The sequence below is a fragment of the Sitodiplosis mosellana genome, unplaced genomic scaffold, assembly GCF_009176505.1.
Source record: "Sitodiplosis mosellana isolate CC-2019 unplaced genomic scaffold, AAFC_SMos_1.0 Smas_scaffold_22, whole genome shotgun sequence".
Classification (NCBI taxonomy): Eukaryota; Metazoa; Arthropoda; class Insecta; order Diptera; family Cecidomyiidae; genus Sitodiplosis; species Sitodiplosis mosellana.
The window spans coordinates 1,126-138,127 of NW_022595264.1; the positions used below are offsets into that span (position 1 = coordinate 1,126).

At 37.5% G+C, this 137,002-nt stretch overlaps 22 protein-coding genes and 2 non-coding genes across 48 annotated transcripts in view; 17 read left to right on the forward strand and 7 right to left on the reverse strand.

Annotated features, from left to right (window-relative positions):
- The window catches only part of LOC129568796 (mediator of RNA polymerase II transcription subunit 17), a gene marked incomplete at its 5' end in the record, with an annotated part of 2,175 nt that extends 1,122 nt beyond the window's left edge, over nucleotides 1-1,053 (forward strand). Inside the window, 2 exons of the mRNA XM_055447083.1 lie at nucleotides 1-761; nucleotides 861-1,053. The exon at nucleotides 1-761 is cut by the window's left edge and continues 998 nt beyond it. Coding sequence (XP_055303058.1) covers nucleotides 1-761; nucleotides 861-953 — 854 coding nt within the window. The remainder of the gene's footprint in view (nucleotides 762-860) is intronic.
- Nucleotides 1,054-2,436: 1,383 nt separating this feature from the next.
- Nucleotides 2,437-6,899, forward strand: LOC129568752 (RNA-binding protein Rsf1). The gene is made up of 3 exons (XM_055447002.1): nucleotides 2,437-2,645; nucleotides 4,935-5,233; nucleotides 5,356-6,899. Exons 2-3 carry the CDS (start codon nucleotides 5,124-5,126, stop codon nucleotides 5,861-5,863), a joined length of 618 nt encoding a protein of 205 aa, XP_055302977.1. The 5' UTR covers nucleotides 2,437-2,645; nucleotides 4,935-5,123; the 3' UTR covers nucleotides 5,864-6,899.
- A 3,930-nt stretch (nucleotides 6,900-10,829) lies between these two features.
- LOC129568753 (protein bark beetle) lies at nucleotides 10,830-27,270 on the forward strand. 2 transcript variants are annotated; one of them, XM_055447003.1, is made up of 13 exons: nucleotides 10,830-11,053; nucleotides 14,510-15,163; nucleotides 16,150-16,328; nucleotides 16,408-21,314; nucleotides 21,991-23,304; nucleotides 23,371-23,582; nucleotides 23,706-24,061; nucleotides 24,214-24,339; nucleotides 24,678-24,701; nucleotides 24,796-24,893; nucleotides 24,994-25,364; nucleotides 25,480-25,701; nucleotides 25,843-27,270. In XM_055447003.1, exons 2-13 carry the CDS (start codon nucleotides 14,735-14,737, stop codon nucleotides 26,815-26,817), a joined length of 9,213 nt encoding a protein of 3,070 aa, XP_055302978.1. In that variant the 5' UTR covers nucleotides 10,830-11,053; nucleotides 14,510-14,734; the 3' UTR covers nucleotides 26,818-27,270. The 2 variants fall into 2 exon arrangements, with proteins under 2 accessions (XP_055302978.1, XP_055302979.1); XM_055447004.1 differs by lacking the exon at nucleotides 10,830-11,053 and adding an exon at nucleotides 14,083-14,118.
- A 297-nt stretch (nucleotides 27,271-27,567) lies between these two features.
- Trnat-ugu (transfer RNA threonine (anticodon UGU)) lies at nucleotides 27,568-27,639 on the forward strand. The gene has a single exon. It is a non-coding gene; the product is annotated as a tRNA-Thr (tRNA).
- Nucleotides 27,640-27,822: 183 nt separating this feature from the next.
- Nucleotides 27,823-27,894, reverse strand: Trnat-cgu (transfer RNA threonine (anticodon CGU)). Its single transcript has one exon. It is a non-coding gene; the product is annotated as a tRNA-Thr (tRNA).
- Nucleotides 27,895-29,110: 1,216 nt separating this feature from the next.
- LOC129568754 (A-kinase anchor protein 12-like) lies at nucleotides 29,111-40,892 on the reverse strand. 2 transcript variants are annotated; one of them, XM_055447005.1, is made up of 12 exons: nucleotides 40,253-40,892; nucleotides 39,131-39,315; nucleotides 38,462-39,058; nucleotides 34,923-38,376; nucleotides 34,075-34,857; nucleotides 33,048-33,998; nucleotides 32,465-32,968; nucleotides 31,226-32,377; nucleotides 31,000-31,119; nucleotides 30,730-30,919; nucleotides 30,545-30,657; nucleotides 29,111-30,458 (listed from the first exon to the last, which is right to left on the reverse strand). In XM_055447005.1, the coding sequence occupies exons 1-12, from the start codon at nucleotides 40,443-40,445 to the stop codon at nucleotides 30,115-30,117; spliced, it is 8,586 nt and encodes a 2,861-aa protein (XP_055302980.1). In that variant the 5' UTR covers nucleotides 40,446-40,892; the 3' UTR covers nucleotides 29,111-30,114. The 2 variants fall into 2 exon arrangements, with proteins under 2 accessions (XP_055302980.1, XP_055302981.1); XM_055447006.1 differs by lacking the exon at nucleotides 40,253-40,892 and adding an exon at nucleotides 39,607-40,026.
- An 807-nt stretch (nucleotides 40,893-41,699) lies between these two features.
- Nucleotides 41,700-42,879, forward strand: LOC129568757 (transmembrane protein 138). Its single transcript, XM_055447013.1, has 5 exons — nucleotides 41,700-41,940; nucleotides 42,032-42,093; nucleotides 42,156-42,228; nucleotides 42,296-42,470; nucleotides 42,539-42,879. The coding sequence occupies exons 1-5, from the start codon at nucleotides 41,869-41,871 to the stop codon at nucleotides 42,643-42,645; spliced, it is 489 nt and encodes a 162-aa protein (XP_055302988.1). The 5' UTR covers nucleotides 41,700-41,868; the 3' UTR covers nucleotides 42,646-42,879.
- Nucleotides 42,880-43,239: 360 nt separating this feature from the next.
- On the forward strand, nucleotides 43,240-52,607 carry LOC129568755 (serine/threonine-protein kinase 11-interacting protein). Of its 6 annotated transcripts, none has more exons than XM_055447008.1 (10): nucleotides 43,240-43,841; nucleotides 44,790-45,758; nucleotides 45,826-46,042; nucleotides 46,113-46,570; nucleotides 46,672-47,236; nucleotides 47,309-47,440; nucleotides 48,784-48,870; nucleotides 49,327-50,109; nucleotides 50,187-50,660; nucleotides 50,750-52,607. In XM_055447008.1, the coding sequence occupies exons 2-10, from the start codon at nucleotides 44,832-44,834 to the stop codon at nucleotides 51,202-51,204; spliced, it is 4,098 nt and encodes a 1,365-aa protein (XP_055302983.1). In that variant the 5' UTR covers nucleotides 43,240-43,841; nucleotides 44,790-44,831; the 3' UTR covers nucleotides 51,205-52,607. The 6 variants fall into 6 exon arrangements, with proteins under 6 accessions (XP_055302983.1, XP_055302987.1, XP_055302985.1 ...); XM_055447007.1 differs by lacking the exon at nucleotides 43,240-43,841 and adding an exon at nucleotides 43,853-43,950; XM_055447009.1 differs by lacking the exon at nucleotides 43,240-43,841 and adding an exon at nucleotides 44,144-44,533.
- An 855-nt stretch (nucleotides 52,608-53,462) lies between these two features.
- On the forward strand, nucleotides 53,463-54,494 carry LOC129568718 (lysosomal acid glucosylceramidase-like). Its single transcript, XM_055446962.1, has one exon. It carries the CDS (start codon nucleotides 53,463-53,465, stop codon nucleotides 54,270-54,272), a length of 810 nt encoding a protein of 269 aa, XP_055302937.1. The 3' UTR covers nucleotides 54,273-54,494.
- A 35-nt stretch (nucleotides 54,495-54,529) lies between these two features.
- On the forward strand, nucleotides 54,530-55,147 carry LOC129568720 (putative glucosylceramidase 3). Its single transcript, XM_055446963.1, has one exon. The coding sequence runs from the start codon at nucleotides 54,530-54,532 to the stop codon at nucleotides 55,145-55,147; it is 618 nt and encodes a 205-aa protein (XP_055302938.1).
- Nucleotides 55,148-55,923: 776 nt separating this feature from the next.
- LOC129568758 (excitatory amino acid transporter 1) lies at nucleotides 55,924-90,978 on the reverse strand. 8 transcript variants are annotated; one of them, XM_055447016.1, is made up of 13 exons: nucleotides 90,098-90,978; nucleotides 71,263-71,763; nucleotides 71,080-71,175; nucleotides 69,432-69,605; nucleotides 63,585-63,627; nucleotides 61,787-61,826; nucleotides 60,975-61,158; nucleotides 60,588-60,821; nucleotides 60,264-60,455; nucleotides 60,051-60,185; nucleotides 59,873-59,978; nucleotides 59,623-59,672; nucleotides 55,924-59,442 (listed from the first exon to the last, which is right to left on the reverse strand). In XM_055447016.1, exons 2-13 carry the CDS (start codon nucleotides 71,430-71,432, stop codon nucleotides 59,403-59,405), a joined length of 1,464 nt encoding a protein of 487 aa, XP_055302991.1. In that variant the 5' UTR covers nucleotides 71,433-71,763; nucleotides 90,098-90,978; the 3' UTR covers nucleotides 55,924-59,402. The 8 variants fall into 8 exon arrangements, with proteins under 8 accessions (XP_055302991.1, XP_055302989.1, XP_055302990.1 ...); XM_055447014.1 differs by having other exon boundaries at nucleotides 71,263-71,596; nucleotides 90,775-90,920; XM_055447015.1 differs by having other exon boundaries at nucleotides 90,775-90,878.
- A 4,628-nt stretch (nucleotides 90,979-95,606) lies between these two features.
- Nucleotides 95,607-96,867, reverse strand: LOC129568772 (cyclin-dependent kinases regulatory subunit). The gene is made up of 2 exons (XM_055447042.1): nucleotides 96,585-96,867; nucleotides 95,607-95,996 (listed from the first exon to the last, which is right to left on the reverse strand). Exons 1-2 carry the CDS (start codon nucleotides 96,638-96,640, stop codon nucleotides 95,822-95,824), a joined length of 231 nt encoding a protein of 76 aa, XP_055303017.1. The 5' UTR covers nucleotides 96,641-96,867; the 3' UTR covers nucleotides 95,607-95,821.
- A 102-nt stretch (nucleotides 96,868-96,969) lies between these two features.
- On the forward strand, nucleotides 96,970-101,853 carry LOC129568764 (splicing factor Cactin). Its single transcript, XM_055447030.1, has 4 exons — nucleotides 96,970-97,401; nucleotides 97,466-98,309; nucleotides 100,213-101,385; nucleotides 101,515-101,853. Exons 1-4 carry the CDS (start codon nucleotides 97,382-97,384, stop codon nucleotides 101,701-101,703), a joined length of 2,226 nt encoding a protein of 741 aa, XP_055303005.1. The 5' UTR covers nucleotides 96,970-97,381; the 3' UTR covers nucleotides 101,704-101,853.
- Nucleotides 101,854-102,388: 535 nt separating this feature from the next.
- On the forward strand, nucleotides 102,389-106,210 carry LOC129568762 (glycogen phosphorylase-like). Of its 3 annotated transcripts, none has more exons than XM_055447028.1 (6): nucleotides 102,389-102,802; nucleotides 103,009-103,288; nucleotides 103,402-103,930; nucleotides 104,099-104,547; nucleotides 104,643-105,797; nucleotides 105,895-106,210. In XM_055447028.1, exons 2-6 carry the CDS (start codon nucleotides 103,013-103,015, stop codon nucleotides 106,036-106,038), a joined length of 2,553 nt encoding a protein of 850 aa, XP_055303003.1. In that variant the 5' UTR covers nucleotides 102,389-102,802; nucleotides 103,009-103,012; the 3' UTR covers nucleotides 106,039-106,210. The 3 variants fall into 3 exon arrangements, with proteins under 3 accessions (XP_055303003.1, XP_055303002.1, XP_055303001.1); XM_055447027.1 differs by having other exon boundaries at nucleotides 102,432-102,802; nucleotides 102,888-103,288; XM_055447026.1 differs by having other exon boundaries at nucleotides 102,616-102,737.
- A 2,134-nt stretch (nucleotides 106,211-108,344) lies between these two features.
- LOC129568766 (COP9 signalosome complex subunit 4) lies at nucleotides 108,345-110,207 on the reverse strand. Its single transcript, XM_055447034.1, has 5 exons — nucleotides 109,936-110,207; nucleotides 109,760-109,839; nucleotides 109,428-109,683; nucleotides 108,666-109,342; nucleotides 108,345-108,578 (listed from the first exon to the last, which is right to left on the reverse strand). The coding sequence occupies exons 1-5, from the start codon at nucleotides 110,016-110,018 to the stop codon at nucleotides 108,445-108,447; spliced, it is 1,230 nt and encodes a 409-aa protein (XP_055303009.1). The 5' UTR covers nucleotides 110,019-110,207; the 3' UTR covers nucleotides 108,345-108,444.
- A 344-nt stretch (nucleotides 110,208-110,551) lies between these two features.
- On the forward strand, nucleotides 110,552-113,184 carry LOC129568771 (bolA-like protein 2). The gene is made up of 2 exons (XM_055447041.1): nucleotides 110,552-110,686; nucleotides 112,984-113,184. The coding sequence occupies exons 1-2, from the start codon at nucleotides 110,621-110,623 to the stop codon at nucleotides 113,182-113,184; spliced, it is 267 nt and encodes an 88-aa protein (XP_055303016.1). The 5' UTR covers nucleotides 110,552-110,620.
- LOC129568765 (probable dolichyl pyrophosphate Man9GlcNAc2 alpha-1,3-glucosyltransferase) lies at nucleotides 110,777-113,109 on the forward strand. 2 transcript variants are annotated; one of them, XM_055447033.1, is made up of 4 exons: nucleotides 110,777-111,907; nucleotides 111,982-112,141; nucleotides 112,235-112,801; nucleotides 112,984-113,109. In XM_055447033.1, the coding sequence occupies exons 1-3, from the start codon at nucleotides 111,006-111,008 to the stop codon at nucleotides 112,766-112,768; spliced, it is 1,596 nt and encodes a 531-aa protein (XP_055303008.1). In that variant the 5' UTR covers nucleotides 110,777-111,005; the 3' UTR covers nucleotides 112,769-112,801; nucleotides 112,984-113,109. The 2 variants fall into 2 exon arrangements, with proteins under 2 accessions (XP_055303008.1, XP_055303007.1); XM_055447032.1 differs by lacking the exon at nucleotides 112,984-113,109 and having other exon boundaries at nucleotides 112,235-112,847.
- A 213-nt stretch (nucleotides 113,185-113,397) lies between the features above and the next one.
- LOC129568767 (uncharacterized) lies at nucleotides 113,398-115,225 on the forward strand. The gene is made up of 4 exons (XM_055447035.1): nucleotides 113,398-113,530; nucleotides 113,619-114,410; nucleotides 114,538-114,719; nucleotides 114,816-115,225. The coding sequence occupies exons 1-4, from the start codon at nucleotides 113,408-113,410 to the stop codon at nucleotides 114,943-114,945; spliced, it is 1,227 nt and encodes a 408-aa protein (XP_055303010.1). The 5' UTR covers nucleotides 113,398-113,407; the 3' UTR covers nucleotides 114,946-115,225.
- Nucleotides 115,226-115,329: 104 nt separating this feature from the next.
- LOC129568768 (heparan-sulfate 6-O-sulfotransferase 2) lies at nucleotides 115,330-118,806 on the forward strand. The gene is made up of 2 exons (XM_055447036.1): nucleotides 115,330-116,897; nucleotides 117,100-118,806. Exons 1-2 carry the CDS (start codon nucleotides 115,800-115,802, stop codon nucleotides 117,406-117,408), a joined length of 1,407 nt encoding a protein of 468 aa, XP_055303011.1. The 5' UTR covers nucleotides 115,330-115,799; the 3' UTR covers nucleotides 117,409-118,806.
- LOC129568763 (pre-mRNA-splicing factor ATP-dependent RNA helicase DHX16) lies at nucleotides 118,623-122,196 on the forward strand. Its single transcript, XM_055447029.1, has 5 exons — nucleotides 118,623-119,236; nucleotides 119,307-119,494; nucleotides 119,570-120,035; nucleotides 120,134-120,619; nucleotides 120,709-122,196. The coding sequence occupies exons 1-5, from the start codon at nucleotides 119,075-119,077 to the stop codon at nucleotides 122,098-122,100; spliced, it is 2,694 nt and encodes an 897-aa protein (XP_055303004.1). The 5' UTR covers nucleotides 118,623-119,074; the 3' UTR covers nucleotides 122,101-122,196.
- A 101-nt stretch (nucleotides 122,197-122,297) lies between these two features.
- LOC129568761 (SWI/SNF complex subunit SMARCC2) lies at nucleotides 122,298-127,620 on the forward strand. 2 transcript variants are annotated; one of them, XM_055447024.1, is made up of 7 exons: nucleotides 122,298-122,581; nucleotides 122,846-123,412; nucleotides 123,485-125,134; nucleotides 125,227-125,413; nucleotides 125,715-126,100; nucleotides 126,187-126,520; nucleotides 126,603-127,620. In XM_055447024.1, exons 1-7 carry the CDS (start codon nucleotides 122,465-122,467, stop codon nucleotides 126,851-126,853), a joined length of 3,492 nt encoding a protein of 1,163 aa, XP_055302999.1. In that variant the 5' UTR covers nucleotides 122,298-122,464; the 3' UTR covers nucleotides 126,854-127,620. The 2 variants fall into 2 exon arrangements, with proteins under 2 accessions (XP_055302999.1, XP_055303000.1); XM_055447025.1 differs by having other exon boundaries at nucleotides 122,324-122,581; nucleotides 125,856-126,100.
- Nucleotides 127,621-128,267: 647 nt separating this feature from the next.
- LOC129568770 (uncharacterized) lies at nucleotides 128,268-129,756 on the reverse strand. Its single transcript, XM_055447039.1, has 3 exons — nucleotides 129,401-129,756; nucleotides 128,696-128,967; nucleotides 128,268-128,624 (listed from the first exon to the last, which is right to left on the reverse strand). Exons 1-3 carry the CDS (start codon nucleotides 129,576-129,578, stop codon nucleotides 128,427-128,429), a joined length of 648 nt encoding a protein of 215 aa, XP_055303014.1. The 5' UTR covers nucleotides 129,579-129,756; the 3' UTR covers nucleotides 128,268-128,426.
- Nucleotides 129,757-130,225: 469 nt separating this feature from the next.
- LOC129568769 (uncharacterized) lies at nucleotides 130,226-133,266 on the forward strand. 2 transcript variants are annotated; one of them, XM_055447038.1, is made up of 5 exons: nucleotides 130,226-130,414; nucleotides 131,230-131,414; nucleotides 131,727-132,206; nucleotides 132,264-132,585; nucleotides 132,886-133,266. In XM_055447038.1, exons 2-5 carry the CDS (start codon nucleotides 131,327-131,329, stop codon nucleotides 133,112-133,114), a joined length of 1,119 nt encoding a protein of 372 aa, XP_055303013.1. In that variant the 5' UTR covers nucleotides 130,226-130,414; nucleotides 131,230-131,326; the 3' UTR covers nucleotides 133,115-133,266. The 2 variants fall into 2 exon arrangements, with proteins under 2 accessions (XP_055303013.1, XP_055303012.1); XM_055447037.1 differs by having other exon boundaries at nucleotides 130,236-130,414; nucleotides 131,727-132,585.
- Nucleotides 133,267-135,188: 1,922 nt separating this feature from the next.
- LOC129568785 (RNA-binding protein 39) overlaps nucleotides 135,189-137,002 on the reverse strand; it is a 7,453-nt gene continuing 5,639 nt past the window's right edge. For 3 of the 6 annotated variants that reach the window (XM_055447061.1, XM_055447058.1, XM_055447056.1), the window contains 4 exons: nucleotides 136,992-137,002; nucleotides 136,695-136,911; nucleotides 136,323-136,601; nucleotides 135,189-136,251 (listed from right to left, as the gene is read on the reverse strand). The exon at nucleotides 136,992-137,002 is cut by the window's right edge and continues 88 nt beyond it. In XM_055447061.1, coding sequence (XP_055303036.1) covers nucleotides 135,628-136,251; nucleotides 136,323-136,601; nucleotides 136,695-136,911; nucleotides 136,992-137,002 — 1,131 coding nt within the window. In that variant the 3' untranslated portion in view covers nucleotides 135,189-135,627. Of the gene's footprint in view, nucleotides 136,252-136,322; nucleotides 136,602-136,694; nucleotides 136,927-136,991 lie in introns of all 6 variants that reach the window. The other 3 variants (XM_055447057.1, XM_055447055.1, XM_055447059.1) reach the window with 1 other exon arrangement.

Sequence of the window (137,002 nt, forward strand, 5' to 3'; positions counted from 1 at the left end):
AGCATTCGCTGCATCAATTGTTGCGTGAGGTGCATTACAAAAATACACATCTTCCACTTCCGCATCACATCCACGGCGGACCGATGGGACCGTCGAAAAAGCGAATGCTCGCTGGCCCAATGGCAGCCGATCGCTATGAACTACTGGAAATGACCAAATCACAAACACTTCTTGAACAAATTATCGCTCAAGCTCAGCACATTTTCATGCGTAAGAGAACACAATACGTGCTGGACACATTGGCCCGTGATGTCAAAGATCCGCAAATCATTTCACATTGGAATTCAATGAATAGCCCAACGATGTCTTGTGTGAAAATCAACATTGTTACCTATGGCTATGATACCGTTTGCCGTACAACATTGTCCATTCATGTGAAGGAACGCTCACTGAAGTGCATCACGCGAGATGGTCGCGTTATGCTCATGTCGTATGAACCACAAGAATTGCGAGACTTGATCCTATGTCAGATTAACAATCATCAAATATCCGGACTGCAATTGGTGGCAAAGTGTATGGCCTGGCAAACACTATCGAATAGCAATCATTTGGGTATTGGACCGGTTGAACCGCTTGGCAACGCTACTTCATGTCTTCTGGCTTCACCGAATGGTGATCGACTAATTGCCGTGAAAATCCACTGCGATCCACCTCAAATTGATATCAAAGTACATGTGGCCCAAATATCCGACAAAAATAGTATCGAAAGTGAAATGGTGCAGGGCAAGCATTGGGATCAATTGAACATCAATTTCAGAGAGGTACTTTTCATGAATATATTCTTTCTCTTTTTGTTTCAAATTGATATTGAGATTGAGATTTCAATGATTGTTTATCAAATCGATGCTTTTTATTTTCAGATTCGATTCGAGCGACTAGAAGGAAAGAATTTTCTCAATAAAATGGAAAATTTAATGGCCAGTCTCTCAGCGACACCAGCTCCCAAAACATAAGAATTAAGAGAAAACTATTTTTAAAATTGTAATTGTATCATTAAAACAATCAATAAATGATGTTTGCATATCATCGAATAGAATAAACTTTTTTATTTGTGTTTGGTTTCATTGCAAAAAGGACCATTTGACACTCGGTTGCAACATTTATTTGTACCACGAAATTGTGCATCAAATTGATTACATATCGCATAGATTATAGAGAATCGTTTGACTAAACTGAACAAAAATCACCACAAGGAGAGAATATTATTTATCAAAGTTATTCCTCACATTTATTTACGAAATAATTTGTTGAGTTCTGGTTACTTTTTAGGTAATTTTGATAGTTATATTAATTACAATTAAAAGGTAAATTGTTTTAGCAAAATGTTTATTTATTCAAAATTGGCGAATTATATTCCCTAAAAAACAACAATGTAATTTTGTACAGCAATAATCAGAACATTCAAAGCTAATTCAGATTGAAATTGCTGACCAGATTGTGATAAAATTGGATGACTAATAGAAACAAAACAAACTTCTCACTTCTTTTTCAATAAAAGTACATTCTACATACATTTTTTTTTATCGCAAAATGTCTCTATACGTTCAAAAAACTTCTCGATGGATTAAGATGCCCCATCAAAATTGAATTTCGATCCTATTGAAGTACAATTCACAAGTAAAAAATAGCTGAAGATCTTCTTTTGCCTCGAATTTATGTTGAAAAATTTGAACCGAATTCAAACAGAAGAAGATTTCGATCTAGTGTTCTCAGAATACGGAAAAGTATCGCAAATTTGGTGAACAAATCTGTTCATGTTTGAAAAAGGCAAATCTTCAATGTTGGTCCATCTCATTCGTTTTTAATGGGCTTTCCAAAATTCTCTATGGTGCAAAATAATATGCTTTGGCCTTTGTGGATTTTGAAACTGTTGATGAAGATGAAACAGCTTGTGAAATGTTGAACGGGGAGGAAGCATTCGATTCGAAGGTAGAAATGGTAAAACAACAAGTCCATGAAGATGATGACCAATGGTTTCGGATTCAAATTTGATGGACAAAGACAGGAGTTTTGAGTATCTAAATATAATAATTCATACACATTCAGTATGCTCAATTGATTGTGTTTGCATCGGTTGTTTACATTGAAATAAAAAAAAAGTCATAATAAACATTTTACAACGCTAATACTGATAGCCAAGATGTTTGTTTATTTATCGTTCTTTTATTGCAAAGTGGCAAACATTATCCTCATAATATATTTACTATAAAATCAACCATCCATCAATAATGTGCATTGCAATCGCTTTCGATTCTCAAATAAAATATTTCATAATTGGTTCAAATATTTCATTTTTTCGACCAAAAATAAATCCATCCAAAGCCGGTGATGATAATGAAGTAGTGTTTAATGACATACACACAACGATAGACACGGGCAAAAACTGCCACGAAACTTGGTGTGGCGCTAGTGTTATCCATATCCCGAGCATTGGCCGCATTATATACTGAACGCAACTGTAATGACCGTCATTCTGAGCTCGTCTTTCAATCGTTCAGCATCGAAACTACGCCAGTTCAAGTGAATTCATTCCAAACACAAGAAAAAAAACACACGTTCAGTCAACACACAAGCTACGCATCGAAGAACGCCATTAATAACATTCGTTCTCTACGTACGACGTTCAAGCCACGACGAAATCGACGGTAAAAAAAATTCCACATATTTCTACGACAGTTTTTAAAGCAAAAAAAATATCAGAAAAAAGCAAAAAAAAAACACACACATTAATCCTTTACCTAATTTTTAATTTAATTTGTTGTTGTGTTCAGAAGTTCAGTACGAAAAAAACTTGGCTGAATTTTGTTTGCATTTGTTCCATACATATATATATATACATATGCCGAGAGTGCCTGTGCTTTGTTTAAATATAAGAGAACGCCATTTTGAATTTGAATTTACGCGTACCTTCGTTTGTATGAATTCCCATTATTCGTCATTCATTAATGCGCTTTTAAAATAGTAAAGCAGTAAGACAAAAGAAAAATAGAAAGAAATCCGAAGATTTAAATCAATTATTTGCATAATTATTTTTTTGATAAATCTGAAACGCGAAAAAAATCGTGTCGCCCACCGGATTAGTCATATTTGCTTCGCATATACACATATTTTTTTAATCTGCATTTACGTTGCCTACGTTTGTACTACGTCGCATTAAATAGCATTTTGGAGATAGAAAAAAAAAATCGATAAGAGAGTAGTGCGATGAAGCTATACGGGTGTGTCGAGTCTACCAAACAAGAAAGTGTTAGCGTCGCAGCCATTGCTAAGTTGTATCGTCAAATTAATAAATTCCATTCACTCGTCAGAGAAAAGAAATTTGAAAAAAATGACCATAAGCTAAAAATAAAGAGAAATTTTCTATCGAATCTTCGCTCAACGCAACACGACGACGATGAAATATTTTAGATATTCTTCATCAAATTTTTTTCTCCATCGCGCGTCAGTTCACGACGAAAAATCAGATTCGCCTCTTGAAAAATCCTCAGCGCTGTGTGTAACACAGAAAGAGTCACGCCAAAAGATGATATAATCAAAAAAAAAGAAAAGAAAAATATCGATTTTTTTCCTACGTACTTCGTTCGCATCGAACGCGCATCAAATTTATTTGCGTCTCTTCGCCGTTTTTATTACTATATACATTCTGTGTGCATGTAATATCGCAGCTCGACGAAATCGACATATGCGCATAAGTAAGGTTTAAATTGAAAGGAATGAAACAAACACATACACACACACCACTGCCACCAACCAACCAAACAAGCAAACCATTTATTTTCGTTCTACAAAACTGCAACACATATAGAGTACATACACAGTAGCGGCGGCGTCCATATTTAGTTGTTGGGTTTATCGTTACCAATTTGTTGTTTTTTTCTCTTTCGTTATCGTTTCGTTTTCTCTCGCTCTCTTCTCTGAGCAGATGAAACTCATAGATTTACACATCGACCTCATAATTTATATATTGCATATGTATGTAGCATACTAGATTACTTGCAATGCATTTGCTGTACGTTTGTTTTTTTTTGTTCTCTCTTCCACCACGAACAAAAATCTATGCATTCATTATTTTTTATTATTCGACTTTTGATTTTTTGTTTCGTTTCTTTTTGTTTCATAATTCTAACGATTTTCGATCGAGATAAAAACGTTCGTTCTATTTGCAAATTATTCTTCACTCCACTTTCGTCTGCTCTCTATTCCATATCCCTTTTTTTGTTTCATTGCAAAATAAATAATGATTTTTTTTCTTTTTTTCCTTTCTTTTCGAAATTATTATTCCTTTCGTTTTCGTTTGAGAATGTTCTTTGAATAATAACTCACATTATTTGATTTTTTTTGTTTTTGTTTTTCTTCTTCTTCCCCGTGAACGAAATGAAAACTTTTTTCTCAATTTTGGTTTTTCGCTGCGCCATACATTATTCCATTCATATTTCGCATTTTGTTTCTGTTGTTGTGTAACACCACTTCATCGTTTAGTTCCAAATGCAATGAATAAGATTGATGAAATTTATGAACAAAATGAAAACAACACACAAACCTTTTTTTTGACAATATCTGAATGCATTCGAAAAGTTATAAGAAACGAAAAGAAATATATTTATTATTGAAATGAAACATACACACAACATACATATGAGAAGACGTCGGAAAAAAACGATTTTCAATGCCAACAATATTTATTCGATATTTTCCGATTTCGACATCATTTTTATGATTTTTACAAACACATCATTTCTAAACTTTTTCGAATTATACGATAAAAATAAATAAGTTTTCTATCAAATTTCACTACCAAAACCAAAAAAAAAATGCAACAAACCAATATTTAAAACCAAATACATAGAAAAGTATGCAAAAAAAAACAAAATCAATCACAAAAAAAACCCTCCTGAATTTTTCATTACTTCGTTTCTCGTCGGTTCCTCGTAAAGAATTCGTTTGCAACGCAGTCGACGCATCTCAGCGAAACAGTCCCACACACGTCAATCTTGGTCAGTGTCAGTGTTCATCGCTTCGAAGCGCGCACGCAAAAACACCCAACTAGCTCTCGTCACACGCACATCGCACACACACACGGTTCGACGTTACTTCGCATCGACGAATTGAAATCTACGTGAAAAATGGTTGAAGATCGCGGTACTCGTGTTTACGTCGGCAATCTCGGCGAAAAGGTTAAGAAAGAAGACCTGGAATCTGAATTCACCAAATATGGCAAATTAAATTCAGTTTGGTAAGTGTAAACATGATAAGTCATATGTCATATCAATCGGATTTCATTAGTAAGCATATTCTAATTAATTTGTTTTGATTTTTTCTTTTCTCCGTTTCTCCCCATTTTCTCTCGTTCAATAGGGTTGCATTCAATCCACCAGGTTTTGCTTTTGTTGAGTTCGAAAGTCGTAACGAAGCTGAAAAGGCTTGTGAGATTTTGAACGGCGTTGAGGCCTTGGGCTCGGGAAAGCTTCGTGTTGAAATTAGCAAAGGTCGACCGAATAAGGGTCGTCGCAGCGACGGAAGAGGCCCGGGCGGCGGAAGATTTGGTGGATCGAACGGCGGTGGCCGGTTCGGAGGCCGTCCAGGCGGGGGCGGTGGCTTCAGACGCGAGGGAGGAAGTCGCGATGGTGGCTTTAGAGGTAGCTCGGGTGGAGGGGGCTACGGTAGACAGGATTCGGGCGGTTTTCGTAGTCGCGACTTTGGAAGTAGTTATGGTGGTTCCGGGGGAGGGGGAAGATTCAATAGCCGTGAGGGAGGTGGACGGAGCTTCGGAGGTGGTGGTGGTCAGGGCTTCGGTGGAGGAAGAAATGGTGGTGGACCGGGAGGAGGACGATTCCGTTCCAGATCGCCAAGATCTCGTTTCTAAATTTTCATTTAAAAGCAAGTAACGAGGCCATTGCCCGTTACCGCTCCCCACAAACAAACACACACACACACACATACATAATTTCTAATTGCAAAATGATTTTATGTTCTTAGTTTTCTTTTTCTACTTCTAAACACTCTTTCTTTTTCGATATAGTACATACATTCGAGATTTCGATAAGTTTTTCTTTAGCATTTAAGACCAATCGATACTGATTTGATTTTGCCCATTTTATTTTTCTTTGGATTCGAGTGCTACACGCACGCTCACAAAATATTACTACCAAGCATTTTACCTGAGATATATAAATACCTATATTTCATTTACACACATGACCACCACCATCATACAAAAAATAAAATGCTGATAAGAAAGAAAGGAAAAAATAAAATCAAAAAACAAACAAAAAAAAGTAAAAAATATAAGAACAACCTCCCGAAGCGCTGAAAACAAAGCAAACAAAATTATATTGAAATATGATAAATACTTTTAAATGCCATGAACATAAATATATTATTGTGGAATATGAGATAAAAAGATGAATTAAAACAAAAGTATCCAAAACTACCGCACTTGAACCACATACAAACACACACACACACAAAAACTCAAACTCTCTTATGCAAATGATGTATTAGTATTGACTGACAAGTTACAATAAGAGAGAAATAAATAAAGAACAAGAACACGATTTTAAGAATTCACACGTATTGAACGCAAATAAAGAAAGAAACCAATCAAGCTGATGATCGCGCGTAGTGCAAACAATTATGTCATCGTTTAACACTATCGATTTAATTATGAATGTACCAATCAAAATTAAATGTACGTAGATTCTATATAACTATATAAAATTACCTTCGATTATCAACCAAATTCAAACCACACACACACACACACACCGCAATAAGAAAAAGAAAAAAAAATCGTCAAACAACAACAAGCAAACAAAAAAAACGCATATGATATCATCTTTCATTTAAAACATAAGGCAATCTGCAGCATTCATTCTGGAAAAATAAAAATTAAAAAACTACGATTCGTCTATACTTTTCATTTGTTTCGTTATGATTCCTTTTCTTCGTATTGTTTTTTCATCGTGTCTTTTCGTCGATTTACACAACGTCCACGACGACACAATCTCGAAATGGAGAGATTGGGCAACGACGCGACAACGCACATCGGACATTGACACGTATGTATTTTGTTTTCATTATCAACAATGGCGCGACGCGGTCACTCTTCTCACCGCCGTCAAGAAGATAGCATCGGAAAGACAATTAAAATTCCACAAACAAAGAGGAAAAATGTAAATCCTTCGTTATGAATGGTGTTAGTGAAACATTGTGGGTAATGAATTCCTTTATGCGCTGGATGATGCATCACGTTTCCATGCTCTATTTGAGAGAGACGATTTCAGAACCAAACCGACGAACAGATAGAACAAAAAGTATCTGGAGCTCTTATTTACTCTTTCGCAATAAACAACAATTAGAACACAATAAAACAAATGATATGAATCGAACCACCCGAATTGGAAGTGAAAGAAAAAGCAATTGAATGATTTCAACATAACAACAGAAGCTTCTTATTTTCTATGGAATGCCTTTTTCCTACTATTTTATTGTTTCATTCACTTGTTCATCATCGGCTCGTCGAATAGTAAACATTAACGCACACACGCACAGAGAGCAAGTATTGAATGATGCACTCGGTGTGTACTATGTACGTATGTATGTATCTGCCTTCATTAACATACAAAACGTACGCACTGCGTTCGACATCCATTTAAATTCTTCAGTGGAATATGACGAATAGCATGGAGCCAAATGCACGAAAAATAGGCTCAAAAGTAAACACCGAAACAGGCAACAGCAGCAGCAGCAACAGCAGTCACAGCACAAGAAGTAGATAAAGAAGAAGAAATAGAATTCATAGCAGCGGCTTGCCTCTTAGATACAGAGCAATGGTATACTGAACATGAATTGAAAAAGAAAAGGGTCGATGAACCAGGGCAATGACCTAAATATTTTCAATGCGCGCATTTCGTGTTGCTCTCACTATGTACATTGTACAAAGAACCTTTTTTTATCATTTGAATGTGTTTTTCCCATCTTTCTTTCTTTCTTGAATCTTTCTTCTTCTGACTTTATGCTTTTCAGCGCACATGAAATGAATTTATCTTAGTTTTTTTTTCTTTCTTACAACGTGGATCTATAGTATGAGAACCACAATGAAATGGAACAAAGCGTGAAAATATGAGCGCCGAAAGAGCGATTCATAAGGTAAGTAGCTTAGTCATTTGAAAACTCATCATAGAAGCGAAGAGATTTTTCTCTTGCCTCACACTCGACTGAAGAAGAAATGATCTCGATTTTTTTTTTCTAATGAAACGAAAATGTTTTGTAATGGGTTTTTGAGGCGAACTATGGAATGATTCATCTGAAACTGATATGTTAATGATAGGCATCAAAATGGAACGAAGCGTCAAAGCGTATATTTGTCACCGCCGTTGCGGCTTGAGTGTGTGTCACGTCGGAAATGTAAAACAGAAAACAATGAATCATCGCCATAAAATCATGGTTTTATTGTATGGGGAAGGAAAAATAAATAGTCACCTTGATACATTGACAGCAGCAGCATTCCTTGATTGAATCATTCAATGTGATTTTCAATCATTCCTGATTTTATCATGGTCGCAATACGATATGCAACTATTCTAGACTTGATGAACTTAAATATAGGACGCAGAGTCGGAAGTGTTAATTTTATTTGCATTAGAATTAACATGGAAAAAATAACCTGGGCAGATGGAATGTGTGGTACGTGCGCATGCCATTATTTGATTTAAAATACAAATTCGCTTTCGCTTAACATTCCACTCATCCATATGATTCACGGCTCGATATTTAAATTTCAATCTCTCGCGCTATGTCTCGCATTGTCTCTGTATTATGCTCCGCTGTTTGATATGGAATAAGCAATGAACATGTATTCACTATATATCGGCAATTAAAATCGAAATTTGTATTACGAAACCGATTGTATGCGGCGGCACTCAGTTCGTCGGTATCAGTTTGTTTGCTGCGCGCATACACGATAAAAAAAATGAAATTACATAGTATTGAAAACGTATCTCGTAATAATTGTCGTGTTATTTCCAGTTTTTGTTTTCATTTTTTTTATGAGCACACGGCATGAGAGAAACGATCTGTGAAACTGAATTCTCTGTCTTGGTGCGCGGTGAGCCGTTGTAGTACGAATACAGTGAAAGGAACGTGGACAACTATGCGGCGGTTGATGGCCAAACCAAGTGGAAGAATATGTAATCGACTCCAGAATGCAACCAATTATCCAAGGCAATGGAGTCCAAAAACAACTGTTTGGCATTTTTGTTTTCATGCGACTACGGCGACGACTCCACTCAACGATATACCTCAGGCATATAAATATATATATAGCGTACACATAGTTTGCGTGTGCTCATTCACTTCTTCTTCTTCTTCTTTTTTTTCTTGTTCCCATTTCATCATGTTTAGAAGTCTAAAGCAGCAATAAGCCTACATGCATACATAAACGCATCGTCGATGCATTTGTCGGTGTGTTTGTGTGAATGACTTCATCGTTGCAAAAACTGGATTTTACAAAGCGGTTGAAAATAGCGTCGCCACCGCTGTCGTTCGTCGTCGTCGCCGTCAACAACAAATGCCTAGGCGGTTTTATGCATTATGTGCCTAATGCGCACATAATGTCGACCGTTGTTCTACCAAATGAGCACAGGTATAATGATCGAAGTCAAAGTTCCTCACGATTTTTAGCGCACTTCTTTGTTAATCACCAAAAATGCATAATTTCGATACACTAATCACTTACGCACAACTGATGGACTTTTAAATGTGCGGGAATTTCTATTCAACACACACAGGTGTGTGCATAATATATCATTGACGCTCATGCTGAAGAGTTTTAGAGAGCAATGTTAGATCAAACCCACTCACTACCTGCGCGCAATGAGCTTAGAACAAGAGGTCATTTGTTATTATGAAAACTTTAAGTTTTATGCGTAGTATCGTCGATTGTTAATGCATATGCATATTCTTTTTTTTTATTGCCCTTTGTTTCGATTCGTTGCATTTTAAATGTTAAATTCCCTCGTGCATTTTCTGTATACAGTGTTAGGCCATCCGTAATGATGTGCATGTGTATGTCTTTGAATGACGTTGCAAGTGTACAGTCACGTGACCGCATCGAAAAAGAGAATCAAATTCATGTTTTGTTGTGTGTGTGTGCCAAACGAATCGGGTAAATTTGAATTTTGAATGCAACGGTTTGGCCGAGAGTGTGAGCGCAGTGGTAAAAACTCTTCGTAACGACGAAATAAAGACTCTCATATACTTGCCACCGCTTGGCATCAGAATTTATTGCATGCATACAATAGCAGCAAAACTTCACAATCCGACCGGAGCTCTAGCCAGAGAAGAGAGAGAGAGACTCTGTTTTGGTACTCAAGCACAACTACATCGCTGTGTTGGTTTTCGTCATTTATGGTAAAGCTACGGTAGTTACGGCGACCACAACAATGCCGATTTCTGTGTGTAGCTTAATACTGTTATTGCGGGCATCGCGCTGTCTCTGTATCGGTGTATTTATGTTGGTATGTGCAAGTGTGTGTGCCTGTGTGATGATCGTGTTTTAATGTATGGCTTTGTTTTTCGATTTTTTTTTCTTCTTTCTCACAGTTGTTGTCGTTATATGCGGTTGTGTGTAAAGCAAAAAAAGCTAACCGTAAGAAACGTGTGTACACCACACTGAAGAGAATGTGTTTTCGTGTGGTTTTTATTTTCTGTTGAAGCGTTTTTTTTCGTATACGTGTGTTGCTCATTCTCGAGAATATTTTCGTGTATTACCTTGCATTGCACACGCCTGTTGCTGTTGCTGCTGCTGTGCGAGAGACTTACAGAGCGATGAAATAACGTTTCAGTTTGAAATCTGCGACCGCGCCTTTTAGTCAACAAAACACCTTTTGTAACGAAACTTGTGTTTCTTGTTAAAAAAATAATTTATTTTCGTTTCTTCGACGCGTTGCTTCTTCAGACGTTTTGTGTGTGTTTTTTTCATGTCGGAGGGGAAAAACCGTTTCCCTGGTTGCACTGTTTTATCGTTGCATGTCTGGTGTCCAGCAAATCAATGGTATTGATTTTTTCTTGCATTTTTTCCACCTAAAAATATTACTTAGGTGGAAAAAATTTATTCGCACTTTGATCTAGTGATTTACATGGGAAATTGTGTCAAGAATTTTTGTTGCATGGACCACTGTTGCTTGTTCCATGCAAAGTAGGAATAAAATTGAACAAATGTTCATGTGTGAGTGTGTGCTTTGTTGCAAAAGAGTTTGGTAAACAAACGAAATCGACAATTGGTCAAATAGTACACTATTTTTGGAAATTTCGATACACCTCTGGGAATTTTGTGTACACATACCGAAATAAAACAAAACACCAAAATAAATAAAGAAAGTGATTAGCGAGAGCTGATATGTTTGTAGCGTTTTTTTTCAGTTGTTCCATTGTGTTGAAGAAAATGAAAAAAAAAACAAAAAACAAAAAAAAAGACATGAACACCGAGATATAATACAAAAACATAGTGAATGTTCCCATTTTTCGGCATGGTTTTTTTCTTCTCTCACTGTGTGGCGATTGAGTGCGCGTATTTATGTTTTCGATTATTATAATGTGCATGTGTTTTGTGGTGGACTCATGTGTGCCAAATCCATTTTACATTTGCATTTGCATTTGCTGGATAGGAGAAAAAAACTAATTTCAAATAATTGCTTCATTGTACGATTGATCGTTTTTGCACGTCGCTAATGTGGTCTTTGATTTTCAACAAAAACCATGAAGAAAGCTTCTCTTTTTTGCCCCTCTGAATTTTTCTTTCTTCTGTAATTTAAAATCAAATTCGATATACATATATACAGGTGATGTGTTGAAATTTCTTTCCGTTCCGTTTTTTTTCTTCTTCTTTCTACATTCTGTGTAGCCTTAGTAGTTCATTGTAATGCGAATCGGAACAGACTTTTGATAGACACTGGCCCCAGCATATGGTACAGAGATCATAATGCCAATTTTTTTTCTTTCTCAATACACACGATTTCGAGCAGCAAAAACACGATGAAGAAGTAGAAAATTAATCAAAAAAGATCACAAAAAAAGAAAATGAGAAAGAAGAAAAGAAGGTTATGATGAAAAATCATGCGGCTGCTACCATAGAAAGCTTTATTTGTAACGTATCGAATTTGTGTGATTTAGTTACGATTTTGGCTTTGTCTTCATCATCATCTCTCTCTCTTGCATCGATTGTTATTGTACGATTTCTCATATTTTTCGCTTTGGCCGTTTCGTTCGAAAGTTTCGTCCGTTGAAAATCAAGACCAAAGCAAAAATCAAAAAGAAATTAACGAAAAAAGCCAAATTCAAAACGAAACACACTCACACAAAGACACACTAAAAGGTCCAACGTCTTTCGAACGGAAGAAAAAGAAGAAGCAGAGATTATTATTCAACAACATGACCAAAGCCGTCATCAAGATCGACATTTTACTCTCTTTCACTGTCTCCGCGTTTATATCGTGAACGAAAAGACGCGCGCGCTCGCTCACACATACCTTTAGTGCATAGTTTTTTTGGTCGTTTCTACCGAGAAAAAAAAAACGGTTACAACAACAACAACTGGTCAAACGACTAACCAATTGGAGAATGCGAATGTGTTTAGGTATTCCGCATGTGAAACGATTATAGACATTTATCTGTGTGGTTCATTCGTTGTCTTCGTTCTTTGTTTACCACGCATAACACAGCAGTTGTGGTTGGCGAACGCGCACGTTCGTGCGATGTGCAAACAATCAGCAGATATGTCAGTTCTGATGTTGCTGCTGCTGTTGCGCTATTTTATGCAGATTATTGTTTTGGTAGCAACCCATTGCCGCCATTTATTTCTCACAGCATGTCTCATTTGCGTGTGTATGATGCGAACTAAGCTTATCTCCATCCCGGATACTGGCCAATTATGAAAAAAACGAATACGTTAATAGCTTGTCTTTGTGTGTCGCCTATGATCCCATGTTCTATAAAATGCTATTGTAGATGCATCCAAACCGCAATCAATCGACTCCATCGTTCTGCATCGTTCTATGTGCTTGGGCATCTGATGCTGTTGTGGTCTGTCGAACAATTTAACATTTTTTTACGGTTGGCATTCTTCATTCTATTCTGCAACACACGATTCAGGCGTTTTTGCACGGCCTATTCGCCGCTATTCGATTTATGTCGGCTATGTGTACATGATGATGAACAACAGACAAAAAAAACAGTCAATTTAAATCAAATTATTCGCCTTCTTTCTCTTTATGTGATTGCTTTTTTCGTGTGTATCATGTACAATGTACATATACCTTCGGCTGTCGCTTTGTTTGAGCGACGAACACTTACAACTGCACAACGGGGCGAAAGCGTGAAAAAATAATGAACGGCCGATCGGAATGAAAGCAGTCGGTGCATTGTAGCAACGTTAATTTAATGCAATTGTAATTGAATCCCAAGCGAATGACTCATTTGAACTGACTCAATTAATTTATCGTGCTGCCGTTGTTGCTGCTGCCGCCGCCGTGATTGTTTGTCGTTGCGGATGAACAAGAACGGAATACAAAGCAGCCGAATGAGCTATCAGTCAACATGAAACTATCTCAAGCGTTTTATGTCGAAATGTGCGAATCCGTGAAATAAACTGGAACACATGCGAGTATGTGTGTGTATTGAGAGATAAAGACAAGAAAAAAAACATAAAATCACTGATTTTTTGTTGTTTTCAAAAAACGGCAACATGTTTTCTGTGTTCAAAAAGCGTGTAGAATAGAAGAGTTAATGTGCTATGATTGCGAAGATCAAGAGCAAACATACCTAGCACAAAACCAAGAAAACAAGTGACTATAACCATACACACACAAAATATGTGTTTCACCGTTTTTGGCTTATCTTTCGTCATCGTTCCACTTGATATTTTTGGATAACAAACACACTGGAATCTTCATATTTTTCGTTGTTGTGTTTGCGTTCGCGTTCGCACATTAACAAAAACGCGATAATTGTAGTGAAATCGGTCGATAGACCAAATGTGCGTGCAATATAATTGCTTGAGCTAGGGCTGCCTCTATCAATTGAAGACAATTCGTCGGTCGCGTTGTTCGTTGTTTGCAAAAGGTGCTGTGGCATTTGTGAGGCATTTTCCATTTATTTTCCTTTTCATCATTTCAACGAATATTGAGAGCAAGTTTTTATTCGATTCGAGCTCAAAGCCATTAATTCAATGACAAATTGATGTGAAAAAGTATTCCAACTTTAAATTCCACACAAGACGAAGAATAAAAATGAATTAAGTGCAAATGAAAGAGCAAAACGAGATTGAGATTGAAAGGAGAGAGAAATCAGTGCGAAGAAAACAGAACGTTAATGAGCCAAATGTGAATGTGCTGATGAGTGCACTTACAGAGTGTTTTTATTTGAAATTGTTTACCCAGTTTATTATGACAATTCATACACGTACAGCCGAATTGTTAACAATAATATGCTTTGTATTTTTTCTTCGTTTCAGGTGTTTATGTTGAGAGAAAATCCCATCGATAAAGTATTTCGACGACGAGTGAAACAAGTGACGCATGCACAAAATTACTGATCGTTCGAACGGTGACCAAAAATCAACGGCAGTATGTGCGGTTAAGTGTTTGGCAATAATGTTGATCTCATATCGAATCAAAGCCTTAGTAGAGTGTAATCAAGTGTAAATTGTAACCGAAAAGAAAAAAAAAAGAAAATATTTATGCATAAAATGAAAGATAAACCAAATTACCGTCATTCGACGGCTAAACAGTTCAAAGAAAATGGTTGTTGCGACAGACAGAAATCCGTTCCAAATTCAATGAATAATATACATTTAGAGCGTAGTGTGTTCGTGATAGCGACAACAACGCTGTTGTTATTACTGCCAGCGATAGTGAATTGTGATAATAATAACAATGTATTGAATGAGATCGATAACGGTGGCGAGGTGCATGCCAAAAATACGCTTACAGAATTGACGGGCGGCCGTGTTATCGGCGAAAAATGGCTACGACAAATGGAAAGCCCATACTCACTGGAAACCGATTTGACAGTCGAACGCAGCGGAAAACTGTTCATCGAACCGGGTGTTACAATTCACGTCGCACCAATGGTCGGAATTACGGTGCGAGGTGTTCTAACTGCATTGGTGAGTTCAATGATCTGTTGCGTGTTGGTTTTTTTTTCTCCTCACTTCTGTTCCTATCGACAAGATCAAGGAAATAATGATGATATAACGTCCATCATCCCGTTGTCTTGTGCACATTCCCACCGGAATTGCATTATTCCATGTATATGATTCCATCATCATCAGGCCGATTTTTTTTTCACATGCGCCGCCTTTTTTCATATTCATCACATCTTTGATCTTTCTCGCTTCTTTGATTTTCGCATGACAAAAGGGAAGTAGCGTACAACAAGCAGCGCACTGCTTATTCAATATATAATTAAGATGAATAATCGCAAGTAATTGACTTTCGTTTCTTTTATTTCTCTCAACACAAATACACGATTCGAACAAGGTCCATTCATAATAACAGTAATAAAATCGTTTGACGATGATGATGATGATGATGATGAGTAATATGCTTCACTATTGCGTTTTTCCTACTAGCCACGAACAACGCGCTGTTGTTGATGTTTTTTTTCCTCTTACATTCTGTGTTCAATTTCTTTCGTCATAACATTCGTTCATGAAATACATGCATAAATAAATTCGTGGTTAAGAGGTCACATTTCTTTGGCCGTTTTTGCCGTTGTTGTCATAATTGAATCAAGACAAAGGCTAATCGATTTGACGCTTAAATTAGCCGTTTTCATTCACACGGAATACATTTTTCGATTACGTCTACACGAGCTTGCGCAAATTGCTACTTTTTTCTTCGCTATTTTTGTCATAGTGCACTCGTAAAATGGCAAATATTTAATGAACGCTTCAATCAAATTTAATTGTGTTTATTGCACAAAAATGTCACTTTTTACGATGATTTTATTCCATACAAATGAATCTGGTAAATGGCTGCTTTTAATTGCCATTTCACGCAAATCTAGTCTGCAAAACAGTAAACAGAATCAATCGAGAGTTTTAATGAATGCTACCTTTTGTTCTTCTATTTCGAAACAAAAAAAAAACAGGGTACGGCCAATGAAAAAATTGTATTCACAACGCAAACCGATTCGGGATACGATGAGTCAATAACAAATGAACCGAAAAAATTAGGTGCTCGTTTGGTCGATGGCCCATCACCGCTATCCGGACGCTTGCAAATATTCTATGAGAACAAATGGCGATCGGTGTGCACCAATTCGAGGAAGTGAGTATTCGATACAAAAATACCTTTTCAATTTGTCACACAAATATTGATTTCATTTTTGTTTATCTATTATTATCAGTTGGACGATACCGGATTATGAGGCGGTGTGTCGTCAAATGGGTTTCAAAGGTGGCCGATTTTGGAACTGGGTAGAACGATTATTCAACTATGAATCACGTCTGCTATACGAAGAGCCCAATTGCCAAGGCACTGAAATCACATTAGCGGAATGTTCGTGGAATTCAATCCAAATTGGTTCTGGCATTTGTGATTATCACAACGATATCGGCGTTCAATGTTTACCTTTGCATGAAACATCAACGCCGCACTGGCGTGGCATACGCTTTGAGTATGCACCGTCCGAACAGCGATTAGCACTTGACAACACCAATTATGAACAAGTGTCGATGTCGGAATTGCGATATGTTGATATCATAAAAGCGGGTTCGGGAATGAGTCGTGCAACGAATGCGGCCGTTGAAGTTTTGGGCGTACCACCAGCAATGAACTTCGTTACCGTCGATCGAAGTGCATACACTGGTATTAATGTGACACGACCCGATGCTGCATTCACATTCAATGATGTCACCGTACAGAAGAGCCGTGGTATTGGTATTTTTGTGAATTCAAGCAATGGCCTGGCACTATTCAATCGTGTTAAAGTCACGGAAAATGGAGACGATGGAATTCGATATACCGGACATGATTTGCGATCCGATGAACGAACCGATCGAAATAGCATTTATGATTTTTGTACATTGCCAACAACAGCCGGCCAAACATATCCGATATCCGTGTCCATTCAACAATCCCAGTATGCGACCGTTGCGAAAGAATGTTTTAAATACTTTTTCGCGCGCAATGGATATTTGTTAACGGTGAATTTTGTGCATTTCGTTGTTGAACGCAATGAAACGGGATACGTGGACATTTTTGATGGGTCTTCGGCCAGTGATCGATTGATTGCATCATGGGCAATACGAAATTTTACACGGCCACAGAGTGTGACGAGCACACGTGAAAAGATTTTTGTTCGTTTTCGCGCTGATTCACGATCAAAGATATTGGGCTATTTGAAATTAACAACCGGGCCATTTAAATCGTACGATGTGAATGTGACGAAATCGGTGATTTCGAACAATGCGGGCCGTGGTATTGCTATCGATTACATGCGATCTCAAGTTCATATTCATGAGAGTGCAATTATGAACAATGGCCATGTGGCTGGTTTGCACATCACAAGCGGTGTTGGTGATATAAATGTAACGCAAAGCCGAATTGGCATGAATCATGGCGATGGAATCAACATCACTTACTATGGAGGCAATCGAAATATTTCGAAAAGTGCCATCACTTCGAATCTGGGCTATGGAGTTGCGGTTTGGTTGAATCATACATCGGAGGTGGATCGACAAGAGTTTCGGTCGTTTAATCAAACATCTGTTGTGGAGTATTCAACGTTCTTCCGGAATCTCGAAACTGGAATTTTACACGGAAATTTCTGCAGCAATCATTGGGTCAACATCACCGGCAATAAATTCAATGATAGTCTATTTGACTCCATTGACATTCAATCGTGCTGGTTTACTACGAACAACAATGAGAAATTGAAACTGCAAATCGGACACAATGTTTTTGAAAACGACAACAAAATCGGAATTGTCATCAGTCCAGCGTTGAATTTGGACGGAAACATTGAATACAATCATTTTCAGTATGGAAAATATGGATCACTGCTCATACGAAACAAACAGCTCGATGAATTTTTGTCGCTTCCTGTTCGCCTCAACATTCATCACAATCAATTTTTCAAAAATCAAGGCATCTACGTTGCTTCATTGGGTTTGACACCGTACAGCGAGCAAGATATTCAATATCTACTGTTTACGAGGAATTTCGTGCGAATGAATAAAATCACCGAACCATTTTTGAATCCAGACGATGACGATGGTGCGTTGGGTGAAAATCGACTGTCACCACGTTCACGAGTTGCGGCACCGGTTGTTATTTCGTCCAGCAATGTTGATGTATTTCGAAATATTATTCACAATCGAGAATCGCGTTACGAAGTCGGTTCACAGGTGTCGGATCAAAGCAAAGTGTTAAATGTAACATACAATTGGCTGGGTCATAAGGATGAAGAGCAAATTTTCCATCGGCTTTTCCACCGCAAAGACAGATATGATTTGGCGAAAATTGAATACCTACCATATCTGTTGCACAATTCAAACCCAGGCGCGAACACAATAATGTCAATTCAAACATTTGTTCCGCGATTCTTCATCGAAGGCTCGGATGTGGTTGGCGGAGAAGTTGATGGTCAAGAAATCCTACAGCCCGGCACCTATACAGTCGATCGAGATATTAACATTCGACCGGGCGGTAAATTAACGTTGAGCCCAGGAGTTACGCTCAATTTTGCACCCAGTGTTGGAATGATGGTTTCGGGTAAGCTTGAAGCACGCGGTCGAAATCCCGATGATATTTCGTTTACATTGAAACGAACACCGGTCGTTACATTCGAAAATGAGACGACTGATGCAAATATAACGGAAATGGACACCGAAGCGGTGGTTATCGTTGAACAAAAGCCAAATGTGCCAATTCGATTGCTCGGTGGAGCTTCGGAGATGGAAGGAAGATTACAAGTCTATTTGAATGGTAAATGGGGAACCGTGTGCGATTATGGATGGAATATCATAAACGCTGCTTTAGTGTGTCATCAGCTGGGCTACGCTTTGAATCCATCCGATTGGCAATTGGAACGTTCAGAGCTACCGAATGCGGGCACATCGGAAGATGTAATTCTATCGAACGTGCGATGCACTGAACATGACATTGATATTACGAAATGCCGTGCTGAGCGTGCATCAAACAAAGACTTTGTCAATTCATGCTCACACACCCAAGATGTTGGCATTCGTTGTTATGAGGGTGCGTGGGCTGGTGTTCGATTTGGTGTGTTGGCTGAATCGACCGATTTGCAGTACATTACCATTGAAAAAGCCGGTCTTTTCGATTATGCAACGAATACATTCAAACCAGCGCTACAAATGGATTTCGCTCGTCACAATTTGGAAAATGTACGAATCGTACACAATTTGCAAGATGGCCTTGGTGTTGTGTATTCCGACATTTACAGCGGATCAACGAACAATGTGAAAAACTCGGAATTTTCAATGAATCGCGGCAGTGGAATCAGTTTAAAACAACTTGGTCTTCGTGTTCAGGGTTCGGTTATCAAAGATAATTACGGGCCGGGAATCATTCACACTCCGGTTATATCAGCGATTGAACAACGTGAATTGGCTGGTTGGTTTCAAATGGCACCTGATTTCAACATTCATGATTCCGACTATCATCCATTCACGCTGCCCGATGACGAATTCAGCGACATTAATGTGGACATTTGGACAAAGAAATACTTGCTAACATCGCGTGTGTATGACCAACCAATTGAACGAAACATCAACATTCACTGCGCTCCGGGTTATGTAATTGGTTTTCAATTGCTGAATCCCATTCAGAATGGATCGACGGAAAACATTTGGATTTACGATTCGCAAACGCCAAGCAACAATTCCAATGTGTATGAAATGAAACGTGATTTAACCGTATTTCCGGTGACAACCAGTAGCTATGGAGTTAAATTGCGCTACACCAGTGGAACGAATGCGTTTGGCGGTGTTGTTTTAGTTATATCCAGTATAACCGCACCGGTGCAAAACATTTACAATCGAATCGTACGCGGTCCAGTTCCGACATTGTATGTCACATCGACGAAAATCCAACGCAATCAGAAGGGAATTATGGCTACGTATTACAATCGGTATTTGGGCGATCGTGCCGAACATTTTATGCGCAAAGCAAATGAATCAATCAAACTGACGCATTGTGAGATCAGCCACAATAGAGAAGAAGCAATTTTCGTGTTGTCACCATTTTGGGATGTTCACGTCAGCAACATTTCCGAAGTGACAATTCATTTGAACAATTCGCTGGTGATCAGCAACGGACGCGGCATTCGACAGTATTCAAAAGATTTGCGATCATCAAACAATCTGTTTCATTATGTGATTCAGGGAACGACGTTCGAAGATAATTTAAACGGTGGTCTGGATATTAGTTTGCCATATGTTTGGCAGTACAACGAGAATTTCACGCATTCCGTGTATTTGGGCAATGATACTTGGATTCGAAACAAAAATTTTGGCGTTCATGTGACCGGTCATTTTGCAATTGTTAACATAACTGGCAATACATTCCGGGAGAATGACTGTTTAACTGGGTTAATCGGCTTTCGTGGCATGGAGAAAAAACTGAAGATTGATGGCAATGTCATTAGCAACAATAATGCCAGATATGTGATACAGTTCCGCGCTGATTCATTGAGTGAAATTCTTGGTGAAGTGTTTGCTGTGTTTGCATACAATAAAATTGCAAACAATCGGTTCGAGGGAGAGATACGCCAACTCAGTCTACCACATGCTGGATTCAGATACAATCGTTGGATCGCTGATCGAAACCCGACGTGTGTTATTTGCTTTAATGGCATTCAAAAAGTTCGCATCTATAGAAATCTATTGACCGAAAATAAATTGCAGTATGATCTGTTGGCGGGTGTTCGGTCGGCTCGGTTGAGCAATTTCCTAGATGCCACTGAAAATTGGTGGGGCTCAACCGATGTTAATTTCATTCTATCGCGAATTTTTGATTTTGACGATTGGAATAATCATGCTGAAGTGCTGTTTAGACCGTTTTTGGTGGAGAATAATGTTGATGGCAGCCTGTCGCCTTCGATCATCGAACGGAAAACTATTGATATTGATAAATTGGGTGGAAGAATCTTCGAAGATCTGACGCTATATCGACGAGGTGTTCCATATGTCGTTAATTCCGATATTACCGTCATGCCTGGCGTCACAATGACCATCCATGCTGGAGCCGAATTTGAATTTGCCGAGAACGTTGGAATCTTAGTTTTGGGTAAGTTTCACTTTTTTTATCTTGTTTACACAAAGAATAACCTTTGCATTCACTTTTGAAATCATGTCTTTCTCGTCAAAATCGTGCTATAAAATTGTGTTGTCGTGAACTTTCGCTGTATATCTGTAAGAAATTCAATTTATCTTCGTCATTCTTTCCAAACAAAGTATAGTTTAACGCAAATAACTCTCAGCTACGACAGAAAAAAAGCAGACATTCCGTGTGAATGCATATCGAGCTGAGCTATTTACAAATGGCTGTTTGGTACATTTTGATTTTGTGACTATCGAGCCATGCAAATTCATGTGAGATGATAAATTTGGGACACCTTTTTCCATCCTTTCCATGAATTTTTGTCATAAATTTATCATCTCACATGAATTTACATGGTTCGATAGTCACAAAATCAAAATGTACCAAACAGCCAGCTATTTGTAAATAGCTCAGCTCCATATGCAGCCATACGGAATGTCTGAAAAAAAGTAATAATGTATAAACAATGAACGTTTTGTTTTAAGTACCAGAGTACGCCCACGGCTCATGAAAAGAAAACAACGTGAGCACAAAAGAGAAAGGCGAAAAACGAAAAAAGCGCCGAAATGAGAATGAACATTCAAAATGTTCGACGTTGATTGTTTCTAAACTGTTTTCTTCTTATTCTCTTGGATTTCTTCAGGTACTTTGATTGCACGCGGTTATCCAGATGGTCGTATTAAAATGCGAAGCCAACAAACGACCGTATCTCAAGATCCACAATACAAAGCTGAACGCCATATGGATGACAATCGCAATGATTTGGATTCGATACGCTTGTGCAAGAATGGCAACTGTTCGAATGAACACAATGACGTGGAGCCAATAACGGAAGGCTTTTTGGAGTACTTCAATCATACAACACTACAATGGGTTCCGATTTGTGATCGTCGCTTCACCGAACGTAATGCTCAAGTGGTGTGCCGTGAAATGGGTTTCAATTATTTGGATGTTTACTTCAATCACGATCAGCGCTTAGAGTATCATACGAATTCGTTGACTCGAATTTGGTCATGGGTTCAACCGCTCGAATGCAAAGGCGATGAACCGAAATTCAGCCGCTGCGCAGAACGATTAAACGGACAATTGTACGGTCATCGGCACGAGTGTAAGTGGCATGATAAGTTTGTGTTCGTCAGTTGCAATGGAAATGCAGACATTCACAAATACTGGGGCGGCATTCGATTTGCGCATCCAGACTTTGAGCACAACACGTATGAACATCGCATTCATGACATCCACACGCATACAACGATCAAAAAAGGCGAGAGTTTCTTGGAATTCATCGATATCGATTCGGCTGGTATGTTGCATGGCGAAAAATCAGCTGCGATTCAAACCATTTTCAAAGCGCCTACCATTAATGCTATCACCATTACGAATGGTGCACATCATGGCGTTAATTTGGTGTCACCAAGCGATACAATGCATTTGAAACTGTTGAAAATTGACAATGTTTTGGGTCATGGTATAAATGCTGTTTCGTTGACTGGGGAAGGTCGTGAAAGTGAAGAATCAAGCTTTGCACCGCTTAAATCACTGGAATTACCCTATCACTTGTTCTCTCTTATCGACATTTGTGATACCAGCAAGGAGATTATCATCGAAGAACGTGTCATTTTGTACTATAAATATGACAACGACCCAGTGAATTGTGTTAAAATTTTCAATAGTGCTTATCGCGTTAAACCGATCGGATTCCGATTGCTGCAATCGAATCTATTCAATCATTCGAAATTGTACGGACGTCGTGATTCGATACATTTGTTTGATGGGGATTTGTACAATCTCACGGCAAAACACATTGATACAATCGAAGCCGATAGCAACAATGAAAAGCGATTATTCCGTACAAATGGTCCGATTCTAAGTGTTCGACTCGTTGCAAGCGGAGCGCCGGCAACGCACGGTTTCTTCGCTGAAGTAGTAACTCTACCTGCATCTGCCATTGGTTTCAGTAAGTCACGTTATTGGGTAATCATTTATAAGCATTTTGCTAATGAGTTTATTGGTTAATTTACAGATCGTGATGCACAGCATAACATTTCGATGTCGGAAATCTCGGGCGCTGTGGGCGGTGCACTTACTTATGCAACCGCTGGTGAAATATCGCCAAGATTAACACTCGAGAATAATCGAATAGTTAATAATTGCCGGCAAATGTATGGTAATTTCTCGACGTGTGAAGCAGCCATCAAATTAGACGTGCAAAATATGCAAACATTCTTCTTTCAAGTGAGTTAATGAAGATTTATTTAACACTTTCTGATAGCAAATATTCGGTTTTGGTTATTTATTCATACTGCAAATATGATTTTAAACCATTTCAACTCTGAAACCTCTCATTTTTGCTTCTAGAACAATTTGGTGAAAGGAAATCAAGGTGGAATTTTGATAAACGCTGATTCCAGGGGCTCGGCCACATCACTGCGCGCTTTCATTCATCACAGTTTATTCGTCGACAATCGAAATCGACCGAGTTTGTTCGTTGAAGGACGACAATCATCGCCGTATCAAGAAGTGACCATTTTCAAGAATTACTTCTCGCAAAATAGAGCCGCATTCGCAGATGTAATTGCATTGCGCCAAGTGGTATCGAACTTTAGCTACAATTATGTGCACAGCAATCAAGGTGGACGCATCATCGAAATTTCAGGATTTGACAAAGTTCGACTGCCAATTTATCAAACCACCGCACATAATGGCTTCTATGAGTGAGTAATTTTTGCATAAAAAATCTTTTTATTTGGAACAATGAGTTCCAACAAGAAATCAATCCTGTGAACCATTTCTTCAACTCTAATTCGATGTAAATTCCGAAATTCCGTCTTCAATACTTATATCGCTCACTCTCTTTACTCTACAGAAATGTTGCAACCGATTGGCACGGCCGTGCAACCATTGTAGCTGGCACAGCGGGTCAACAATACGTGGATAACATCTTCTACAATCCGGCAAATGACTATGAAATGATTACCGTAAATCGATCTATGTAAGACCGTATTTCATCTCGTTTTTTCTTTGATTAAACTCTTTACAGTGACCTCGAATCGTGCATGCAACAAATGATTCAAATAACAGTTATATAGATAAAATCAACTTTTATTCTTCTATAAAAAAGAGTCCGATTCCAACTTTTTCGCTCGAATTTCGATTCATTTTAGATTAGATCAACTCCAAGAACAGACAAACCTATATTTATTGGGAAACATTTCTTTAGAAAGTTTTACAATTAGTTCTCTACAAATGTAACTCTCTTCTTCTATTTCTCTCTTTGTATATTTTCCCCTGTACGGTGCTGGTCTTCGAATACTCTTTTTCAAATTATAGATTTGAATTCCAGTTTTGGAACAGGTAAATAAATCGACGAATTCCAACTGAAGTTGGATTTTTTGATTTTTTTTGTTCTGTTTGAAAACATAATTTTAATAAACAATTCTTTGCGTAGCACGGTGGATTTGTGGAAGACGAGAATCGACGCAGCGCACAATTATTGGAATTACAACGATACGCTTGCTGTTAGCGGTAGAATTCGAGATAAATCAGGTGAGTGCGATGATGCAGTGTTCTAATCGTGGCTACAAATTTAATTTCGGCAATTTTTCATTGCAAATTCCAACTCACGATTCAACTTTCATAATTCCAGACGATCCTCTCTTGCTTGAGGTGAACTATATGCCATATCAGCTGAACAACAAAACCATTTTGGACGATAAATGTCCACCTGGATGGTCATTGATTCTGGACACGTGTTACATGTACGTTGGAGCACCGATGACATTCTACGAAGCTCGAGAGTTCTGTCGATCGGACAATGCAACGATGCCATTCATTCGTGGATCAAACGACGTTTTGTGGCTGTACTTACAACGACAAATGATGCATTTGCGATATCCAGAGAAAATTTGGATTCAAGACTTGAATCATTTGGAACAGTGCTCGAGTTTCATTTATCGTAGCATCGAAATTGACGATTGCGACAACAAACGTGGTTTCGTTTGCGAAATCGATCCAAGGGTAATAATCACTTTTGTGATCCACGCTTTGTTTTACTCTATTTTATTCCAACGAATAATTCCATGTTGAAATAGTAAAAATGTGCTAAATTGAATATTTTTTGCTTCAATTCCAGGTCCGTCTGTCGCCGCTCTCCTGGCAAACCGATATCGCTGCAGTGCTGATGATCAGTGCTCTTATTTTATTCTTCCTATTGATATTTTTGTTTGTATTTTGTTGGTGCTCAAAATCGCACCATCGTCACATGCAGCGATTAGAACGGCGAAACAGTATCCGACAGTCACTGCGTAGTTTAAACGCGATCGATCCACAGGGATCGCTGCGTCGTCGCAATTATGTAGGCATTTGTTTTTATGATCTTTTCATTTGAACCTTTTTTCAGTTTGTTTAACTTTTTTTTCGTTTTTTTGTTTTTTTTTGTTGCTTCTCCGTTTTTCCCCTCTTTTATGTTTGCTTTGATCGCTTGACAAAATCGTAGAGCATGACAAGATCAACGGACACATTGACGAAATCAATCATAACAACGCCCGACTACAAGAAAATGATGTCAAAGGGGTCGATTGACTCAATGGACAAGAGTGTCATTAGCTCAACCCCAAGTTTGGGTGGTGGCTATGACAATCAAAATATGCAACAACGATATGTGACTCAGAAGAATAAATACAGTCCGACCGATTCGGATAGTAGCGCGGCAAAGAAAGGTGGTTCATCATACGAACAAAAACCCGCAAATACACCAAATTATGATCCATATGGTCAAGGCTTTGAGCTTTCCTATCGCAACGAAGGCTTCCGTGATAATTCATTGTTCAACACACGCAACAATTCGTATGGCACAAATATCAACGACGACACACCCATCGTACACCACACCGACATCGACGATTCGGTTTCCGATTATTATGGAAAATCCAGTACATTGCCAATGAATCCGAGAAACAATGATAATCTATCATTTTTGAGTGAGCTCAAACATCAATTGCCCGAATACGAGCAACTGAATTCGGGACATAGTAGTTTCCTAACGTCTCCAGCACACGATCAATCACCAAATGCATTCCAATCCTTTTCACAAGATAAAAAGAGTGCGGCATCGAGTGCATCACATTCGCCGAAAACTGGACAAGAACCGAAAACGGATGCGAAAAAACCAAACGATTACGCACAACCAAATATCCGTATGATCGATCATGATACTCGACGGCCCAGTTCGTATTTTACTGCCATGCAAAATGCACGAGATTCCAAAAATATTGCGAATATCTCGTCACCAAATCGCCGGCCAAAGGCTGTGTACCAATCGTCGCTGGTTTACGATAAACCAGTGATCAATCTCAGATCCAAATCGGAGGCACTGCTCGAGGCGAACTTTGACGAAACGGCCGCCACTCTAGATCAAAAAATGAAAAGTGATAATAAAAGCTACAGCCAACCAATGGAGACTGCAATGTAACACATTAAGATCGTATTTAAAGTAGGATAACTAGCTTTTAGCTCGAACATCAAACAATCACATCCGTCGAACATTTAACTTACTGTATTTCATTCAATCGACATGAAACGAAACGAAACCAATCGAATCGAATTTAGTTTTTAAAGTCAACAGCAAACAAAACAAACAGCGAATTAGTTTATTATTATGAATATATACGATAGATCCAGATCAAAAATAAGTCGAACGAAATTTTTTTTATTATTTTAGTTGAATGCTTTGTTCAAAAATGTACATAAATGATATAAAGAGAATTATTTTCAGAGAGAATATATACTTTTGTTGAAGTTTACTTTTATGTAAATTGACAAATATTGTTTTAAGCATATCGAAATGGAAAAAGAACGGAAATCAGAAATAAAATGGAAAAATAAAGATATTCAATCAGATAGAGTGCAATTCTATCCAAATATAGATGAATTTTTTACTTGAACGCTTGAACTTTATCATTGGCTGACTCACTATCTTGCTGTGTTTTCAGACTATAACGCTCATTTGCTTTTCAATGAAAAAAAAATTCACTCAAATTTATCTCTTCAATGTGAAATCAATCGCAATTGCCGATGAATCGATTGAACCCATATTTTCGGTATTTCTTCAATAAATTCGGTGAGTTGTTGGTGTTTTAAATGTATTTGTTTTCTTCCTCAATTCTCTCTCATCCGAGCAGTTGCTGGAAGAAAGAAAAATTGCGCTGTGAACGAAATATGAGCCTCCTTAGCTCAGGGGCAGAGCGTCGGTCTTGTAAACCGAAGGCCGAGAGTTCAATTCTCTCAGGTGGCAGCTTTAATTTTTTTCCCTTCTTTCCAATACCTAAAATCGTCTTGAAATGGCTTGGGTGATAAGAAGTTCAGGCACATTTATTATTTTCGGTAAAAAAAAGATTTTGCATCAAAATTGATAAAGTTAACACTCATGAAACAATCTTAAATCGTACAAATTGGTTTAAAATAAAAAAAAAATAATTGCCACTTACTAGAATCGAACCAGTGACCCCTGCTTTACGAGAGCAGTGCTCTACCTCTGAGCTAAAGTGGCTCATGCTCATTGGGTGGCTGATTTCCCATAAGTGTTATGCATGAGTCGTTTCTCATCACAACATACGATTTACCCTCTCTACTGTGCTCATATAAAACTGTTATAATACTCAACTCCTCCATATAGAAGCGTTCGCTGTTGCCAATCAGGTTGTTATTGTTGTTGTTGCAAAATAACGTCATCGCATTGAACTGATATTCGTTGAACTGCAAAAAATAGTTGCCGATGCAAAAACAAAAAAATGACCGATTCTACACATGAATTTCAGATTTTTATAGGGAACGAATGTAGTTGAACCTCATATTTCGTTTTGGTAAGTTGGTGGATTGATATCAAGAACGACCCTTTTATAACTGTTTATCAGTGATGTTGAAAAAATTGGTCGAAAATGGCTGAAAATGGCCTCTTACGACGTTTTGTCTTCGACAACTACCATTTTTTCGTCAAAAAATATGGGTCTCTGAACACTTGAACACCGATTTTCCTACAAATTTGGTGAAAAATTGACATTTCTTCATAAAACTATCAATCGGTTGAAAGATTGATACAAAATCATACTTGTGGCATAGAAAACACACTTACAGTGAGCTACTACGGATATCCAACTAATTTTGGACATAGAATCAATTTCTAGTATCAATTTACACAAATTTATATGGTTTTAGTGTCAAAAATTGAGATTGTTGAAAACAAATGAGCAAATAACGTCCAACGTCAATAAAAGGGTCATTCTTGATATCAATCCACCAATTTACCAAAACGAAATATGAGGTTCAACTACATTCGTCCCCTACTAAATTCTGAAATTTATGTGTAGAATCAGTAGTTCATTTCAAAAGCTGTAAATGTTACTACAGTGTTATGAAATAATAGAAATTGAATAAAAATGCGATTGTTTTTTTTTATTTAAATGATTTTTTATTGTAAATAATTTAGTTTTTTTAGTTTTTCTTCCGTCCAGATAAATGATAATTTAAAAAAAATATTTCTAGCATGTTGTTGGGAATTGAACTGAATTGAAAATGAAAATCAAATACATTAAAATGTCATTTTTTTCTCTTTCTTACTATCTCAATCTTTTGACTAAACTACCGACGATTAAATCGTTTATCATAAAAGCGATGCTTCTACAACATATGAAACTAACCTTTCTTTCGCTACCAATGATAGAGCAAAAAAAAAGAAACAGAAAAATTAAAATGGATACTAGAAAATGAACGGTCTACACATTTTTATTGTTACAATTTATTACAATAATATTTATCAATTTGTAGCTCGTCTTAAAATCGTTCAAGCTGCTCATGAAAAGGATTTATTCCTTACACATTGACTGTTAAGGAATCAAGGGATGACATTAAATTTGATTATGTATTGTTTTTTTTTCCTTCTTCTTCTTCCACATCATTTCAATTCTCTCCTCTTTCATTTTTACTTGACTAATACCAAAATAAATAAAAATACATTTTCCCCTTTTGATAGATCCATTTTTTTGTTCTATCTTCATCATCACCAATCATCGTAAATCTTGGTTAGTTTTTTACACTTTTAAAGGTAGCATCAAATAAAATTAATTCGCTTCTCTAGCGAAATGACGACGACAAACAAATAAAATAAAATATTTATAGGGAATCCTTGTTGTGTTGCATTCGTATATATAAATACCTTTTTTCTGATTCTCTAAACTTATTTGTGAGTTTTCAGTTTTCGTGTAACAGTTCGTGTGTGTGTATGTATGTGATTGAAACATGATCGACATTTTTTTGTCTGCATAAGATTTTTCCTCCTTTTTACACGGATTCTAACACTAAGGTCTACTGAAAATTGGCCAAAAACCACATAGAATTCGGCTCTCTATTCTCATGTAAATAGCTCTATTATACAGTATTTTGTAACGTAAATGGTTTTGTTGTTGTTGTTGCTTTTGTATATGGTACGGTCGATTCGTACTATGTTGAGTGCGTGATGCTTTGTGACTATTAGACTTTTTATTATTGATCGATTTTGGAGTTTTTGTTGTAAACTTTGCCTTTTTGTCCAAAGCAAAAAAATAAACATGGTTTACTCAAATAGAGATTGCTACATTTTGTCTAAACCTAATTAAGTTTGTATTTGTCCATTGGTTAAACGCAATTCAATGACTAAATGGATTCATGGCTAATGATAAATTGAAGAGTGTGTTTGTGCTATGTGCATGGGCATGAGTTATTTTTCATCCGAAATTTATGAATCCAAGTCATCTTGTTGCGAACTGAAGTAACTAACTAAACCGCTAAATTCACTGGTACTTCCACCAACGCCGCCCACACCACCCGGCCCAATGACCGACGGTGGTGCTGGTCCTGGTGGTCCAGTTCGATCATCCTCAACATTTCCGGTTGGAGCGTTTCGACTGGCCAGCGCAGCTAAACCAAGACTTGGATGTGCGTAGGCCGGCAAGCGATCATGAGATGCTGGATTTTTGTTGTCAAATGGCTCAAATGTACCAATTATTGCACCCGATCTCCGTTCTGCTGCTGCCTGTGCGGCTGCGTAATAACTGCCAAACGGTAGATTTTGATATGCTCCTTGATTGAAGAAAAACCATAGAACTCAACGTTAGTCAAACTATCATTTAAAAAAAATGCTTTTTTTTTAGCAAAATTGCTTTTACCTGTGAAATTTTGAGGTGAATTTGTGGCATGTTCGATAGATTGCAACGATCTATGCATGGGAGGTGGTTGAATATTTGGATAACCGCCATATGGAATTCCCGGTTGACCTCGCCTATTTTTCGCATTGGAATTTATATTATTTTCAAACATTTTTTTAAAGTTCAAATCGGTAAAATGAACTTACATGTACATCGGATGAGGCAAATGGCCGCTTGTGTGTGGTGGAGGAACCAATGGTGGTGGCCTTGGTCCCGATGTAACTGTTACATTTGGTGTGTGATATGGTCGTGAAAGTGATCCAGTTGCCGTTGAAGGTATTGAATGTGATGGCATTGTTGCATTTGGTGCATAATATCGTTGCGGTGGAGATTGACCTGTGAATGTTAACAAAATCGACGTGTTATTTTCTGCATTCCAATCAATTTATTGAATATGAATCAGTCTTAATGCTTACCGGAAGGGAAAGGTTGTCTTTGCGATGGCCGCGTTAATCTGGTGATCACCGATGCTTGAGATCGACTGCTTGGCGAATAGAGTTGTGGCGGTGTGGCTACCGACAATCCCGCTTTTTCGGCTAGTTGAGAAAAAAAAATTCATTAGAATATGACATGAAAACACAACGTCAATGTTAAATTAAAGGGAAATTTTGAAGAATTATCAATCCAAAGCTGCCTACTAACCTGGATTGGCTGACAATCGTTCCGATAAAATCGATGATGGTGGTTTCGAAATATTCGGAACATTTGGTATTGTCACCGCTGATGGTTGTATGATGCCCGGTGACACAGTAACATTTGGCGGAGAAGTAATGAGTGAATCTCTGGTCGGTGTAATTTTCTTTCTGCTTCGTGCTCGTTTTTTCACTGCCGGATCCAATAAAGCGTCTGGTGGTTTACCGAGTTCAGATGGATCCAAAAGTCGTGTATTCTGTACATCTAACACGGTTGACGGTATGATTGGTTCACGATTCTGTGCAAGGCCAAGAATGCTCGATGCAACGGTTTGAGGCATCGGCGGAAGTCGTTGCTGCTGTTGTATAACCGATGCATGCGCGATAACTGACGATGTGTGCTGAATGGTGGGCGATGCGAATAGTTGCGATGTGGGTGCATGTTGTAATACTGACGGCATATTTAATAGAGTATTTGGTTTGTTTGGTGGCAAAATCGATGTATGTTGTATCGTTGGCAATTGTGTTGGATGTACTTGTTCCTTGACACCAATCATTGGAACATCATCTTTTGTTTTGCGACCGCGTTTCTTCGGCGTCGTTGACTGTTTGCTGTTTGCACCTTGGAATTGGGATACCGTATACATTGATGGAGGAATATCGGGTATGGTAAGCTGTGACGTTGACAATGGCGATACCAAAGACGGTATTGTCGATTGCATTATCACACTTGATCCCGTTTCGATGGTTAGTTTCGTTGGCGAATCTTCTTTTTTCATTGGATCGGTCAATGCATCCTTTAGCTTGCGATTGCGTATCGTTTCACCGGCCAGCTTCAATTGATGCTGTGCAAATTCTTCTTCTTCCATCATTTTGGCAATGGCATCTTCGTCCATATCTTCGGGATCAAAATCTTCCGGTAGATCGTCATCAAAACCATTCGAATCATTATCGCTGGCATTTCGATTTAAACTGGCCGATTTTTTGAGATCAACATCGAGTGCCTTGGCCGTTTGAATGATTTGCGGCGGTATTGTGGACAATGAGTCCTTTTGCGGTGGTGGAACACGGAGCGATTTATCGTCATTCCCTTTTTCCGCCAACATTCGCTTTATCTCCTCTTGTTTCTTGATGAATGCAGCACGCTCTTCGGGTGGCGTGTCTGAAATAAAGAGCAAACATATTATTGGCTAAATATTGAAACGGATGAATATCCACTAAAAATATGTATGAATGGAATATTTTTTACCTGGCCGCTTGACGCCGGGTTTGATTCCATCATCGGAACTATCAAAGTCATCATCTAGGAGGTATGGTAGTTTTTTACCGCGCGTTCGTCGGCTCTCGGGCAATACTTCATCAGCATCGTCATCGTCGCTAACATCATCATCGTCGTCGTCATCATCATTCGACACTTTTGGTTCCTTTTTGGCAATTTTACCCTTGAAAGATCGTTCACCATCGGGTTTCTTCTTTCGACTTGGTTTGCTAGCCACTTTGTTTGATGGTTTCTTCTTTTTCTTGCCCCATGATCGATCACTTTCGTCGGTGCTGTCATCACACAGATCCTCACTATCCACATCCTCCCCCAGCTCTTCGGAACTGTCATCGAAATCATCAAAATCTGATTCGACCTTCTTCTTTTTCTTAACCAGCGGAATATTGTCTTCGTCATCGAACGACGAATCATCGATGAAATCAGCATCGAATCGCTTTTTACGATCACGAACCGACCGACGAGTTGATTGACGACCTATTGAACAAATGAGGTATTTAATAAAACATTGATTGATTCTTATAAGAAATAAATTTCCTAAATAAAATCTACAAACCTTTTCCTCTCTTCTTCTTAACAATGCTATCCAGTGAACTCTCACTAGGTGCGCTTGAATCCTCTTCTTCTTCGTCGTCAGAGTAAGAGCTAGTATTAAAATCGTCATCTGACGAATCGGCGTCCTCTTCCGAATCCACATCCAAACTGTTCAATTTCTTTTTCTTTCGGCCACCCACGTTCTTTGAGCGTTTAATGGCTTTTGGTCGTATTGGCTCCGAGTCACTGTCATCCGATTTTTCAGCTTTAGTCTTCAATGGATGATCATCCGAATCGTCATCATCATCTTTTTCATTGGTTTCACCCGTAATTTCGCGCTCTTTTTGCTGCTCCTCCAGTTTCTTCAGCCGTTTTTCCTCTTTATCGGCTTCGATAATGGTTGAAATATCTTTGCCACGGCCCAAGTTGCCAGCGCCAGCCACTTCATCCATTTCCGATTTGATCGCACGATTGATCAGCTCATCGTATTCGTTGAATCGATAACTGACATTGGCTTGACGCCGTTTTCGCAATTTGTATATCGGTTCATTGTCTGACGAATTATCGCTGCTGCTTGCTTCACTTTCGCTCTCGCTGCGATTGCGTTGCCGATTCATTGGTCTTGGTCTTGGTCTTGGCCGTTGCCTTGTTCTTCGTTCACTGTTTCCGACTTTTTCTCCGGCATCACTCTCCTCCTCCGACGACGATTCCGATGAGTTCTCCGATCCATCCAACGCACGTGCACGCTGCCTATCGCGCTTTGTGTCTCTTATAACATTTTCCTCACTGATTGTCGTCATCAGGAGTCGTTGGCGTTGTGCCTCTTCGATCTCTTTCTGTTGAAGCATATTGTCAAACTCAAGGAGTTTCACCTCCAAATGATCGATCAATTTTTCTTGCTGGCACGGTGGACAGAACCAGTCTCCTTCAGGTATAACGAATAGCACCGGATTCAAACACGAACAATGGTAACCTGCATGAAAAAAAAGAAATAAGACCGTTGAATTTATTGATCGCTTTGATTTTGAAATCATATCAAACAGCCTTACCTTTATCACATTTGTCGCACAGCAAAATCCATTCTGGGTGATCACTTTTCGTGCACTTTTGACAAGCATGAATATCTTCCTCCTCTTCGGACTCCTCTTCGCGTCGTTCGGTTTTGTCTTTGCGGGCGGTCCGAGCACGTTTTGTCGGTACAATTTGCGATTCATCTTCGATATCTGACTCTGGCGAGAATTCGTGATCCGAACCCAATGGTGGTAGCCGTTCAACTTCTTCGTGCTCGTACACATCCTCCTCTTCGCGTTCGCTTGAGTCATCCGAATCAGTTTGCCATGGTTTGTCCTTGTTTCCCTTCTTACGTTTCTTTTTCTTTTCCAACTTTGCCTCGCTTTCGCTGTTTTCTTCTTCCTCCTCATCTTCGGTTGCACTCTGCTCGGCAACGACACCTTTTTTCTTCTTCTCTGACGCTTGTTTCATTTTTATCAGCGCTACCTCTTCGGCTTTGCGACGTTCAGCCTCTTCGCGAATTTTGATTTGGGCAATTCGTCGCGATTGGCGCACCGGAGTGTCTGCATCCACAGCTGCTTGTGCCGTTTCAATTTCAGCAATATCTAAACCGAGTAAACTTCGTTTTTTCCTTCGGGTTTCTGGTTTAGCTGCCGGTGGTGGCGGCGTTGCTGCCGGTTTATCCTCTTTGATCGATTGATTTTGCTTAAGCGGCTCTTCCTCTTTGATGTCTTCATTTTTGATCACTGGCTTCGCTTTTGGTTTGGGACCCGGTTTTCTACCTCGTCTTGTCGGCCGACCTGGGCGACGAACTGGTGTAGCTAGAGAATAAGAAAATATGTTGAGAAAAATGCTTTTAATGACGACAAAAATATTTAAAACTCACCTTGTCCCTCATCAGATTGCTGTTCGATTGCTTCTTCTTCGAACTTCACCGTCGTTTCTTCTACTACAGATGGCTTCTCTTCCGGTTTTATAGACGGTGGACTTTTTTCCTTCACAGCTGCCTTCCTTCTATCCACCTCTGGCGCCACTTTCTCGGGCGATGGCAATATTTTCTCCGTTTCTTTGGAAACATCGCTCGTTGCTCTCTTGGCATTCGGCTTTTCATTGTCATCACTACTCCAATCAGTGTCTTTGATATTTCGTTTTTGTTCAACCGATTTGCGTACGCTTCTCTTTACCACTTTGGGTCGCATTTTTATACGTTTTCCACCCACTTCTTCGTCACTGCTTGCATCTTGTGACAGTGGGGATTCGATTAGCGCATCGATATTGTCATCACTTTCGGAAGAATGGCGCACTTTCTCACCCGATATTCGCCGCTTTCGTGTTCGTAGTTGAGCCACCCGTGAGCTTTGTGCCTGATTCAGCTGAGCTCGCGCTGGTGATCGCGACTTTTCTTTTTCAATGGCAACAGGTGCCTCAGTTGATGCCTCAGCAACATTCTCTTGAGCTTGGGTATATTCTGGTTCTTCGTTTTTCGCTTCATTGACCTGTGTTTTGGGCATGAACTCACTATCTATGACAACTGATCCTTTTTCCACTGATGCTACGGCATTCTTCACGGAATCGTCCGTTTTTAAAGTGCCCACCTCACTCAGATTTGGTTGTTCGCTCTTTGAAGTTTTGTGACGAATTTCAACATTTGTTTCCGTCGCGATTTGTGTTTCCGTCGTGATTTGTGGTGCGTCTTCTTTATCTTGAGCAATCAATTCCGATTCTTCTGAAAGCTTCGATAACTCAATTTGACTTGGCTCTATTGTCGCTTCCAATTCGAGTGAAACTTCAGAAACGTGAATTGTATCGCTCTGCTCTACGATTTCAAGTGGCTTCGAAACAGATTCCTCTTGGCTTGTTGTTGGAATTTCATTTATCTTCACTGCATCTAAATCGATCTTTGTTGGTTGTTCAGGTTCCTCAAGAATTTTTTCTTCACAAATCTTTTTGCACTCTGAAACTTCTTCAATGCAATCAATGGATTTTCGTTTTTCTGTAATTGGTGCAGATATGACCTCAGTAGCAATCACTTCTGATCTATCTACCTTTGATTCTGGCACGATTTTCTTCCGTTCTGACTCAGCTTGTGACGTCTCTTGACGCTCTGCTTCAGCAACGGGAACGGAAACCGAAGCCGCCCATCTGTCGTCAACTGAAACTATCTCTTTATTGTCATTTTCAGCATTCTCGACCGTTTCAGATGGGCAAGCATTCGGAGTTGGCTCAATCTGTTCACTTGGAATTGGCTCGCTAGCAATTGCTGCGATTGGTTCAGTTACTGAACTTGGAACCGATTCGTTGACGACTTCATTTGGAATGGGCTCTGAGGACTCATTGTAAACGGGAGCTGGTGACATTGGATCAGATTCGATTGGAGTGGGCTCTGTAGCTGCAACCGCAATTGGTAAAGCATCAATTGGTTCTGGTTCACTTGTTGTTTGTTCAATCTCTTCATATGTAGATGGAAGTTTTTCATCAAGTGTTTCTTGTTCATCTGGCAAACCTTCGGTTTCAGTTGGTTGAACCGTTTCCAATTGCTCGGATGGTGTTTGAATGGGAATTTCAACAGGGTTTTCAACAGCAGGAGGAGTGATTTGTGACACTTTACTTTCTGGCTCTTGTATTTCAGCCGTTGTTATTTCTTCACTTGTACTGGTTTCTTTTAAATTATTTTCGACTGCATTCGATTCGATAACATTTTGTTCATTTAGGCTTTCAGTCTTGACATCATTATTGCTTTCATTATTCAACTCACTTGATTCCCCACTTTCCGTTTGCTCTGCAACCTCTTCAACTCGATTTTCCTCAACCAATGGCGTAATATCGTTTTCGATTGGTGCTGCTGCCGAATCTGTGTCTTGCACTGGTTCACTTGTTGATTCGATTGTTTCGGAGAATTCATCGTGTTTGGAAGAAATGGTTTGGTTTTCAATAGGAACATCTTCACGAGTTAAAGGTGTATCACTAATTTCGACCTCAGCACTCGGTTTTGCTTCATCTTCAACTTGGCTTACGCTACTTTGATTCTCATTCTCATTGTCATTCTCCAAAGCATTCGATTCATTCACATCAATTTCACTACTCATTTCACTTAGTTTATGTTCAGGTTCATTTTCCGTTTCTATCGATTTCACATCATCGCTTGCCACATCAAGTTTCGACGATTGCTTTTCTACTTTATCACTAATCTCATTTTGTTCATTTGTATCGTTCGATAAATGGCTTTCGGTTTGCAATACGGTTTCACTTGTCGTCGGCAGAGATTCTGGTTCAATCGATTCACTGTCTTGTTGTACTGATATATTCGCTAAGGCCACTGAACTGTTTGATTCAATACTTTCTTTAGAACTGTCACTTTTGGTGGTCGCAGCCACTGCAGTCGTTTCCTCATGCTTCACATCGGCGCTTTTATCATCGCATCGATCGGTGTTGACATTCGATTGATCAGTTTCGATTTGTGCTGTGCTTTCACTGATTGGCGCCCAGTCATTAGAAGATGATGTGTGCTCGTTTTTATCGCCAACATTGTTTTCTGGGATAGTTGTGAGTGGCGGCGCTTCGATGACGGTCGAGATTCCCTTGTCTGTTTCATCAGCGCTATTTTCCGGCACGGTTTCGCTTTTGGCATCTAAGGCAACTGAATTTGTATCGTTGGTGTCGGTCTTGTTAGCAAGTGTCTTTTCACTCTCTTTTGTTTCGGTGTCATTTTTGTTTGTGGCGCATGAATTGTCAGTTGGGGTAACAGACGGTTTCATTGGACTGAGTTTCAAGCAGCCCGCTTGACCGAAGAAAAACATTGGCTTGCTTTGTGTGACCGGTGGCGGTGGTGGTGCTGTTGTACCACTGGCTGGCGCTTCTGTTGTTTTAATGTCATTGTTACCGACATCACATTCGAAGCCACTTCCTTGGCCAAATACAAAAAATACTTCCTCTTCGATTGCCTCACCAACTTCGCAATCCGACTCGTCGCAATCCGGCCACACGACATTCTCACAGTTGTTATCAGCACCTGATCCGTGTCCCTTCACGTACATTGTTGGCTCTTCTATGGCTGGTCCAACCTCATCATCATCATCATCATCATCATCATCATCGCCACTAATGTCGTCCAATTCTTCGTCTGACAATTCGTCACTTTCAAATTCGCTGTCGTTTTCTTCGCCATGACTCTTGTCTTGCATCGTTGGTCGCTTATTTTTACCCGCCGCCACTTCAGTATCTTCGTCCAAGTTTCTTTTCAGTGTCTTTTTATCTGTGGCAAATATTCGCAGTTTCAATTTGTTTGCATTTGATGGAGGCTTCGACGCCATCAACGATATTCGCTTTGATCCTTGTGTTTCCTATGCGAAAAACACGAGCATATTTTATTATGACCTAAATATTATTATCCTATTGAATGAGCTCGAGAAAGAGCTATTCACTTACCGTTGATTTAGTTCCAGCAGTGGTGTTACTGCTTTCGCTAGCTGCCTGTGATAGTTCATCAATTTCCGACATAACGCTTGCATCTTCCTCCTCCTCTTCTTCGCCGATACTATCATTTTGCGATTGGTTTTTAGCACCGTTTGTATGGTCACCGTTTGAAATTTCCTCCACCGTCGATTCGGCACCATTCGAATTCAATTTGATTTTCAGACATGGTACATTTTTCTCGTCACTATCGTTGCTGTTGGTTGTGCCGTTGCCGTTCTCATTTTGTAGTGCATCCACTTTTGGCGGCATACTATTGCTACTACTGTCTTCATCAATGAGTCCAACGAGTGACGGCATGACTAATTCATTGCCCCGAAGACATGCGATTAATTTTGCCATTTCCTCGCGATTCGTTGCAACCACCTTCCAAATCTCCTCGTCCAAGTGCTCTTGATAGATGCGCAAATTGCACTGGTCGTCTACTGTGCTCCAATAGGCATTTCCCAGTTTGTCTTTGCCCAACGGTTGACTTCGAAGTTCGGCGGCTGTCTGTGCACTGACCAACGTTCGAAAATTCGGATTCTTGTCGAATTGACTTTCGAGAACCTCCTACAAATTGGTTTTAAAAGCAGAAGTTATGAATAAAAACGTACTCAATCGTTTTGACGTGCAACAGCTTACCTTCAATACGCGTAGTTTAACAGGGAGACTCGCCTTTTTATACCCGAATCGTTCGAGTTCCCATGCATCCTGTGCCGAATATGTGTAACAAAATTTTGCTAATGCCGAATCCAATTTGTCTGGCTGAACGCTTTTCCGTGTTTTTCGCAGCAATTTCACAAAGAATTGTCGGAGTTCATCATGCACTGCAAATGTAGAACGAAATATGCATTTTTATAAAAATCGATAATTTTGACAGAACAAACAAATATAAATCACATTATGACGCTTTTATTTAGAAATGAATCACTTTATATCGTTGCTAAGTGAGTAGAGAAAGAGTTCTGAAAGAGCACTAAAAATATGCAGTAAAATTATTGCGGTTTTTCGCTAGACGAAATGTTCTATCAATTAAAATCGATTGGTTCTTTTTTTACGGCAATTATAATTAATATTTGCGCGGCAATCGAATACATTTGTTTGCTATTCATTCTCACTGTATTTTTAATGCAATTACACGCCAGAATTGATTATCGGTTGATGCACATTTTTATTTCACAAAACGCCAACATTTGCGTTGTATGTGTGTCAATTCAAATAAGATTCTTTTTTTCTTCGTTTGAATATTTGAAGGCGTTCAAAATGTTTCATTCATTTGACGAGTCGTAATTATGGCATTATTAAAAACATCAACAAATACACTGACACACAACAAACGCACTCGTTCGATTGAGTGAAAATGCCGAAGGGCGATAAATGTTTTAGTTTGCATCGTTTGTAAACTATGTCGAAAGTCACAAGATGCACGATGCATACACCAGTAACGATGAATATCACAGAACCACACACGGGCAAACACACGGACACACACATTTGACTCATCGGCTTCACAAATAAAGCACTCAATTTTGAAAAGCATCGACACACAAAACGCATTCAAACACACACGCACACATATGCACAACCAATACTAAATTCCACTCAAAGCAAACGCTTGCCATTGAGGCATCATCACACACTGTGTGTATAACATGTACTACAGCAAACGCGTATAGCCAACGCGACTCCCGACGACACACTCGTTAATGTATAGCATGTATTTTTGTTGTTGTTGTTGTTATTATTGTAATTGTGTGGCCTTACCCTCGTCCGTATTTTCGATCATTTTTTGCAATCGCAAAAAGTCCGGATGCTCGATTTTCAGATGCACACCAAATTTTTGAAGAAACACACAAATTATTGCATAGTTTGGATCGTTTAGGCATGATGACGTAGCATCAGCGGCCGCATTATCATCTATATTTGCTGCGTCCGATGATTTATTTACGGACGCCATTTTTCCAATTGAATCTAGCTGTTGAAATGCTCACAGATTTTATGAACTTTTTTTTAATGATTTTTTTTGATTTTCTATTTTTCCCACAACACTGTTGCTCCGAATTCTACTTTTTCAATCTCATGTATTCACTTGTTTTTTAATATTTGGTCGAATAACAAATGGATTTCTTTATGCATTTTCACTGAATTTTTTTTTTGCGCTTTTATTCGACACACTGTGCGATCGGAAACAAACAAATGAGTTTTCGTCTTGAATGAAACACAACTAACACAAAACTTTCACTCAACAACACACATCAGCTCGTGTATACGGCATACACACATCAATACATGTGTGGTTGTATGTGCATGGGTTTGAGATATGTTCGAAACTCCGTGCCGTTTGTTGTTTCTTACGGTTGCCGCTCTACCGACTCAACGCTTTCGAATATATCAAATGTCATATACACAATTTGTTTGACGTTTCACAAGCCAACCGATATACCGTTGAGCATTTGCATTCATTTGCTTGACTTCGAATGTTTTCGCTGGAGCAACTGTTTTTTTAATTGAAGAATTTGCCATTTGAACTGATGTTTGTGCATTGTCATAACAATAAGGCTTCACCTGTGTCAACAAATTATTACAAAAATGTTGAGTGTTTAAATGCACTTTTCGACTTGTTCATGCAATTTTTCGCAAAATTCACCTTTTTCATGACCTTTTGACCGTCTTGAATAGTAATTTTGCTTCTTTCTTATCTGAGATTCTTGATTCAAGGAATGTACTTGGGTTGACCGCCATACTTCTTGACGATCATATTCAACGATGAATCTTTGAATTTTATCAGTTTTAATTTGATCAAATAGAATCAGTGTCCTTGTCTATCTCATAATATCATGCCATATCAGTCCAAATGGAAAAAGCCGTTTAACATAGAGTAGGATATACGTCATTATATCATTGGCAACGTTGATGGCAACGGCCTCTTTTGCACATATCATGAAATCAACATTTAAACGGCCGAAAAATTCAATAGTTTCCTCTTTTATTTGTGGCAAACGTTCGAAATTTGTGTGAAAATCGTTGCATAATTTTTGTGAATTTTAGCAATTCTTCATGATTTTCCTCATGTAAATTGATTTACATTATGATTCTGTATTTCAGAACAGCAATAAATGATTTCCCATTTTTCAAAAAATAAAACCCAAACAGCGCCGGCGCACGAATTATATCCTTTTTCCCCATCCTGAATGTATTTTATGTGGGAGTTATTGCATTGAAATTGACGTAGAACATCGTACACTCAGCATATCATAAGAATTGTATATAAATTCAGAGCATGGGTTCTGTCTCCAAGAATATTTGATTTGATTCCATTAGTTTTCGGTTTTTAAATTATTTGTCGTTGATTTTGTGCCGAATTCACTGTCAAAGCAATCATGATTAAATTGTCGACCAGGCGATTTGCAGTGGTTTTGTTTTTTCAATGCTTAATACTCCTTATCGATTTGGTACGTCACTGTGTCTAAGTAGCGCGTAATTGTTTTTGTACGACCGAATGGAATAAAAAAAACTTTGTTTTTTTTCTTCTTAAATTTGCAGGCCATTAACAGTTTTTCTCATCTGGCAAGGGACCGTCGTTCGACAATAATATTCCTCTTTCTGTAAGTGTGCGCCAATTTTTCAAGTGATGGGTAATAATCAGCAATTTGTTGTTGTTCCACAGTTTCCAAGACATTTGCTTGGTGCTCGCTTTCACTGTTTTGCTATTCAGCTTGTATTCAACCTATGTGTTTCAAGTAAGTATTCACTCTTTATTCGAAGATCCTAAGCTGAGTTAATCACAAAATTTATGATCATTTTCAGGCGGGTTTGGCCGAATTGCTGTACAGCAAATTCCGAGCATCTCTGATAGTGCTCGCTATTTACTTTATCTTGACCTTGTCACATCATATCTGGATCATTATCGATCACCACAAAACACCAAACAAACATGAATGGTCCACTTCTCTAACAACACTGTTTATCATTCAACGAATTTGTACGACAAACTTTGAATTTTCAAGGAAAATATATGATCCTAATTACTTTTTCTTCTGCAAATTTCAGTTTCTCCATTCTATTATTACACCTACAAAAGAGCTGCCCTGAAAATGAGTGATCCACGCTTCTACGAGAATCTTGATTGGGTTTCCGAATTCCTGGCCATTCGATAAATTACCATGCAGAAAGACAGTTCTCAAAAATAATGACAAGTTGGATGTGAAACGTGAAGTAAATTGATTAATCAATGATATAAACCGCAGCTGTTGTGAATTCAATTGTATAAAACGTAGATGGAATGCAATTATATGAGATAAATGTTTTTGACTATGATATTTAACTGGAAAATTGTTCGGTTTGAAATGAATACAAAAAAATGATATTTTTGGCTAAATATACTCTGTAGCCAAATTTAAATGGAGTTGTTTCATTTTTTTTGTTCTTATTTCGTACGTAAAAGAATTGAGCATCAATTTTTGCTACAAATGAGAATGAATCGTGCTGAAATTCCAAATTATTAATTCAAAACCATTTTCACATCAATGGAATATTAAAGTTTCGAAATTGACTTCATATCCATTGTCGTAATCAATCTCATTTTGATTATTTCCTCCTTTGCAAACCAAAAAAATCCGCTCCACTAAATGTTTGCTGTAATGATGGCAATCGAATGTATAGGTGCTGCCACCTGCACAAACCATGCACCTTTCAAACAATAATATCAGATGTTTGACGTTTCAAACAAATATTTTATATCGTACGTACGTATTTAGTGGCCGTAGCTCATACACAATAGACAGAGATCAAAACATAGTCGATATACAACGAACACTACATGAATGAGAAGTGTAGTGAACGAAAGAAAATAATATACGCACACTCGTACACGAATTGACACTGAAAGAATAACAAAAAGACGAAAATCATCAAATCAGTCATAGTTTATAGTGCAGTTTTCTTTATTTTCGTTTCTTGTGAAATTTCTTAGTTTGTATATAAATTCTGTTCTAATGTCTTAATATAATTAATAATAATTACAACAACAACAACAACAACAACAACCAACAAAAAAAAACATTTACTAAAACGACGAACGTAAAAAAAATCGTGAATTATTCAACACAAGCAATAAGCGATGGTTGTTTGACGAGAGCTGAAAGAATCAATTTGTAATTTGTGTGCTGGAACTAATCTCATCTATTTTACACTTTCACACAAAATTGAATGCGAAAAACTCGATCGGAAAACGGAGCGTGTGCAATTTTGTTGGTCGTTTTTAGTTTGATTTGATGTTAATGTATTACGACTGACGTGCAAATCAAAAATTTGTATCAGCTGTAATTGAGTGTGACTAAAGAGAAATTGCAATGTAAGTGATACAGTCGTAGTTGAGGAGGGACGTTGTACGGAGCAAAACTCCGATTCGAAGCTCTACTGACACAAATAAATCGCGTTTTTGGGCATTCAAAATGTTTCGCGTAATTTTTTCTTCTTCTTTTTTTCGTTTCTCCTGCTCGAAATGAATCACACTGAACATGGAGTCATTGAATTTTCGATGAAATCAGTCGACGAAATTCATCAATTCGTGCATAGATTTTTTTTTTAAAGGAAATATAAAAAAAAAATGTTGCTACTTCCAGTCAATTGTTTCAACGTGCTTTATTTGTTTTTCTCCTTTGTTTGATTTCAACGATTTCATTGAAACATATTGTGTAAATATTATTCCGAGTGTGTCTAAGGAACTCTTTATTCGGTTCGATGCGAAAATGCGTATCGCTTCATTACGTGATCACTATTGCGCTGACTGGAAGTAATCTAGTCATCGTATCGGGTGTATTGTGCTAATAATTACAAAAATAGCTGGCATACATCTCGAAAGGAGTTGTAGTGTTGATAAATGTCGTCAAACGGAGAGAATGGAAAAATTATGAATAAATTATTCACACACATAAATTCCGAGTAGAGAAGGAATTTTTGCGAATGGCACACGACGCATTTTGATGTGTGTTGATCGCGTTATTAGTGTGTCTGCGCATCTGAAAAAGTGTTTGTAAACAAAAGGCAATAATAACGACTTACCATAAAAATAGAATACAAATTACAACAAATCCGAATATGAATAGAAAGAGCGTGATGACGACGGCGACTAGACGCTTTGTGAATGCAGCGCAATTTGTACACTCGATTCTCTCGTGTTCAATGTTACTAATTATGCATGAGATGAACGTCCTAATTTGTTTTTTTTTTCTTTATACTCATAAGAATGTGACGACATAAAATGTAATAATCGATTTCTTTTTCTTGTTCGTTTTCGTAGAAACGTGGCGAACGTGAAACAGACGACGAGATAAAGGACAAAATGGATCCACGGCAAATAACACGTCTGGCAAAATTGCTGCGTGAAAACGGCGATAAAGTGCTCAGTTCCGAATATAAAATTACATTGACCGGTTCATTGATGCGCGCACTCAATGATTCATTTTCACTGATTACCGATCCGAATGAAACGTGTACGCCAAACACATTTCAGGTGCTCAAGCCAAACAATGCCAAATCCGAAGTGTTCCGAGATCTGCAAATTATCTATGATTTTGTGCAGAAAGCGCAAATTTTGTGCTTAGTAGCAATACCTACAGAAGAACCATTCGATGGTGATATTGACATAAAGAAATTTCGTAATCTGAGACGATTAGAAATTCAGAAAATTCCCATCGAACAAATTGTCGGCATTCAACGGTTGCGTGCTCATCTTCAGGAGCTCATCTGTTCGAAGAGCATCACCAGTATCCAGTCAATTATTGCCCATTGCGGTGGCGATAATGCAAACGGATTCCTTTGGAATGAATTAAAAATGGCTGATTTTTCCTACAATTACCTCAGGACGATCGACTGTTCGCTGGAATTTGTGTCGAATTTACAACAGTTGAACCTGAGCCACAATCAAATTGTCAGTGTGGACGCTATCAAATGGTTGCCAAATCTCAAAAAATTAAATTTAAGCTACAACAATCTGTCACACATACCGCAAAGCATCGCATCGCGACGTCTTCAATCACTCATTTTAACCAATAATTTTATCGAAGATTTACGCGGTTTGCCCAAACTTGAAGCACTCAGCGAATTGAATTTAGCTGACAATTGCATTCTGGATCATGCAGCGCTTGAACCACTTGGATCGTTGATTGCACTTCAACAGCTCCAACTGCACGGCAATCCAATTGCATGCCATCCGCATCATAGGGAAGAAACATGCAAATATTTACACAAAAATGTTGCTAGTGTTAAGGTAAACTGGTGGATATTGCGTGAAAATCAGATTTTTATACTAATTCATTTTGATTTCATTTCCATAGTTTGTTCTGGACTCAGAACCGTTGAGTAAATATGAAAAAAATTTGGTTGGATACTATCAGAGCATTAACAAATGGCCTGTAAAACCTCGACCACCAAAGTGGATATCATCAAGTGGATTATCCACGCCAGGCAGTGGACGAACAAATGAACAAACTCCTGCAAGCAGTATAGGATCATTGGGGAGTTTTCAACTCGAATCGAGCACGAGTAGTACAGGTTTGAAGGACATTTTAATCGTCATATTTGATTCGAATGTGAACTAAACTTTTGATTCTGAATTTTTCAGTTGATTTCCCGGCAATGAATGACTTGAGTACGTCACAACTCAGCACATCTACTCAGAAAAAGATTAAAGTAAGACCGGCCGATATTCGTGATGACGATGACAATAATGACGACGATGATGATGGCATCGAAATTGTCAAAGCGAAACCACCGAAAAAAGAGAAGCGCAAATCATCAACAGCATCGGGGATTGATGGGATTGACGAAATGGGAAGCCAAGAGCATCTCAAAACAAAGAAGCAAATTGAAGATTTGCGCAAAGAATACGGCGATGATTGGTTGCACAGCAAGGAGGTGCAAGATATGATGGGAATTCAGGCTCCGATCAGAATTTCTTCGCCAACAACTGAAGAGAAATTGGAAACGCTGTACGGGTTAGAATCAAAGATCAACAGAGATCGAACATCGACTCCAATTCAACAGTCGAAACACGCCGATTTTGCTCATTCATCCATTGAGGTATGGAATTTGAACACTTAACCAAAGTTCATACTCGTTCAGTTTGAATTCAATGAGTGTTTTTTTTCTTCATGTGATTGAACATGTTCCCTTTTCAATAGCAATTCCAGTCGCCAACTTCATCGACGAGTGAATTCAAAAGTGTTGACCACAGCGACCAGAGTTCACAAAAACTTCAAAGTGCTGCGGAATCATCGATGGAGAGAACAATGTTCAGATCGACAATAAGCGAAGATGAAAATCTGAGAAACTTGTATCCATCGTCAACGTCAATGGAAGCCGAATCGCTGTCGGATACAGAAGAAAATGAAACCATTTATCTCGTGACCAACGATATCAATCAAACGGATCTTCTTTTGGTTGTGTCGGATCAAAGTATACGTGAAAAGAATTCGTTAACCGGTAGAACCATAAATCAATGGGCCTTGACTATGCTGGAGAGTTCCGAACTTGTTAGCACGGATGTGGTGCGCATTCGATTCGATACCATCAAAAAGGATAAACGAGAACGCACTTACAAAATGAGTGAGAGCGGCCATGGAAAGAAATTGGACGATTTTCTACGAAATATTTTATCACAACGTCCATTGTCCGACATCATGATCGTATTCCGATGTGCCAACTGCGCGCTACAATTTTCACAAGAGAAACTTCCGCGGAAGAATGGTGAAAATTCTGCACTTACACGTTTTATTTAGCTCAATTTTATTTTTAAAAAAATGTTGCTTTCTGTCGCAGGTGTGAAGTGTCCCGACTGTAACAGTACGTATGTTATCGAGATGAAAGTGCAACAGTCGGAGTTGTCGTCATCATCACCGAAACAGTCTGATCCGGTGCCGCTGGGCAATTCAAATTCACATAGTAGCATCGGTAAGAGCTCATGCCTTATAATGATCATTAATCATACTAGTTGAATTTTGGTTTGAAATAAATGTAGTTTTAATAAGACTTAATTACCAGCGAATACATTTGCATAATTGACATCAGTATGTGTACATATCCAGTAAAACTTCATTGCTGCCATGTAGCAGAATAAGTGTAGCACAAAGTTGCTCATTATTATTTAAGTTTGCAATGTGTCCAAAACGCATGAATACGACGATTGAAATATCGTATACTGCGGCAACGCAAGCAGAAAATTATCGCGCGATATTTATGCGATAACTGCCTTATGCGATGCCGTATTTATGCGTTTTGGAAACATTGTAAGTTTGATATACTGATCGTTGTAAATGTATTTAACGGGAATAGAGTGTGCATGCGTTTTTAGATACCATGTGAACATTTCTGAGTTTAACGATTCATTGCGGATTTAATAAGATAAAAACCCCTCAATTAAGTTCCATTATCCACGATCAAGCTTCGACTCTATGCATGCAAAATAGAGTTGACACCTGTATAAAGCAAACACGGTAGCCATTACGTCATTATATCAACCAGTTTCACCTCACTATTTAACGACATGCAAAACTCCAACTGAACGAAGATTCTTTCCGACGAAAGTTCTATGTTTGAAGTTCATTTTCCTTTGAAATTCATGTTCGAGGCCTGAAATCATAACAATGTAAATATGATTCATGTTATTCACAGCAACATTCAGCCGATGGATATTACGCAAGCATTTTTCTCAGCGATCGAATCATTTGCTATTGTGTATATAGCAACATTGATTAAATGTCATGCATACATCACTAATTTCTGGAACATTTCCATTTCTTCTTCTCTTTTTCCCTCTATCGAATGCCGATATTTTAGCACGTTTCTAATTTGGAACCAAGGAGAAACCAAAACATGAAAATAACAAAATAACCAAGCTGGTTGAAAAAATGTTTATGCGATTAACCACTGACGGTGGTCTTTTTGATGATTTTAAATGGTTCAAAATAACACAACGAAAACATAATTGAATTTTTTTTTCTTTAAATCATTATTAAAGAATAATAAATACTTATCAACAATGGATAACGTTCATTTGATTCATTGCATGACTTATTTAATAAATTCAAAATTAAATTCATATTTATTCAACATTTTAACATAAACTCAACGGAATACACTGTGCAATCACAATTTAAATGACTCACACTTTGATGCACGCTCACGGCATAACTACATGATCTCATACAATTCTCTATTATTGTCGCCTTATTTCCATGCAAATTTTAATAACTAATTTATCTATATCAAATTGTATCACCTGTGACAATTGAAAGCACTGCGACACGAAACGATTGGAAATCAATCTACTAAAACGTTAGGATTTAATGAAAATTACGATAACAAAACTGATCACACCAAACGTAAGACTTTTTTTCCTTGGTATTTTATCATTTTTTTCCTTCACAAATTTTTAGTTTAAAATTCACCTTGCTTAGATTGGTTTTTGTTGTTCTCTTACTCGGGTAAATTGGGCGTTAATTGTTTTTGTTTTGAATGCAATAATTTTTAATTCCAAATAATAAGTAGCACTTTCCGTTCCTAAATGGTGTCTATTTAAAATATTTGTGTTGGTTGCTTTTGTGCTGGTGTTTTTTCTCTTCCCCCGCAAACATTTCAGTATATCCATTCATAAAATCCGTTAGATCAACTGTAAACGAATTATAGAGATAAGAATTTGCAAAAAATGATACAAATTAATGAATGAATTTCCCATTTTTTCTCTCGTTTTGCCAATCGACTAATCTTCTATCTTCCGAACATCATTGCGTTCATATCGGTCCAAACATAAAAAAAAAACACACAAACACAACCACTAGATTCGGCTAGTTCATTTAATGAAAGCTTGTCACAATCAAAACTCTCCAACTGTTCACAAAGTTCATTCGACTCGAATCAAAGTCTGATCGGCAGCACAACCAATTGCGAACACACAAATGATTTAGACAGCTATTTTGCATCACGTTTTGGTGCACCGCCCGAAAGTGACGTGGAAATCTTAAGTAATCCAAGCATTAGTAGTATCGAAGTGCTGGACCGGTTCAGCCGTCAATCGAGCCGCAAACAATCGGAAGATTCACGATATTTATTACAAACACAATTATATGTGCAACAGCATCAGCATCAATTCAATAAATCGAACGATGGGTCTGCATGCCATTCGCCATCGCTTGATTTACTTATCAAATCGACAAGTAATAGTGATATTGAAGAAATTTTAGATGAACCCGATCCAATGACCATCGCTGGTGATTCGGTGGATCAAGTAACAATCACACAGGCCGATGATATAACAAACACCAACAACAACAATGACAAGGCCGAAGTGAACGAAGCACTGCTGAAACCGAAAAAACCGATTTTGACCGGCATGAATTTGACAGAGAGTAGCTCATCCGGATCGGTGACGGACAGTGTGTGCACCGCGTATGAACATCAAGCGGCCGAAGGCAAGGCTACCGAAGAAACAACGACAAGTATAACAACTATGACAACTATGACACTGGCTGAACCGGAATCGATTCCAATCGCCGAAGAGGAAAAGAAGGAAATGGAAAGCAGCAAAGTAGAGGAAGGTTCGATGATTTCAAATATGTTTGGAGGTCAGTAATGGGATTTAGTTTGGAAGAATTGAAATTGGACCATTTTTTTTGAATCAATATACCTTTTTAATTTGCAGGTCTCTTCAATTCGACCAACATTTTAATGGCTCGCAGTGTAAAAACATCGAAAGTGGAAGCGCCACCATGTGATAAGTTCAAGTTTTCGTACACCGAGTTCGATTACGTGGACCATCGATTGAAGGTATACCTCTATCAGCATATCTTCGAAGATGACAACGAGCATTTAAAATGGCTTGTGAAAGGGTGTTTATTCAGTGACACGGCAAACAGTGATCCGGATGCTAAACTTCAACCGGCTATATTCGTGATGTCTACCACAAAGTGGTATGTACTGAATATAATTGGCAAAGAAAATGACGACGTGACGAAGTGGGTGAAACGAGATGCATTCGGAACGATAAATCGAGTCGAAATGATCCGAGTGCTGCCTTGGAAAGTTGGCATCACATTTACGATTAAATACTATGGCAATATTCATTTCTTCCTACAAGATATTATGCGAACCGACAGTTTGCTGCTGTTTTTTGCAAGTAAGTCGATTTTTGAATCAAATTATTTTCGATCAACCCAGATTACGATACATGATTAAAGACAATTTTCTTATTTCTTTGCCCTTCAGACAACCCATTGCCCGTTTACTGTGATCTTGAGTACCAAATATCCGAGCGCATATCACAAAAGCTACTTCAAATCACCGACAACGTCCAATTGAAAATGTTAACCATTCTGAATAACTGCAAAATTATCGATCAAAATGACAGCAGCACCGTGCATGAGTATGCCGCTTTCATTCTCACCGATTCCAATCTGTATGTGAGCACACCGAAATACGGATGGACCGTTGAGAAACTGGATCGCAGCATTGAAGTGGCACAAATGCAGCTGATGATGGATTTGGTCGATGTTGAACATATTAACGAAACCACATTTATTATCAGTTTTCTGGATGAAATCCAGGATAAAAAACAGAAATGGGAGTGCAAATTCGAAACCGGCTCCTGTCTACAAAACACATTCGAAACGCTGGCGGCGTCATGGGAAAAATTATTCAAAGTGCCTTTGTCAAATAATTAAGCAAACATGAAATATCATAGCGAATTCGATTACGTCGTTAGAAATTACTTTATGCATCACTTCCTGATTCGGATGACAGTGATAAATTCATTTCTGAAAATTGTATGATTTAGAAACAAAAGAAGGAAAAATGATTAGCTGAGCTGGAATTCCTAGGGGGAAAGAACTATTGGTATATTTACTTCATTGACACGTATTGACAAATATTCACAGGCATTTGCACTGCGTTCCGTAGTGTTATTGTTGTTGTTTTCTTCTGTTGCTTCGTCTCGTTCGTGGCGAGCAGGAATGACAGTTGCAAATACGCACATTTTATTGACCATATTTGCATGCATTCGCAGCTAGTTATTTAGCGGATTGACACGCATTGGCGTGTATTGATCCAAACTCGGTAGAATATGCGATTATTTACAATATTTATATTTTCATTTACTCAGTTCTTTCCCCCTAGTGGAATTCTAGACATTCCACCAAAACTTTTCGGAATTATTTTTTTCGTACATAAGACTATATTGGAGTGAAAGAGAGAGATTCCACTATTTTTCATCGAGCCATCGGAATTATTCCGATAACTCAAGGAAGAGTGGAATGTATGAGAAATAATTCCGGTGGATCGATGAAAAATAGTGGAATCTCACTCTTTCACTCAATTATAGTTTTATGTATGAAAAATATAATTCCGAACAGTTTTGTTGGAATGACTTGAAATTCCAGCCCTGATTATTGTTCAAAATTCTTTCTCGGTTGCACAAGGACCCTTCATTTTGCATGCATTAGAATGCAGCGACGGCAATTTTCATTTCTTAGAGCAAAGTTGCGTTTCAAACAGATTGAATAACCGTTTCAGCAACTTTCCATCGAAAATGACTTCAGTTAATAAATGGATGCAATCCATTCAGCTAATTTTCCGTTCTAGACATAAGATTATGCGAGCAGCCAATACTAAAATTCAATTATTATTTTTAATTTGACGATACGATTTTAGACAGGAACAGAACAAGTAAATATGTGAATGTTGTAGAAATATGTGTGAAAAATTATTGTTTGAATTGTGTCTGAACGAATATGGGTAGTTGTCCAATTTCCACACAAATAGAAAATCAATCTGTATTATGTCAAACGAGAAAGATTTAAGATGAACATTTGTCGCGTGTCCATTTTAATGGTCAAATGCAAATTCTTAGCGTTTTTCTCCGTTAAACAGCTATTTTCGAATGGTTCAGATTGCCAATGCTCGTTATAAATGTAAATAGGTCTCGTATTTTAAAGAAATGATTACAATTATAAGATGATTGAAATTTAACTATGAACATTTTTGACTTCATACCCAATAAATCATTTTGTAATATAAAACACTTATGAGAAATAAATTTATTTGACTGAAAACCAGTCAACAATTCAAATGAAATATGCATATTATTAATTGAGTCCATTATACAACAGCAATTGAATTTATGGGCAACCTTACTGGAGTTAGTAGTTTTCTGGTTGGCTATTTACCAAGCCAACACATTTTCCTGCGAAAGTTTTGGGTTTGCAAACAATTTAAAATCACATTTAAATTTATTTTTTTATTATTTAGCAAAAATTAAGCTGAACGAAGGGAATCCGTGGATTAGATTGAAAAAAAATCTTTTTTATCTAATCAAAATCATATTTCTATACGTAGTATACTTAGCTCTATCCAGCCTAATGAAAATGTCCATGAAGATTGCGTAAAAGATGTATTAAATTGTATATAGAGGTCATGGTAAGGAAGTGTGTTGTGAGACAAATTTGACGTAACAAAATACGATAACGCCTAGTCTTCTGCATATCGGGCTATAATCAAGAGATTACTGAGGACATATGCCGAGTATGAAAGTCGATAGTAGCGCAACTGTGAAACACAATTGATTAAGTATGAAAAGACGTAAATGTTGATGCCAATTTGACTGAGTTTTTCATGCTCTGCATATATCCTCAGCTATTTTGCATATACTGTTATCGGGAGAAATTAAATACGCTCATGGAAATTTAACTACATAAACGGAATTTTTAGCGCACGTATGACAATCGTGATAAAAGTTGAACCAAAAATATTGTTCAGTCCAGTTGTATTTTAAAAACCTTCACTCCGTTCATAATACCGTACCTGTTCCATTCTTTATACAACGAGTGAATCCATTTGATAATCTGAAAAAAAAAGTTAAATCTTCCCAAAATAGACAATTCAGTTCTCATTTTTCGGCATACTCTCTTCAATAGGGAAATTCAAAATGAAAGCCTTGTTACCTTGGTTGATTGCAGTGATTAGCTCAGCTAGTGCGTTAACTACATCTAATCCGTGTGACCGGTTTCAAACTGAATATGGTTATAATTGTAAATGTACCGAAATCTATTGTGATACTTTGGATGTACCTGAGCCTGACTTTGGCAACGAATACGTATGGATTACATCATCGCAAAACGGAGAACGATTCTCTTATAAAAATGGAAATTTTTCCACTCGAAATTCGTCTGAATCATTCCACGAAAAAGAGATTGTTTTATGGATTAACCAAAGAATAAGATATGAGAAATCGAAAATAGTCGGCTTTGGTGGAGCACTTACTGGAGCTTCTTCATATGTTGTGGGAAAATTCTCATCGAATTTGAAGCTAAGTTTTTACGAAAGCTATTTTTCGAAGAAAAATGGAATTGGATATAATATGTTAAGAGTTCCAATCGGCGGATCAGACTTTGATTTAACCCAATGGACATATGAAATGGAACCAGAAAATGATACGGATCTTTTGAATTTCACCAAATTGGATGAACGAGACACAATGCGAAATGCACAAATTAAAGAAGCAAAACAAAGTACGGGTAATGATGATGTAATAATTTTGGGTGCTACTTGGTCACCACCGCGTTGGATGAAAGCAAAACAGGAATGGTATGGAAAGGTCGATAATCAACTGCTGCCCCAATTCTATCAAACATGGGCGAATTATCATGCTAAATGGTTGAACCTCATGAAAGATGATGGAATGCCAGTTTGGAGTATCTCAACCGGTATGAAGAGATCAAATTTGTGGAATAAATAATTAATTTTGGTCATTTCACACAATCTTTTGTCACAGCTATTAACCAAACATGTCACTTTTGCATTCCAACAGGAAACGAACCGCATTTCGCACGTAATCAAGTCTATGGATTTCCAGCGATCAGTTGGGAGCTGGGTAACCAATCCGAATGGCTCATAGACAACCTTGTACCAACGCTGAAAAAGTCGGGAAATTCACAAGTAAAAATTCAACTGTACGACGATAGTCGTGACATTGCTTTGGAATATTTGGAAAAGATGTTCGAACAACGCAACGATGTGATGGAATATGCTGATTACATAAGCCTACACGCATATTTCGACAGAATATCATCGCCAGAAATTCTTGATGAAATATATGCCAAATATGATAAGCAAATTTTGTACACTGAAATGAGTTTCGCTGTATTTAAAGGAGAAAAAGTGTTACCAGGATCATGGCCACGGGCTGAAGAGTTGATAAAGATATTGATGGAAACTTTGCAGCATAATGTTGCCGCGTACGTTGATTGGAATTTAATTCTGTTAGAGACCGGGGGACCATCGTATTTGGGCTCATTTATTGAAGCATACATTCTGGCCAATGAAGACTTTACCGTGTTTTACAAACAGCCACTCTTTTATGCGATGGCACATTTTGCCAAGTTCATTTCACCGCATTCAATTAGAATCAGTTCAGCTGTTATCAATCCAGGCAAATCACAGGTGATAACAGTGGCTTATCTGAGGCCTGACAATAAAGTTTGCGTTGTCTTATACAACAATGGCACTAATCCGGTCGCATTAACCTTAGCCGATGATTTAAAAGGGATAACAAAACTTCAACTAAAGCCAAAATCATTAAATACACTCATTTACTCCACTCGAAGTGGCTAACACTTTAACCTTCAAACCGTAAAATGTATTTTCTAACGTTGTTCGTAAAATCGGTGCCTGAGTGCCCATAATGCATTTTATATGGGAAATGTCATGTATTTATTGATCGGAAAAGTATAAAAATGACTTTGAAATGTGATAAAAGTCATAAAAAATCGAAATACGAAAGACAACAGCAAGTTTTTTGGAATTTTTTCAATAAAGTGGAGATTGCAATGTTGATCTCTTCATAAAAATGAAGGCAAAAACGTATACATACAAATTCCACTATGGCCGATTTTGACGTCAAAAATTGATGTTTTGAACGGCAGGTTGGATCAAAAGAAATATGTATATCATGAATTTTTTTGACCAAAATTGATGAAATGGCCATATTTTGATACAATTTTGATCGATTTTGATATTTTATAACTCGAATTTTATGTACTGTTCAAGATCTTTCCAATGATGTATATTTCATAGTTCGCACATTAATTTTTATACGCGATTTGTCGAAAAATGTATATGGGCACTCAGGCACCCATTTTACGTATAGCGTATCACACATGTTTACGCGCATATGTGGTAAGCTAGTGCGCATATGTGGTAAGCTAGTGCGCGTATGTGGGCATGTTAACGCAATTTTTGTAGCCAAATGTTCAACGAATCGAACCATGGTTATTTTATTAATTTGTGATAAGAAATAATTAAGATATGAGCATTCAAAGTTGGTTTTGGGCACACGGTGCCCAATTTACGGTTTGAAGGTTAAATACTATTATTCAAACAACATCGAATTTTTATGGTAAAATTATGTCTTTATTATTTCCATCCTTTTGATTTTTTTTAAAACATTCAACACTTTTTTTCTTTAAATATACGTAAATAGATTTCAATGGTTTTAAATTGTGTCCATCCTATTCGAGTTTTATTTTTCATATCGATTTTCTACTTGTTTTTAGCCAAATAATTCTCATATCAACAATAGACATAAAAGGTAAATTGTTTTTTCTCTTTATATTTAGTTTCTTCTTAGTATTGTCAATAACCCAACTACTAACATATCAGTTACGAATTTACATTTGAGAGAATCCGCAGCTATAGTATAATTTATTCCACACACCGTGCGCGCGCACACAAATCAAATATAGTTTGCCTTTATATTTAGGAAAAACCGATTCAACGGAACAAAAATGTTCTATTTCAACTCATTATTTCATCAATTTTCACCTAAATCATAACGAATATTCTTATAAAGCACTCCGTTGATGAGACGCAAAATGTTTCCGATCGACTTTTCCCGCCTTGTTTGCAGTTGTGGTAAACATAAAAAGTGTATATTGGTTTTCGGCTCTCGATAAACAGAAACTTTCTGCGCCTCAACGACCGAGTTGTACATCAGGAGGAAATCTTAAATCTTCGGGAGAATTTCGATTCCACTCGACTTAATTTATTTTATTATTTTCTATACGTCAACATTCAACACTCAATATTTAACTATGCAAACTATTTTCAAGCAAACTCCGTGAAAAGTGGTTGCATCTTATCGCGAATGCATGCAGTATGAATATGCCACAAAATTCCATCGATTGAATACAACTATTTTTCGTTGGCAGAAGAATCATTGCCAATGATGGAGTCAGCTCCATTTTGAACATCACACTGATGTAGAACAATTTCATAATGAAGGAAAACGGCAGATTCTTGTTGATTGAAACATCCACGAACGAAAGAATGCAAATGTGTTGCAAACGAAACATTATTGTTGAAAAAATGTTTGACTTTGAAAAAAACTCATAATCGCTCATTGGAAACAAATTGAATGCGCCTGTAACACGTTTCAATCGCTCAGAATGAAGGGAACTTATTGTCAAAAGAGAAACTTCATGCCTATTCGACACTGCTTAAAATTAGATCAAAATTAAGCTGCCGGTTGGCAGGCACTTTTGATTATTCATCTTCAGAAGGAACACCGAAACCCGACACATTTTCAAACGTTTTTATTTTTATTTGAATGAATTTCAACATGAAATCAGTCGATACAAGAAAGTATCTTTTTCAAAATGCGAAATAAGAGTCAGGCTTCGTCATTTCTTCCAAACAAATCACTCTTTTTGATTCCTTGCGTTTTTGATTCTGCGGCGGGCTTTGTAGTGCATAGTATGCACCCCACAATACACATTCCGTGTGTGGTTAGATTTAAAGCTTAAAGTGAAGTTAGTTGGAGCCGAATTTGGTTTAAACTACTCATTTTCGTAAGTTAACGATTGATTTTAAATTTTACATCTTGATTCTTCTATCTCAACTACCGTTTGGGACAATATCTATGCTTTTGTTTTCTTTTCAAGAAAATCACATTTAATTTATCTAGTGGAATGTTGTTTTTTTTATTTGGTTTTTCAAAACTTTGTTGATCGAAATTTCGCTAAATATATTGATATTCACTAGGGTAGGCCGATTGAATGGTTTTATCGATATCAAAAACGGTGTACGAGCAGTCCAGGAAAGCCTCCTCAAGAGGAAAAAGAACAAAAAACTTCCTCTGACTCAGAACAGAGAACGTTAGAAACGTGGCTTGGTGTTGTTAGTCAATATAAAACCGTTCAATCAGCTCACCCTAGCATTCACCAGGCGCTCAGTCAATGGGCTACAAAAATCAACTGACGATAAGAGATTGTTGATAGAATAATGAAAATGCACCTCTACTATTATTTTATTAACAAAATGTTTGAGTCATACATCGAGAGTATAGGATAAGTCTCTAAGAACAATTTAGAACAATGACTTGGAAAAGTTTTTATCGAATGCAGAACAATTCAATGTTCGGAAAATCGTTAGGTGGTAATCTTATTTAAATTCACCTAACTTTGTTGAAAGTTTGCAAAACATTCGTAAACATTGGAATAGGTTTCCGTCTTTGAGAAGAACAACAATCAACAATCCCTTGTTCATCATCATACGTGTGTTCGAATCGAAATTCGAGGTTTATATTTAATTCAAAGAAATAAATTTTATGTACATTCTTTGTTCTACCGCAAATTTTATGTGTTTTTTTTTCTTTCTAAAAGAGTTCCGTCAATTTCCAGCGCAATCGAGTATAATATTATGATTTGATTATTTGTCAATGATTACAATAAATCTACTTTCAAATGCGCGACAAATGGAAAGATTTCATTTAATGTGTATATGTTTTGTTCAAATTTCAAATATTTGTTCATTTGTCTCTGGTATTTTGTTTTTATTCGATTTGAATCATTTAAAAAAAAGCAGAAACTAGTTTGTCAAATTTACACGTTGAACACATTTGTGTATGTTTATTTGGTTGGTTACTTCAAGCAAATCTCTCAATTTTATTTTGTTACTGAATTGATTACTATTTCTTTTTATTATTATTCGTAATTAAAATAACGAAAAGACTTGTTACTATTATCATTTTTCTTTCTTTATTTCAATATTTGTACAATCAAAATGCAAATTTGTTCTTTGTTTTTTTCTTTGTGGTTGAAATAATTATTACTGAACTATAAAGTGATAGCGTTTATGGTGTTTTTGTGTTAATAAGTCGTAGAATGTACGAAACTAGATTAAAATTAAAATTTGATGATTATTGCAAACAATACTATTTTGTTATTTTTGGTTTTGGTTTAAATGTTAGTTGTTGTTTGTTTTTATGGGAGGGTTAAGAAGGAAAGATGCCAAATTTCTCGAATCGGCTATTCATTACACACTACATGGAAAAAAATTGACAGCAAAAATTGTGCGCATTATAAGTGTTTCTTTGTTATTGTTTTAAAGAGAATGTTTTTGATGCATGAATTTTGAGAGAAAAGTCGTAAATAGAAGCAAATGAGAAGAGAGGCGCATGGCACGACCTTTACATAAGCGGCAATGTAAATCAAAGTCAAATACCGTCCGTATGAACTCCCAATCTAACAGCAACACTGACTTGTCCTCACGCATACCATGCAACACTGCCATTTGAACTGATCACAAAACTGAATGAAGCTTACAATGTGGCCCTTGTTTATGCTTGATGACATCTTGTCATAATCCATTTGGATGAATGGAACATAAAATCGATTAAACTTCATTGCGCACGCTATTGAATGTATACATGTACGCTCAACAACAAAAGCTTTTGACTGGATGCCACTTGTCGATCAAACAAACAAAAAGAAGAAAAAAACCCGAACAATATCGTAAGGTACATCGAATTTTGTGAAGGGTTCAAACAAACAGTGGACGGTTTGGTGTAAGGGATTTTGAAGTTTGTTTGTTAGAGAGAGCCATAAGACTGTTTGACAAACGTCAATGCCCTGCGAAATGAAACGAAAAAGGAAAAATATAATTTAAACGTAAAAAATTAGTGACAAGAGTATCATTTTCTTAAAAAACAAGAAATAATAATCAAAACAACAACTATGGTTCTCTTTGTTCACACAATTCTCCCTTAATTTGTTGTTCCGTGGGTGCTTGTTTTTTTCATTGGTGCTTACTCCTTCTCGTTATTTGCTGGTTTCAATTCCATTAGTTCATGCGGTTCGCCCTGATGAAATGATTTTATTGAGAAAGGAACAAGTTTTAATGAAACAGAAAACAAAGAAAAATGAAATAAAATTCAAATCTGTCCATTTGCTTTAAATTCGATCAAAAGAATTTTTTCGATGCGAAATTCAGTCACTTGTTCAATCCAAAAGAAATTAAACGGCTCATTTTTTAGACAGAGGTGATTGTAGTGCAACTCACCAATTCCGGACATGGTTTGTCTTTCAGATCATGCCGTGATAAATGATCGACCAAAATAGCACCAAGAGTGTCGCACATTACGTTGATTGTTGTTCTAAATCGATCCCTGTGAACGAAAATATGTGAGCATAAACGCATTGAAGCTGTGAATGTGGTAAAAATAGGTGGAAAGGCTTACAAAATCCAATCGACAGCAACGATCAATGAAATGTCTTCTGATGGTAAGCCGACTGTATCCAGCACCATGACCATGGTAACCAAACCGGCTGATGGAATGCCAGCTGCACCAATCGAAGCAGCTGTGGCTGTTACACTGAAAATTTACCCAAAGTTACCAAGTTAGCCAATTTTCGAAGCGAGTCAACCATCGATATTCGTTTATGCTCCATACCTGACAGCCACCAATTTTCCAAACGACAGCTCAACGTTTCGCAATTGAGCAATGAAAATGGCAGCAACGGCTTCATACAATGCAGTACCATCCATGTTAACCGTTGCACCAACTGGAATAACGAATCGAGTAACACGTGGATCGATGTTCATGTTGTCAAGTGTGTCGATTGTAACGGGCATTGTGGCCGAACTGCAAAGTAAACACAATTTGTACTTTTATTTTTCTTTCTTCTTGCTTTCTCTTGAACGTTTATGTGTTCAGACATTCAATGAAAAGATCTTTGGACGCCGCATGAGAACAGTATAAAAACCCAATTCCAACCTTGATCCAGTTCCGAATGCCGTGGCCAACATCTGGCCCATCTGTGAAATGTAACCGTATGGCATTTTTCGGGTGCAAACGAAGAAAATTACCGCAATTGTGCCGAACCCATGGATGAATAATCCCAACATGACGGTTATGAAGTAAGCACCAAGCTTGCCGACAATTATCGCCAACGAGTCCATTTCAATGATTTTAGCAACAACCAAAAAGAACACACCAAGCGGAGACAACCTAATAGACGGAAGAAAGTAAACGATTTAGTTTGAACTAAAACCGTTTTGCATGTGCTCAAAAGTTTGCAATAACGTAAAAAGTCTTGATTGTTTTATTGAGCTATAAAACTATCTTAATGACGTCGTAAAAACGGGAGCTGTGATTGCATACCAAATAACCCAGTGCGTGATAATCATCATGGCTTCGCTGGTGGCGACCAAAAAATCAAGCAATGGTTTGCCAGCCGAACCCAATTTTCCGAGCGCTGTTCCTAATACCACGCTGAACATCACAATTCCAAGAACATTTGTGGTAGTCGAATTCACTTGCTTGAAATTCCACAGATACAAGGGTACTGTTGCAAACATGTGGTGATGAGACGGAAAGACGGAAAAAAAAGTTATAAACAGAGATTCCAAAAATAATGATACAGATATAAAAATGATTATCTAATGGAAAGGTCAATCTGAATGGAATTTTTTCCGCATTTTTGATTTTCTTTGATTTTTTGATCTTTTGATTGATTTTTTTGGTTTGATTTCTTGATTTCTTGATTGATTTTGTTTGTTTTGATTTTCTGATTTTGTGATTGATTTCTTTGATGATACGGATAAATACTTGATGATTTAATTTTCATAAATTATAACCGGAACGAAAAACGAAAACCAAAAAATCGCTAACTCTTTCCTAAAAAAAAATAATCATAAAATCAAGAAATCAAATCTAAAAAAATCAATCACCAAATCAAAAAATCAAATCCAAAAAAATCAATCACAAAATCAAGAAATCAAATTCAAAGAAATCAATCACCAAATCAAAAAATCAAATCCAAAAAAACAATCAAGAAATCAATGACAGATGACCACCGAAAATTGTTATATATGGACACAATGACAACGGAATCCTTTCTAACTACGGAACATTCACAAATAAAATCTCATTCGAAAAAGACCATAAAATGGAGTATCTTCTATTTTGCTTACGTGATGTATTGCCATTTGGTGGAGACAATTCCGTTGATGACTGTGCACGAAAATAATGAAAAAAGATAAAGAGAGAGAATATTTTTCCAGTTACTTCAATTCATTCAACTCCATAAATGAAGGAAAATATCAAAACTAATTCAGTTTGCAAGTTTGAATGGAAATGCTACGAATCATAATAATGATGCTTTATGAATGAAACGTCCATCAGTTGACATAAGTCGAAAGACACAAAATCATATTATAATAACTACAGAGTTTTTGTGGGCGAAACTTAATTATCTCCACATCCTCCAGCATGGGAACACATCGTATTGGCTGGATGTTGTGTACGAGATGAATAAACATATTATACAAATTTGACGCAAACGCTTCAATAATGATGTACGCGTGCAATGAGTCTCGCTCTCGCCTCAGAAATAAGGACATGTGGCAAATATTATTCAGCAACCAATTGGATTTGATTACTTGCTCGCTACATTCTTGGAATCGAACTTTGTCAGACGTGCACATTTGATGCACGTGGCCTTCGTTTGTCACACGGGTCCATCAAATGTATGAAATTCATACATTATGAAAACCTTTCATTGAAGAGACTATTTGAGCGGGAGCATATCGTTGGAGAATACAAAGAAAACTATTGACTTTCCTTAGCAAATGCATACCGTTTTTTCGCAGAATACTCAATGCTCATTCGACTGTCACAGTGTATGTCAAGTTCATTGTTTATTCGCAATTAGTTATGAGCTTGAATGTTTTCATAATTAAGATTTTATTGTGCATGTGATGTGCGTGCGCGCGCTCGTTGAATAAGTCGTTCTAATTTATCATTCATATGATAATAAATTTCATGAAATAAATCAAAGTGTATCACACATTGAATGCGGTTAGTATTTAAAATAGACAGCAAGTAATTAAAATAAACTCGAAATGAATGAATATAAAGCCAGCGTCAAATTATGCATTGAGAATAAATTGAAAAGGTTTGCATTTTATGGAAGCTGGCACATCGAATCGATAACAAATTTCCGTAGAAATTCTCAAACACGATAGAATCGAATAAATATCGCTATTTAACATAATACGATTGATTTATAATGTTGAACGATTGTTAAATAGCACAATCGCTGCGACATTTTGGCGATGAAGTGTTTAATATTGAAATTTACATCATTTAATTTGATTTTAGCCATGTACCATATCGCTGCTGCGGTACAGTGCCTACCTCTATGGCAACACGATTTAAATCTTTGGAACTCTCTCACAAAATAAAATTCTTGCGAGATGCGTTTATTGTGAACAACAATTTTTGATGCCAATAATAAAGTCGTATAAATCAGCATTCCAAATGCCGGATTTTTTACGATTATAAAGGATACGAATTATATTGACGTGCTCATAACAATGCAAGGCATCAAATCGAGCGAATTTCCTTCAATATTTTCCTGTTGTCATTTCAAATTAAACAAAAGAAATGCTATTATTTCATTCGTTGTTTGCGTTGGTGCTTCCCGTGTTTCGCACATGTTACAATCAATTACATCACAGTTTTTTTTACCGCGTTATGGTGTTGTTTCATGAGTGCTCACTGCTCACGAACAGCAATAAACAAAATAGCAATTCGATTTAGATGGTTTTGTATCGAACATTTATTACTTTCGTTCAACCTTGATGGACGAGAGCATGTCTACGTCTTCGTTGCACGTTTTTTATTGGACAACCAACAAATGTTAACCCAGATTAACAATGATGCGAATCATTTTTTGTGTTGGCCTATTTCGGCTTGTAGCATACTTACTTGTGCAATTGTGGCTTCAATAATATTCGGTGGGAATACATTTCTGTGAACGAGAAAAAAGAACACCAGTAAATAATAAAACCCATTAAAAGCTTCGTCCAATGATTAATTCCCTTATTTATCCACATTCCGCCCGCTTAACAGACCATTAACACACCTCGAGCTAAATTTTTAAAATTAAAATATTCAAACATTTCCACAACAAATAAATAACAACAATAAATTGCATCGTCTTATTATACTGAACGTGACACAAAGTAAATAATATTTTTGACTTAAGAATTGATTTATAATTTCGATTTCTTCTCCATCTCTTCGTTCGAACGTTTTCTATGTTAACATGGAGCGCTCCACATTTTACGAGCGCATCGTTGGGAAAACCAAAAATCTCGCTTATTAAAGTGAATTGGGGATTCTTCTCGCCTCATTTTCCGTACGAATGGGGAAAATGGCATCGGGATGTCGCGTACTTCATATAAAACGAAATGTGCCGAAATAAAGAAATAAAATTTACAATCGACTTTTTTTGCAAATAAGGCGAAACATTGGCGCATTACATCGGTTCACGGTACTGTGTGTATATAGAGAACGTGACGCATCCACGCAACGTTCAATTTAAAATTGATTTAAATTAATGTTGGAAAATAGATGTTTAACGCAATCGGGCACAGTACCCAGAGGAGCACTGAAGCAGTCGGATCTACGGTTTGAGGCATTCGGAGATTTTCCGCCCTCATAGCGGAAATAAAATTTGCATTCAACTTCGATAAATTCTTGTTGCTTGACTTTTTACGTTCGCGCGTTCATGAATTTATGTTTGCGACTAAACTGGAATTTATTTTCAGCGTTTGGCAGTTGATGAAGAAAAAAGTGGCAGCAGTGGCAGTAGCTCCGGCGATAGCAATTGCCAGCGCCCGTAATAAGATCAATTGATTTTTTTTCTTATCCGATCTATACGCTTATTTTCCACGACGACACTTTACACAGCGCATTTATTGTTATTTTCGATTTGATGCTATTGGTATACTATTTGACTGGCACAACGTGAACACGCGTGTGTCTCACTCGGGAATTTCAGATGGGTTGCCGATGGTTTGATTGTGCGTTTGTAAACTCGTCGGCCTGAATGATGGTTTGAAGCACGTATATGTATCGGGAACATCACAGATCAATATATTCAATTTCAATCGAATGCTTTCCGATTCAAAGGCTAAAAGCCTGTTCATTGTGTGTGGGACGAGTGGATGGAGCTCAAGCACATTTTCATGCCATGTGTACATTGTTAATACGATAAGGTCGTACACAAAGTGGTGCGACATACAATCACAGCAACAGAACCGAGTGTCTCTTGAAGAGAAAATAAGTTTCCCTTGGTACGCGACCGAGCGTTTTATTGATGCCTTTACAGAGGCAGAGATGCGGCTTTCCGTCGATTTTGTTATTCTTTTTTTTACTGTCGTTTGCGAAATACTCGTTCAGTTTGAACGGGAAACACTCAAAATCGTCACAATAATGGGCTAAATACCGTTGAGACGCTAATATCCTGCATCCATAATCTATACTTTCTTTCCGATTTGCTTCGTTCACTCGGCTCCTCCCGATAAAATATCGTTTTCACCACTTTTATTTTCTAATCCACGAAAAAAATCGAAAAATAAGAAAACACTCAATATCTTATCAAGCTATCACAGACTATTTTGACTGTTTCGCGTGAAAACTGAATGCTTCGCATTGATTCCCAGTTTAAGCTGTGTGATAGTAATCATTTCATCGAGATTTTCCGTATCAATGAATTCTTGCTTTTCAATTTATGGATGTTTTTAATACAAACAACGTTTGAAATTCATTCACGAATGCGAAGTCGAAGTTCAAAGTGAACATTCCGATTGGCAGAAAATTGGTTTTGCTTGAAATTGAAATAAAAAAAAGCGAATAAATTATGTACGAAAAAAGTGATTTCCATGGCGAAATTTCTAAAGCGGATTTTGAGTGATTCTTTTTTTTTTTTTGTTCAATTCAGTCAAGGCCAGCTCAAAATGCATTTCAACAATTACACTTCATTGTTTGATGGATTATTGGGAGCGCGTGTATTCAACGATATAGAGTGACAATAACTGCAAATGGAGTGCATTGCATGAAGTGTGTAATATAAGCGAAATGGGGAGCCATGATAAGCACGCTTTTAAATGATATACTCATCCCAAACCATATGCAATCGGGTGCGTGTATGTGTGTGTATATCTGCAGATGTGCACACATGTGTGTACGAGTTCAACAAATGCATTGACAATTATTCTCGGCACATTCAATAAATCAAAAGTGCCTGGTCAGCATAATCTGACGTGATGAAGAATTATAAGATGCGGGTGCATTAGGGTAGCCCAAATGCCAAATGTTTTAAAATTTGCAGCTCCCTACCGCTGATCCGAAAATTTGGGCCGAAAAAATAAATTTAAGCCATTTTCCGACATACTTTTACTAATCAAATCCACTCCCCCGAGAGCTATGTAGTTTGTAGGGGAATAAAATCAATACATTGAAGAATATTTTTAAAGTTCATCCAAATATTTCAGCGAGTAACATTCATGAGGGTCTATAACAGTTCCATTCTGTCATTTTAGCACTATTTAGTACTACGTAGCATGTATACAGGTGGATAGGAACCATTGAGAGGATTTGGTAGTTTTTAGTACATTTTAGTACTCTTTTAGTACTTTTAGTACTGGGTCTGCAAAGCCCATGAGAAGTACTAAAAAGTTGCTTCAGAAACTATTGCTCTATTTCGAGTAGTTCGAGGTTTTATGACGTTATTCGTAGCGAAAATGTGAGATTTTGATCGATTTTGGCCATATTTTCGAATTTTGTACATTTTAACACATGTAAAATTCCTGAGTGAAGGTCTTAATCGCAAATTCTAATCATTTTCCGTCGATTCAGTGTTTTGGTCATAGATGTTTTTGCTGATAATCCGATGTGACAGCGCTACTTAGCGAAAAATCTATCAAAAGTGTAAACCGACGATTTTATTGACAATAAAATGCATTCGGATTGGCTGGTAATGGTCATATTCGGATTCTACGGAAAAAATTGACTCGATATAGGCCCAAAAATGAGTTTTATGTAGTGATTTTGAGGTTTTATGACGTTATTGTAGCAAAAATGTGAAATTTCGGTCGATTTTGGCCATATATTCACCCCTAACAGCTCAGTTTTGCACTTTAGAGCATTGTACTATTGACCAAAATTGTAGTACTGGACGCCAGCAGTAAGATCCAGTCATCTGTTGTCCAGTATAATTGCGATATAGTACCAAAATTTTTGAATATTCTTCAATGTATTGATTTTATTCCCCTACAAACTACATAGCTCTCGGGGGAGTGGATTTGATTAGTAAAAGTATGTCGGAAAATGGCTTAAATTTATTTTCTCGGCCCAAATTTTTGGATCAGCGGTAGGGAGCTGCAAATTTTAAAACATTTGGCATTTGGGCTACCCTAGGGTGCATACAGCAACAATGCAAACGAATTCTGCTCTATTCCATCGCGCTCATAATATCCGTTCGTTCCGGTTCGATCGAATTTTCCGACCTGCTTCCTGTACATTAGCATTGCCATTTCTAGTTGTTCATGGCATTATTCGATCCGATCGAACCAAGTGTTTCTGGCAGCAACAAACAACCCAACTATAGCAACACACAAACCAACCGATGATTTCGAATTCTCTGCATTCCCCAATTGACTCCCATTTCATCGCTAGCTGAATGTGCTTTTTAATTTCCCGTTCAATTTTCATCAGATTTTATTGATGATATCTGCATTTTAATATTCATCGACGAGATGAAGCGATTTAATTTCATTTGATAAAATTCCGAAGAGCTTCATCCAACCGTATAGTACTCGTATGGGATTGTGGACTTATTTTTTCGTAAAGAACTAATATGCGCCAACTCTAGTTTTTTTAAATGAAGTTAATTAAGTTCTCTTTCTTTTCTCCACATTTACATGTTATTTCGTGGGAAATTCTTCTGAGCCTTCAATTCGGTTAGAAAATCTCTCCACACCAATAGATTTCATTGCTGTAATGTGTGTTTTGACTATTTCTTAATAGCCGTACATGCTTGGCTTCATCTCCAATTTGTAGGTTGAGTGCAATGCAAATCGATAGATATTTTGCATCTTTTTCATCATTTTACAGATTCAACAAAATGAGGCAATGCTTGAGCCACCGACAACCATTAACAATTGGTATAAAATTGTTTTTTTTTTTCAATAGATCCAATGACCTTTTAATATCATTCTAATTGGAATGTTTTCGTTTACTTACTGAGAAACATTCGTGTAAACAAAACACTTAGCTGTTAATTTATATATTTATTCGTGAAATGTTACAGAATCCGTGTATTTTTTTCAATTTATATGTTTAAAATGGAACGTTTTCGGTTGATTCTGTCTGTGTTCGTGGAACTGATAAACAACAACTGCTTGGGGCTAGCGCAATGAGCATTTTTTCGCTTGGTCCTATTGTTCTACTCTCTTTTTGATAAAATTCAGATGTATTGGGTAAACTTCGGTTGGTACCAAAAGCACCTTGAATTATCTATAAACCAATCAACATCATTTTTGTAAACTGTCTCCAAATGTGTAAAGTCTTGCAATAATTTAAGAAAAAGTTGATCATTCGCGCATTTTCCCCAAAAATAAATTATCGCAATATTCAGATAACACTTGATAAGCGAAAAAAGCTCATTATTTCATAGTAAATATTTTCCGAACACTTCAAACGTACCAGAAATTCAATCAATGGATCATTTGTTCCAGCCTTTCTGAACATGAAAATAGTAAACAATACAGTGCCACCTGGGGACTAAGTGCAATGTGCCATACTTTCAACGTTTGAACAAACACAGACGCGAATTTGTTACAGCAGACTATCTGCATGATTCTCAATTTTTCCAACCAGTCTCCAGGTGCCGCTCTACTGTTCTTGTTTGACGTTTCCTATCTGTTTGTACAGACGATCAGAGAGGCTGATTTGTTCAATTTTGTGTCAGTTCAGTTTTTAAAGTGTGAAAAATCTGTTTAATCACTGGAATCCCATCGAAAAAGAACTGAAGTTCATCTTACCCAACTTTTTTTCAAAATTGAACGGGAATTGCCAGTTTTAATTGTTTTTGAAAATTTGTGGAATTGTTGAAGGTTTCATTAAAGGAGAGTCTTGTGAGCGATAAAACACAACTTTCGTATAAGTTTGCCTTCTAAGTTGAAAATAGTGGTGTCGAAATGAAGAATTTGTGATTCTTTCCCTTCACATTTCCAAAATATGACCTCGACTAATGCCTCTTACGAACAATCTTTTTAATTGGAAATACATTTTATGCGTCTTTTTAAATTAACGACTCTGAATTAGAGCAAACAGAAAATTATCTATGTGAAAAAGCTGGGAATGCGAATATAATTCAATTTATTAATTTGTATAAGTTTCATAACTTGATGGATACATTAATGAGGGTATGTAATGCGTCTTTAATGCCAAACGTAATTTTTACAAAACATGAGAAGTGAATGCGAAAGTTATGGAGAAAAGAAAAAACGAATAGAACAATAGCGTCAAGTAGAAAAATGCTTAGCAACACACAATCTTCGTGGTAACGAGCTCCGTTTTAGAAAATATAACACGATAAAAGCTACATACACAAAAAATCATCGAAACATAAGAGCACTCATGTCATTATGTGTTGCTCTGAATTAAAAGAAAATGGTGTACATATACATATATAAAAAAAAAGTGATGGAAATAATAAACTTCTTGGCTATATAAGCCAACATTGCACGAAGAAGAATCACTTACCGAATCAAATCGAGCAGTGTGTCGACTGTGTAGACTTTTTTCGAATCGCTTTTCGAAGTTGTGTTTGTAGCAAAGTTATTATCGCCTCCAATAACACCTGGACGAATGGTTGTCACTAAAATAATACCCAATATGACAGCAGATATTGTTGTCGTCAAATAGTATGTGATGGCTCTGTAAAAAAAATGACAAATAATTTAATGAAAAGAGGTGAATTGATGCGGTTTACTCATCTATAGAAAAATTGTTTACAAAAATGAAATGAATGGAAAGCTAGGCAGGTGTTTATCCATTCATGTTTTCAATTAATATCTCATTTCATGCACAACAAACGGTCGGTAGTTGCTTTTGCACACACACACACACAATCATATCACATCCGGATATGCATGGTTTGGATTATTTGAATTAATAAAAAAAAAATGCGCTTGCAATGATTTACATTGCCCGTGAATATATTCGATGTATGGCTGTTTAATTGCGTTGTGTGTATGGTGTCGTTTTGTTATTGGTGCAAGTGGAAATGATGATGGGTGGGCGGATAAAAAAAACAACACACGAATGTATTTCATTATAAACCAGATAAAAATGCACATAAATCAAGAGATCCAGTGTTGGTAATTTATTATTATCTGCGTGAATGACGTGGTTTGCGTTGCAAGGTCAAATCATAAATTAACATTTGACAATAATAACACATTCACACGAAAACAAAAACATGTTTCGTACGATTGATACACAACTTCTGTTTTGCCTTCAGTCAATAGACAAAGTTTAGATTCAATTTAGCTTCGTGTTTGTCTTTGCCTGAAAACTGTCTGGAACACGTTTACTTTTCACAGAAGGAAGAAAAAAAAACGCAAAAAGAAAAATCAACAAATCACTTGCACAACTTTTTAAACCGTTCCATCCATCTATCTATCCATTGAGAACGAGTAAGCGAACGAACGATTTGTTTTTTCTTCGTGTAGTCTGATGCCAAACACAACATGAACATGATTTTCATTTCTAAGCAAAACATGGAAAATCAACAAGTGCGCGCACACACACAAAACCGTAGTAAAACCCATCATCAAGAATCTGTTGCACAATTGGAAGCGTGCCAAAAATGCGGCAGCAAACTCATGCTACATTATTACATGGATTCCTTCGACGAGTTTATGCGGCTGAATTGAGCAGACTACGAGAGCCATTAGGATATTTCCATTTTTTTCATTTTTTTCGTGACGAAGAGGAACAAATACAACGTATAAAAAGAATGTAATGGTGAACATAGATGACGGAAAGAGAGTTCAACGTCACATCCAGTACGGTTTTCAAAGCGCTTATGTGTCGAATGTGCAACGGGGCGAATAAAAACGACACTAAGGAAAAACGCTTTCGAAATGTCATTTCAACTAAATACCGTACGGTTTTGATTGGTTGCTGTGTGTTTTTTTGCATCGTCGTCGTTGTTGTTGATGCCCAGTTTTATTTCAATCGGAAACAGCATATTTATTTACACTCTGCCAGCTTGTCACAAAACCATTTGCTAGTTGGCAAACTGCTGTGAGGTCATACAAATCCACAGATTCTATGTAATCGTGTCATCGCTGTTGCATCCATGCAATGATGATGATGATAATGATGCAATTTTTTTTTCGGTTACCTTTTAGCGATTTTCCCGGACATGCTCAAATCCAGTGAGCCGATGGCGCATGTTATTGACGACACTAATAAAGGTACTATTAAACATTTAAGCATTCTGTTGAAAAAAGAAACAAGAAACGTTGAAATTGGCGAAGGCACAGCAAAAATACATGAAAAAAAAAACAAATTTGATGTTACATACCTTAAAAACAGATCACCTGGATACTGAATATACATGATTTGACGCTTTGTCCATGGTTCTGAACTCGAGTTTTTCGTGATCAAACCGACTAAGACACCGCTAAGTACACCGACACATGTTAAAATGGTCAGCAAATTTCGCTTGATAAAGCCTCTACTGTTCACGGGCATTTTGTTGAGCCGTTGTTTATGTATGTATTCGACGAGTGAGAGAAGAGAGAGAGAGTGTGTGTGTGTGTGTGTGTGATAGAGAGACGGGAATCGATAAAAACTACGCTAAATCCCTTTTTTGTTCCGTCGACGGTGACACTTTTCCGAATTTCGTTATGAACGTTCTAAAATAAAAGCGCAGACGAAAAGAGTAAAATATTTGAATGCCTGTAAAATATGTATCGCGAGTGTGTGTGGTTGCGGTTATGCTGTTCGATTGTTGCTGATGCTGGAAAATATGCGTCAATAGTTTTTATCTCAATCCGAAAACTTGTCTACAATCGTTATTTCTCTGAAAGCAAAAGGAAAGAAAAAACAGATCAAAATGTTAATTAATTGTTAACTGACGATTCATTGCATCTTTTGCAATTTAACAATTTATTAGCTGCTCTAATGAGTGCACATAGTAATTAATTTGCATTAAACTTGAGAAAATGCTCCCCATTAGTGTGTCGAATGCAACCAAATGCACACTACAAAACAATCTCTCGCGCAATTCATTGTCCAATATTTAATATTGGCCATTTTGAAAACGAAGTCAGTTTTGCCATCAAATGTCATTTCTAATTAATATCAATTGAGATTTATTGCGTCGGCTATCGGTTATTAGACGAACATATAAAAAAAACAGCAGCATCGACCACCACCACTAACACCGTCGTCGTCGTTGCTGCCGCCACAAACAATCGTTGTAATTGTGTTAAAATACCATGCAAATATATCATTTGAATTTATTTTTATATTACATTGATTGCAATGCACAAACTAATCGACTTATGGCCGTTTGCAAGTGTTCAATTAAAAAGTGCACAAATTCATCAAAATTGGTTCAAAATAGTCAAGTAATAGCTCCTTGTAGAGGATTTGTCTTGCCATTGGCCAGCTGATGTGCGCGCTTGTGCGCGATAAATTGACGCGGTTAACATTTCAAAAGGCACCCTAACTCTAACTACATAAATATGTAACACGAGAATGAGCATTTCTTTCCACGCGACAAAAGTGTGTGAGCTGCAACGTGCATTCAACCATGCTATTATCTAATTATTAGCGTTTATTTCTTTGCTTGCCCACATTAAATTCGCATTTGACTCCAAGTGTTTTTGTTTGTGCGCTTCTAAACTATGCACGACACATAAGTGTTTTACTTTCCATTTCGATTTTGTGAGCGACCGTGACGCAAAAGGAAAACAGAATAACAAGAGACAACGAATGCACCGAACGTGCTTCAACGTCAATTTTCGTTTCGCGCATTCCGAATGATTCATTCACATTTGAAAATGAGCGAGCAATTCTTATTTATATTCGTCAAGTTTTTTTTTGTCTTCATTGATTACACAAAACTGGTAAACACTTGAATTTTTGGATTTATTTGCACTTTTTTTTTCATCATTGCACAGAAACACAAAATTTTTTAATTGATTTCAATAAAGACGCACCAAATGCACCGATGTAACTGTAAATGGCATATGGAAATTCATTTGCGGCACAAAATCAAAACGACAAATGTGCTGTGAACACATTTCAGTTAAATATCCGGTTGATTCTAGTTTGAAACTTGAAATTTCTAGCGTTGATACGTAAGTACGTTTTTTTTTCGTCTTCGTTGAATTGACGTGACTGAAACTGATTTCGGTTATCGAATTCGTGTTTACGAATATGATGCAAATTTACATGTTTTTGCCATCAATTGTTGATTTTGTCAAGCAGAAAGTGTCACGATTGAATCAAAGCGCCACACAATTGATTTCGATGGTGATGAAAGGACGAGAAATCAATTTATAACCAACAATGAAATCGTGAATTTAATTCATGATGAAGATGCTCTTTCGTATGCCGAAATATAAAATTACATGGAAATCAAGGGATTTTCAATCTGCACGCGTATGTGTGTATTCGAGACTGTCGAGGCGAAAGTGGAGTCCGTTTCGAAGTGATGGAAAAACTATGATAATTTATGGAAATTTGATTCACTTGACTTTTTATCTCGTCTTTTACATGTTGACGCTATGATCAGCATGTTCGTCATGTGCTCTTTGAAAAGCGTACTTGCCCCACACAATGGCACAGGATAATACCCTTCCACCGAAACGGAGGTGGAAAAAGTATTGAGCTTGAACGAAAACTATACGCGATTCAATAAGGCAAAACACGCTTTACATTCAATTCCATTATTGATAGACATCGTGGAATTTTCGTCAGTTTACTAGAGTCTGCTGTCTATTTGAAGGCACCATAATCAGACTACATTCCCGTATCACCAGAAACAGCAAATATTCCACACAAAAATCCAAATCAACAACTGAACGAACGAAACAATTTGAGAAATGTTGAGATTACAAATGCAATACATTTCCAAGGAAGGGAGTTGAAATTTAATTTCGAGTGAGTGCCAACGATTCAGCGGCGGTAGTGAGTATATCAGTGGAGTGACAAAACGTGACTCTGCGTACCTTATCTGCTGTTCATTTGATTGAATAAAACTTCGCGTTGAATATCATTGTCAGCATTTGAAAATGGGAATATTATGCGCGCACGGTATAAATAACACATACACATTGCATTGCTTCGCATCATATCACAAATCGTATCGTATCAAAGCTCCCGAACGTATATATAGATAATTCAGTGATAGTTTTGTCAGTGGCGAGCACCACATTTCGCTGAAGCTGATAACGAGCACAGCTTCGAGAGACCGTACACAATTTATGTGCGACGACGAATTAGATGGATGGATGGATGATGTGTAACGATTATATTCAATTAGCTCACATTCGCTTATGAATATTTCCTTTGTTGTTTGAATTTTGAACACGTTGAATTGAGTGCCCGACCCACTAAACTCAACATTATATTGCGCTCAACGTTGGTTCAGCGTTGCTACTGTGAAAACATCTTTGTTGAAACCAATCCGATTTTACACACTTTTCGCTACTTTCTTTGATCTATCTCTCTCTCTCTCTCTCACTCTCCGCTTAATCCGCTCAGAAAGTAGTTTATCGAGGTCATGGCTTTTCCTCATATTCTCAACGTCAATCCAACAAACAGAAGCGAATAAAACATGAGACGTTAAGGAGAAAAAAACTAAGAACGAATATGATATTATTTTTTTCTTTGTTGTTGTTCCATTTCATAATAAAAATGCAAAATGGATGAATCCCAATTTCTTGTTGCTCGGTTGCAGCCAGTCGGAAAACTGTGAAATATTACGAACAAGTTTGCCTCAATTTTTCATTCGCATAAAAGAGGTTGGTGATTTCTCTTCACATTTTCCAACCATATCCAATGTAAATGACACGAAGTGTAAGGAAGTCAACAGAGTAACCGTATTCGGAATAGAGCAACAAGAGAAAAAAAGGATTAGAGATACACAATGCATTAATGATGAAAGCGAAATAACGAAATATGACTACCCGTCGAATTGATTGATTTCGCTAACACAATAAGCAAACCGCAAGGAAACTTTTCATCCAAAATTAGAAGTGATAGCAATTTGTATGTAGAGAGAGAGAGAGAGAGAGAGAGAGAGAGAGAGAGAGAGAGAGAGAGAGAGAGAGATTGATTGAGACGATGGAAGCAATATATCGATTTTAATAGACATAATGAGACGTTTGCTCCGCTACTCAATCAATCAGGGTTCACAGACTGTGTATATGTATACCTCAAGTCATTTTTTGTGTGTGTGCGTTGTAGATTTCGACAATATTCATCATGGATGTGCTGTGCTCCCTCCTTCTCATCAGAAATGTTCTGCTGAGACATCATATTAATGTGAGGAATTTAATTTGATTGCTTTGGGAATGCAGATCTATGGCAGAAAAAATGGTTTTGTTTTTCTTTGAAGGCGAAGTAAAACAGCGTATTTCTTCGAAAGCAAATCGAATGAAAAGAATCGGATTGATGTTGGGTTAAGTTTACACCCACTCGAAAACAAAAACACACAAACTGCACCGACATTGATTTTGTGTGGAAGCAAAACACACACAAAAAATACCCAAAGTTTGAGTCTTTGGTAGATTGTCGTAGACGTAACTCTTCAAAGGAAGCAAATGGAGTCAGACAAATTTAATAGCATTCCAACATCTATCTATGCGCATGAACAAAATGAAAAAGACAAAATGACAACAACAAGAATGCTCAAATCCGATTAATTAAAATTGTGCGGCATCAACTGTCGAACCGCCGATACTGACAACGAGCTCGTGCACTCATTGTGACAAACACTCGAATACGACAACTAACAATAGCGAGTGAATGACGAAAAAAAGCACTACTTGCATTCACAGACACACACTCAACGGTTAGAGCGAACAAATTTTTTTGTAAACGAAATAGGTCATATATGGTCGGTGTATGGGTGGGCGCTGCCTGGGGCAAGATACATGTGGAATAATGCGGGATTTTGTTTTATCAGCTTTGACAACAATTGAAAAAAATAAATCCACAGCAGCGAAAATGATGTAGTGCACAACAATAGAACCATTCCGAATGAAATGCAATTGATATTGTGGGGCTTCATTCATACATGAATTTGCGAGCGAACGTGTGTGCGTGTGCGCGCTCTGTGCAAATAATGATCGATTAAAATCGATAATGTTCAATATAAAGTGACTGTGTTAATGCACTGTTGAATCGGTTTGAATTGTATTCGTCGATGATTTTTTGATTTTATGTTTTCCATTTGAAAGTCTTTTTTTCATCATTTTCACTTAATTCCGTATTTACCGGATAAATGGCAACCCGTAGTGATTCAGTTCATTAGGAAGATAATCGGTTCATTTCGGTAGAATTTGTTTATTCGCTAACATGAAACACATTTTTTTTCAATGAAACTCTTTTTCCTAATGTTGACTGCTTCAAAAGGAAATCACTTCACTATATGTATTTGTTATCAAATTTGTTTGAACTGGAAAAAACGCACTTTTTTTCGCTCTCGCACAATCGCAATTCTGATAGAAGAACACACGCCACGAAATTATTGATAGAATCCACGAGTCAATGGCCGAAAATAAAGTCGTTGATAAGAATTCGACAGTACGGTGACTGAGAGACACACAAAGAGCGTTTATTATTGCTTTGCACAATCGACCACACTATTGATCACAACGTCCAGCACTGGAATGAGACCCCACATTTCACGGTTGAAACCAAAATGGACCACATAATATTCAAGCTCCAATCACTGGCTGCTATCGCCATCGCTATCACTGATTGCATTTGATTCATTCATTTGCTCTTAATATCGTTGCAGTTTTTTTGTCTTTCTGTCTCTTTTTCTCTTCGCTTGGTTTTTACACCATAGCAAATGAACCGTATATGTCATGGGTCCATGTAAGAACCAGTCGAATTACAACGAAACAATTTTTTTGTGTTTTTTCTGTGTGTATATTTATGTGCGATGCTGGCTCATCATATTCATATATATGTGTGCTCGTGCTCATTCATTCACATGCCTATCAATTTACCGGATGATAGTAATATTGGCATCAATTTCGCGCTAACTCAAACATTTTCATGCTTGAAATTCAAACCCGTGAACCCATCGTTGACGGTATAAATAGGTTTTTGTCGTTTTCAACTTTTTCTCTATTCGGGCGCATACATCACAATTGGCACAACGGATTTTAATTCAGTGGTCATCACTTTAAAAAATATGTTGGAGCAAGTCTAACAATTCAGATTTTATGAATGAAACGCTTGATTATGAAATGAAGAGAGAGAGAGAGAAAGGGAGAGAGTGTGTGTATGTGTGTGCGAGAGAGAGAGAGAGATATACGATAATTGCACATATAATGGCTACTCATAAATCTGTTGAACTGTTTGTTGCTTCGTCGAAATATGTAAATTTTCAACAAAAAAAAAATTAAGCTATAAAGCTCCTTAGCGATATTTTTCGATTGAATTCAATTTTCTATAGTCCATCTTAATGTGATACTATTAAAAAAACACTTTGTTTAAGGAGCTAAAATCGAAGGAGAAGAGCTGAACTGCCGCAGAAAATGGCAGCCTCTTGAACAAAATCGAACATCATGTAGGGAATACGTAGCAGCAAAAAATTCTAAACGACCATATTATGTGACACTTGACGGAGTTTAGCCTGTAATAATATCTGTACGCTTGAGAGTTCGGCGAGTTATTGTGCGATTATCTTGTAGATAATTTATTATGAGTCGTTACGGAAAGTCAAGTGAGCATTTGCAAGAGATTCAGAGTGGGTTTGATAGAATCAAAATCTGTGCGAGGCAGCATCACATTGAGATTATTGTCTACGTGCGTGGACAGAAGAAAAGAAAAACCAAACACAAGCCAAATGTATCTATATAGCAGTAGAAAGATACAGAAAGTCTTTTTCCTTGCCCGTTCCTCTCTCGTTGTGCATGCGACTACTTCATGAATACAAAATTTTTGGACAGATGACGAGACCAAGTAAATAATCTATGCAAAATGTGTGGGTTCGAGGCCAACCCAATTCAATTCCAAGTAAAGGAATTTTCGATGCCCGAACGTAAATCAGAGTGGAAAAAATCTTCTTTGTTACTTTCTCGTTCGTTCGCTGCTGCGTCCTATGTTCAAGGAATGAAGCTTAGCAAAATTCGAAAAGGGGAAAGCGCATTTATTTGCTTAGAAAAAGTCTTTGTTTTTCAAACTTTTCGTCATTGTACCGTAAACACAATTCAAATGAATGGAAAGATAGGAGGGGAGTGTGTATGTGGAATAAAAGTTGAGCTTCAATTTCCCAAGTAGATGAAGTGCAGAATCAACATCGTGGTCTAGCTCTTGACGTTGCTACTCTCACATATATTATGCACTCTAACATTCGAGTTTGACGTGAATCCTCTTTTTCTCTACTTTACCATAGCTCACTTTGATGCGAGATTTTAACTTTTTTGTGGTCCGTTCATGCACAATATTAACGCAACTCGTTTACTTTTCATGTGAAATCCTATACAATTTCGTTTTTCTTCTTCTTCTTTTTTGCGGTGCTGTTGTCAGCACATTTTTCTCTCCATTTTAGATTTTCCATAGAAAAAGATTTGAAACTGTCGTAACTATGTTGTTTGTCAGGATGCTTTGCATATTATAGCGCCATCACATGCGATGATTACTAAAAGTTGATGTTCGATTGGAAAAGTTGTATATGCTTTTGTTCATAGTATTCATTCATTCATTCATTCATTCATTCATTCATTCATTCGCTCGTTGCCGTACATAATATCGTTAAACTTTATTTGCGGTTATAATACGTGCACGCCAATTTCACTTTATTGCAAAGCAATGGGAAAAATGCTAAAGCGTCAACAATGATACGAAACCACCCCACAATTTGTAAGCCACAAAAGAGGAGGAGTACAAATGAATATAGAGCGAGCGAGTGAGCGAACGAGTGAAAAACCGAGTCTTTTGATACCATTAACAATTTCATGAAATGGATTTCATCTATTTTGTTACAAATATATGGTGAATGAAAGAGTTAAATCCATCGCGAGGTACATACCGTATTCAAAAGCAGCGATGCGAGAATGAAATTTTATTTTTTGTGAATATTTTACACGATTGTTCTTCACCCTTTTGATTTGAGAGAGAGCATATTTCATTTTTTTTCTACGTATGTATCCGACAAGCATGAATGGTCGAGCGCAACAGGGATTTATTTGGAATTTTCATCAAACCAACGTCATGCTTTTGAATACTGATGTGAAAAATAGAAAGAGGGCGGATGGGAGAGAGAGAGAGCCCTGACTTTCTGAGGGGGCGAGATAGAATTCGCCACGAAACTGGGCTGATGATGCCAATCGCAAGTCAAATCTATGATATAAGCGTTGGAATGCTTAATTGCGCCTGAATTCCTGTCTGTCTGAGATTGACCGCATTTTTACAATGCAGATTTTATGCTAATGATGTAGGAAAGCAATAATAATGATATTAACAGTCTAATGAATTTTCATTTACTTCAAAGTCTGGCAAAACAATTTTACCCAACGAGATTGATGCACATTCATTCGAACCAAGCGTGTTTTTTTTCCATCATCATCAAAGAAAACACCCAATGAAATTCCTACATGAATCAAATACTTTTTCAATCTCAACTATCTATCTAATTTGCAAACAGGGTTGAAAATTCCAACACTTGGAATTTAATTAGCAAATAATTATGAATGTTTCTCTGTTCTGCTCTGTTTTATAGTTATCGCATCATCTAAATATACTGATCAGGCTCAGTCAAGCTAAATTTTTACCGAGATGACATTCAAAACTTCCAAAATATGCTCGCACAAAATTAATCAAAACGGATTACGGATGTGATAGAACATATCATATATTCAGTTTGAGCACGCAACAATATGAATTATTTATCAATTAGCTACTTTTGTCGAGAGGGAAAGAGAGCGATAGGAAGAGAGAGAATTTTCTTGAAGCTGGAATCTGTATGTTACACTTGTGATAACAACCATGGATACCATTTGCTTCATTCACCCCATCAACTCGAGTCGCTATGCGCAAAATCTTACTCATTATTATGACTTCTAAATGGGACTATTTTTTTTTTCTGTTGACTAGTGCTAAATTTTTCTGCTTGTTATTACCGTTGCTGTTTTGTGAATTGATTTGCATAAACAATGACATGCATTTGAAAAGATCAAAACAGCGTTGGAATCATCAATACGTCCGACATTGGGATAGTGGTGAAGGGAAAAAAAGTCAGACGAAAGAGGGAGAAAAAGAGAGGGAGAGGGAGAAAATCAATTTGTCTTGGGGATTTCTCATGAATATGCAAAACAGCGTACACATAATTGAAACTTGAGCACCCGTTGTCAGCTTAGTTACGTCCGCAACGTTCAACACCATTGCGACAATAAAATGAACAATGTGACAACAGCATATCAATTGACCGAGTGAATGTTCATCGCATCGCATTTAATGTAAATGTCGTTATCTCCATTGCGAATGCAACATTGCTTGATCAGACCAAGGGTGAGCAAGCAAGCGAGCGAGCGAGCCAGCGCGCATAAAAACCATTATCAAATCCTTTTTTCAAATACATTTCTGCATTATCATGGTGCGTTTGTGGCCTTGGTTCATGGGGAAAATGGAAATAAGAAGGCCATTTACATGGCAGATCTTTGTTCACTTTTCAAATGGCATGGGAAGGTGGGAAGCTCATGGGCTGAACGGGAGATATGATCTGGGGAGCAATTGCTTTGGAACCATACAACCGCGTCAATCGTAGTTTGGGCCAAAAACGGTTGGCGTATTCATTTATACCAAACATTTGTATACGTACATTACACAGTTTTCATAAAGCTTATGAGGTGATTTTCCACTTCGAAAATTAAATGAATTCCATTGACGTGGAATTATCAACGAATGGCCATTTCGTTATTCATTGAGCCGATTTGACTAGTGTTTTTATGGTCGTTTTTTCTCACCAAATCTGATTGCGTTAATCAAAAAAAAAACTGTAAAGAAGATTTTTTGCTTACTTATTCGATTTGAATTGGTTTGAATTGAAACTGTCGGTGGTTGCGTCAAGCGATCGGATCATTTCTGGCTTATACCGGACTTGTCATATTCACCTCATTTTTGCCGTAAAAACATTTACAATATTTGCAAATGTTATTGATTGTGCACTTACAACAACAAACAAACACATTTTTTTCCACATCGAAAGCACGTTGTTATGTTCTTATTGAAATGCCGACGCTAGACTAATCGTCATATTTAGCTTCGTGCAACAACACACTTTATTTATTGTTTACATTCTTGTTTAAGTGTTTTATCTCGCATCGTGTCAGCTGATTGCGTTCAACACGTATGAATTGTGCATATACCGCTGGCCCGAACTGGGCTGTCAGCTCAATGATTTACAATAAAGATTGTTTATGTGCCCAAAGCACATTACTTAATTTTTTCGATAGAGTGAGTGCGAGAAATTTCGATGGCGTAAACACAATGTATTATTCAATATTATCTGGGCATTCATTCAATCATAATGTGATTAATCTGGTCGGCCGAATGAGTCGATAAGAAGTGCCATCCCGTCGATAAACAAATCCTTCCCATGGATTCATTAACACCATTGAATTGCAGTTACTATTTATAGTATGACCATGGTCACGTTGACAAAAATGAATGAAAATATTTTCAACCGAAATGCACTTGAAAAATTTCCCTAATTATAATCCCTTTACAAAAGATCTACTATTATACGCACATGAAAAGATAAATTGGCATTTGCCTCGTCATTCATACACGATAAGGCATTTTGAAATCGTGGGCGCGTCATTTATCTAGTTAGTAGAAGAAGAATATTCACGAAACCTTCGTCATTAACGAAGTTAAGGTTCAACAAAACCGTTCGTCATTGATTGCAGTAAGGGCCTACGCGACACACAGAAGTCAGAGACTAGCACAAACAAATTGAAATTGTGAACTTGTTATGCTAATAAAGAGATCGTTAAGTGAAGCAATAGCGGCCACTTGTCTTCGTTGCACAACAAACGCACCGGTTGATTTCACATATGCCTATGTTGTTTGTATGAAATGTGTCTTTTGCTCGCTTTATTTTTAAAATTTGATACACTGCAGCCGAAATTGATTCGAATTGAACAAACGTGAGTCATATGAGTGAGTCGTCACATTCAAATCGCTAGGGCATCAAATTCGTTAGATTCGTCCAAGTTCTCATATTACATTTTATTACAACTCATTCTCCTGGGAAAAAAAATATGTCGACCCAAAAAACCTCAGCCAATTTGGTAGTAATTGGGATATATATGCACAGCGTATTGTAGCTAATGGCGATGATAGAAAACAAATCACAGTGACAAATTGATTTTATTGACCCAAGAATAAAAGCGAACAAACAAAATACATGCCATTAAATATGGATTTCAATCGAAGAGATGAGCATTGACAGTAAAATGCGAATGTTGTGCAATCAAAACATTAATTGGATGTGATCGAATTATAACGATGATTGCATGCATAAGCATATATTCAATAGAAAAGCGTGTAGCAATATTTCAATTCTATCCGAAACACGGCCCGGTCATCGAACAAAAACAATAGACACAGCAGCAGCAGCGTAAAATATATTTGCTCTTGTTTTTCGATGATAATGTTATGGTTTTTCTCGTATACGCTTATTAACCACGCACATACCATATTTCAGCAAACAATCAGCACAATTTGGTTTGGATTGTGGCACATATTTATATATATATCGAACGATGTATTTGCGTTATCTTTGCCAAAGATTTAGGAAATTCGGAATCCGATGTTCGAGAGGTTCATATTTCAGGCATTCTGACATTATTGAAACAAATAAACAGCCAGTCGCCATGCTCACTCATCCCTCACATTCAATGTTTGATTTAATATCTATGGTAACAACGAATCTATGTGAAGGAGTGCTTGATCCATTCCACATCTCAATTAGCCGGAGGAAAATCATAGAAAAAAGATTGCCTCACATGACACCTCAGTAATGGTTACATAATGTCCATTTATTCAATGGGTAAAATGTAAACAAGCGACATCCATCATTGTACAAATATTCGAATACCATATTCTCAATAGTGTTTTAGTCGACGCGCCCGCTTTCCTTATTATTCTAAAATCATCTTTCTTTTCATTTGAGATGAACGGATATTTTGCCAAATGTTCCAGTATACTGACTGAGTAGAGTGTTCATACTCTATCAAAAGTTACGAGTGTATTGATTCGATTTACTTCTGCTTTCAATATCTTAATCCGCAACTTTCAGCCTTACTATATCAAATTTGTCTTTTATTCCCTCTAACCGCAATAAATTCATTTCGTTGTTGACGGCGGTGGTGGTGGGCAGAGCAAGAAAATATTGCCAGATACATAAACATAATAGGATGTCACAATATATTGTGGGGTCGAGAGACGAGAAAAAAAAATGTTTGCGAAAAATTTCGTTGCGATTAAATTAATATATCGTTGTGGAAAAACCAGGCCAACCGGTATAAATGATTATTTATGAGATTCGTTGAAGAAAAATTGAACTACAATATGGTTGGCAGTAAAGATTGGTTATCTCTGGGCAGAATAAAAGAAAGCCTCGTTACACATGATGATGATTTAACATAGGAAAGAAGATCGGTGTGTTCACTGAAGCTTGACGCTTATAAGTCTGTGTATAAGGATGCACGTGTGTATTTCACTATGCCAAACAATGGACACGCCGATCCGATGTTGGGAAACGTTGAACAATACCATCTTTGAATGGACGAATCCATTCCATTTGCCATTGAATACACAAAAAGGTAAAAGGGAAAAGAGCGATCGGAACAATGGCCAAGAATTGTGGTGAAAGGCGTTGACAGTTTGATTCGGCTGCAATGGATGCTTAGAAATAAATGGGGGGAACTCAATTCATTCACCCATTTTTGACGTTTAACTAAATGACTATTTCGCACCATGACTTGATTGTGCGGGATAAAAAGAGCTTTTCCACATCCGGCTACACAAAACCAACATAATTTCATTGAAATTCCGTCCACAAAAGCCACTCAATATCTGGCCAAATATTTATTATGAACAGGAAAGATTGTACATAGTACATACAGGAATAAAAATTGTGAATGTTTTCGAAACGGAGATGCGATGGAAAAAGAGAGAAAAAGGTGATAGAGAAAGAGAGACGTAGAAAATAAAATCAAAACTAATCGAATCATTTCAGTATTAATCATACGCTTTTCGATGAATAAATGAGTGAAAATTGGTTTTAGTTAAACATAATACGTGTCATTATTATGTATCGTACACTTTCGTTCTTAAATCGTAACGTAATCGACCTTTTATCGTCTTACCCACCACAATTTATTCATCGTACGTTGTTCGTTGTATTTTATCTAGTTAACTTCAATGCACGCAGCACCACCGAGCATTCACTGTCTGTCGAGGTGCCGAGTGAGAGAGAGAGAGAGAGAGCGGAGAATAATGTCATTTTTATGGTTTGTGAAGTTGTTTTTGCACCGTGCAAAATTTATCTGGCGCTTGACTAAAACAAATTGAGGCATTGGATGCTTCTATATCTGTATACGTATTTTTTTATGAGAAAATTTCGAGATGTGTGTTAGGAGTCGACATCTAACGATAATTGAGTCACCCTCCGAATACTACAAAGAAATTGTTCGCAAGCATTAGCAAAACTTTTCAACTTCAATTTTCTAAATTACTTCCACTTGAACTCGTGTTGAATTTATGTGCTTGGGACAACCACACTTCCATTAATAGAGCCGTTGCTTTTGCTGATTTGTAAATGTGGCATTCAGTGTGGGAGTGAGAGACAAAGACAGACACATAAAGAAAGGAACGACTGCAAACAAAAAAAAAACAAACAAACTTTTTCGTCACTTTGTTTCCACATTTCTTCGACATCACTTTGCGGTGGTTTGAAACGATTTTCTAGGGTCTTTGTTTACAGATTGTTTGCGGACACGAGCGAATGGATTCGCGCTCACGCTCACGTCAATGACGACCAGCAATAGCAAACAACAATCTCGTCGTTTGTGCCTTTTGTTTTTTGTCATTACTGCGACTTTAACTAGTTATCAAATGACATCAGACATCGTTAACCACTTCTTCGGGCCCGATTAATTTCTCTTCAGATGGCAAGAGTTTTTATATAGACATTTAGTTTTTTTTCAAACTCTCTTTCCCCTCCCTCTCTCTTGCTGTTGTTGTTTTTTTTCTTTTTCGTCATGCCTATGAAACATAAATAGAACGAATTACTTTGAATGGGAAAGGATGCGGCTTAAATTGTAAAAGGCTCCAATTCAACAATGACATCGCAATGAATACAAAATGCAAATCGTTCTTATTTAAACGACCACAAGTTTGTACACACACTTTCCTCCCAATGGCTGGTAGTTGCGCGCATGAGATGAATGTATTATATTTTAAAAGCCATCGCTAGCAGGCGAGAAGAGATGGTTTCTTTGTGAAAACAACACACACAAGCGATGAAATTGTGATTGAAGCCAGAATCGCCTCGAGCAATGGAATCACTGGAAAATTACCGCAGGGACTTTCTCATATAAAACCCATTTATAACGCCTCCCGTGTCAAGATTATTAAATCAAATGAACTGAGAGATGGTGAAGCGAGTAAGCGACCAAATGAGCGAATGGGTTCGCGCGTGCACTCGGTCTCGATGACAATGACATTGTCTAACAAGTGGTTTTCTGCTGGGAAAATTTGTTTTGACTTCAAGAACAATGCATAATTGCTTTTGGCATCAATGTATCGCAATACTGTCGCTTTCAGACTCTTCGTTTCATCATTCTCACACACTAACACAACGTTCATTTAAAACTCGAAGAGAATACGTAGCCATTCACACCCAGTTCTGTATATATCGAAAATCTTGGCACCTGGGCTTATAAATGGTTCAATACTTTTCCAACGTGTGAAACGCGGTGTAAGAGTGTACTGTTTTGTAGCTTTTGTATATAGAAAATTAATTTGAGTGCAGGTAATTAGATTTTCATTCTTGAATAATGTTTCATTTAGAATCGTCCATCGATTGAAGGCTGTGCGAACGAAAGGCCCGATTCGGGATTTTGATAGAAGTTTCAGCGCAAATAAAATCGTTTCGCCAGTTATTTTGAGTGTATGTTGTGTGTGCTTGTATGTTTGAAAAAGTGCTCTAGCTAAAATGATGGTTCGATATTGAAATAGCAATTAACGTTTTGAAATGCAATTCTGTCGAATCAACTATAGTTCTCTGTAGCACACTGTAAACGCAGAATATATACTGAATTTTTCCGTTGAATCTCGTTTGAAGCACTAAATGACTGAACATACTCCATTCAATGGTCGTATCGATCTATTTGAACGTCAATGCAAAGCATCGATTCGTTTGTTTGTGCCACAATCTCTCAAGCTCTCACAAGTTTGAATACTGAAATGCCATATATAGATATGGTTAGATAGATATAGATAACATTTGAAATGCATTGAGCGCGCTACTAACACCTCATCACACCAATATCGCACATTATATAAATGACTATTGAAATGTAACCAGCAATTATTCAATGTTTGAATTTGCATTTCAATTTCAATGAAAATTATACCTGTGCACCGTGCAAACACACACATTTCATTCATATATCCGTCGTTGTTAAATGGGAGTTTCTCTCGCCCACTCGCTCTCGTTTAATAGAATACACCTTTAAATGGTGTTTCATTAAAATTAATTGCTCATAAAAATAACAATAAAATTTAAATGAGCACCTGCCGCTTTAAGCTAATTCAAATCAGTTATTCATTCTTTTTTTTTATGGGCAAGTATCGGTATTAGTTTACATCGTTAACATGAACATGACCAGATTTATGTCGAAGTTCAAGATGAATGAGCAGTTTTCCAAAGAGCTTTTGAATTCATTATTCCAGTCTCCTTGATGAGATTTTTTCGGTTCAATATTCATTCTTAATTGATTCTCGTGAAATATGAGAAAGAATTTAATGATTTCATTGATTGAGAATTGTATCGTTTTCAATTTTATTGTATAAACTAAATGAAAGGAATGGAAATCAAAGAAAATCACAATCCACAGGAATTTTCTCTGGTTGACATCAGAAAGGCGAACCGTTAAATTCCACGGATTTCTCGGGATGGAAATCGATTTGCACGAAAAACGATGAAATTTATGTTTGAGCATGAGATGGGTTTTTGGTTGCGAACGTATGGTTTATTCCAATGACGATTGCGGAAGTGTATGAGACTCATACCATAAGCCAATTGAATACTACTGTTGGCTGTTGTCGATGTGTGTATTTGTTTTATTTACTCGAAGCGGTGCTGATATGGCGAAGGAATGAATAGACAAAGAGAGTAAAGAGGGAATCATTGAGCACGGCAACGTTGCATAGCGACGCGAATTAGGAAATAGATTTTCGGTTCGCATTGAAGAAAATGTGTGTGTATGGTAAATGGTGGAAAAATCGTAAACGTGACAAAATATTATTGCAAGTTTTATTTACATTTGGGCTTGGCACAAACCATGTTGAGAGATTCTTTGCTATTTGCCTGTTCAACCGAGATCGATTTGTTATTTATACAGTGTAAATAATGTGAATGGACCAATGTAAACACTGAAGAGAGCTGGAAAGAGAGTCATCATCATCATCATCATCGTTGGTTGAATTCAAACAGGTGTCGAAGATCCGAATGATTTCACAGGCTCTAGGAATCGAAGTGGTAAAGGAATCGGAAATCCAGGCGAATTGGTATCAATTGAACACTCTGTGTTTGCCTTTGCTTGAGCATTCGACTCGTGTCGGCCATTACGCATTTTGCGTTTGACATTTTCAATCGATGCTATTCTGATGTTGTGGTCACGCCAAACACGAAAACCAAATTAATATTCTCTCGTGCACATTTGGTGCGTGTGTTTGTGTCGGTTTGTGTGAGTCATCGACAAATAGCTCTACAGAAATCGCGAATCGTTCTTCCTTTCTCGTTCCGCTTCTTTTGGATCAATTTCACTTCTGGTTGTGACTGATGGCGAACGCACACCGGATCCAAAGACAAATCAAGAATTCAATCTAACTTTTTTAATAAGCCTTCATTGACAATCCTTTTTTTTTATATCTCATTCGATTGGAGCTGGTAGAGACAAGCACATTACTGGTTTCTATTTCTATTTGCTTTCCGATTCGTTTCACTTAATGTGTTCATCATCAAATTGAGATTCCCAAACAAGACGATTTGCGTGCGTGTTTGCAACCGAATCCAACATTTCTTGCAAAAATGATTAAAAAGTTACACGATTAAGACAGAAATTAAATGTTTATTTAATGTACACATCTAAAGTGTGTATGATGGCAATGGTAGCGGTTCTGGTACTGGCGATAAAATAGCTTTTTGGAAAATTGCTATGCAAATACAGCCAAAAATATACTCCGTGTGTTGAAAATGTACGCTTAAAGCTTTGCAACGAACAACACCATTACTGATTGGGTGTTGAATGACACGATATAGTGATCCAACTAATTTCTATATTGGTATCATTTCGTCCCGCTCTTAGAAACGGTGATTAAGCACGTAATTTGACTACGTGATTTACTTCAATTCATTCGTTCGTTCACTTTTTCTATCCCGTTGGTGTCGCACACTTCTCATCGTGTCTTCCGATGTGCTCAGGGAAAAAATTCGGCGAAAGAAAATTGTATGTATCAAACGAAATGATACACCAGAATGGAAATTTTTTTCCCAAGGCCATCGCCATCTCTGCAAGCGAAGTGAAAATTAACATTTTCACGCTGAACACAGATAATCAAATGGGCTTCGGTTTTCTTCTTTCAAATTCCCGGACTGAACAAATACAATTAGCAAATTTCATTAATTACATTCGAGCGCGCGCGCTGCTTTAATTCACTGTGAGTTTTCTGGAGGCATAAGATGGACTTGAAATATGATTAACCGTTGTCATCTTTCAGCGTAAAAGTTTTTTAAAAAATGGACTTTTCTATTTAAACCAAAGCTTTGCACATTTTTATACGGTCATGAGTTTTGACTTCTGTGGAAATAAAGTCAGTTTCACTTTCGAAGGATAAGCTATCGTGACTGTTTGTTTTTCCAGCACTTTGATTGACACAGCCAATGCAAACGAATGATTTGCACAGAATGGATCATCTATTCAATCTATTTTCTATCAAAGAACATTTTTTTCTTCTTTCTTTAATTTTCATTCGGAATGTCGGTCATTAATTGAGTCTTTTTCCCTTTTGTTCAGACGATTTTTAATGATAAGAACATCGAAAAAGAAAAACAAGAAGAGAAAATTCGTTATTGAGCCCTTTTTGTCCTCACTTGCTAACCCAATGAAATGCGAGTCGGGCTGTCAGCAAAAGAAAAACAATCAATGAAAAAAACGATGTCGAACAAAAAACAGCGCAACATTTTAATTAATATTAGCATTCATCGGTTTGAATCAGCACATTTTAATTTAAGTAACGTTTAATTGCTTTCTATAATCATTTTTCATCCATTTTTTTTTATAATTTAAAATGTATTTAAACACGACAATGTATCTACTGTTTACACTTGCTCCAACTGATTGAGTTCTTTTCATTTTTTGCCCTTTTTATTTTTGGGGTCAATATCTGCACTTGTCAATCAATGCGAAAGCTTTGTTCATAGTCAAAAACGAAGTAATAAGAAGTATCAGAAAATTGAACTTTAACATTGTCACATCAATCATTTATGAATGATTGACAGTCATCGAGGTTAACCGTTAGATTTGCACACATTATGGATCAATAACACAAATTCAACAGGGAAAAAAACAAAAATTGCATTTCTCAGATTCAAAGCCATTTAATTTCCTAATTTAATGAAACTTATAATCGGTTAAAGTGTTCTACGTCATGCAAATCATATTCCAAGATAAATTTGTTTATTTTTACGCCAATTTTGAAAAGCATCATCATTTCGTTGTCAATAAAACAGAAAAGGTCATCAAATCGGGGAAATATACCTCGTCATCGTTAATATTTTATGAGGAGTCATTTTAAGCAAGAATTTTAACAAACAATCTGCGGAACCAAAGGAAAAAATCACACACAAATTGTCAAAAATGTCAACTTACTGATTTTTATTTCGCGAATTCGCTCTACGCAAATTGTGTGTATGTTTGACGTGTTATGGTGATGAATCAATCTCAACACTTAAAAAGCACAAATGAACAATAAAAACACTCAGCAGAGACAAAAAATCGTTGAACTTTATTTGTTATTAGCGCGCGCGAAACGTTACTTTTTAATAGTTTATCTTTTTCCTTTCGTATTTTGTGACCAAATTTACTGAAATATTTTTTTTTCTAGATTGTTTCGGTCGTAAGCAGAGTGGCAGACAATTTTCAGACAAATGGAGAATTGAGCCTGGTTTAAAAGGGTGACAATAAATTTTAAAAATAAATTGAAGGAGGTTACAAAGCAATATTGAAACAGCTTGAACGGTGCACAACGAACGATTGTGTGTCGCACTTGTTGAACGGAAATGATCGCAGCCAATTTAATGCACACCAAATCCAACGAGATTTGTGAAACACATTGGATCGAAAGTTGAATGTAAATATTTCACGCAAGAACTTTTTTCGGGCAAAAATAAAATCAGCAAATGGATAACCGTAGAAAAGCAACTATAATTCGCACCACCAGCAGCAACAACCAAACCAGAACATAACAATTCACTCGAACCAGAAAATAACGCTTAACGTTTTTTTCCCGTTCGTTCGTATCTATTCTTCGCAAAAATGATATGCACCTCAGAAAGAGAGAGTTGTGTGTTGTATCAGAACAACGCTACGATTTGCACTAAATCCAATGAGTCTGAATTTTGATGTTCCAACTGATGAGAATTCAGCCAATGTGAGTGCGACACTGAGAGAAAGAGAGCAACACACAACAGAGCGTGCGACACACAGACAACACACAATCCACCGACCGACCGACCGAAACGTACCAAACGAAACCGAATAAAAAAACTAAAAATCTCATTCGCAAAAACGAACAAGCACCGTAGCAAACATCATTGTGCACAGCAAAAGCAAAGCGTGCACAAAACACAGTACATTCAGTGGCAGTGAGCAGCAACAACAGCAGCGTTGATACCTTCGAAAGCGATTTTCCCATTCTCGATCATGGCAAAGCCTGAACGGAGTACATCAAGCAATATTTAATTCGACTGACTTGTCGTTTGCGACACGCTCGCCTCGATACGTGCTCCGCACAACATTATCAGTATTAGTGTACAACCTTGGGCCCCGTACTGATAGCGCCTTGTATTGGACAACAACAAGTCACACGAATAAATATAAATAAAGCAAGCGCTCGCGTCTTACTCGCTATATACGGCAGCAGGCAAGGCAAGTGTCGTACATAAAAATAAGCGCTTGAAAAATGAAACGCAACTTTGGCTGTCGAATCGTTTGACTACTCTAGAGATACATGGATACTACTATCTGGATTATGGATGAGGCATTTGCGAACAGCACGAACAATCCCAACCATTATTATGTATCACTATTGCGTGCGGATAGGGATGGAGAAAGCGATGCGTACATAATTTTTTCGGGTGATTTTGATACGAGAGATGTCAACTGGATACAACAGCACATCATGAATAAAGTGGAGTATGGCGCAGAAAGCACGGCGTTGCGGAGAGGGTGAGCATGGAGTGATGCTTTTGCCTACAATCCTGAAATGACAAGAGCAAAACAAAATAAGGTAAACATCTCTCTCTCTCTCTCTCTCTCTCTCTCTCTATGGCATGGTACAAAGAGAGAGGAATATGTAAACAACAACAAATTTTATATTGATAACTGCCACCGCCACTGTCACAGCGTGTCTATGTGTATATTATATGCGCTTCACCTAGCGTATGCCAATAGAGAACAAGTTGCGAATGTGAATGAGATGAAAAAGGGAACGAACGAACGAACGAACGAATGAGAAAAAAGTGCTCACGTTTCCATGTCGTTCAAATTCTAATAAAAGACGAGCGACAGCAAATATGAACTTAACTTAATCGAGGCACTACATCAACGACTTCATGCAAAGTATTTTTCACTTTGAATAGATATTCACTCTTCACGGATGCGACGCACATAACACACATATTCGACTTGAGTTATTTAGCTAGGCGATAGATAGACGACGCTTCTAAGAAATGAAGTGTTAAGATGAAAAATGTGGTTTCTGTTCTTTTCTTTTGCAAACATCCGACGATTCGGCTTGATGCACACACATGCCACCCAAAGAGAACGAACAAACCGACCGAGGAATCACTCAAAAGCCTTTCTGATTTAACTTTTGAACTTATTCCACAACTATGTATAACGTGTTTTATCTCGAGTGAAAACGAAGAGAAAAATTTGCTGTTAATTTCCTTTCTGCAAGCATCCTGTTATACATTTATACATTTATTTTCCAAATCAAATGCAACACACCATTGGCCACTGTAATGAAAAATCGAAACAATTTTTAAGTGATGCAGAAATGTTAACGTCGTTAAGCTTGGTGTAGTTTAATCAAGGAGAAGAAAAAGCATGATTTGGATGATAAGCGAAATGTCAACATTGCTTCGAATGCTAGTGAATAGTTTTTGAGCTCCTTTTTAATTCGTGAATTATATGCAGAACGTTGTCATAGATACTACTACGAAGAGCTCGACGATCCATTTTTATTTGTGTTTCTATTTGTTGTTGCTGTTTTTGTTGATGCTTTCTTTTCATTTAATGCGCGACTCGTACATAACAACCGTTTTTATACACATGTATAACATTTGAAGCCAGCTCAAAAACGATGGCAGAACAACGAACAAATGACACAAAAAAATTGTGTATAAAAACGAGCGACAGGGACTTTTTGTCGTGAGATGCTGTTGAACATTGTGACTCGTCGCTCGCAAATGCCCCTTAATATTCTCGGGAAAAAATATGCTATAGATTGTGTGTGTTTGTTTTGTGGATTTTGTGCGCTTATAAACGGAATTGCAATGTCTTTTCACTCGAAAAAAAAATAGAACCGAAGCAGCGATGGATATATTTGCGTGTGCTTCTTCGATCTATTGTCATCATTTTTTTTCTCTCGTCTTCTTCATTGAATGACAAAAACGTAATAGCGACAGCACGCTGGTTAGTTATGTTCCTCATTGTGTTGGAGCATTATTATTGGAGAGAGAGAGAGAGAGAGAGAGAGAGAGAGAGAGAGAGAGAGAGAAAGAAAAAAGGCCGAGAAAGGATCAAGTTTTGAGATTGAATCGTGTTGAGTTTTGGCTTTCGCTCTCACTTGCTAAGAAAAAAGGAAATGTCTTAAAAGGACGACAGCGAACAATGAATATAGTATGTTGCGCATGCTGATTTTTTTCCCTTTCCTCCATCCATTATTGTTCGTTTTCTTGCTCGCTCGCACCCGTCCTTGTTCTTACAGAAAATCCACCACTTTGAATTTGTGACACCATATAAAGATGTACGTTTGGTTAAATGCTAGATATCAAATGTGTAATAAATGTATGTGTGATATTATCTCCCTTGGCAGTGTAAACTTGGTCCATGAAAATTATTGTGCGGATGAACAATAGACCTAATTCGTACGAGATATATTATATGGTTGCTATTTATTTTCATATTCGGCAAAGCATCGTTGCCATTAAAACGCACAAATTCGCACACACAGACACACACAAACGAATATGGGTGAGCATGGCGTTGAATCATTATTTGGATTAATTTCACTTTATAAGAAGATAAAAGTGCACATCACAAGAAAAACTTGAATCGACTTAATTAATTTGGATGTGCGTTTTTTTCCGTTGTGTCGTCTGAACACATTATTCATTCCATGGTTCCATGGTTGCATTAAATCCCGATAGAATTGAAGTGAATCAAGGCTAAACATAATTATAATGACTTCTATGATCAAGTTATACACAGTAAAGTGGCTGCTTTTCTACGCATTATTTTCCACATCGCATTTACTGCGAGAGAGCGTTTTACACGTGACAACATTCATTCGAGAAGCAACGGGGAAAAAAACTTTGTTGAACAAAATAAATAAAGTGAATGCGATATGGGAAAAGAAATACTGTCATTAAAATTCTTTTGATTAAAATGCCATTAATTACGTTAATTCATATATTCGATTCATGAAGAACATATACATATATAGGTGAAGGTTGATAGTTTTGTCAATACTTTTTCAAAGTTTATCTTCAACTTTTCATCGTCGAATCCTTTTATTGGACATATTATTTTTCTTTCATCACATAAATATGTGGGATACGTATCAACCAAATATGTTGAAAGAAAAACGGTTAGTCAAAAAGTATGCGATCGTAAATCCTGTTGACAGGCTCAGAATGTATACACGATAAGATTACTGGATAACTCAATTTGGCTCGCGTGTTTAAATTCTTGCGCTTGACTGCACATACCAAATGACGAAAGCATATCAATTCAAAGCAACATTTTCACACATAATCAGCATACAAGGCGCTTGGCTGTAAAATATAGGCGACGTAGAAGAAGGAAGAAAAAAGAAGCGATACTGTCACATACGTGTTCTGATTTAACACATTATGCCATTTAAATTTAATTTCATCGTTTTGAAACGTGAATTATCCGAAAAGCACAAAAATTAGATGTACACGCTTAATCCACATAATTACGGCGTCATTAAATGTGTTACACCATTATATTTGGTTCGACTGCTGTTGATGCTGTTGCTATTTGTGCTCATGGTGGTATGTTGGTCTGTTACTAGCATTTGCATGATGGATGTGATGTGGAAGAATGTGTGTACGTGAATGAGTGTATTTCATTATCATTTGTTAGTATTCAACATCACCCATCCAACCAATCATATGTACTCGGAGTGCTGAAACCCGTTGGTATGAGCGATAGTCGTTATCAACACTTTTCCCTCTCGCTTAACGCTCGCTATCTTTTCACCGACCACACATACACACACACACACACTCTTTTTCTCTTCCCTTTCGCTTTTGTCTCATCAAATTTCAATAGGATCCCTTGGATATATGTACTACATGAATGATGCTAAATAGGAAAAGAATACGCGAGAGCTAAAGAGAATAAAACTTCTGTCTCTTTATAATCGGGTGTATGTGTACACACACACACCCACACACACATTCGAAGAACGACGTGGAAATACTTTGGTGATTATATGTGAATTCCATTTGTCGTTGGCAGTCGTAATTGTGCATTGTTCCAAATGAAAACGGGAGTGAACACATTTTTCATGACGCACCAACCGATAATTAATAAGAGTGAACGATATGATGCCGCGCACTAAATGTGCATCATAAAAATTAATACTCATTCTTTCAAATGTGCTAGAGGCATGCGGTGACGAGACACGTCTAGCATACGATGCTATGCAACACCTGTGCGATATGACGACGATTTGCACAGCAGATGATACTTACATTTTATTGCAACCATTTCGACTGAGACACACATGTGTGTGACTTGGAACATAATCATTACACCACAAATCACAACAAAATCAAATTCCTCTGAACAACAAGGAAAGAAGAAGAAGAAGAAGTGAAACGAAATAATAACACCAATCGCATTTTCGTTTGTTTTTGTGTTATTCAGTTGTTTCTATTAACATAGTATTTTTTTTTTATTGATTAAAAGATGCACTTAGAATGTATGAATAATTCACAGCAATCGACGATAGCTCTTATGACATTATTCGTTTATCAAAACAGAAGATTTTTTTTAAGAACTAAAAACAAAAAAAAAATTATATCAAGTAGTAAATGGTGTGATGAGGAAACAGCTCTAAGCAGTTTTGCTCAGTGGACGCCGAAACAGGAGGATGTGTGGTTCTGGTGTGTGAATCATGTAGTGTACCCATCCGCGAGATTGTTGTACACCGATCGATCGCCATTCCGTCTCCGACATTAGATGTGTCTTCGGCACCAAACGCACCAATTCCTTCGGTAATACGACGTGTCTGTAAAATCGAAAGCAAAACAAATACGATCAAAAAATTATCTCGGATATTCGCATAGAATGGTTCCATATCATGGAGGGAAAAAGAAGAGTTAGGTTAGGTTCACTTCAAATAATATTAATGATTCAGTGAAATCAACAACAAATATTCACATTCCAAGGAAAATTGCCACCAATATTTAAAATTGGACAACAAATCACAAATAATATCGTAAATTACAACAACAACAACAAAATGTCCGTTAAAATTCAAATATCCACTGTGGTCTTTTGGCAAACAAATTCCAATACACACGATACATGCCTACTTGAGTCATAAACATTTGCTATGTTATTTAGTTGACGGTCGGCGAACATTTTTCTACGAAAACCGAAAAATTGAAAAAAAATGCCCATATGAAGTGTGCAAAACCTGTTTATGTCAAGACCCTTTTTGTCTATACCTCTTTTTGCGGCGGATTTTTATATGTCACACACACACACATTATACACTGATTCTCATTTTGTCGCAATTTTTTTTCTTGTTGCAAATTTCCGAAAAACAAAGAAACCACATTTAATTGTTTGCAACAAAAAAAACAACACTTACCGGTATTCGTATTCATCGTCGAAGTATTTGTCTGAGTAGTAAATCTCTTTGCTCATTGTGTATCAATTATTCAATCAATTCGATAAGATGACGAAAATAAAATGTATTTCAATTTCGGCACTTTTGCGTTTTTCTTTGTACGTTTGTTCGTCTGCACGCAGATGTTAATACAAAAGCCTAATGTTTAAAATAAACCGATTCAAACCGATGATTTTGAATTACTCCAACTGGCTAAGGAGACGCGCGACCATTTCTATCTCTGTTCAACGCATGCAATTCCTTTTGCATCGCATCTGCTCACACCGAAACAGCTGTAATTGGCTGAAACACTTTTGTGACAGCTTCATGTGTTGCAACTATCAAACACGCAACTGAACCGCACACTCAGCCGGGTTGTCCGATGTGCAAATTTGTTGCACACGTTGTAAAATTGTTTGCAATTTTTAGATTCGATAATTCATTTGGCAAATATGTATGAATTGTTGTTTACTTTTTTATTTTTAAATTTTCTTAAATAAAATTTCAAGTTAAACCATTGTGTTTAGTTTATCAAATGAAATGTGCTAACAAATTAACGAACATTCACCACATAAACTCACAAACACACCATACAAAAGCCACCACATCGATATCGGTGACAGTCACCGAAGAAGTTGACGTTTGCTTGGCTCTCAATCAACAACATCAAAACGTTTATCCATATATTCATTTTCCACTTGGTAAATGCGGAGAAACGACGTGTGTGTGCAGTGTCTTGATTTTTTTTTCGTTGCTCAAGAATAAACCAAACTCGGGAAATGGGAAAGAAAAGCAAAAAGTAAGTTATTGATTTGTTTCGTTTGAGCTTTACTGAACTAACGAATGGATTTGTGTATTTTCAGGTCACATAAAAAATCAAGTAGAAGGTCTTCATCGGCTAGTTCATCATCATCATCCGATGTGAAAAGCCGCAGAATGGATGACTACAAAAAGTCATCGTCATCAAAATCGCATGCAGTTGAACGGAGTCAACATCGTTCTCGTTCCAGATCGCCGCATCGTTCACGGGATCAATCCAAAAACCGTTCAAGAGATCGAACCAGAGACGATTCCCGCGGTCGTTTGGAAAAACATTCACGCGACCGATCGAGAGGTCGTTCCAGGGATAAATCCAAGAAGAAAGACAAAAAGGAGAAAAAATCGCATAAGAAAAAATCCAAACGATCATCATCAACCGATAGCAATAGTTCGGCCTCAAGTTCAAGTTCGTTAAAATTGTTGCAAAAATTGGAAACAAAGCGAATACAAGAGGTATTGGAGCGGAAAAAGCAAAAAGAGCTAATGAAACAAATGGAAACGCCGGAGGAGAAGCGAGCCCGTCGTTTGAAAGAGAAACAGGCGAAGGAGCTCAAACGAAGGGAACGAATGGGTTGGGATACCGAGTATCAGCACTACACAAACGAAGACAATCCATTCGGTGATGCGAATTTGACGTCAACATTCATGTGGAAGAAGAAATTGGAGCAAAAAGGCCTGGACAATTTGCGCGAAGAAGAAGTCGAAATAATCAATCGTCAAAAACAACTGGAAAACAAGGCCGAATTGGAAAAAGTGAAGAAAAGGCGTCAAGAACGTGAATTGGAGCAGCAGAGACGGGAAGAAGAGATGGCTGAAATGCAGCGTTCACGTGAAGCCGCACAGTTCGAAGAATGGGAGCGACAAGAGGACCAATTCCATTTGGAACAGGTATGTATGTAAGGTTTGATGAATAAGTGATAAACAAGATGAAGTAATTTCCATTAAGTGCAATATTCTTTATTCAATGTTCAATTTTTGTGTTCAAAATGTGGGATACAACGAAAAAAAATGTTCATTTGATTGGTTTCAATAGTTAACATTTGTGATTCTTACAAGCATCTGTCGAAAACTGTTCTCCACAATTTGGGCAGGATACAAAAGCTGTCTCAAACTTGCCGTGCATTGATAGTTGGTGTCTCTTCAAATCACCAGATCTTACATACGATTTTGTGCAATTCATCATCGGGCAATAGAATCTTTGCCAGTCATTAGAAGTATCGCCATAATTAGACTGCTCGACAACATTGTATGGAGTGTTGGTGTTGAACATTTGTGCAAACAGAAAAAGTCCAATCAAAAATTGAATTGTTTTATCATGGATAAGTTTATCCAAGTCCGAAACACCACTTTTTAGTCCACCTAATTGTTTGTTGTACAACATATCCTCATCACCATTTAAATGGAACATTTGATAGAGAGACATTTCCATCATTCTCAATTCTTTGTCTGTGAGTTTTTCGTTCGGTTCGAATATAATGCTGATGGCATTTGCAATGTTATTTTCGGCCTGAATGGCAACGTAAAATGGAAGACTTTTCTTATCTCCCCTGCGCCATTTGGAAAATCTGTGTAGCCACCGTTCGCGGAAATCCACGCACTGGCCAACATACGATTTTTCCTCCAATGTCATTTTAGCGTCAAAATTTCCAGCTCGGCCACAATACAAGACTGGTCCAAGTCTATCGTTTGTCGGCATCAATCCAAAATATTCCATGAATTTCTCTTCGCCAAAATCGATCAACTGTTTGAGTGTTAAGTGTTTGTATCGGTTGTCCTTTGTGATCGCAGAATATTTGACTTTGAAGGTTTTTACGTTTGCCGATATCTCATCATACTTAAACCAACGTGGTTGATTTCCACCTGGAAATTGCACTTGTCGTTCGGTCAATGTTATTCGATGTTCTGGTGGTAACACTGTAAGGCGTCGTTGCTTAATTTTCATTGGAATGGCATTGCCTGCCGCCTCATCACTTTTTGCAGCCACTTTTGCTGGCACTTTTGCTGGAATTTTTGCTTTTGGTGGATGAATTTTCGGCGTTTCAATTGCGATTGGCTCCATAAATGAGACTAGATCGGTTTGAGTTGCTTTTGCTTCGGTTTGCTTGCCAAATGATTTAATTAATTCATCGATTTTATTTTTCAAATCATTATTTTGTGCAAGGATTTCTTCACTTTGCTTTGCCAAAACATCCAGCCTGTTATGAATTATTTTCAATTCGGGTTCATTTTCTTTGTCTTTCAATTTTGATGGGCGCGGATTTGCGGCTTTGTCTCGCGAATTTGCGGGCGAACCATTGTGCGACTGAAGAACATTATTGTTTCGATTCGATTTTCTTGGAATTTTGGCGACCAACAGTTCATTCAGTGCAGGAAAACGACTTCCAGGTCTCTTTCGCTCCATTTCTGACGACGACAATTTACCTAATCTGTAAAATAAATTTCAATCTCCAAAAAAGTGTGTATTTCGGACTATTGCGAAATTATGTTGTGTGCCAATAAATTATGTGACTGTTGTGTGCGCGGACTACTGCGCAATTAAATTGTCTGTCTGTTGCGCGCGATGTTTTGTAGCCGTTCGGTTCACTCTCGTTTCGTTCACTTTAGCCCGGTTTACTCTCGTTCGGTTCTCGATTTAATAAATTGTATGTTTTTTTAATTCACAGCTGCGGGTGTTGCAAATATATGCACTAAAAATATTGTTAGTGTCTTTTTACAAAGCAAATCTGTTTCCATTTTGAATATTGAATAATAATAATATAATAATATAATATTTATATTTCATTTGGAACAGGCTCGTTTGCGTAGTAAAATTCGAATTCAAGACGGTCGAGCCAAGCCAATCGATTTACTCGCTCAATATGTGTTGTCGACACAAAATTTGGAGGAAACAATTGAAATGCAAATGCACGAACCGTACACCTATTTGAATGGCTTAAGCATTGAAGATTTGGAGGATTTACTGGAAGATATTCGAATTTACATGGAAATGGATAAAAGTGGTGAGAACGCCGGCTATTGGGAAGATTTAATCATCATTGCCAGCGATGAGCTGCAAAAATTGCAAAAAATGGAGCTGGGAAATGAATATAATGCCACATTGGGTAATCGTGAAGGGATCAATCAAAGTGTTGCTCGCGATGTGACGTCGTTGTTTCAGGGCAAAACTGCGAATCAACTGGATGAGCTGAAGATCAAAATCGAATCAAAAATCAATAGCAAGAGTGACGGTGTGGATATTGGATACTGGGAAAGCCTATTATCACAGTTGAAAGCACACATGGCCAGGGCTCGATTACGTGATAGACATCAAGAGAGTCTGAGAAGTAAGTTGGCATTATTGAAACGTGAACAAGTCGAAATAGATGAGCAAATGCAAGATGAATCCGGCAATGGTGAGCCGTCTACATCAGCAATTAAGCGAGAGACTAGCGATAATGACCACGATGAAAATAGCCAAGATATGGACGATGACGATAGAGAAGCCATGGATTTGCTATCCGATTGCTTTGCACTCTACAATAAAGGCAATTACTCACCCGAATATTTACGTGAAGAAGATATTGATTCCCATATTCGAGTCATTGACGATGATCAGCTTGAAGGGAATATTGAAAAGGTACGGAATCGTGTGTTAAACCGTGGTGATGATGATGAAGAAGACTTTGCCACCAAAGAGGAGATTCGATTGGCCAAACATTGCAGAGATGCACTGGGAACGAGCAATGAAGAAGCCGAATTCTCCGTTGAAACCAAACTCGACAACGAAGTGTACTTATGGAGCGACAAATATCGACCGCGCAAACCAAGATACTTCAATCGTGTGCACACTGGTTTCGAATGGAATAAATACAATCAAACTCACTACGATATGGATAATCCACCACCGAAAATCGTACAAGGCTACAAATTCAACATTTTCTATCCGGATTTGATTGACAAAAGTTCAACGCCACAATATTTCTTGGTAAGTGCTCACATTTCTTTGCTCTCTGAAAACAGATTGATTTAAAATCAAATTCCCATCAGATTCCGAATATTCGAAACTGGTTTGAAGATTGAAAATTGATTATTAACCAACTCTTTTTTTTTACAGACACCATGTCCTGACAACAAAGACTTTGCCGTATTGCGATTCCATTCCGGGCCACCGTACGAAGATCTGGCATTCAAAATTGTAAATCGTGAATGGGAGTTCAGTTATAAACGCGGTTTTCGATGTCAATTCCACAACAATATATTTCAATTGTGGTTCCACTTCAAACGTTATCGATACCGGCGCTAAACACAGTACCTCATCCAAAATTCATACGCAGATGTGTTTATTTTTATCAATCGTCCGAGTTACTAGGATTAGTTATTTGTTGGAAATGAACGTAGAACAAAAGCCAATTCTATAAATACTAATAAAATTATTTTAAGACCTGAACCAAAATCGTGTCTTTTCCTCTTTGAAGAAAACAAAACAGAACCAAATCGACGATAATTCGTGCCCTGAGCGTATTGATTAAATTTATTGAATATTTTAAGTTCATGTCCGCGAAATTCAAATAAGCGTAATGAACGTGAAACACGGTATAATCGTCGATTCACCGTACATCGAACAACGTAAAATACGTAGCGAACGTTCAATGGAGTGTAAATAATGCAAGCGGTTCATTTGGTGTGTGTGTATGTAATAAACTCATATCAATTTGAATGTTTGAATGTTTGAATGCTCACGCGATAATCATTGCAAATATGTGGAAAATCTCTTTCACAAAATTATTCAGAGTTTATTACGACGAAACACCAGAAATACATTGATAAAACGAAGGGACCACCAAATTATCTATATTTGGATTGTTTTCATTCAACGTAATCAAATTCTCACGCTTTATATGTCCAATAATCACGTGTCAAAATAAATGAGAGTGCCTCTTATATATTGCAAATAACAATGATTTTGATAAAGCATTCATGTTCTCGGCGAATGATGCGTCTAAAGGCCATCATTGCAATTATATGCGTCTCGGTTACAGAACTAAACGCAATTCAATCGTTCTTTTTTTGACCCATTTAGTTCCGTTGAAAAATACGTTCTTTCTGCATCGAAAACTATTGTTCAAACTATTTGGATATGCGTACATAATTTGGCATCAACATTGAAATGTCATCGGTGTTTGAGTGCTGTTTTTTTTTTGCTTTGTCTCATTCGAAAGGTGGTTGTGTGATAGATTTGGTAGACAAGTACGTAGTTCACAGTCAAACGCAATTGCACCAACAACCACACTGCTTTGAGATAACGGTTTGCCGAGAGACCGACAATCGGTTGGTGAAGTGAGTGTTGATGTGAAACCAAATTGCACAAAGCGACGCGCGTCAGTCGGTGTTTTTTCGTTGTCGTATGCATTACTATTTCTAAATTTCTATATTTTGTATCATTTTCTTTTCCACTTGGATTTTAAATCAAATTCTTTCCTTTTTTAGTCAATTTGCATTGTAGTAATTGTTGGTTTAGATTTTCAATTTCGAACACCATTTTAAAACATCCGATTTTGTTCAACTTTTCGCACATTCTTTTCGGTTGGTGATTTACTGAAATGTCTAGCAAAATGGGTAATGGTTCGGTAAAAGCAACCAAGGACGACAACGATAATGTCTTCAAAAATGAAAAGCAGAAGCAAATCAGTGTCCGTGGTATTGCGCAGCTGGAAAATGTGAACGAGATCAAGGCTGGTTTCAATCGTCATTTGCATTATACGCTAATAAAAGATCGAAATATTGCAACCACACATGACTTTTATATGGCCTTGGCTGCGACTGTTAAGGATCACATCGTTTCGCGCTGGATTCGCACACAGCAATTGAGCTATCAACGTGACCCAAAGGTGAGTAAGCGAACAACATTCCAAAACGACCAAAGCCGATTTGTAGTATTGCAAAAAAAAAAATTTCGGTGTGCTTTTTTGTCTCATTTTTTGATCTAAAAATTGGATTGCAGCGTGTGTACTATCTGTCAATGGAATATAATATGGGACGTTTTTTGCAAAACAATATGATTAACATTGGCATAGAAGATGCGTGTGATGAGGCTATGTATCAATTGGGCTTGGACATCGAAGAGCTGGAGGCAGTGGAGGGTGAATTGCATTTCAGCAATGGCAGCATGGGACGATTGTCGGCTTGTTTTTTGGATTCGATGGCATCGCTTGGCATTCCATCGTATGGTTACGGTATTCGGTACAATGCAGGAGCGTTTACACAACGAATTATCGATGGTGAACAACACGAAGACGTTGACGATTGGCTTCGCTTAGGCAATCCATGGGAACGTGCTCGACCGGAGTATTTGTTTCCCGTTCACTTTTACGGACGTCTCGCCAATACTCCCATCGGTCGCGAATGGGTCGACACACAAGTTGTTTACGCTGTTCCACACGATTTTCCCATCCCAGGTTACATGAACAATGTGGTCAATACATTGCGACTGTGGAGCGCTAAAAGTACCGAAGGATTCAAGCTGAAACTATGTAAGTTTGGATTTTATTTACAAACATTGAATTGGTTCAATTTCAAAACAAAAAAATTGGTTGCATATTGTAACGAAAAATTTACAAAATCAGATGAAAGTTCTGAAACCACTCAGTATTCATGTCAAGTACTAACTGATTATTACCATTCGTTCCAAAATACCGCAGTCAACAACGGCGATTACATTCAAGCGATTTTCGATCGATGCCTTGCGGAAAATATAACGCGTGTCATGTATCCAACGGCCGCCAATACCACTGAAAATCAAGAAATCCGATTGAAACAAGAATATTTCTTGTGTTCAGCGTCGCTGCAAGATATTATCGCTCGATACAAGAGCTCAAAGGTGGCACAAACCGATACGGGTCGCACAGATTACAATAACTTCGCCGAGAAGAATATAATCCAATTGAACAACACATATTCTGCATGGGTGATTCCGGAATTAATGCGACATTTGATTGATGTCGAGCACTACAGTTGGACGTCAGCATGGAAAATCGTTCGACAGTCATGTGCATTCACCAGTCATAACATTCTGTCCGAAACGCTGGAAAAATGGCCAGTCGATTTGATTCAAAAAGTTTTGCCACGTCACATGGAGATATTGTACCAGGTAACATAGGTCTTTTTATATTGTTTAAGTCCATGGCCAGTTGACCACCTTCATCCAATCGATTAATAGTCGTTTTTCATCATATTCAATTACAGATTAACTTTTTTCATTTGGAAAATTTGAAAGAGACATTCTGCGTAAATTTGGACAGCGTTTACGGCCTATCGTGCATATCCAATGAATGCTTTGACATGGCAACGTTGGCTGTTCTGGGTTCATGTGCCATAAACGGCGTATCAAAATTCCATTCGAATTACTTGAAAAATGTCACATTTTCACGTCTCTACGAACTGGAGCCGGAGAAATTTTTGAACATCACAAATGGCATCACACCACGACGGTGGCTATTTTTGTGCAATCCAACTCTCTCGAATGTGATAAGTGAGAAATTGGGCGACAAGTGGCCGGTCCAATCGGAAAAATTGGAATCGTTGCGGAAACTTTGTCGTGACAACAACTTCATGCGTGCTGTATCGAAAGCAAAAGAGGACAATAAGTTGAAATTGGCCGAAACAATTCACAAAAAGTATGGCATCATGATTGATCCATATTCGTTGTTCGATGTACAGGTGCATCGTGTACACGAATACAAACGGCAATGGTTGAACATTCTGCACATCGTCACGCTGTACAATCGAATCAAGTACAACAAAAACTATTTGTCGAAAACACGGCGCACCGTATTTATTGGTGGTAAAGCTGAACCGGGTGACGCTATTGGCAAGAGCATCATCAAGCTCATCACATCGATTGCCAAGATGATCAACGATTGCCCAGCCATTGATGGGAAACTAAAGGTTATCGTTCTCGAAAATTATGGCGTAACAGTTGCAGAGGAGATAATCCCATGTGCAGATTTATCTCAACATCTAACGTTGCCGGGCTCAGAAGCGTCGGGAACGAGCCACATTAAATTCATGCTGAATGGTGCTTTGATTATTGCCACCTTGGATGGCGCCACATTGGAAATTGTCAACGAAGTTGGCCACGTGAATATGTTCATTTTTGGCATGAACTTTGATGAACGCAAAGCATTACAATCCAAAAAATATGATCCAATGGAAGTGTACAGAAGTAATGCTGACTTGAAACAATGCCTCGACCAAATTCGCAATGGATACTTCAGCCCGGGAAACTTGGACGAGTTCACCGATTTGGTTGATCGCTTGCTGGCCGAGGATAAATACTTCATTTTGGCCGATTATGAAGACTACGTTCACACACAGGATCTAGTCTCGGCTACATACGAGGTGAGCTATTTATCTAACGTCAACTTTTTGTATTTTTCAATTCTTTAAACATTTTCTGCATTATGGCTAATCAAATTTTGCTCTTATTTTTCAACAGGATAAGAAGAAGTGGAACGAGATGGTCATCCGAAACATCGCAGTTGGCGGACGATTTTCCATCGATCGCACGGCCAGGGAATATGCCAAATTGATTTGGAACGTTGAACCAAACATGCAACCTCTGCCAGCTCCCGCCGATTGAAATACAAAATGAAGGCATCACCCATTACTTTGGTCCATTCAGCACGAAATAAACGCCATAAATTATTTTTATACACATTTTTTGAAAAATTAAATTATAAATATCTTTGAGAATTTTCATTAAACGTTATAATTGTAAAATAAATGATTAGGTCCTTAATCAAAATACGTCATTCATTTCGTTTCATTACGTAGTCACATAATAGAAAATCGAATGAAACAACTTAATCAAATTTAGTAGAATTCTATACGAGATAAAAAAAATTATTTATATGATGCTGTTGGGAAGAAAATAATACTACTCGTTCTGATTTCTATTTCAAGTCGTTTATTTCAATTCATTGCATGCAAAAGTACAATATTGCCTTATGTTAAGGTTTTTTTCATGAATTCAGTATTTTTTCATCTAGAATTTATTTCGATACACTTGCGGTTTGCATTCAATACATGATCTGGAATATCAGTCGTGCAATGAACACACTTAATTACAACCTTTACGCGACCTCTTGCTAGAGCCAAAATTGAATTATAACTGTCTGAATCTATTTTAAAGTAAGCTCCCCCAGAAGAAAGGTTTAACTTCATGCAAATTACAAGGCGCGACAAATTTTGGCCATATTCGCGGGCTTTTTTTATTGACCAACCACAAATGTCTGTGCATCTGGACACGGTCAATTCTTTCAAACTGGGTATTTGTTTGGTAAATACAATGAACATTTTTTCAGAAACATAACACACACTTAGTTTTTTAAGCGTTTTCAATTCTAATACACTATTTAATGTTCCAGTATTTTCGCCGGTGTGGCTAATCAATTCAAGATCTTCAATTTGGATATCGTTTCTAACGATAAAATCAGTCAGAACCTGTGTTGACAATACATTATCAAATGCAATATGCAAGCACCGTAATTTTTCGCCGATATGAAGTATATTTTCTTCAAGGTTTATATTATCCACTCTGGAAGCAGTAACATGTAGGACCAATTTTTCAAGGTTTGGCACACGACTTCCGATATTGCGTAGAACTGATGATATTAGATTTCGACAACAACTTGAGAGTTCAACGTTAGGAATTCAACCAATAAAGGTCTTTTTATATTACTGTAGTGTATAGCCACCTCGTCCAAATGCGGAAATGTTTGCTTCATCCAATCGTTTAATAGTCGTTTTTTATCATATTCAAATACACGTCTGAACAACGTCATTTTTTTAGGTTGGAGCAATTTTCAATGTGCCACACTTTAGAATCAATCGATTCCAATTCTTCCAACGCTGAAAATGGTTGAAGTCTATTGAAATCAATATTCAAATAAAAAACTTGCAATTTTCTCAATGTTCTCCCACAGAATTGTGCAACCGTTTTGAGAATTTCTTTGTTGGGAATCAGTGGTTTATGAAAATAAGGAGGTGAAAATCCTATATAATCAACCAAAGTATAAAAAAGCTCAGAAAACTATGTACACGTTCAAACGGAATAATGTTATAAAATAAATGTGCGTGGGTGACCGATGTTCCTATATTTCGACCAAAAATTTTTTTGCGTTGACCTGGAACCGAGTGCATGTTTCCGCTGCGCTCAAAAAATCTTTGCAAGTATGTTATTTGACGCAACACCAATTGAATACAGTCGTCGTTGCGACGAATCTGGTGACGGTGGATTGTCCATACTGGATTCACACAGATCTTGACACCGGTTGATGATTCAACACACAAATAGAGATTCTGGAAATGATTGAACACACCAATAGAGTGTCTGATTATAGAAGTTGAACACATTACACTTACGGTTCTTTGCTACTTCAATTATGTTGTGGAAAATGTTCCAAGTTAGTGGGTTATGGGAAGAAAAATGTTGTGATTCAAAAAATACTGGATGGAAATGATGTGGTAAGTATGAGGTATTGGTGAGTGTGATGAATTTTAATGATGATATACTGAAGAACGAAAGAGGGATGAATGTTTTTTGATACATGCAAGAAGCAATGTGGATTTTCAGAAAACTGTTCGAGTGTTGCTTTGACCTTTACTCATTATCATAATCTCTCTCTTTTCATGATTCTCCTGCTCGTTGCTTTGGACTTTTCTTAAGTCTACACACAAAGAGAAGGTAGAATTTATGGATTGCAAATTGAGTTCGTACGATTCTAGCATTCGTTGGTAAAATACTCGTCTAATATGCTCATCGTATGATGACAACACTCTCCATATCTACAATAATGTCCGTAGTATAGTTTTATCTATGCTGAGAACTGTATCCATCGAATCTAATGTAGATATGGCAACATAAAAAAGGCAAAAAATCGAATGTCCTTGACTTTTATACGAATATTTTCTTTATTAAACTTTAAATTTCTTTGCGAATTTCCATCTTAAATAGGCGATTTTATTTTGATAGCATCAAATTTGGTTAGTTAGTCATTTCTTCATCGAGGGTTTTTGCCATCCATTCCGGCTCGGCAGATCCAATTTTTTCGATGACACCATTCACCTGATAGCAAATTGACTGGATTTGTTTGTCCCAAAGCGGCAGAATTTCACGTGCTACAAGAGACAGACGGATTTGTATCAGAACAGTAACGAAACATGTGAAGATTGTCCAAATTCGGTTTCTTTGTTCATAAAGCTTACTTTCAAAATGAACGATTTCATCGATTTGATCGATGTATCCATTCATACGTTCTTCGGTGAGCATTTGCGATGCGATTCGTTCAGCCTTCTTCGGATCGATTTCAAGTAGTGCGCCCAATTCTTCGAATGTGATATTGTTGTATAGCTTGCTGGCCGATAGCAAGTTGTGTTCGAAGACGGCACGATCCAAAATCGATGATCCATCCAATGTGCTTGCCTTCTGATGAACTTGCAATAAGGCTTCGAATTCTTGCAATTCCGAGCGACGAATGATTCGATCCAAGTACATTTTCTCTAGAATTGCATAGGCCGGCAAATGCTGGCATCGTTCATCCTTGAAGAGTGTCGCCAACATGCGTGAACGTTGTTGACCAGCCGATGCCAAAATCGTGCAAATGAGCGCATTCTTCAGTGCTGTCATTCGTTCCCCCTCATCGATGATGGTACGGTATGAGAGTTCATTGTATCGTTGTGCGGCCTCAATGAATTTGCGCCGATAGTCAAGAACACGAGCATAGCATACCTTGTACAGAACATGGAGCTCTGTTTTTTTGGTTTCACCTTGCAACAGTGACGCACGGTTAATGTACGCCTCGGCCTGAATTGGATCATCGTCCTCTAGATATAGGCGAGCGATTTTCAAATACGTTTCCAACTTATAATCAACTGTGTATTGTCTGAAAGAGAATCAAGATTGACCAAGAATAGCATTCAATTTCTGAATAACCGAAAATAATCACGAAACAATGAAAAATATCTCACTTTTGACCCGTTTCCAATGGAATCCCAACCAAAACGTTGGCCGCTTCTCGCCAATTTTCTTCGCGTTCGTAGATCTGTGACAAATGCTGACGAATGTTTGCCACTTGTTCTTCGAACGAAATGACACGCGGTTGCACTTTATCCAGTGTGAAATGCGAAATGGTCTTCGAAACATGATCGGCTAACGACATCAAATGATTGCCAACATCGGTGAGTAATTGACGTGAAATCACCAAACTGACATGTTCATTGACAACTGGAAGAAAAATGAATTTTATGTGAGAATTTAGTTCAATATGGCAATGCATGTTCATAAATAAAAAACTACTTACTCGCTTCAATAAACAGTTTGAGTGTGTCGACCAATTCGGCTTCATTGTTCGACAGAATGCTGTCCAACAGGACGCGATACCTAAAATGTAAATATGGAGTCGTTTAAAAAAAACGCAATTTCATAACAACGATGAAATACCAACAATGAACGAATAAAAAATTGTTTGTGTCTTACTTATCAGCATGTTCTCTGTGTGTACCGCTGAAATTTGTCAGTGAAACCAATTGTGTGCGTAATGTGCTGGCCGTAATAACCATTTTTTTCAGCTCTAGCTAATTTCTACTTAATTCCAAATGACAAAAAAATTTAATTCGAAATCACAAATGGTGGTGTTTTATGTTGCGATAGATTCTGTTTGATGGGCCAATTCTATTTTTTTTTCACCGTCATTCACACAGCCCGGCTGTTGTTATAACAATAAATGAAACTGTGTTGACAGACGAACGAAAAGTGACATTTCATTCCGTGTGTGTTTGTGTTGCCTGATGTGCCGAGACCACTTTCGCTTTTCATATTGAAACGCAAGCAGACACACTTATTATTATCCAGCCCAACAAAAATCTGATTCATATTTATTTGGTCCTGTGGTGAAAATATACACTGTGCATTGTTTGGCGGTTTACTTCTTCTAATGAGTGAGTGTTTCTTTGTTGTCCATGTGTGACACTTTTTGACTTTCATCGATTCGCATCGTGACTGTATTTGTTAGATTAAATTTTTCGCATTGCATGTGCGTTTCAGTTACGGTAAAACTAAAACCATACGGAAAAAGTCACCTCATCCACATACCATACCTAATTCCACAACATTTTCTCTAATTTCTTCATATTTTTCTGAATAAAAATTCCATTTTTCTACAATGAGCGTTTACACAGAAGAATATTTGAAGAATAAATTAACCGAAAAACTAAATGCTGCATTCGTGGTAAGTTGAACGAAAAGAAGAAAATAAGTGGAACAAATGAAATTTTTACTTAAGAGGAATTTATCATGTCTGTCATTGGTAACAGTGAGAAAGAGAGAGCGTGTGTTCTGTGTATAGAAGCGATGCAATCGCATTGACATATAACACGTATTGAATGAGTCGAGTGCCGATGTCAATTCTCAGATTTTGTTTGACTCATGAATTAAACAATGTTTTTTTATTGTTAAACCGCATTTTGTGTGAAGTTTTCAAAAGATCTTTTGTTAATTTTGGTGGAAAATAAGTGTTAAATATTTAATGAGCAAAGTAGATAGGAAAAATGTGGCAAATTACGAAACCGCAGATATTTTTGTTGGCATGTGGCGCATTCACACTACGCGCTATCATATCACTTCAATCATATTCTGGATTTAATAAGCCGCCAATGTATGGAGATTTCGAGGCACAGCGTCATTGGCAGGAAGTAACAATCAATTTGCCGATCGCTGATTGGTATACGAATACCAGTGATAATGATTTGATGTACTGGGGCTTGGATTATCCTCCGTTGACGGCCTATCATAGTTTCATCAATGGATGGGTCGCACAGAAATTGAATGCATCATACGTTGAATTGCATACATCTCGTGGCATTACAACCGAAGAACATCATAATTTTATGAGGAACACCGTGTTAGTGGCTGATTTTCTACTCTACATTCCGGCTCTAATTATTGCTGTCAAATCGATTGGATTACAATGGCATCCAATACTGAGCTTATTAAGTTTGATTGTTGTGCTATTCTATCCCGGTCAAATAATCATCGACAATGGGCACTTCCAATACAACAACATCTCGCTTGGTTTTGCTGCATTGGCCATTGCTGCCATCTTCCGGAAATCCGAACGACTTGCCGCTGTTCTATTCGTTCTGGCATTGAACTATAAACAAATGGAATTGTATCATGCTCTGCCGTTCTTCCTCTATCTTCTTGGACATAGTTTCACAAGTTCTAAACAAAAATCGACGAGTTTCAGTCAACGATGCGTGGCTGCTGTTAAAAATGTCGCAATCTTGGGATTGATTGTGTTGTTCTCATTCGCATTGATTTGGGCACCATGGCTGCGATCGATACATCACCTCAAACAACTCCTTCATCGACTCTTTCCCGTGGCTAGAGGCGTTTTCGAAGATAAAGTCTCGAATGTTTGGTGTGTCGTTAATGTTTTTTATAAACTAAAGTGAGTTTTGAGGAACGAAAATCCGCTCATTCGTATCACTTGTGCAACTTAGAATATTTCATCTTTTGTTTCAGAATGCATTTTACAAACGAGCAAATGGCAATTGCTTGCCTTATCAGCACACTGATTGCTATCTTGCCGAGCAGCATTCACTTGTTGTTGAATCCACGAAAAGAAGCATTCCTATTGAGCTTGATAAACAGTGCACTTGCATTCTTCCTATTTTCATTTCAAGTAACTATTCCATTATCGCTTTGTTTTTTTTCTATTTTATTTTACGAGTTAGCATCAGATGCAAATTCTGATTTCTAATCTGATATTTTCTAGGTGCATGAAAAATCCATTTTACTCGTCACACTACCAGTCATGCTATATTTCCGAATGGATCCATTGTGCGCGCTATGGTTTCTGCACATTGCAACATTCAGTATGCTACCGTTACTTGTGCTCGATCAGCTGATTTATCCAACGGTTGTTCTCACCTCTATTTATCTAATGTTGATTCGAGTAGCCATACGATGGTCGGTAAACGATGAGAAAACGACAAAGCTACCGCTATGGGACGTACTATCGTTAAGTAGCATTAGTGATAACAAATTATTCGTCGGTATCTTTTACATGAGCACATTTGTTGGTTGCTCGTTACTAGTTGTCGGTCAAGTTTTTGTTCGTCCACCGAACTCATTACCATTTCTCTTTCCATTGTTAATCTCAGCCTATAGCTGTGCGCATTTCGTGTTGTTCTTCATTTATTTCAACATTCGTCAAATATTTGGTGGGGCAACTGTGAAAATTGACAACGTACAACGTGTCACCAGAAAGACGACCAGCAGAGTAGCGACTAACAAAAAGTCAAATTAGTAAATAAATAGACATTTCCAGACAGATTCGAGTGTGTGTATTCCGAAAATAATAAAAAGAAGAAGAAAAAAACATCAAATCAAATCTTTTTTATCATTGAAAAAAAAAAACCAAAACATTTCCAATTCAATAGATTCCATTTGATAAAAATACCGTATAATATGTATTACAAGTGATTGATGTTAATCGTTTGTTTTGCTTTTTCTATTCCACAGAAAGTTGTTGACGAATCAGACGGTTGTGGTGGCAAATTTAATGTGATTATTGTATCGCCAGAATTCGAAGGAAAATCGATTTTACAACGCCATCGTCTTGTGAACTCAGCAATTGCCGAGGAATTGAAAACCATTCACGCTTTCTCGCAGAAGACATTCACACCCGAGCAGTGGGCCAAGGAACAGGAGAAAACCGCCTAAACAACCGTGTACTTTTCATCAAATAAAGGGAAAAGAAAACCAAACCAAACAGTAATGTTGAAATATAATAAATAATCGGTCCATTCCAGCGACGAAAACAACAAATTTGATTTTTATTTTTCATTAATAATCGTAGATCGTTCGAATTCGACCCAGCCTTTTTACTTAATAAACATAATAATAGCAGACCGTAAGACGAGAGAAAGTGAGCAGAAGAAAAATCATGACCATAGTATTTACAGTATCAGCACCGGGAAAAGTTATATTGAATGGCGAACATTCTGTGGTATACGATAAGCCAGCCCTGGCTGGAGTGGTTGGATTGCGAACGAACGTCACTCTTAAAGTACGTGTGTGCTTCAATTGAAATCCACTTGCAAGCAAACAATTAATTAAAATGATTCAATGATAAAAAATTTTTTTGATTTTTATAGGAGACTGATAACGATTATGTGAAAGCCGTATTTGATTCATTCCCCGACATATCACCCAGCTATCATTTGAACACTTTAAATGAATTGCTCAAGAAACTACAGAAAAAATTCAATGTCGTTGACCTGCTCAACGAATTGGAGACTGAACACGACGCATTTCTGGTAATAGTACAACAATTTGTTCAAGAGAACACACAATTGGATGGCATCAGTGACGAGCAAAAGAGTATTATGCACAAGATCATGACGGGCATAGTGTATTTGCTTGCAGCTTTGGAAGTTAACTACGCTGCATCGAATGGCATTGAATCGGCCTTGAAGCGAGGATTCAATATTGAATTCAAGAGTCAAATTCCGATTGGTGCCGGTTTAGGTAGCTCAGCAGCGTTTGCTGTTTGTGTTGCCGCCATATTTCATGTGTATGCATTAACACATTCACAGCCAAACTTTGTGCGAACATTCGTTGAGACAGCTTCCGAAGAAGAGCGTCAATTTTTCAATAACACGGTGTCATCGTGGGCCTATCAATCCGAACGTATTATGCATGGAACACCGTCTGGCCTTGATAACACCGTTTGCACATTCGGCAATGTTGTTCAGTACACGAAAACACCCAAGAAATTCATCAATATCGCACTTAAGTCGCCTATCAACATAATGCTCGTCAATACGGGCGTTAGCCGGAACACATCGGAAATCGTACACAAAGTGAGAGAATTGAAGAACGATCACACCAATGTGATTGAGTTTATCTTTGATGCGATGGGTGCACTTGTTGATGACGTTGTTCAGGTGGGAATCAAGTTTTGCATAAGATTGTAATGAAAGCCAATTGCAACTATAGGCTAGACAAGACTAGAGTCTCAATTCTATCTATGTGTTACATGGGGCTTAATCAGTTGGATCTGTATATTTCTAGATTCTAGAGAATGTAAATGAAGTGTCCGATGTAGAGAATTACATGCAGCTCAAGCGACTTTTTTACATAAATAACAATTTGCTACGTGCATTGGGTGTTTCGCATCCAGTGTTAGAAGAGATCTTTGCGACTAGCGAGCGTCTTGGTTTTTGTGCCAAATTAACTGGTGCCGGAGCAGGAGGGTAAGGCCATAATAGTAATTAACAAGACAATGAAAATGAAATTACAACATATCATCATGACTATTCCAATTTTGTTGGCAATGTCATATTTTACAGGTTTGCTATCATTCTACTGCCGCCGTCCTATGCTGGTTCCAAGGCATTCCACAATTTATCAAAGGAGCTAAGTCATTTTGAAACAAATGTGACCACAATTGGAGGGACTGGCTTACAAATATCCGAATAATACAGACAAAAAAATAGCCACTTAATAAGAGCTTAACTATATCTCGCTGGTGCTGGTCTTTCGTAGAGCGATAGTCATAGATAGAAATTTAAAGAGAAGCAAAAATACAACACAAGAATATATACTCATTTCGCGTACATTCATATAAATGAATGAGACGATATTATTTATTTTTCTGGCTTAAATAATAATAGATATTACAATATTCCCCTATGTAAAGTATTACAACAACAAAAAATGACAATAATAAATTGATTAAATGGAAATTGGTAACGGAAAACCCAGTCTTTGTGTGTATATAAAAATTCATTCGATTCCATCGAAAGTGTTGCAACCTATTGAATATGACAACCCACAAGCGATAACATTGACTTTGACAATTCTGTCGACTTGGATGGAAATGTCAAAGTAACACACATTGAAACCACACATACGGAATATGCGTCGACTATAGTCTATTTGTTTACAATACGTCGACGGCATTGAAATAACTTTATCGAGAGCGAAAAAAAAACAATTTTGGTCTGTAGCTAAATTTTGGAATCATCATTGATGTGTAAATTGGCGACACACTGTTGTCAAATTGGTGTAGCACAAAAGAATAATCACGAAAATTTAAAGTGAAAAGAAAAATGGTTGTACGCACAAAGAGCGAACTAGTCCAGTGTTGGGCTCGTATCAGTGTATGCTTTTGATGAACATTCGTTCTGCAACATTTAGTTTAAACGTACAAAAGTGCTCGGATGTGCAATGTCTGTGCTTGTTTTTGTTAATTTTTTCGATGGTGTTCGTTCAATAGACTAGAATTTTCAAATGATTTAGTTTTTTTTTGATTTTGTGTTTCGACATTCTGGATGAAAACAATAACAACAACAACAACAACACAGAAAGAGTTAGAGAAAAAAGAAAAAAAAAAAACAAAAAAAACACTAGGTAAATGTGTCGTAATGAAAGAGAGTCGACGGGGAGATTCTTTTCGGTTTGATATGCGGAAAAGTGTCGAAGTGCAAGTTGGTAGTGATTTTGCTCTTTTGTTGCCCAGTGGGGCTTATGAAATTAAAAAAATGCAGCCTCGCCGCAGGCTTCGGGGAATCGTTTTTGTTTGTTTGACGCTTGCCGTCGCTGGCATCATTGGTTTTGGTTACTTTTGTCCCGAACAAGTATGTGCGCTGACCAAACGTGGTGCAGTTTCATCGGAAGTGGGCTTTACTAGTGCACTTCAAATAACATTAGGAAAATTGCGAGAACAAATGGGTGCAATACCTGGCCTTAGCTATGACGATGTATTAAAAGATGACTTTCAATTCGATATGGATGCGCATGATGTTATGGTCTTTCTGCATATTCAGAAAACGGGCGGAACATCGTTTGGCAAGCATTTAGTACAAGATTTGGACCTGAAGCGTCCTTGTGAATGCCAACGAAAGCGCAAACGTTGTTATTGCTTTCGAACACATCGAAATGAAAATTGGCTTTTTTCACGATATTCAACGGGTTGGAAGTGTGGCCTTCATGCAGACTGGACGGAGCTGACGAGCTGTGTCGATCGTGAACTGAACAAAAATGAAGGAGAAATTGCCAAACGACGATATTTCTATATCACAATCTTACGTAAACCGGTCGTTCGGTATTTATCTGAGTTTAGACACGTACAACGTGGAGCCACATGGAAAACAGCTAGACACTGGTGTTTGGGACGACAAGCCACTGCCAATGAACTGCCACCATGTTATAATGGCGAAACCTGGGTGGGTGTGAATTTGGAGGAGTTTATGGATTGCGATAGCAATTTGGCGACAAATCGACAAACACGAATGTTATCGGATTTAGCGTTGATCGGATGCTACAATAAGTCTTCGATGCCGGCTCACGATCGTGACCGTATCATGTTAGCCAGTGCCAAAAGAAACTTAGCAGCCATGTCATATTTCGGATTGACTGAATATCAAAAGGTAAAATTATTCAATTCCAATTCATTAATTCTAATCACGTAGGAGCGCGTATGAACCGTGCGCACGGTTGTCGTGCGGCGTTTTGTATGTACATTGTACAGTGTACACACTTAACATATTAATGTTTGGTGTCGCTTTGTGTATATAACCAATTGTCATTCTCAATTATGTGCGTTCTTCCTCTCTATCTCTCTCTTTTCAGATATCTCAATACGTTTTTGAGGAAACGTTTAATTTACGCTTTGCCATACCATTCGAACAGCATAACACCACTGTATCAAGTTCAACGTTACACCATTTGACGCCGAAACAGGAAGCCAAAGTGAGAGAGTTGAATGCACTGGACATTGAACTGTATGAGTTTGCCAAGAAGTTGCTGTTTCAACGATTCGAAAAGCTGAAAGCCAAAGATGTGAATTTCGATGAACGTTTCAATCATTTGGGTTTGCTATCCGGCAAGAATGGTGTTACTGAATTCAATTGGGATCGTAATTTAGACGAAACAAACTGAGCGCTGTTTTCTCACAACAATACAACCATTGAATGCGACAAAATGAAATGACACTCGACACAATAAGAAGAGAACAAATTGTTCGAGACGAAGAAAAAACAACACAAAGAGAACGACGGAGACGGAGACGGAGAAAGCAAACACATTTTCCAGTGACGAATATTGATTGTGATAAATTTTTGGAATACAGGCAGATAGGTCAAGTGTTTGAAAAGAGTTTCGAGTTGAGAGTGTGGCATTAGGGAAGGTGGGGCGCATTTTTTTTCGAATGGAAGTGGTCGTTGAATTGAACAGAACAAACATTTTTAACAAATATATATAGAGACGATTCTTCCGCGCAAAATTCGTTTCGCACGCGTTTCACAAATCAGCACAAATAGAGAGATATATTTTTTCATAAAGTCGACAGCGCACGCACCCTTTTCTTTTCGAATTTCACAAGACGTTTCCTGAACTCGAAATAATTACAAAGAAAAATCGTTGAAACAAATCCGCCTCATATTTTAATCATGACCGAATTGAGTATTGACAGCAGCAAGAGAAAAAAAGAAGAAAATATCATCGAAATTCCGCTAAATCCAATGCGGATCTTATTTGAATGACTTTATGGAATGCTCTAATTAAATCATCCTGAGAATTCTCATACACAACAATTCGATCTAATTAACAACCATGATAGAAGATGCATATATTTTTTGAAGCAGACGAAGAAAAAAAATCGAAAGATAATCATGAACCGTAATATTTAGACACACAACAGTCACAGAGTGAATAAGGCATTCTTAGATTTAATTGAACAACAAACATCGCGCAACAAAATAAACCAACAAATGATGTAGTTATTACTTTTTAATTATGATTATAACGAGTTTGTTCTAAAAACAGAACCGGCGTATATAAGCAAATATCTCAACCTTCATTTGCCAAAGACTAATTTAGTTTGTATCAATCAAGTTTTTATCGATATAAGTTTTTCGCAACACGTTCAATACGTTTCATTGTGCGTAACTCAACAAACAAATGATTAGCATTTTATGTAGCGAAGTCACCAAAACACACAATTTATCATATACATTTTAAAGACTAACTAGGCGACATTTAATTTTAGTCATATTACGTTTCCTTTCATATCAGTCAGAGATTTCTTCTCATTTTGACCATAATTTTTTTTTTTTTTCGAATCGATGAGCAGCGAAAAACGGCTAATTATGTCTGTATTATTTCAGTACCATAGAATGTATATGCTCAATGCATTTAAACAAAGAAAATCAACCAGCTGTCTCCGTTCTACAAACAAACAAACTGCTATTTTATGAAGCCATTTTTTATAACAAAAAAAAGAACCTGTAACTGAAATTAGAAAAAGGAAATAAAATAACATAAAATAAAAGACATAAATCGAATGGATTTTTTTTTCTGTGCATGCCGATGTTGTTTTTTCCATCCGTTTATCTGAATAGGCTGCTGCTGCTGCTGCTATACAAAATGTTGAACACTAAAAATGGTCAGCGGTAACATTGACTTTGACAGTTCAAGCAACTGTCAAAATAACACACTATAATTACATCGTTTGTTGGCATTTGTTTGAAAAACGTTTAAACATCGTCAAATATTGTTGCGGCTTTTCCGTAAAAATCAACATTCTGAACACGATAAAACCGATACAATGGCAGATAGTAAATCATCGCGAAGGCGTAAATATTCGACCAGTTCGAATAGCAGTGTGGATAGTGCTGAAGATGAGCGACGCAAGGATTTAAAAGAACGAGACGAGTTCGCGAACCGATTGCGGAAAAAGGATGAAAGTCACACAAGAAAAGTTACCGAGGTAAGTAAATGCAATGGAAATGTTAAAAGAGATAAAGATATTTATGATTGTTTGGTTTATTTTTTATCAGGCTTCGGGTAAAAAAGGCTTCGAAGAAGCGGCAAAACGTCTCAAAATGGAACTGGAGGATCGTGATAAAATCGTTCCAAATTTGCGTGTACAATCTCGACGTATCTATTTGGAGAAGCGTAAAGAAGATAAAGTTACCGAGTTGGAAGCAGATATTGCCGATGATGAATATCTTTTCCATGATGAAGTGTAAGTCCATATCATTTCTGTTCAATCAATGTAAGCATTGTAATCAATGTCGAAATTCTCTTTTCAACTGCGTAGTTTGACAGAACGTGAGAAATTGGATCGTCAACACAAGAAACAACTGCTGCAAATTGCCCGAGATCATGAAAAAGCCCGTGAGCTGGAACGTGTGCAACGATATCATATGCCACAAGACAGGAAGAAGGGTGAAAAAGAGGAGTACTATGAAGTCGATGACCGTGAAAAGCTACCAAATTCGGAGCAAAAGAAATGGGAAAGCGAACGATTGGCATCGGCAATGTACAAGTTCGGTGCAAAAGATGCGACCGATAAACAGAGGCAACAAGAGGAATATGAGCTGCTGTTGGAAGATCAAATTGAATTCATTCAGGCCATGACCATGGATGATTCGAAGAAAAAGGAAAAAGATGAACCGAAAATATCAGAATCACAGAAAAAACGCATGGACATCAAAGAGACAAAGGAATCATTGCCAGTGTATCCATTCAAAGAAGATTTAATCGCGGCCATTCGAGAGCATCAGGTAAGAATTACATTACTTTTTCATACAACAGTTAATAAACTTACATACAGAAACAAAGAAACTAAACTACAGCATGTTCAATTTCGTATTTCTTGCAGGTTTTGATCATTGAAGGAGAGACTGGCTCGGGTAAAACTACACAAATTCCACAGTATTTGCATGAAGCGGGTTTCACGGCTGATGGAAAAAAAATCGGTTGCACTCAACCGCGTCGAGTTGCTGCGATGTCCGTGTCAGCACGTGTGGCCGTTGAAATGGGCGTAAAGCTAGGCAACGAAGTTGGTTATAGCATTCGATTCGAAGATTGCACGTCCGAACGAACAGTTTTGAAATACATGACTGATGGTACGTTGCATCGTGAATTTTTGTCAGAGCCCGACCTTGCCTCTTACAGCGTTATGATCATCGATGAAGCTCACGAACGGACACTTCACACTGATATTCTGTTTGGTCTCGTTAAGGATATTTCACGTTTTCGACCAGATTTAAAATTGCTCATTTCGTCTGCTACATTAGATGCAGAGAAATTTTCGCAATTCTTTGATGACGCGCCCATTTTTCGGATTCCCGGTCGTCGGTTTCCGGTGAGTAACTATATTTCATTGCATCGTTTCAATCATATTCAAAATTACATTTAAAACATTTAAATGCATCTCATTTCATTATTGCGCAGGTCGACATTTACTACACAAAAGCACCTGAAGCTGATTACATCGATGCATGTGTTGTGTCCATTCTGCAAATTCACGCGACGCAGCCACTTGGAGATATTTTGGTTTTTCTCACGGGTCAAGATGAGATTGAAACATGCCAGGAGATGTTGCAGGATCGTGTAAAACGTTTGGGTACCAAATTGCGTGAATTGGTCATTTTGCCTGTTTATGCCAATTTACCAAGTGACATGCAAGCCAAAATCTTCGAGCCAACACCGAAGAATGCGCGAAAAGTGGTGCTCGCTACGAATATTGCCGAGACATCTTTAACCATTGACAACATTATTTACGTGATTGATCCGGGTTTTGCGAAGCAAAATAATTTCAATTCTAGAACTGGTATGGAATCACTTATGGTCGTGCCGATAAGCAAAGCGTCAGCAAATCAGCGAGCGGGTCGAGCTGGCAGAGTAGCAGCGGGTAAATGCTTTAGATTATACACTGCATGGGCATATAAACAAGAATTGGAAGATAATACTGTGCCCGAGATTCAGCGTATAAACCTTGGAAATGCCGTTCTAATGCTGAAAGCGCTGGGCATCAACGATTTAATTCATTTTGATTTTTTGGATCCGCCGCCGAATGAAACCCTTGTACTCGCCTTGGAGCAGCTGTACGCTTTGGGTGCACTGAATCATCACGGTGAATTGACTAAATTGGGTAGACGGATGGCCGAATTCCCCGTTGATCCATTGATGGCGAAAATGTTGATCGCTAGTGAGAAGTACAAGTGTTCCGAGGATATTGTTACAATCGCTGCAATGTTATCCGTTAATTCGTCGATTTTCTATCGACCCAAAGACAAAATCATTCACGCAGACACAGCCCGCAAGAACTTCAATCATCCGCATGGTGATCACTTGAGTTTGTTGAACGTGTACAATCAATGGGTTGAAACTGATTACAGTACACAATGGTGCTACGAGAATTTCATACAATATCGATCGATGAAGCGTGCTCGAGATGTACGCGATCAACTGGTTGGTTTGATGGAACGTGTTGAAATTGATATGGTCTCATGTCTACCAGAAACGATACCAATTCGGAAGACTATTACAGCTGGTTACTTCTATCACATTGCTCGGCTGTCGAAAGGTGGCAACTATAAAACGGCAAAACATAATCAAACGGTCATGATACATCCAAATTCAGCATTGTTCGAAGAGCTGCCGCGATGGATTTTGTATCATGAGTTGGTGTTCACAACCAAGGAATATATGCGACAAGTCATCGAAATTGAAAGCAAATGGCTGTTAGAAGTAGCTCCTCATTACTATAAACCGAAAGAGTTGGAAGATTCAACAAATAAGAAAATGCCCAAAACAATGGGACGAGCTACGAAAACGGAATAAAATTGTAAATTTAAAAAGTAATTTAACAAAAGACGAGGAATTTTATGATTTTCAAAAGAAAAAACAAGAATAAAGAAAAAGTTGAACAATTTTAAATGTTTTGCCTTGAATAGGCCTTTTTTGTTTGTTTGTTGAGAGGCTTTAACAACCCGAAAAGTCTGCATACCGAGATGTCATCTGGTGGCAATTGCTGGTTTTGACACATGTCCGCCATCTTTACATTTTTGTATGCCATTCAAATAGAAAAAAACAAGCGTCTGTGTTTCATTCGGCGTTGTGTGTGATATTGGAAACAGTGAGAATAGTGAGACAAGTAAAAAAAACGAACGAAAATTCGAAATTGGTGAAATAGTTGCGTGAAAAAATGGCTCTCTTAGGACCAAAAAAGGATGGTGGTCCGAATACGGAGTTTTTTCAATCGCCGGAATCGATGCAGGGATTCGAGCAAGTGCGACAATGGCTTCAGAAAAATTGTAAAAAAGTAAGCATTAGGCGGGTTAGCCGCCATTCTTCATACATATATGTGCATATGCACAATATACACCGCACACGACACATACACCACATACAAAAACAACTACTCAATACCAGCCATGTTGAAAACGAAACCAATTTTTCGATTAAATATGTGTCGAAACAATGCAATGCATGCGATTTTTATGGAAAATTAAATATTTTTCACATGGAATAATTTATGAGGAATGTAAATGGTTAATTTTTATATGTATTTCCTTTGCGTTTTCAGTACGTTCAATCAGATCCACCGACAAAGGAATCGCTGTCACAATTGCTCATTTCATTCATACAATTTCAAGAGACTCGATTCGGCAAAGGTGCATCAGAACCACCGATAATGCGTTTGCCAATGCGATGCTTCTTGGATTTTAAGCCCGGCGGCAGTTTGTGTCACATTTTTTCGAATATGTATCGCTACAAAGCCGATCAACGCTGGCGCAAATTCGAGTTCAACGTAACCAAGACAGCACGCAAAGATAAGGATCCAAACATTCAAATGGCTACTGAAATTCTGGAGAATTTAATCGATCAGGAATGTTTCCGATTGCCAACAGCGTTCATTCGACCCGAAGTCGATGAGGATTTGCGTGAAAAAATCACTGAAATTCTGAAGGATCATCAATGTGAAATTACCGAAGATGAAGATCAAGCGTCGCACATCATTTACCCAGACATTGATCCATTGCCAGATGATTATGCACGACCATCGTTCAAACGGGGAAAGAATGTAATGATGCATTGGTACTACTTGCCCGAATCGTATGATTCATGGGTGTCAAACACGTTCGAACTACCGGTATGTAGCAAAAAAATGTATAATTTTTCAGTATTTTTGACTTCATATCGATTAATTACCATTTGATTTTAGGATGACGTTCCTGAAACCATCAATCCACCCCCGAATACATGGCGTGTATCAGCCGCATGGGTTTTGAATTCACAAGAGTACAATGAATGGATGGCCGAAGAAGATTATGAGGTTGATGAAAGTGGCAAGAAATTGGTTCACCGTCACCGATTGTCCGTGGAGGATTTGATGCAAGATGAAAAACGTACCGGCAAAGCAGCTGGCAAGCAAAAGAGAAAGCGATCCCCATCGCCAGCACCGAAAGGTGTTGGAAAACGTAAGTCTGGTCGATCACCGGCAGTTGTATCGAAGAAAGCTCGTGGCACGGCCGACATCGAAGATGAGGAAGATTTAACTCGTGATATGGACGATCCACCAGCTGAGCCAAATGTCACTGAAGTCATTGCGAAACCATCGACAAACAGCCCGGCCACTCAGTCAAATAGCAAACAACGCGGTGCTGACAGCGATATGTTGCCATTGAAAAGCAGTGTTGTTACTGATTTGGACGAGGAGACGGAGAGAAGCGGTGGCTCCGGCACACAAAACAACGTTGCTGCTAGTGGTGAGGATTCACAAACGGGAAAAACCAGTGAGAATAGTAACACTCAAGAGTTCCCAGGCAATCGCGATGATCTCGAAGACAATGTTACCGAACAGACACATCACATCATTGTGCCATCGTATTCGGCTTGGTTCGACTACAATTCGATTCATGTCATTGAAAAGCGTGCAATGCCGGAATTTTTCAATGGTAAAAATAAATCAAAATCCCCGGAAATTTATATGGCCTATCGAAATTTCATGATTGACACATATCGTTTGAATCCAACGGAATATTTAACGAGCACGGCATGTCGTCGCAATTTGGCCGGTGATGTGTGCGCCATTATGCGAGTGCATGCATTTTTGGAGCAATGGGGTTTGGTTAACTATCAAATCGATGTTGATGCACGGCCAACACCAATGGGACCACCGCCAACATCACATTTCCATGTGCTCAGCGACACTCCATCTGGTCTGCAGCCATTGAATCCACCAAAAACCACTCAACCATCAGCTGCCAAAACGCTGTTTGATCTGGACAAAATTAAGAAAGAAAAAGAAGGACAAGTCGTCAATGCTGAAGGTACAATTCCTTCAGCCGTTCCGGCGCCAGCAACACCAGGCAATCCAAATAACCCAATTGTTCCACCTACGGGAGCCATTGCAGTACCTGGTGCTGTTGTTGGCGGCCCAGGACCGATCAAATTAGAGAATTCAATTGAACCCGGTGCTCATTTCGGTTTGCGAATGGATCAATATGCTAAAAAACCGATCGCAATGCGAAACAAAAACGCTGCCAGCATGGCACGTGAATGGACCGAACAAGAAACATTGTTGCTGCTTGAAGGCTTGGAAATCTATCGCGACGATTGGAACAAGATTTGCGAACATGTCGGCACACGTACACAAGACGAATGTATCTTACACTTTTTGCGTTTGCCCATTGAAGATCCATATCTTGAGGATGATTGCGGTTTCTTGGGCCCACTCGCCTATCAACCCATTCCATTCAGCAAATCGGGCAATCCAATCATGTCGACAGTCGCATTTCTGGCATCGATTGTTGATCCACGCATTGCAGCCGCCGCTGCTAAAGCTGCTATGGAAGAGTTTGCTTTGATTAAGGTAAGCAGTTTTGTTGGTTTTTCATTGAAAGAATTAAAAAAGTTCTTTGTTTTGTATTCAATTTGGGTAATGCTTTCCATTTGCTAATACAGGAGGAAGTTCCACCAAATGTCTACTATGCTCACTATAAAAATGTTGAGAAATCATTGGTCAACGGAAAATTCGATCCAACTGCCGGATTGGCAAGCAGTGGAATTGCTGGCACTGCTCCTGATAAAGAGGACGAAGAGAACAAAAACACGGACGAAGAAATGAAAGATGTTTCGAAGAAAGATGGCGGTAAGTGGATTGTTCATTTTGATTGCTTTTTGCTATATATTCAAATTGCGTGTAGCATTAGCCATTTTCTTCTATTTTATTCGCATGCTGTTGTTTCAGTATTCGACTTCTGTTATGTATGACTGTAATACTTATTTGTTTGTTTCTTTTCTTTTTTTTTATTTCATGTTTTTTTTTGTAATCGATTTTGATCTTCTACATTGATACGCTTATAATTTTTGGTGCATCCCGGAAAATTTCGATTTTTATCGAAAAAAAAACATTCGCAATGTAAACAAAATTTGATGTTGATGTTGCGTAGATAAAGAGAAAGAAGGTGGTGATAAAGATAAAGAAAGTAAAGACACTGATAAAGAAAAAGAGAAGGAGACGGAAAAAGAGTCGGATAAACCGGCTAGCGATGAGAATAAATCAAATGATTCCTCTTCTACTAACGTTCCAGCCAATGAAAAAATGGACACATCCGACAAATCGGCCGAAGCCGCCACCGAAAATGGTACAGCTGTGAATGGAAATGACAAGGATTCAGAGGAAAATCGGAAACTATTCAACGAAACCGATCTACAGAGAGCCGCATCGGCTGCACTTGCATCAGCTGCCGTCAAAGCAAAACACATGTCAGCACTTGAAGAGCGAAAGATCAAGAGTTTGGTCGCATTACTTGTGGAAACTCAAATGAAAAAACTTGTAAGTTGAACTCACGTTATTTTATGATTATCTTCAATTTAAAAAAAAAAACTAAATTTTCTGAAATGGTCGCTTGCAATGCGTAGGAAATTAAATTGCGCCACTTTGAAGAATTGGAAACTACAATGGAACGGGAACGAGAAGGTCTTGAATATCAACGTCAGCAGTTGATCACTGAACGCCAGCAATTCCATTTGGAACAATTGAAAGCAGCCGAGTTCCGTGCTAAGCAGAACGCTCAGCATCGATTGCAGTTAGAGCAACAAGGTCAATGGCAGCCACCACCACAGAATCCAAGTTTAGGCCAAGCACCGCAACAACAACCACCACCATCATCATCGCATCCATTGCATCCGAGTGTGAATGGGCCAGCAGCACCAGTTCCACAACAACCGGTTAATCCGAATCCGGTGAATGCAGGTGAGTACACCACTTTATTCCCTTTTTTATGGGAAAAATAACGTTCAACTAATGAAAATATTGAAATGTGTTATTTCTTTAGTTCCAGCGCCAAATGCAACGACACAATCGACTAGTGAAGTACCTCAACCAGTTCAACCGCAACAACAGCCACCGCAATCACAACAACCACAACAGCCGTCACAGCCAACACAGGCAAGCAGCGCAGTCCCAACCGCACCAACAACGATACCACCAGCAAATGTGGTGCTTCCGACAACAGAGCCACCAGCTAGCGTTCCGGCCACGGAAACACCACCAGCCGCTGTCGCCAATCCGACTCCAGCTGTTTGAATGTGACACACATAGACGTAGGTTGTCACGGCATCATAGTGCTTAATTAAAAACTCTCTTTGACAGGAATTCAAAAGATTAAACAATATTTAAGAGAGTGCACAATTTCCAATCGAATTTGCGATAGAACCAGTTGACAAAAATGCATGAGCCCAACTATGGATGAATGCAGAACAAGAAAAAAAAACACTAAACTAGTTCATCATTTAGACGGATACAGTTCATTATTTAAACATACCGATAGAGTTTTACTTATACAAGAAAAAAACAACAAACAAACAAATGAAAACCACTAATTTAATTATATGAGAAAAACAAGAATACAATCCACTTGTATTTGCATGTATTTGCTATAGATATATCATTCTCTTTTCGTACACATACAATTCACTATTCTTTTTTTTCGGTCAATTTAAAATTAAACAAATAATAAACAACAAAAATTTTAATCTCATTTCTAAGCATTCAGATGGAGAGGTATTTGTAATTAGTCGTATACAAAGATTTTAGTTATTTGCAATGAAATCATTTTTATTATTTTCTTTTCCTTTGTCTCTCCATAAAAAATCGGATGAAAAAAAAAACATTTTATTCCATTTGAATGACAGTTTGTTCGTTTCGAAATATTTTAGCCTCCCCACAACAAATTGATAAGTGTTTTGGTTTTTGTTTAAACCACGCGCAACCAATAGCGAATTATCACCTGATATTTGTTTATTATTTGTCCCAATAAAAATGATAGAAATAAGCCATTAGCATTTAGTGAAGGGAAAAGTGTTTTATTTGTGATAACTTTAAGACTCTTTGACTAAATGTGGGAATACAGTCACTGTTGGTGGTCATAATTCTTCCGAATTGAAAAAAACTTCGCATAGTATTTATTTTAGTTTCAGATCAGGCTCTACCGTTCTGCGGTATCTATCTCATCTATTGCAAAGAAAAACTTTCTTACCCATATCATAGCTTCCTTTTTGTCAATATTATACCATATTTCTGTTGTCCGACAAATCCATATTTGAAAACTTCACAATTTGAAGTAAAATGATAATGGAACGGACGCTCTTCGACAAAGCAATTAATGTCGATCATCGAAGAAAAGGAGGATGTGCAATGCATTATCATATGTGATGGTTTACGATTGTTAAGATTGAAAAAATAGCATCTTTTGAACTTATCAAGAGGTAAGCAATAAAAAAACCGAGAAGAATAGACATTTGAATACTGTTTTTGTGGACAAGCAAGCATCTCATACACCTGCACGAAGAGAATTAAAATAGATTTCAAAACTCTATTAGAATTTTCATTCAATATTGTTCATGTTTTCGTCATGAAGTGCGAAAACAACGTACGTTGTGATCGACATTCAATCGCCTTTTATTCGTTCTGTTTAAAATAAGCCAAGACCAATAGAAAATTATCGCTCAGAATTTGTTTATTATTTGTCATAAAAAAAAGAAGGCATTGGCATTTACTGAAGGAAAAAGTGTTTTGTTTACAACGACTTGAAGCTCTCGAGATAACCGAAATGACATAAGGTTGTAAATCGATGAAATGATGACTCATTGTAATTGCGTTATTCATCGACATCGGCGTTGTAATAATCATCAGCAGTCAAACAGAATGGACCGCTAACATCGTCAATCACACAGACTTGATCGATTTCAAGCTTGCACAGGATGGTATTTATTCTTTCCAGAACTGGAGCTGCCTCGGGATGGCGGTCTAACAAGGCATCACGTGTGTCATTGTAGATGGTTGTGTTTACTGGCATCTACATAAAGATAACGCATATTTTGTTCTTTTTATACCAAAATTGCGTCTAAAAATATTTAACTCATTTACCTGAGCAACAAATCCTGTAATGAGAACACGATGGCCAACTGTTTCCACTTGCGATGTTTCATTATTGATTTGTGTGGTTTCATTGGAGAACAGAGCGCTGACTTCATTCTTCTTTTTGATATTCGCAAAAATTGGGTCATTCTTTTGCAAATAGAAATTCACATTGCCCGTTGATGATGCATTCCATTTGCTATCAGCCACTTGTATCGAATCAATCATTGGATAGCCTTTGATTGGCTTTTGCACAGAGATAGTGCCCAGCAGCGTGTTGTCTATAAACATTAGGGTGTTATATAGGTACAAAATTACTTAAATATTCGAAATAATTTTTTTTTTCAAATCAATAAACCTGGGCTGGAATTCTAAGAATTCCACCAAAATCGTTCGGAATTATTTTTTTCGTACATAAGACCATATTGGAGTGAAAGAGAGAGATTCCACTATTTTTCAGCTCTCCACCGGAATTATTCCGATAACTCAAGGAAGAGTGGATTGTGTGAGAAATAATACCGGTGGTACGCTGAAAAATAGTGGAATCTCTCTCTTTCACTCCAATATGGTCCTATGTACGAAAAAAATAATTCCGAACGATTTTGGTGGAATGACTTAGAATTCCAGCCCTGGGAAAGATTGAATTTCCTGATCAATTTGTTGGGAAACTGATCAATGGCAAATTGAAAAAGACGGCTGAAAAAAGCGACTCACTTGCATTATGAACGATTTCACGAGCAATTTTTGCATATTTATTGGTGAAGTAGCTTCCAAATAATGGCCATTCGTTGGCTGGATCTTCGGTAATTGGTCCAATCACTTTGCCCGGTACAATTTTTCCTCCAGCAACAAATGCCACCAACAAAATTCCAAAGCACAGAACTTTCCACATGTTTCGTTTCTAAGCTTAATTATTTTTCAACTTTACCCAACCGACTCACTTGTTATTCTGATCGAACCGTTACATTTCGCTCAAATAATAGCACGAAAATGTCTTTTTTTGTAAGTAGAAATAATCTACAGATAACCTCTGTGACAGTATTCTTCTTGTCTTCGCTACCAAAATGACGCTCAACTAATGCCGAATTTTATTTTGTTGCGTTTTTTTCGGTGACTGTTTACTCTAAGACCTTAGAGACTAGCGAGTGTTTTTTTTTTGTTCAGAGATATGTTTTTATGATGAGGCGATGCTCCTATATTTAGGGAATGGGCATATAAATCACATTATCTTATCGCAAACACTGTCCAATTGACAGATTTCTAGCTACAATTGTAGGTAAAAGTGAATTAATGTTGATTTACCACTTGAAAATTTGCAATGCAACCGCGCAATTCCACAACAGTTCGCTGTGATTGATGACATTCTAATTGAAAATTGCGACATTTCGATTTATTATTGTCATTTTTACCCATTTGCATTTTTAATTAAAAATTATCAAAATTGTAACCATAAATAGACATTCATCAAATATTTAGAAAAATAAAATCAATATTCGCCGAACAAAAAAAGTCATAACGTTTTTTTTTTACTTGTTCAACTTTCATTTGTATTGGTATTGGTATGATGTGACGTTTGCAGCTTTCATTAGTTTGACAGACGATACACGGCAAACTTTATTTATCAACAATTTGTCAAGTATCTGTGTTTACTAAGTGAATCGTCTGAGTACCTCACCAAATTGTTTCGAGTTTTACGAGACAAATTCAGTGCGGATAAATTGCTATCGAGTAAGTTGAATGATTTCTGGAAATTTTCCGTGGGCTTGATATTGACATTGGCATTGGCATTGCCAAAGTGAAAAATTAGAGACACAAGCGCATCGCTGTTATTATCATTATTGAGTTCAATTGGTTCCATGTAAACATCTGATGCATAATATTCCGCAGCTTCAATTTACTAACTATGCATTACAAAGTTTCATAAGATAATTGTTCAGCTACGTAACACGTTTTCGTGTTCTTCTATGTGCTTCGCATTCTAAACACAAAAGTGTCAAAAACAACAGTTCATTTACTTCATAGTTCCATTCTAACGCTTGATGTCCACTGCAAATCTCCGCGAATTCAATGCCAAATGTATCTATTTTATTCTGGTTTTAGCAAGACTTTTTGTTTACTTCCCTTAAATCTGCCATATTTATGTTGTTTGTTTTGAAATCTCTAAGTGGCTTGAATTCATCCACGGCTTTCACTATTTTTGGCACGTATTCAGTGAAATTGCCACTTCATTGAAATGTACATTAATTCATTTGCTGGTACGTGCAAGCGATCAAGTATGTACTAAAGGAAACGTGGATTTAAATCGCGTAACACTCTAAATTGGTCATTTATTGAACGCATGGCTCTCACAATGTAATACAAAGATAGACCGAAGAATTATGTATGCGCTTTATTAACAGTAATGACTTCAAACAGAAGCAATACAATGTACGTTCATTTTGGCCCACAGATTCATCTGACTTCGCTGGAGAGTGTGTGTGTGTGGGTGCGGGACAAAGATCATTCAATTAATTCTGTTTTCTTTGTATTCCATTTTTTTGCAGTTGTTTATATTAGGGGGCAAAACTTTTGCAAATATCGAGTTAGTCGCAGAGTAGCATTTGAACGATAAACACCGTAAAATCAAGTGTACAAGTGATAATGGCATCGTATTGGCAAGGATTGAAGAAACCGCTCACCAGCAGTGGCTTGATGAATACCAAATTGTATTCGACCGCAATTGTAAACAGTTAAGTGAACTCCAAAATACGAACATGACGTTAAAATCTCAGGGGGCCGGCTTATCACTGTGTTTATATTCAATAGAAAAATGGCTTAAAAATCAGAATCTACATTTCATGTAGTGTCGCTTTGGTTTAGAGGTGATAGTATACTGTATCAAATTTGAAAAACTTGGTGTTGTTTTTTTGACTTTTTTTGATAAGAGTCAAGTCGATCCTCAGTGTGAAATCAATGTCATGTTTTCTAAAAAGTGGTTATCGTCAGATTGTGTAGTTGAAAAAAAAATTAAAATTCTGTTTTGTGTCTTCCGAAAATTTAGAAGAGGTCAAATCGGCAACATCCAGCTCACAAGCAATTCATTTGTCGGCTAAACAAAACTATCCACAAGCTGAACCGTTACCATTGCCGATTAACATTGATCCAAATGAATCGATGAGATTTTCACCGCAGCGTGCTCGTGACATAACATCGAACACGATTGCAACTAATATTTGGAATGCTCGATCCTTTGACATTACCATTGATTCGTCAAAGTATGACATCAAATCGGATGCTGATCCACATGTTGGTTCGTACGACTGCACTGGTGCCGTGAGCTTGAATTCATCCATGCAGAGCAACGTTCCAAGCCCATTCGGCGGTATGCATAACTACACGCATCTCAATATGCCGGGCGGTCAATGGGCACAGTGTAACAAATGGATGAGTCACGACCTTCATTCATCCCACTACACTAACTTGCGTCGTGAAGTTCGTAACAATATGTTGCAAGATGAAAAGAGTGTCACTTTGGCAAAAGGTATGGTTGTACTTAAGAATAGTAATTTGCATGGAAAATCATCATCATCCTCATCAGCTATGTGGATGAGAATGTCTCAATCGAATGTAATGCGATCTTCGTTTGCCTGCCTATCTTCAATCAATCATTATTCATCGTTGTCTCATTTGAATGTTGCATCAAATCAAACCACCCATCGAATGTTTTCGGATAAGAAGGATGTTGTGAAAACCGATGAGCTGAATAAGGAGAATGAAACAAAAACCCCAGAAGAGCCAGTTGCTCTAACGGCTAGAGCAAAACTGAAAAATGCCATCAAAGATTACGGCTCAACGGTTCTTGTGTTCCATATCGCGATCTCACTGGTTTCGCTGGGCATCTTCTATCAATTGGTCAACAGGTATGTTGTCATGAGAATACAATGTAAGCAGGAGATGACCAATCATCATGCAGTGACCGAATGCATCATTCAATTAACTGATAGAACATCATGCAAAAATTACTTTATCCGGCAATTTAATGAATAAGAGACGATGCACGTGGCCAATGCCAAGGCTATATTTAGCCTGTACAAGCTTGCACTTTTGTTTGAATAATGCATGATGACCACTAAATTATGATTCAGATCTAGTAACAAAAGTTTTATGAAAATTTTAATTTTCTTTAATATGACTAAATTGCTTTTTTTCTCTTTCTACAGTGGATTAGATATGGTGGCAATATTGGAGTATTTGGGCCTCGGTTCGACCAGTTCAACAATAACAAATAATGTGGCTTCTGGAGCCAGTACATTCGTAGTGGCCTACGCAATCCATAAGGTGTTTGCACCGTTTCGTATCAGTATCACATTGGTTTCGGCTCCATTCATCGTTCGCTATCTTAGGAACAAAGGCATTCTATCTATGAAGCCAAAAATCAAAAAGCAATGAAAAAAAAATCCACAAATTTTTTTGTTATAATTTTTTATTCAGAGTATATATTAATAAATTTTTTGAGAAAACCATTCAATTTTAAAAGCCAACTGAACTGTTGTTCTGCATATCAAAGAGGAAAAAATAAAGAAAGGAACTGTTGAACTGCATTTTATTGACCTTATCATTTATTGTGATCATTAACCATTTGATTTTGATTTAGGTATTGAATATATAAATATATGGCTTTCATTGGAAAATGGGTCGCCATCAATACTGTCTACCTTGCAACACTGGTTACATAGGTTTTTGGAGAGTAATTTCTATTTTTTTTTCTTACTAATTACTTATCCATGTTTGGCGCCACAGAGTGCAACACAGAGTGAGTATATGTATGCTACCTCCGAGGATAGTAATTATCCTTTTGTTTGTTTGTTTGTTTGTATGTGTGAATTGAAATATTTTGAAAATGACTGAAATTAACTAAAATGACTTCAGAAAAATGAAATGAACGACAGTATGCAAATACATTGCCTTCGATTGACACATGCTGTTCTTCTTAAAACAATAACAAAATCAAAAATAATTTAAATAATAATATTTACAAAATAAAACTTGCTTCAAATGAATTTGTGGAATTTCTCTTGGTGATTAAAAATTAAAATGTTCAAAATGAATACTATTCAAATGTTCATTTCATTGGCTGTTGTGAGTGCCGTAAATTGTTACCCAGCTAAGGATAATTCCTGTGATTGTGGTAATTATTAATTGATTATTGAATTTGTTCTGTGAGCAATGTTCTCTAGATTTATTCTGACATGAAAACAATTTATCAGCTGCGTAGAACGGATTTGAAAGATATTACATCAGGTAGATGCCAATTGCATCGATTCAAATGTGTTCCTTTCTGTAGATTTGAACTTCGAGCATGTAGAAACTGATGTAACAATGCATAGGATCAGTGACCATTTCTGTTTCTTAATTTTACCATTTTGCGGTCAGGATAAACAACGGATCGGCGAAAATAAACAACAGCCCGATCGAAATCCGTGGACAGTCGGAAAGTTTTGAGGAACATACAAAGTTTGCATAATTTTCATTTGTTCGGGTTCTTTGATATCAGATAAACATGTGCTGGTTTCAGGGTCTTGCGCCCCTGAAGTAGTTTACATTCACGAAGAAATGCATCAGCACACAGAAGCCCGCATGGGTGGATATAATGTCGATGCCATCAGATACAACATTATACGTGTTCATAAACATGAACATTATTATCAGTTTTCTGATATAAGCAGTTGGATGACCAATGAATTCGATATTGCAATTAGACTCAGCCGTTTCGTTTGGACACAATGTTCAACCGATCTGTTTGCCACAATCTTCGCTTATTGAACACAGTGGAAAGTTAGCTACAGCCATAGGTTTGTATAACACTGGTAAAACCCTGAAACGGTCCAGATCGAAGGCACAACAAACTCATATTCAAATTTGGACCAAAAAACACAGTGATAAATTACCTGAGTATGCAAAAAAATTAACAGATAACATGATGTGCGCTGGAGATTACGAAAATACAACTCTTACATCATATATTCGCGATGTAAGTCGAGTTTGTAGAAGTAAAAAAATATTCACCAACATTTCTTCAAATTTTCATCATATTTCTCGTTTCATAGTTCGATTTTGGACAATTAGTCATCGAAAATGAATATGGCAGCATGGAATTAACCGGAATATACTCATTGTAAGTTACATATTTTCAATCAAATCGGAAATATTTCCAGGAAATTAATAGCAGAAAAACTCTTTATCACTGTCAGTGGTCGTAGATCCAGTTTCTCACATGGAACGCCCATTTGTTTATACTCGCGTTGCCAATTTCTTGTTATGGATTCAAAGTAAAATAACCAATCAATGCACGTATGCACCTAAACAAGCAAGCCATGGCGAGAACTTAGAACAAACTTGTGTCTTTATCCGAGAATAATAGTAAAAATTTATGCGGATAAGAAGTGATGTACCTAAATGCCCAAATTGGAAATCCATTTCCTTCATATCAAAGGGGAGAGAATAAATAAAAGAACTGTTGAACTGTATTTTATTGACCTTATCATTTATACTGTTTATTAACCATTTAAAAAAAAATGAATCAAAACAATCGGTACGAATTTTGGATAAATTTTGATTTTGGTAATTGAATATATGGCCTAATTCATTGGGAAGTGAGTTCAAATTTCTACAGATTATTTGTGTTTGTCGAGTTTTTCTTTCAAAATGTTTGGGAAAAAATCCAATCATGTCCAGAAATGTGCCAAAGTCCAAGCACTAAAAATGTGTTGCTTTTTCCTTCCTCCTTTTCTCTTTCTAATTAAAACTTAATCGCGTAAAATGCTTACTTCTACGTTGCTGTGTACTAAAGAGGGAAAAAAACCGTTGGTGACCATTTAATTTCATTTCCAGTTTACAATCGAAATGATTCATAACAAAGAAACAGAGCGCAAAATAATCAGAAAGGGAAACCAGGGGAGATTTTATGCTTGTGTCGACGTTTGAAGTAGATTGGCTGCAGTGGCGGCATCGGGGAATAGAGCATGATAATTGATCAGTGGTACGTATGCGGCGGTGATAACGCGGCCAGCAAACCATCGACCATGCAGTGCATTCACAGCCAGTACAGCTGTCGCTATACTAGGACACTTGACATAAACATTTCCTGGTGACGCTTTGTCGACGTAGACATGCAAGATGCCGCCATGTTTCTGGCATTCTTCAACCACCTCGTCACGTATTTCAATGTCCCATTGTGGATTGGTTTCGGTCAACGGGTCGAACATGTTTGACAGCAAGAAGCACTGCGTAGCAATGGGTGGAGCAACTTGTTGTTGAACTTGTGGCTGTGGAGCGGTTGCAAGCAATGCATTTGCAGCTGCTTGTGGTACAGCTAAACCAGCACCTTCGGCCAATTTAAACATCAGCTGAAGTCGACCAGTAGCACCTAAATCAATGCCAGAACGATCCATTTCATCGGTATCAAGCGAAGCTGTTGTATTCACTTCCATACGCTCGGTCACATTTCCAACTTTCATCGGTCGTCCAGCCAATTCAAATCCATTCAACTGCTCCAGAGCCTTTTTCGCATCATCTGCATTGTGGAACTGAAATTGAGACGAAAATTTATCAAATATTTCAATGCCAAAGATTTTTAATTTTCATTCACATCTCTTACCGTAATGAAACCATATCCCTTTGATCGGCCCGTTTCTGAATCCATGATCAATTGAATGCTATCAATTTTACCGAATGGCTCAAAGATGCCACGCAACATGTCCTCGGTTATGTTGAAATGTAGCGATCCAACGTACAAACGCATCGGACCGATGTTATTCTTGACTTGCTGCTGTTGCTGTTGGGCCACTGCCTGTGGTTGAGTGCGATTCTTTTCCGCTTGTGTGTGTTGCACCGAAATTGGAATACCGAGCAATTTTTGACCACTCAAACCAAGAGCCTGTATCAAGAACAAACATTTTCAATTAAATCCATTGTTCGTTGAGTCGTTGGTAGTATAAAACTATTCAGAATATAAACTCAGTCTACTCACCAGTGATACGGATTCAGAATTCTTGAATTCAATGTACGCAATTCCCTTGAACCGTTTGGTTTTGTTGCATGTGATTAGGCGGACGTCACGCACTTTGCCAACGCTGGAAAAGAACTCTTCCAAATCACGAGCACGTACTCGTTGTGATAGTTGCATGCAGAAAATTGTGCGTGCATCTCGTTCTTCAAGATCGATTTCGTCGTCGGAACGAGAATACCTGGAAAAAATTTTACTGCTTAGAATAGCTTAATGTAAGCTGCTCAAAAATCAAATGGAAATGACATATTCGACACTTACGCTCGACTTGC

Excerpts from the sequence above, each read along its gene's own strand:
- LOC129568764 (XM_055447030.1), top strand. The coding sequence starts at position 97,382 with ATGGGAAAGAAAAGCAAAAA. Across the intron at positions 98,310-100,212 it reads ACCAATTCCATTTGGAACAG|GCTCGTTTGCGTAGTAAAAT; the intron begins GTATGTATGTAA and ends CATTTGGAACAG. Across the intron at positions 101,386-101,514 it reads CAACGCCACAATATTTCTTG|ACACCATGTCCTGACAACAA; the intron begins GTAAGTGCTCAC and ends TTTTTTTTACAG.
- LOC129568762 (XM_055447027.1), top strand. The coding sequence starts at position 103,001 with ATGTCTAGCAAAATGGGTAATGGTTCGGTAAAAGCAACCAAGGACGAC. Across the intron at positions 103,289-103,401 it reads GCTATCAACGTGACCCAAAG|CGTGTGTACTATCTGTCAAT; the intron begins GTGAGTAAGCGA and ends ATTGGATTGCAG. Across the intron at positions 104,548-104,642 it reads ACATGGAGATATTGTACCAG|ATTAACTTTTTTCATTTGGA; the intron begins GTAACATAGGTC and ends ATTCAATTACAG.
- LOC129568772 (XM_055447042.1), bottom strand. The coding sequence starts at position 96,640 with ATGAGCAAAGAGATTTACTACTCAGACAAATACTTCGACGATGAATAC. Across the intron at positions 95,997-96,584 it reads GACGATGAATACGAATACCG|ACACGTCGTATTACCGAAGG; the intron begins GTAAGTGTTGTT and ends TCGATTTTACAG.
- LOC129568766 (XM_055447034.1), bottom strand. The coding sequence starts at position 110,018 with ATGGTTATTACGGCCAGCACATTACGCACACAATTGGTTTCACTGACA. Across the intron at positions 109,840-109,935 it reads CACAGAGAACATGCTGATAA|GTATCGCGTCCTGTTGGACA; the intron begins GTAAGACACAAA and ends TTTACATTTTAG. Across the intron at positions 109,684-109,759 it reads CAAACTGTTTATTGAAGCGA|TTGTCAATGAACATGTCAGT; the intron begins GTAAGTAGTTTT and ends TTTTTCTTCCAG.
- LOC129568753 (XM_055447003.1), top strand. The coding sequence starts at position 14,735 with ATGCATAAAATGAAAGATAAACCAAATTACCGTCATTCGACGGCTAAA. Across the intron at positions 15,164-16,149 it reads GAGGTGTTCTAACTGCATTG|GGTACGGCCAATGAAAAAAT; the intron begins GTGAGTTCAATG and ends AAAAAAAAACAG. Across the intron at positions 24,894-24,993 it reads TAGAATTCGAGATAAATCAG|ACGATCCTCTCTTGCTTGAG; the intron begins GTGAGTGCGATG and ends TCATAATTCCAG.
- LOC129568765 (XM_055447033.1), top strand. The coding sequence starts at position 111,006 with ATGTGGCAAATTACGAAACCGCAGATATTTTTGTTGGCATGTGGCGCA. Across the intron at positions 111,908-111,981 it reads AATGTTTTTTATAAACTAAA|AATGCATTTTACAAACGAGC; the intron begins GTGAGTTTTGAG and ends CTTTTGTTTCAG. Across the intron at positions 112,142-112,234 it reads TCTTCCTATTTTCATTTCAA|GTGCATGAAAAATCCATTTT; the intron begins GTAACTATTCCA and ends GATATTTTCTAG.
- LOC129568754 (XM_055447005.1), bottom strand. The coding sequence starts at position 40,445 with ATGGCGTCCGTAAATAAATCATCGGACGCAGCAAATATAGATGATAAT. Across the intron at positions 32,969-33,047 it reads TAAGAAGAAGAGAGGAAAAG|GTCGTCAATCAACTCGTCGG; the intron begins GTTTGTAGATTT and ends TTTGTTCAATAG. Across the intron at positions 30,459-30,544 it reads TTCACCTCAAAATTTCACAG|GAGCATATCAAAATCTACCG; the intron begins GTAAAAGCAATT and ends TCTTCAATCAAG.
- LOC129568771 (XM_055447041.1), top strand. The coding sequence starts at position 110,621 with ATGAGCGTTTACACAGAAGAATATTTGAAGAATAAATTAACCGAAAAA. Across the intron at positions 110,687-112,983 it reads AACTAAATGCTGCATTCGTG|AAAGTTGTTGACGAATCAGA; the intron begins GTAAGTTGAACG and ends TCTATTCCACAG.
- LOC129568755 (XM_055447007.1), top strand. Across the intron at positions 46,043-46,112 it reads ATCGAGCACGAGTAGTACAG|TTGATTTCCCGGCAATGAAT; the intron begins GTTTGAAGGACA and ends TGAATTTTTCAG. Across the intron at positions 48,871-49,326 it reads CAAAACTGATCACACCAAAC|ATTCGGCTAGTTCATTTAAT; the intron begins GTAAGACTTTTT and ends CACAACCACTAG.
- LOC129568769 (XM_055447037.1), top strand. The coding sequence starts at position 131,327 with ATGGCATCGTATTGGCAAGGATTGAAGAAACCGCTCACCAGCAGTGGC. Across the intron at positions 131,415-131,726 it reads TTCGACCGCAATTGTAAACA|AAGAGGTCAAATCGGCAACA; the intron begins GTTAAGTGAACT and ends CCGAAAATTTAG. Across the intron at positions 132,586-132,885 it reads TTCTATCAATTGGTCAACAG|TGGATTAGATATGGTGGCAA; the intron begins GTATGTTGTCAT and ends CTCTTTCTACAG.
- LOC129568761 (XM_055447024.1), top strand. The coding sequence starts at position 122,465 with ATGGCTCTCTTAGGACCAAAAAAGGATGGTGGTCCGAATACGGAGTTT. Across the intron at positions 123,413-123,484 it reads CAAACACGTTCGAACTACCG|GATGACGTTCCTGAAACCAT; the intron begins GTATGTAGCAAA and ends ATTTGATTTTAG. Across the intron at positions 125,414-125,714 it reads TGTTTCGAAGAAAGATGGCG|ATAAAGAGAAAGAAGGTGGT; the intron begins GTAAGTGGATTG and ends GATGTTGCGTAG.
- LOC129568758 (XM_055447016.1), bottom strand. The coding sequence starts at position 71,432 with ATGCCCGTGAACAGTAGAGGCTTTATCAAGCGAAATTTGCTGACCATT. Across the intron at positions 60,456-60,587 it reads GCATTCGGAACTGGATCAAG|TTCGGCCACAATGCCCGTTA; the intron begins GTTGGAATTGGG and ends TTTACTTTGCAG. Across the intron at positions 59,443-59,622 it reads CCAGCAAATAACGAGAAGGA|GGCATTGACGTTTGTCAAAC; the intron begins GTAAGCACCAAT and ends TTCATTTCGCAG.
- LOC129568770 (XM_055447039.1), bottom strand. The coding sequence starts at position 129,578 with ATGTGGAAAGTTCTGTGCTTTGGAATTTTGTTGGTGGCATTTGTTGCT. Across the intron at positions 128,968-129,400 it reads TGAAATCGTTCATAATGCAA|ACAACACGCTGCTGGGCACT; the intron begins GTGAGTCGCTTT and ends TAATGTTTATAG. Across the intron at positions 128,625-128,695 it reads TTACAGGATTTGTTGCTCAG|ATGCCAGTAAACACAACCAT; the intron begins GTAAATGAGTTA and ends ATCTTTATGTAG.
- LOC129568757 (XM_055447013.1), top strand. The coding sequence starts at position 41,869 with ATGATTAAATTGTCGACCAGGCGATTTGCAGTGGTTTTGTTTTTTCAA. Across the intron at positions 42,229-42,295 it reads ATTCAACCTATGTGTTTCAA|GCGGGTTTGGCCGAATTGCT; the intron begins GTAAGTATTCAC and ends GATCATTTTCAG. Across the intron at positions 42,471-42,538 it reads GTTTATCATTCAACGAATTT|TTTCTCCATTCTATTATTAC; the intron begins GTACGACAAACT and ends TGCAAATTTCAG.
- LOC129568752 (XM_055447002.1), top strand. The coding sequence starts at position 5,124 with ATGGTTGAAGATCGCGGTACTCGTGTTTACGTCGGCAATCTCGGCGAA. Across the intron at positions 5,234-5,355 it reads GGCAAATTAAATTCAGTTTG|GGTTGCATTCAATCCACCAG; the intron begins GTAAGTGTAAAC and ends CTCGTTCAATAG.
- LOC129568718 (XM_055446962.1), top strand. The coding sequence starts at position 53,463 with ATGAAAGCCTTGTTACCTTGGTTGATTGCAGTGATTAGCTCAGCTAGT.
- LOC129568763 (XM_055447029.1), top strand. The coding sequence starts at position 119,075 with ATGGCAGATAGTAAATCATCGCGAAGGCGTAAATATTCGACCAGTTCG. Across the intron at positions 119,237-119,306 it reads ACACAAGAAAAGTTACCGAG|GCTTCGGGTAAAAAAGGCTT; the intron begins GTAAGTAAATGC and ends ATTTTTTATCAG. Across the intron at positions 119,495-119,569 it reads TATCTTTTCCATGATGAAGT|TTTGACAGAACGTGAGAAAT; the intron begins GTAAGTCCATAT and ends TCAACTGCGTAG.
- LOC129568720 (XM_055446963.1), top strand. The coding sequence starts at position 54,530 with ATGTTCGAACAACGCAACGATGTGATGGAATATGCTGATTACATAAGC.
- LOC129568767 (XM_055447035.1), top strand. The coding sequence starts at position 113,408 with ATGACCATAGTATTTACAGTATCAGCACCGGGAAAAGTTATATTGAAT. Across the intron at positions 113,531-113,618 it reads GAACGAACGTCACTCTTAAA|GAGACTGATAACGATTATGT; the intron begins GTACGTGTGTGC and ends TGATTTTTATAG. Across the intron at positions 114,720-114,815 it reads ACTGGTGCCGGAGCAGGAGG|GTTTGCTATCATTCTACTGC; the intron begins GTAAGGCCATAA and ends CATATTTTACAG.
- LOC129568768 (XM_055447036.1), top strand. The coding sequence starts at position 115,800 with ATGAAAACAATAACAACAACAACAACAACACAGAAAGAGTTAGAGAAA. Across the intron at positions 116,898-117,099 it reads GATTGACTGAATATCAAAAG|ATATCTCAATACGTTTTTGA; the intron begins GTAAAATTATTC and ends CTCTCTTTTCAG.